Source organism: Aythya ferina (assembly GCF_964211825.1).
Source record: "Aythya ferina genome assembly, chromosome: 2".
In the NCBI taxonomy this organism is placed as follows: domain Eukaryota; kingdom Metazoa; phylum Chordata; class Aves; order Anseriformes; family Anatidae; genus Aythya; species Aythya ferina.
Genome location: NC_140297.1, coordinates 25,234,404 through 25,378,582, shown reverse-complemented (window position 1 = coordinate 25,378,582; position 144,179 = coordinate 25,234,404). Strand labels below are relative to the sequence as shown.

At 37.6% G+C, this 144,179-nt stretch overlaps 3 protein-coding genes across 8 annotated transcripts in view; 2 read left to right on the top strand and 1 right to left on the bottom strand.

The window, feature by feature from the left end:
• The window catches only part of CALCR (calcitonin receptor), a 173,827-nt gene extending 170,018 nt beyond the window's left edge, over window positions 1–3,809 (top strand). For all 6 annotated transcript variants that reach the window (XM_084507315.1, XM_084507313.1, XM_084507312.1 and 3 more), the window contains one exon: window positions 1–3,809. This exon is cut by the window's left edge and continues 2,309 nt beyond it. The gene's annotated coding sequence lies outside the window, so the exon portion shown is untranslated.
• Window positions 3,810–39,832: 36,023 nt separating this feature from the next.
• Window positions 39,833–115,469, bottom strand: VPS50 (VPS50 subunit of EARP/GARPII complex). Its single transcript, XM_084510804.1, has 28 exons — window positions 115,333–115,469; window positions 113,343–113,411; window positions 105,325–105,447; window positions 104,641–104,712; window positions 101,226–101,279; window positions 98,871–98,941; window positions 97,766–97,883; window positions 97,649–97,684; window positions 94,968–95,050; window positions 90,123–90,165; window positions 87,214–87,312; window positions 84,338–84,478; window positions 83,350–83,485; window positions 78,519–78,616; window positions 77,361–77,455; window positions 76,588–76,686; window positions 74,056–74,146; window positions 72,748–72,924; window positions 65,373–65,491; window positions 64,020–64,126; window positions 58,719–58,840; window positions 55,156–55,236; window positions 48,948–49,096; window positions 47,720–47,816; window positions 47,406–47,564; window positions 44,933–45,054; window positions 43,099–43,288; window positions 39,833–40,577 (listed from the first exon to the last, which is right to left on the bottom strand). Exons 1-28 carry the CDS (start codon window positions 115,363–115,365, stop codon window positions 40,458–40,460), a joined length of 2,904 nt encoding a protein of 967 aa, XP_084366930.1. The 5' UTR covers window positions 115,366–115,469; the 3' UTR covers window positions 39,833–40,457.
• A 3,161-nt stretch (window positions 115,470–118,630) lies between these two features.
• HEPACAM2 (HEPACAM family member 2) lies at window positions 118,631–143,977 on the top strand. Its single transcript, XM_084511205.1, has 10 exons — window positions 118,631–118,766; window positions 124,005–124,355; window positions 125,242–125,526; window positions 130,977–131,273; window positions 135,987–136,112; window positions 136,199–136,223; window positions 136,347–136,384; window positions 137,023–137,096; window positions 139,832–139,953; window positions 143,293–143,977. The coding sequence occupies exons 1-10, from the start codon at window positions 118,697–118,699 to the stop codon at window positions 143,300–143,302; spliced, it is 1,398 nt and encodes a 465-aa protein (XP_084367331.1). The 5' UTR covers window positions 118,631–118,696; the 3' UTR covers window positions 143,303–143,977.
• Window positions 143,978–144,179: the final 202 nt, after the last annotated feature.

Here is a 144,179-nt window from a genome sequence, read left to right as displayed (position 1 = left end):
ACAATCTAATTCAGATTCTATTGAGATTAACAGGAAAATCCCTGCTGATTTAGATGAGTGGTGAACAACTCTATTTATCATTTAGATATGACTTACATAATACAGTTTGGCATAGACATCAACAAACAGAGAAATTCATTTCTAGTGATTTGGAACCATTTTTAAATAGTATTCAGCTGGGCTGTTTTCCCTTCACTGACACAGCTAGACTATGACAATAAACTTTACTATTCATTGAAAATTTCAAGTGGAGATATGCTGAACATGTCTACCTACATGAGACACCATCTCGCTGGAACAGTCCCTACCAGGAATGAGTAAATGAGGGATATGTGCAATCTCAGTGCTATGAGACAGGACCAAATCCTCATCACACATGCATGAGGCAATGCCTTGCAGGAGCGGGGTGTGCTCCATTTGTGCCACAGGCACACACGCAGCCATTGCATACCACCAAGGCTTCCTCCCCAGTGAGCAGTGAGGAGCTGCTGATGTTGCCACCACAGAACAAGAGAGGAACAGGGGAACAAAAAGTAACTGCCCACCAACACTGCAATTCATTGCATTGTTTATCTCATGGAATATCTACAGGAAAATGCAAACCCGTGTATTCATTCATTTTTTCTTTAGAGTTCAAGGAATGCAAAGGCAGTTATATTTTATAACAGTATTCTGCGTATTGATATTTCTGCATTTACCAATGAACAATGGAAAGTGGGGGATTAAAAAGGCAAGGTGTCTCTACTATGAATGCTGTATTTCTAAATAATTTTGAGGCACATTGTGCTTCCCAGGAGAGCTCCAGAAAGTACTCTTTGTTTCTAAAGACACAGATGAGCTGATTGTAAAAGAAGTGTGCATAACAGAGAGTTTAATGATGATCATGCACACATAAGTACAAGTTGTTTTACAGCCTGTTATGTTCATGTGGATGTACAAAATTGAAATGCTTTACAATTATACTGATTGTTTTCTTCATTCACTAGGTTTTTTTTTTGTGTTTTTTTTTTTTTGTTTGTTTGTTTGTTTGTTTGTTTTTTTCTCATTCTGTTCAGTACAATGCTCTGAAATGCCAAATTTGGAATCTTGGTTTTGGGATATTGGTTTGGGGATCTTGTTTTTAGCTTCAGGTGTTGGAAATGCGACATAGTTGTGTCAGTCTTTTTGGCAGCTTTGGTTTCAGTGGTGTGGCAATGACTCGTAGCCACTGAAAATTTGGTGTAAAATGCATACCGAGTTTAGTGTTGCCATCGCCCCAGAGTCTGCAGGAAAGGCTTTGTTTTAAAGATACTTACTCAATCATTTCTAATTCAACATCTTTTTCCAATGGGAAATGCTACCTTTCTTCATCTAAGAATGGCTTGAAATGCTGTCATTGTGCATACAAGGTGAATTTCACTTCTGTGCTTTATAAATAGCACCATACACTAGTGACAATAATATTGGGAATGCTGGTTTCACCTTAATAATTACAATGTCGGGGCAGTAAGGAGTTCTGTCTTTAATACGTTTCACAGGAATGGCATAAATGCATAGTTAATGTATCAGTGTATCAAAAAGAAGGAAAAGGATCCAATGCTTGGATCAGTGGATTCAAGGTATATTTTCAGAGGAAACCAGCCTTATGTTAAGTAACACTGCAGTATCTATTTCCTCTCAAACACCAGATCCAGTGCATGAAAACTCAGTTTAGTGAACAGTTGCTCTGGCAGAAAGCTTCATGCAGTTGCTGTGTTTGAACAACAGAATCTATGAGGGATGCTGGATGGTATCCTTTATTAGGTACAGAAACAGCACAAAGGAAAGACTTAATTTGGCATGGGATGCTGAAAGAAAGCCTTTTTTTATTATTTGATTTACTTAATAAATAAGTTTTAGCTGAAATAATAGAGCAACAAAGGTAGAAAAGACAACTTTATCTATATTAAAATTCTTAGTAATAATGCTACCTTAATTAAAAGTCTGCCAGTATTTCCATTACAAAGTGCTCATGTGTTTATAACACAGCAACATAGCGTTGTTTTGGGATGAAACCAACCACACAAATGGGGTGAATTTCTATCCTGCTTTTATGAATCCAGCTCCATCCTTTGCCAACCTTAAACAAAATCTGAGATATTTTTCAAGATGCAAATTCTAAACACTAACTATGTGGAGGGATCTGCATTTCCAGGGCTTTGAATTTTAAAAGTCAGATGCATCTTTTTGAAGCTATCTATGCATAGCTATTTGATTACTGCTCAAAAATATAAGCATTTGTAACCTAAAACTCATTTGCATTGAAACAGCAGTGGATCCCATGCCAACGACTCTACGCAGGGTGTGAGAATACCCACTCTGCCCTCTGGCAGCAAGGAGACGTGCATGGAAGCCACATGCTCTTTGGACCCAGTCTAAGCCAAATGAAAAAAAATAAATAAAGGGGGGGGGGGGAGAGATTTTGCGACTCACAGTAATGGCAAACTGGGAATTTTATGTTCCTGGGGCAGCTGGGTTTCTGCCATTCTGTGTGTTCCAGGAGCACCCGTTTCAGAGGGACTGAGGAATGGCCTTCAGAAGGACTTGGCAAAAGGCAGGCACGAATCCTCCACTGCAAATGTCGTTGGGCAGCAGTGAGGGAATGTCAGACCTCCAGCTCACAGCACAGCCTTGGGAGGAAGCGCATGATTAATTCCTTAGTCAACGAGTGAAATCTAAGTGCCTGGCCCACTCTGTGACTTAGGAAGGTGCCAGAGTTATGCTGCTTTGACAACTCCCATTCTTTGGCATCTGTGGCAATTATGGCACTTATAAGGTTTAAATTATTGTTTTTGTGAGCTGTGTATCGTTCTGTGCAGTATTTTGCAGATACTTCCAGATGATTCACAAATCTATATTTAAGCACCCCTTTATTGAGCACTCAGAGAATCACTGAGGGAAAAAAAAAAAAAAAGTATTTCTCAGAGTCTCCAACATAGACCACTATGTTCCTCTTAGCTCCATTCCTCTCTGGACAGCTCTTTTATCCAGTAAAATTAAGTGGTGAGGAGGTTGTCATTACTGAGCATGTCACACCACTGCAGAAAAAGAAAGCATCACAGCAAGATGACTAACTGGGGTATTGGATATGACTGTCATGAAGCATACATAGGCACAGATAGTGTTAGGGATGATTTAGGCCTCGATCATCCTGCCTTGGCAGAGGGATGACCTGCCAATATCCTGTCAAGATGTATTTTCCATGATTTCATTACAGCAGAGGTGGGCACTGTGCTCTTGTTGGGGCAGGAAGGTGCTTAACTCTCCTTATATGCTGAGATTTTCTTCCCAATCCAGTTTTAAGATCTCACAAACCTATCTTTAAAAGGAAAAAAACAATATTGAGTCTAAAGGGTATCAGATCTCTACACTGACTTTAAGAATCCTATTTCTTTCCTGTCATTGCAAGTAAAAGCAACTTTGAGAAGTGACTGCTGGAGGTTATTTTGTGTGATGGGCAGCAGTGTGACTAGATGCAACCCCTCCTTTTCCAAGTGCTGATATTAGTTTGCATAAATGTGTTCCCTCATCTGCATTTCTCTCCATCAGTACAAGAAGTGTTAACTCTCCAATCTGTGCATTCTACAAATTTTCAGGAGGAACATTTTGCCTGTAATGTTTGCACTTTATGTTGACTTGCTGTTGATCCAGACTGACAGACTGGAAAGTGTGCATTGTAATCGAAACCAAGTCATAGCTTTCAGGTGCTTGTCCAATATTGTTTGCTTGTTTGTTTAATTAAAAAAAAAAAAAAAAAAAAAAAAAAAAAAAAAAAAGTGAAATTATAGAAATGGAAAGTGCAGATTTAAAACTAAATTAGGGCTAAAATTCTGAACACATAGATCAAGTATCTTTAGAACTACAATAAAATCAACTATCAACTTTCTCTTTTTAACAGAATGTAATCACGTAACCTGAAAAAGCAACATATAAAAGCTCTTGAGATGCTGAACATTAGAAAAAAGGCACAATAAAGGGGCAAACATCTGGAAATTATAGGCAGCATACATACATATATATTATATATATGGGTATATGTGATATATGAATATATGGGTGTATATAAGAACCTCTGTTCACGTAGAATATGACCCCCTAGTGGCCCCAGAATGCAAGAACCATACGTGATGAATGGGAGACACTGTGGGGCCCAGAAGGTACATTGCCACCTTTAAGTACCTTCATGCTTTCCAGGGACCATGTACTGAGCACAGGCAACTGGGGTCAGCCATCTGCCCGCTCCAGCACCAGGCTGGTTGATGATGGGGATGACTGGGCCAAGAGATGCTGGCCACGCTTGTTAAAACAACACTGAGCTCATGACAGGGGCTAGTCAGGAGACAAGCAGAAATGATCTCTTTCCCAGCCGTATGTCTGCTGTCCAACAGGCAACCTCATTAATGTCACCAGCATATGACCCTTCTGTTGTGGAGAAGACTAATCTAAGATCAGACACTTACCTGACACAGAAAACCTCTTATTTCACTGTACCCTGTGTAACACAGAAGAAATTCTCACTGACTTCAGCAGTGAATCTCAGGACAGGCTTTCATCGTTTTTGATTTTAGAGGTTAAATATCTAGCAGACATTGAAAACACAGAGAAATACACTATCACCTCCATATTTAACATGAAAGATCTTAATCATCACTATTGTGCTACATACAGACTTCTTAATGTAACAAGACACTAATTTTACATTTCTGTGGTTTTCGGTAGTGAAATACCTGATCTCTATGCCATGTTTATATCCTACACAAGAATTCACAAGTTACAAGACTATTAATATATATTTTTCAGTGTTGTATTTATAAAGAAAAAAACAGTTGTTTTACATTAAAGGTTTAGCAAACAACGGCTTCTGGACAATCAAAATAAAAAGAACAAAAAAGGCCTTCCAGTGTCCATGCTGACCCCATGGAAAACCCTGTGAGAGGCATTGGGCTGATCCCCAGGATGTAGCACTGATAGGAGCTCCTGACATGTGGCTGGTGTGGAGGGAGATGTACAGCTCTTCCCACAATCCCAGTGCAAGGGGATGAACTTCTCCCAGCATGTGTGTGATTTTAATATGTAAGCCCTTTATGAATACCACCATGATTAACGTCCCTTCTGAGAAGGACCCAAGCAAGTTCTGTGCAGTTTGCCCAATCTGTGAAATACGACCTGTGAAGAAAGTGGCCATATCTCTGGATTTAGAAGTTGCATTGCCAGCGTAGGCTTCCACAGGGAAGAATGTTATTTACAATAGCTATAGGCTATCTTCCTGTAATGAATTTTGCTTTATGGTCAGAACCCACATTCTGCTTCTTTTGGATTGTGTGGGCAGATCTATCGAGTTTACAATAAACAAAGAGAAAATAGCTGAAGAAAATATTTTGCTTTTTAAATTATATTGTACTACAAGATTTTTTATTATTATTTTATTTTACAAGCTCTTTCATTGTCTTTGGATGTATAGCAAGTATTTAACTCCCAAGGACTTTGCCACCATGCTCACAATTGGCTCTCCAGCAAGGAGGGAGGTGCCCCTCTGGCAGACTAGCTTTGAACGAGCAGCAATTCAGAGCATTCACAAGAATTATAGTACGAGTATGTCCAGTACATGCACACACACACACACACAAGTAGGAATGATCCAAAGTGTGGCCTTCACTTTCAAAGGGAAGGAGTGCAAGGATTTTTCATTTTATTCCTCTGCTGTACATTTTTTCCCTGTTGAAAGATCCCTGGGTAATCAGAGTTAGTAAAGATGTGGAAGGATAGCCGGTCCCTCCAGATGTGCCATCACGTACACAGCCACTACCACACACACGATGAACTGTTTGTCATGACTTGTCAGGTTTGGGGAAATGCCAGAAAAGAATCAGAGCATTTTCCCTTCCTAGCTACACGAGTTACGTGGTAACAATTGCTCTTTCTATAAGGATATTGTAAACCAAGGTCTCTGTTTCTCATCCATAAAGTCCATTGGTATTATAATACACAAGTACTAAAATTCTTCAGTGCAGGAAGGTGCATCAGTTACTAACAAAGCACTTCAGCAGAAGAAATTAAGGCACTCAGGACAAAGGAACATTATACATATATTTTATTCTTGGCACACACAATCTTTGTATATCAGTAATAGACCTTCAGGAGTCAAAACATATAAAATAAAATCTGGATATATTTTAAATGATTCCCTGTGTATATGAAAAGCTTTCCAGATTATACATTTTTAGTTTTTTTTACCTAGATAAAATATCACTGTGTGACAGGAAAGTTTTCTGCAATCAAGATTTATTGGATTATGCTTGAAATGCATGGTTCATGAAACTGAAGAGGCTTGAAAATGTAGCAAGACTTTCTGTGTTGGCAAATCTGAGGAATGGTCTACTTATGTCTGATATGAATGAAAACTCAGCTCTAATTGAATTATCCTTTTGTTTTTATACGCACCAAGAATTTTATGTCTACTTTAACATTTACTGCATAATGTGTTTTATGTCGTACAAATACACTGATGATTTTCTACACCACAACATGTGTATTTCTGATTATAAACCAAATGTTCTGCTGCGTCATGCGCTGTACATAAGCTGAACCTGGCTGTAAATATTTCTCCATATGTCGAAAACCTTCTTACAAAGAAATACTGACTGAAGATGTGAATGAAATCTCGAACTTCTTACTGAAATCAAGAGCAACAGCTTATTTTGTTCTGTGGAAACCAGAATTTCACTCTCTCCAGCTCATGTTTGATAAAAATGATAAATGATTGATAAATGATAATGGCTACAGACAGATCAGAGAGGAGTTTGATGCTGCCTCCCACTTCACATGCATGGGGGCTGCTGGCATTTTTTTCCTGCTCAGAGAGCAGCATTGCAGGAAACATCACAGAAGTTCAGCCTTGCTGTAACAACATCTCCCATCACAGCAGATACATGAGAACAGAGCCCTGGAGGGGTTTTGGGTGCCCTGCAATGCCTGTTCTTCTCTAGTCCCAGGATCAGTGGGTTCTGTCCTGAGCACCAGTCCACTGCCATCTATCTCTTCATTTATTTCAAGTGTTGCATGAGAGTGTTTTACTTGCAATTTCTTTGATGTAGAACTGAGCATTCGCAATATTTTGGCTTTGTGAGAGGCTTATATTTTTTCAATAAAAGAAAAGTCAGACTCATTTTAAAACCCATGGAATCTCTTCTCTTAAGGCTCCAGCAAGGGCAAGGTAATCAGATATAAATAAACAAATAAATAAGCTAGTAGCACAATAGCACTAACAGTCACAGAAATATCTATTAAAAATCAAGCAAAAATCTGTGGTTAAGACACCGGACTCCATGGGCTCAGCAGACCTACAGTTGGCCCATGTCCCTGCCACAGTCTTACTGTGTGGCCCTGAGAAAATTATTGTAAACAAATGCTAGACTCACTGATACCACTGAAACTACCACTGAAAGATTTAGGTTCCTACACTCAAAATTTAGACTTTTCCCCTAAGCATGTTTTCATTGGTAAAAACTCTAACCTGTCAAATCATTTTATTGTAGACACATCTAAAGCTGCCTCTAAGTTACACTGGAAAAAAATATATTGTTCAAATCTTCCTGGGTAAACAAATGTGCCAAGTATGTAATGGGTGGCTTAGGCCAAAGTTCCCACAAAAGCCAGCAGGTAAAAGCTGTCCCTTTGACCCAGTACCTCATATGTTTGCAGTACCTCATATGATACCTACTCATTATCCAGAGTGGCTGACTGGACCTTCTGCTATCCAATGGGAATTTTATACCAAGATCTACTTCCTTGCAATTGTCCTTATCAGCCATGAACTAATGCAATTCAAGGCTAACTGCCTCTTTTGGGGCACCAAGGAAACACTGAAAATCACTGTGGGTACTATCAGTGACAGAGTCACCAAGAATGTTAAAATCTCCTTAGTGTCCCAATAACTCAATGAACACACCTCTATTGGCAGAACAAAATAGACATAGGCAACATATCCCTACATAATGTGTGAATGTCAGCAGTCCTCAGAAAGGCAAAACTCAAAAGCCCTTTCCCAGATTGGTTTTCCAACATTTAAAGATACCAATTCTGCAGAATTAATTTTGGCAAAGTTGTTTGTCAGTCCTCCAAAAGAGATCTGTTTCTGAAGTAATCCAGCTGAGCTGCAGAAGTCAGCTAGCGTAGGAAGACATTGGAAGAGAAAAATATGTCCTGGCCCAGAACAATTTCTGTTATTAAGAAATGTTTCAGATTAGATGAACTATCACCAGTGAGTAATATACACAAATAACATTAGGCAACTACACACACATGTGACATAGTGGTGGTCAAATGTATCCTAAGATTATTTTCAGCTAGTCAGGTGGCACCTCCTGAATACAGCTGCATTTGATATTCTGCTCAGGGAATTATGAAGCTGCTTGGGGGAGGCTGGAGCATTGCTACCCATCAGGTTCCCTGGGCTGGCAAATGTGCCTCAAAGATAAATGCTTTTTTTGGCATCAAATACATATTTCACTTATTTAATGAAGTCTTCTGCATCTAAAGAATATATGCAAAGAAAGAAGAGAAAATCCTTTTTTTCATATCCTCTGGAACAATGAAAAGATTAACAGGCTTCAGTTAAGAGTTACACTTTATCAGTCTTGGAACTGGAAAGTCTTTTGTCATCTGGGGAACAGAGGGGCCCTAGAGGTTGCTGCATATCTTGGAGAGTTATGTTATGGGCAGGTTAGGCAAGCAAAATCTGAACAGATAGAGATGGACCTAACTGTTGTCTTTAGTAGTACTGTGATAATAAATAATTACTAGCTACTAATATCCCATTTTCAATGAGGGAACTCCCTTCCAAGCCTCAAACATCTATTCAACGTTTGGAGTGTTCTTTTGTGTTTCTCCCAGTAGCAAAGCGTTCATATTTTTCATAATACTACTGGTACCTCTGATTATAAATACAGAATAATTGCTTGTGTGGACACAATTTGGAAACAACAGGCAAAGATGATTGCTCCATTTTCAAACTTAAATGCACTCTGCTCCACACAGAATTATGATTTTTTTTATTGTTTTCAGGTATCTTTCTGAGATTCTTCTATCCCGTGAGACATTAGCGACTTTCAAAAATGGCACTTGAGCATAAACCACCAAAAATTATTACACATTTGGATTTGAAGGTAATATGTGAGGAATGGTTTGTGTTCAGTCTGTTTGGCAGAGACATGTAAAATTTGCATGAAATCTTTTGCATCATGCAACAACAGAGAAAGCCTAGCTCTTCCAAGGTGTTTTGGTACTATGAATTTCCAAATTTCAATTGAGGACTGAGTGTAGCTTAGAAAATAGTCCCACTATTAGGTCAAATGTCAGTACTCTTATCGCTCCTGAACACTACCTTATTTTCCTAATGACATGCGACACACCAAGAAAGAGGCTGTCAACATTACTGTAAAGCAATTATCTCCAAAGCAAGACCATGATCCTCAATGATGCAGAAACAAAACACTAAATATTTTTTCAGGATGATTTTAAAGTAACCCACCAAATAATCCACTATAGCAAGATGGATTCATAACAAATCCACAGACTCTTTTGTGACTATATCTTTTTCCTCGTGTCCCCAAATATCTGCTTCAATTCTTTTCAAAGCCCAAACTCTTTCCTGTCATGAAAGTCTTCAAAAATTCCCACTGCTTCAAACTGGAGAGCCTCCATCCTTTTGCCTTTCTCAGGCTGATTTAACCTGGGACATTCTACTTGACATTAAAAGTGCTGTTTTTCCTTCACTGGCAAGATATATGGCAGTAAAAGTCCTTGCTAATCTCTATCATCTTTCTTTGGGTTTGGAGGCCATCTACAGCATTGGTGCGTTAGCTGGTAGTTATCCAGAATAGGCAAGGACCTGCACATTTTTCCTGTACATTTCTATTTTCTCAAAACCAAGCTGTGTTGGATGTAGCACCTTGGAAAACATAACTGAAATCAACGGAGGTTTGCTATTTTTATTGTACTTCAAAAAGCACAACTCACTTGATTCCTTGGAAATGTATTTGTCTTAGTAAATAGTAAAGCCAAGTTTCAGTGTGGTCAAATTAAAAGCAGCTGAAATATTAAACCCTGATTTCCAGGATGGAAACTACAATAAGAGAAATACTTTGTTATGATTGGTACTAAGAAACAAGTGGGATTACAAAGAAGCCTAACCAAAAGTCAAAGCGTGTTATTGAGGGCATTGTCCAAATGTCTCTTGCACACTGACAGGCCTGGTGCATCAACCACCTTGCTAGGAAACCTCTGACTGAGGCAATCATAGTCTCTATTATGATTATTTTTTATTTAGATATTTCCATTGTCAAGAGATCCTACACAATAACTAGGAGTACTGTTACCCAGGTACAAAAAGGCAAAAACAACAGGAGATCCTGCTCCCTGGAGACCTCACATCCTGCACACAGAGATTCAATTTTCAGGCAAAGTGAACTGGAGACAACTTAGGCCTCTATGCCGCCAAGTCCACTCTGAATGAACAGAAGGTTTGAGTCGACTAAAATTATAGTTTGATGTAATGAAGCTTTTTTCCTTTAAAAATAACGGTCTAGCCACTGCTAGTTGGGGTGGTTTTTCCTTTTGTTTGTTAGTTTAGTTTCATTTGGTCTGTTCTTAATTGGCTCCCACCTTAGCTTCAAGAGGCTCTCAGCCTCTGCAGCTTTGCTTGCAGCTGCTCTCCACCCCACCCTGCAGCTTGGTGTTTTTCTGCCTGATGTGCCTTGTTTTATGAAAGTGCCAGCAGAGGTTAACACTTCATTAACAAATTTCACTTCTTCTTTAAAGAAACATTTTTTATTTTCTAAGATCTGTCACTTCCTAATTAATTCCTCTGACTTTTTTTTTCAGTGCCTCAGCCAGGGAGGTATAATGTTTAATAAATTAAAACACATCATATTTTCATCTTAGAGCTACAGGTATATAGACTATTTCTTTCTGATGTATGTTAATCTATGCCACCCCCCTCTTAGGCCAGACTGCTTATCTAGGAAGGACAGCAATTGCCACCAACCTGACTAATGATAATTTATACACATACCTTAAGTGTTTCCTCTCCTTGTTCTCACAGTTCAATAGCCATTTCCATGTGATCTGGCTGAATTGTAGCATCTTGATTCTTCTCTATAAATAAAAAATAGCTACAAATAGGCTCAAAAGTGTGTTTGTTTTTTGTTTTTTCTTTCCTTCCTCTGTCTCAGCTACCTGACAGACTATGTTGGGCACAACCCTGTGAACAATTATATCAGTGCAGTCAGGAAATGGTGAACTGCAGAGTGTGAAGGGAGAGAAAAGGGAAAGGAACTGGCTTTTGCTTTTCTTACCGAAAAAAATGAAATATGGATCCACTTCTTCAGTTGACTTTTCTTCATCCTGAAGGACAAACTCATGAATATCCCTCCTCAGTTAATGTGTTGGAAGAGAAATATGCACTTCATACTTCTTTTGCTTGGCAGCAAGAGAAGGACTAGTTATCACCCATGGAAGTGAGATGGAAGTTGAGAGTCAGGAAAAGTGCAGGGTGAACTGACACCTCTCCTTCTGTTGAGGTCCTCTCTTGGTGCTTAGTAGTCTAATCCTCAACCTCAGCTTTTGAAGATATTTTACAATCTAAGCATATGTGTTGCTCTGTAAAGGGAGGGTTTCACAGGCTCTCAGCGTTAAAATGCCATATAGCAAAAAGAATACGTGATATATGACCACCTGGAAGCTATGGATAGAAATGTAGCATCAGGGACTTGGAAACATGTTTTTTCTCCACAAAAATAAAATGTGAATTTCCTTTCTTTTCTCAAAGCCTCTTTTCTATTTATTGATTTATTTATTTTTATTTTTTTTCCCCCAGTTGAAGACCCCAACAAACCACTCATTCTTCATTTTCCATTAACATGAATTCTGGGAACTGTCTAGGTTCATTCATAACTTGTCTTCCACCATTCACTGCAAAAGGTGATCTCCAGAATTTCATTATGATATGGAAACTTCATCAGTTGTACTAATGGCAGATGTTTTGTTTAGGTCTTTAGACCTATGTTTCAAAGCAATTACAGCTGCCAATCTGAAAAATAGGACTCATAAATGAATAAACATAACTATATAGCTTCTATAACACTGAGGCACAGGAGGGACTTCCACATCACTTGCAGCTGGTGATTGAAATAATCAGGATTTATCAGGACTGAGAGGTTGAGGCTCTATCTGATAGATTGACCCTCTTAGTTATCTATTCCATTAATTGGTTATGTAACGTTTGCTACTGTTTCCATTTTCAGGCACTTCAATATTAAATTCTAGGTGGGTTTCAAACCCTCTCTGACGTTAAGTGAAACATGTTGCGCTGTAACAGGTGTCTTATAAATTCACTGAAGAGTCAAACAGACAGGTAAGGCCAAAATTAGGTCAGCCCCCAAGCACTGAAATCAAGGATATTGCTGGAAGACCTCTAATTATTATTATTAGTTCCATGCTACATACCCCTCCTTCTGCCAGATGTTACTGCCCCCACAGCCAGTACAGCAATATATGTATATATATATTTTGATTGATTGATTGATCAATTGATTTTGTCAGAATTAAATCAAACCAATATCAATTTCAGGTCACAGGCTAAGCTGCAAGCAATTCTACTGTTTCTGATGGGTGACAACATCCTTCAGCCCCCCAAACAATTATCAGTGTTTTAAATGATACTGAGAATAAATTAGTATTTGATGAATATTCTGTCAAATGAGGTAAAAAGAAACTGAAGCTATGTATACTAGTATGTTTCATTGAGTCATTTTGCCATATGTACAAATGACATAGAATAAAATAAGTAAATTTAGAAGCAAAAATCACCCTACTTTGCTATATGATTACATTTTAAAATGGTAACAGAAAATGATGTTATGTTGACATATTGTCAATCAATTTACCAAACTCAAAAACTCTTAATTCAACACAAAAAAAAAGCTAATAAAAATATTCTGGGTATATGTTCCAAAGCTCTCCAAAGTTATCGCAATGGGAAAAACTCTAATAATTCCATATATATATATATATATATGGAATTATTAGAGTTTTATATATATATTTATTTATATATAGTATTTATATATAGTATATGTATATATATATATACATATACTATCACCTACTTTTATTCAGAAATATTGCAATGGAAGCCAATAAATATTGTTTTATGTCTGGTTCTAAGTCATACCATATCCACCATGAAAATGTGCTTAATATGAAAATAAACAACAAATAAAAATGCTTGTTTGATTGCCTTGAGGGAATACAGAAGAATTATTTGTGTAGGTTGTATAAAGAACAGGATTTTATTTTATTTTTTTTCCCAGAAGTTATTAGTGACTTTGGATAACTTCAATTAGGATGGCCAGATCTCGATTTACCTTAAAAGAGTTATGATTTTCCTTGGTCAAATCCTGCAGAAAGTCTGGGTGGAGTATGTCTACTCTGATGGCTGTCTCAAGGAAGCCACCAGGACTGCCCGTCTCTTTTTAATAATTTTGGCCGAGTATCTTGCAAATGGAGTGGAAACAGTCCTCACCAGATTCCAGGAAGAATTTGGAGAAGGATATACAAAGAGGGAGCTAGGGTAAGTTAAATGAGAGAATGGCAGTGCTCACCGTTTGCACTACCCTGGGAGAGAAACCATGTCTGGGACTGTTCAACCACCAAAATCTGCATTAGAAACCCAGGAACTCCTAAACCAGGCAAAACAGGGCTGAGCCTCATTCCTACAAGCCTTGCTTCCCATGCAGCCCACAAAAAACAGATGACAATAGTGGTAGCAGCTTGAAACCTTGCTTTGATACATCTGGGGCATGTGTTCCTGCCTTGTTCCTGAGCAGGCTGGAAGAGGCAAGAGTGCTGTGGTCTGGTTGCTGAACCCTGGAGGGCTTTGCCACCTTATGCAACACTTTTGGCTGCCCTCAGGGAAAAGCACCAGTAATACAACTGAGCTCGTGGGAGAAAAATCCATATTGCAGCTTTTGCAAGGAAATAAAAACACACATAAAAATTAACGTCTTTTATTTCATGGGCACAGCCTCAAAGCGGCAAGTCAGCAGAGCAGGAAGCAGACGTGTTCTAAAACAATCTGGGATAAGTTGCTCATAGCTAAGAAATCCACTTCAAACACATGAACAGGAGCTTGCTTCCAAGCCTTCTTCCCTTTGCTCATACCTACCTGGGCTTTTGGAGATGAATTTCCTAATGAACCAAGCAAGGACGTGGTAAGGGAATATTCTGCATGCTGGGGATGGTTAGATTAGGGTCCAAGCTCTACATCTGCACTGCAGTCTGCTGAGTACAGTTAGGAAAAAAAAAAATAATAAGAGAGAGAAAGGAAAAAAAAATGGCTCGGACAGCAGCACTGCTCTTGAGGTGAAAGTCATGTCTCACGGGAGCTCAAAGCTTCAGTAAAACAGAGCAAGCAGATTCCCTGCTTCAAAGGGAAGATTTCCTTCTTTAGGGGGAATCTCAGACTTCATTCGAACGTGTTAGAGCAGGGAGAAGCACTAGCTGGATGATGGCCAGACTGGTTTGCACAGCCTCACACAGTGTAAGGCAGACAGCTAGCAGGAAGTTGTCCTGAGGGGGTAAAAGTGGGAATCTCTAAAATTCAGTGGGACAGATGAGAAGGGAAGGGAAAAGCAAGGCAGGAGGTCTTTGCTCAGATCCAGAGCTGTGCCTCCTGCAGCTGAGCCACACCACAATACACAGGCCCATGAAGTTACCTGCAGTAGCCTTCAGCTCACTGCAGCCCTTGGCCATTTGGCAGCTGCTGGTGGGTCAGTTGAGCCCTGTGGGGACAACAGCGAGCCTGGCAGCATCTGCCTGGCCCTGATACACCCTGCATGGGCGACCAGGCCTCCTGCTCCAGGGCTGCACTGGGAGAAACAGAGGAAAGAGCTTATCCCCCTTCCCCATGGGGTGTGAAGCCATCCAAAGCTTCCTGCTGGGAAGCTGGGGGAGGTTAGAAGGTGGGAAAGCATGCTTAAAGCTAAAGCTTGAAGAATTAGGTCATAAAGGCAATGAGTTTTCTGGATTAACTAAGCAGTGCTTAATACATAAAATCTCATTCTGCTCTTGAAGCTTTTTTATTAAAATAAGTATGTAACATCTGTCATCTGACAGCAGATACGAGAAATCTGTGAGGTACAAGATCCCACAGAATCCTAGAGGTGTTTGCTGAAATCTCCAGGGATCTCTTGGGTCCACCTGGGACAAATACCTCCTCAGAAGCTTTGCAGCATTCTTGGAGCCAGTGACACAGAGTACATTTGATATAAAAGTGTGAGTAGAAAGCCAGATGAATAAGGTGATCAAACTGTCAGCGCAGCTTTTTCTGTTTCAGTCATGACAAGAACACCCACATTTGGATGCTGCTGTAGAGGATAAACTACCCTGTCTTCAGCAGAACAGGTTTACATCTGCTTTAATAACCACCTGATTTTCTTTTTGTCAAAGAGAGGCAGCACCACTGCACCAGTATGTTTGTTTGTTGTTGTTGTTGTTGTTGTTTTTCCTGAGGTTATTTTAACATTACTTCAAGAGATCAATTATTTTTAAGAAACCCTTGCCTATTTTATCCCTGTCTCTAAGAAAGATGAACAAGGCATCCTTTGTGATGGATGTGATGAACATAGATGACTAGGCAAAGAGAAACATACACTGTTGAAGGTTTCATTTGGCCAGGCACTGAGAGGGCTTAAGAATGATGCTTTGCCATTCCTGCCCCTCTTTCCCGATACCAGTGACTGTAACTGCAACATCCATCACCACAGGGCTCACCACCAGTGAGACCCCATTTCAACTGCTGTGTCTCCTGCTCATGCCAGTACTTTCACACCCTTGTTTTTTTTCCAAGGAATCTTTATGCAGCTTTGCAGGTTCATGAAGAGCATGGGGCAATTCTGCAGAGATCGTAACATTAGTAGGAGAATTAGAACATAAAGCAGATGGCATTGCAACAGAGTTGACTGCAGGCAGTTTCTCACAGTCTCACTCAGTCTGGGTTTGGGGACACAGAATTTTTGTTTTGCTAATTAATTTACATTTGTATTTATTCAGAGGACTCCCATAAAGTTCCTTTTTTTTCTTCAGCTTCCTATTCAGTGGCCCATTTCTTTCCTATTCTTTTATAGCTTACAGGATAGGATAACGTATCTTGCAGTGCTTATGCAAGGAGCATATCATACCAGGATAAAAACCTTAATAACCATTCTGTAACCAACAGGATAAACAAAAACTGAAGGGCGTTTTAAGGATGGTTAAAGTTTTCTTAAGGCATTTCAAATTTGATACACTTCAGAAAAGTTACTGAGGCTAGGGAAAGTTTACTGTCTTTGGATCATTTATAGATAAACTTGACAAGGTGGTGGAAAACAGTTTCAGCTTTCTGACTCTGCAATCAGCCACGTGGACAGAACCTTAGGACTGAAATAACTCTGCAGATGCTTTTGGATCTAATATGTCCTGAGGCAATCAGCTCTCCATTTTTCCACTGCCTTCAAAGAATGTATTGACAGGCAATTTTAATTAATGGGGTGAGGGAAAAAGCTGTCGATTTTGCCTCTGACAAATTCTCCCAAATGGCTATGATGTTACTCGGTCAGTGAAGTATATTATTGCAAACAAAGTACAAAGACCTGGCATATTTGCCAGCTGTGACCAGGATGAATGGCTTTAGAAACCAACAGCACCCCTGGGCACTTTCCAGCTTCCCCTGTAATGGCAGATCCCTTGGTGCAGTGAGATTCACTGTAAGGCAAAAGGTCACAAATATGATATTTAAATAACATGTAAGGAATTATAGCAGAAGACAGTGAACAACTCATATAAATTGGGTACATTGTGTAACACTCAGATTGCACCCTACAGGTCCTACAGGTTGTTACCTGCAATCAACACCTAGTTGCATACAAGCCCACAAATAATGTTAATGGACATTCTCATTATACTTTGCAATGGGGAGGTGTAGGATTTCACCTTCACAGACACTCCAGGAACTTGTGTTTCTGTCCTCCAAATCAGCTTAAGTCCCTCTGCTTTGGGTCTTTGTAAATCAGTGGAGGGTTGGCATCTCTGGAGGGCTGCTCAGAAACCATGCAAGGCTCTAAAGAGGAAGCCAATATACAATCCAATGTTCAGAGACATAGAGGTAAGCTAGGATGCCCCAGTGCAGTGATATCCTTCTGTGTACCATATGCAGTGAATTCAGAAGCGGGACCTTGCTGCTAAAGGAGATCTGAGTCTGAAATGTGAAACAGCATAAGGGAAGGAACAAATCTGTTTGCTGGCTGTTTTTATTTTATATGCCTAAAGAAAAAGTAACTAATGAAAAAGACTCCAACAACATGAATTTTTCCTTTCAATACCCACCCCACTCAGTTCTTCATTCAGTATGCCTGAAGTTTCAGGTTTGAAATCTGATCTGGTTATAAAAAAGAAGGTATTCATTTAAAAGGTATTAAAATAAAATTGATTTGTTCAGATAAACATTCACTAGATTTGAAATGGGCAGACAAAGAACCTCTGGGATTGTCCAAAGATTCCTCTAGGAAGTCTTGAGAGACTCGTCTAAAAATACATCTTATTTAGAGCTTTTGATAGTGATCATAATGTTGTGAAGTACATTTTTTCATCATCCTGTTGTCACAATCTACTCCGTGAAATGAGAGACAACTTTACTTTACCTACCTGACGTTTGCAGAGCAGAAATTCTGTATAGCAATAAGGAAAAATAACACATGCAATAATCTTCCAGAACTGCTTACTCTAGCATTTATTTTTTTCTTATAAAAATAGGTTGAAAGGTTGAAAATTGATGTAGAAGGCAATATTTACTAATTTCATTTTATCACCGTATTTTCAAATGCTTAGAAGGAATAAATCATTAAAAATATAGGGGAAAAGAAATTTCATGTGGCTCTACTTTGTTGGAAGAAATTTTTCACTGTCCCCTCCATCTCTGAGCCAATTAATGCATTTTCTATTTTTCATTAGTTCTGCCTTCCTCTCTTCAGTTCTATCAGTTAAACTGGGAACATCACAAAGATGATAATTATTTGCTTATAACTTCTTCCTCCTGAATGCAGCAGTTTGACAGGACACCCTCTAGGCTGGACTTCTCTAACACAGCAAGCTCATTCATGTGTTTGCACGTAAGAAGCTGTCTACATTATTCCCTACCTGTCAATGCTGATACAAGATGCCCTACCCACACAACAGCCTTGGCTATAAAATTAAATTTTGGGCCCTTTTTCACAATGAGACCCATGCTCCTCTCAGCAGCAGCAACACGATTGGCTATTTTATCAGTATTTTAATGCACAGTCAAATAAAAATGTTGGCTTGTAAATCCCCCAAAGCCAGACCCTGCTTTCACTAATATGCAATTCAGGCAAGTCTTTAATGGCAGCAAAAGTGCCAGTCATGGCTCATAAATCATCATCATCCAACTCACTCTGTACCCCACAACTCCTAGGCGAGCACAACACTCACTTTTTTTGTAGCTCTTACCACAGCTGTCAAAACACTGCAAACAGCAAATAGACAGCAACAAGTCATTGCCTAATTTTATCCTTGTCATTTTACAGTATATACAGTCTGATGGCCACCAACTCTTTAAAATTCATTTTCCTAAACATGTTTTCACAAATGGTGAAGACAGCCTGCTGATTTACTGTCATTGCTCATTTTTCACTCATTCTTTCCTCTCAGAAACCAGACAAAGTGTGGCAATGCAGAGCAGTCAGTGTCTAGTCTGATGGATTTCTTTATATATATTTACATCTCAAATGCAGCATTGAAAGTTGGAAAAAAAAAAAATAAAATCCATTCAAAGAGATCATCCTTTATGCAGAACAAGAATCCATCAGCCCTTGCTGCAGTGAATAAAACCTCTCCACTCGGAGGATCTTATCGATTTACATCATCCTTCAAGATATGTGAAAGACAGAGGTGAGATTTATCTTCACCTCACTTCAACTCCCTGTTCACTTTGTTTTGTATCTAGTCTAAGATAATCACCTAAATTTCATTCACAGTTAGTGATGAGAGAAAGTGAAAAGATGTTTCTAGAGGTTTCTTATGACCTCTGACTTCACATGGCTAAAGCTAGAGGATATCAACTTTGCTTTTAAAACATACTCTTATGTTAACAACTGGAGAAAAGGGGTGGGAAGGAGAAGAAAGGCAGAACTCATTAAGGTGGCTTAAACCACTTAATGATGGCTATCCCTGAGTTACACCATGTTGATCACTGTTGCTGAAGTATAAACTCTGTTTCCTTGGTTCACCACAGTGAATTGGAAAAGGAAGCCTATTCGTTGGCCTTACCAATCACAGGTTTTGAATCTGAAATACACATGGACATACTGTCAGCACTGCAAATCATTCCTATCAACCCACAATTGAGACTTGTTGACTTAGTTCACTCTTTGTGCACGGTCCCTTTGCTACAGACTTAATTTCTGTCTGTAGATCTCACACTTGAGCACGTCATGCAAGCATTTTTGTAAGTAGACACTCCTAAAATTTGAATCCCACAGTTCATTATATTTTGCTTTCAGAGGCAAGTCTTCTTATCAGCTGAATCTTAAGCTGTTGGCTCAGTATATTAAATTAAATGCAGTTTGCTACCTTCCATAAGGGTGAGGTTAGGTAGAGGGGTGATCTGGCAAGGCTGTTCTTTTATCATCATGCATGCAATATATAACATATATGTTATATATGTCCCCTCTGCCATTGGGGCTGGCGGAGGGGACACAGGATCTACAGAAAATCCATGCCTTTCTGGAGGGGCAACAGGTGTCAAGGGTGTACCAGGGCATCAAACTTAGCATTAGATATGTCTTCTGCAATGAGCAATAGATCTGCTCTCTTTTTCTAGACATCAGTTTGGGGCTTTAGGCAAACAGGAAGTTTTACAGGAAATACAGTGCTTTCTGTGAAATTGCTTTGGCAATGAGGTTTCTTAATCCATCAGTATCTGTAAATTAGTGTCATCTTTGACAATTGCAGTTTTCGTATGCCAACATTAAAATGCAGTTTTAGGGTGTTGTGATTTTAACTGAATTAAATGCATATGATACCAAACATAGCAGTCTATAGATGTACCATATGCTCAGTTAAAATGCAACATATGCTCACTATCACTTTTCAAATTCCTCTCTTTCTTCCATTTTGTTTAGATTTTTTATATATATTTTATTTTTTAGTTTTAAACAATATATTACTATATTGTTGTAGCATAATCTTTTAAATCACTTAACTAAAGTTGCTGGATGGGGCAAATTATTTCCAGGGCATACAATGGAACCATTACATGCTTCTTGTCTAGCAACAGCTGTAAAAAGGGAAGCCAACACCTGAAACTTCGCTTCATTAAGGTTTAAATAGGGGCTCAGGAAGATGATTGAACAGATTGCTTTAGGGACCTGTGTATTGGGTTTATACAGCAAGGTTTTGGTAGTGGGAGGCTGAAGGGGTGTCTTCTGTGAGAACAGTCCAGAAGCTGTCCCATGTTAGATAAAAGCTGGTTTCAGCTGGCTCCAAAGGGACCGACTGCTGGACAGAGCTGAGCCAGGGAGCGATGTTTTTTGTGCCTCTGGGGGAGCAGATTTAAGAAAGGGGAAAAAAAAAAAAAAAAAGTAGAAGAGGGTAGATGGGGGGGAATATGTTACAAATTCTTCTAAATAAATAAATAAATTCTAACAAGAAATATGTTAAAAGGAAATGAGAATAGCTAGAAATTATTTTGCTGAGCAAACAATAGCAAGTATGAACGCTGAAGGAGTGATGCATCTCTGCTGGATACATAATGATGGAGGAATCTGTGGGGACATTTCATGGAATATTGCTGAGAAGATAAATTATTTTCTAACATAGAGATATTCCTACTTGGTCTACTCCTCTTCTGTACATTCCTCAGAGAGATCAGTACAGCACCAAGAATTCTTAAGGAGCCAAAGTATTAAAGAGATGGAATTAAAATGCCCACATTAGCCACTAAAGTTAGGAATCACCAGAGTTAAAAGGAGGCACAAAGTGCTTGCAGTCATTCAGAGTGCCAATAACACCAGCAGAGAGAGGGAGGAGTCTCTAAAAGAGCATACAGGAAAATAAATTTGGGCATCAGGCAGCAGTGGGCACAGTCCTGACTGAGAAATCACAGGCACTTTAGCCCTTCATAGGACTAGAGGGAATGGCCTCAAGGTGAACCAGGGGAGGTTTAGGTTGGAAATGAGGAGACATTTCTGCTCAGAAAGAGCAGTCAGGCACTGGGAGGGGTTGCCCAGGGAGGTGGTGGAGTCACCGTCCCTGGGGGTGTCCAAGGAGAGGTTGGATGTGGTGCTTAGGGACATGGTTTAGTGGGTGACATTGGTGCTAGGGGGATGGCTGGACCAGATGATCTGGGAAATCTTTTCCAACCTCAATGATTCTGTGATTCTATGTGGTGCTCCCCATTTGGGATCTAGTCTGAACGTAGACCTGACATAAACAGGCTGGCTGTCCTGAAGCTGGGCCTAGCTTTGCCTTTCGCAAGAAGAACCCTAAAGACCCGAGCTTTCTCACTGGAACTGAGAGAACTAGAATTAAGTCCCCCTTCTCAGAAAGACAGTCTGGAAATGCTTGTGTTGGAAAGGGGATCACTAGGAAGATACCTGATAAAAATATTTAAAATGTTGAGCAGCAGAAAAAGTTAATCAGGCCTTCCATTCTTGTCTGAAGATTAAGAGCCAAGAAATCAAAAGGCAGCATGTTTAAACTTGTATAAGAGCATACTTCTCACACTTATTTAATGAAAATGTTGGGACTTCTTGCTATAATGAGAAAAAAAAAATAAAAAGCAAAGAAAGAGTTGTGGATTTATACAGATAATAGTTTATCAGGGTTTTGGTAGCTGTTGTTAAGTCACTTTCAAAGAAATATTAAATCCGTTAACATTATCTCACATTCTCACATTCACATAGGGAAACCTGTCTTCCTGCAGAGCTAGTGGTACTCATTCTTCTCAGAAATAGAGTCTGTGTCAATTGTACTGTAGAAGTATGTATGAATACCTTCATTCTGCATCAAGAAAACAATGCCTATATTTGATTTTTACTTCAGGAGGAGTGCCTTTTTTTTTTTTTTTTTTTTTTTTTTTCTTTGATTTTTTTCTTTTAACAGCTCCTGGGCACGGAAAACAACTACAGAGTTACTGTGGAAGTGTTCCAGAAAAAAACAGACACATCTTAGGCCAGCTCACCAAGAAATTTCATTTGTTTTCTCGGTTCTTCTCAGCTCCACATTGAGAAAGATCAATGCCCACCAGTGCTCTCAAGGAGGTTTTGACACTGGTGTGACTCAAAATTTGACTGCATTGTCAAGATGCTTCATCTTCCATTCCTCACTGGTTAATATTGCATAATCATGGCACTAGACAGGCTTCAAAGATACAGAAATCTTTACGCAGTGTTCACCCCAAGGAAAGCCTCAGCCCCAGTAGAACAAGCTCTGTTTCTAATTTTGTTAACATCTTCAGGACAGGGCCAAAATCATTTATGCCAACAAAGAATGGCCCCACAATGGCTATCTTAGTGCTTGGAGCAGGATTTTTTTTCTGTGCTTCAGTATTGCTAACATTTGCAAAAAAAAAAAAAAAAAAAAAAAAAACATGTTGAAACAGAGCAGACAAAATCTGTGGATTTGTAAAAGTTCGAGTTTATAATGAATACACAAATTAAGTTAGATGTTAGTTGTGACTATTATCACTCATGCAGTTTCTTCACTCCAGTTTTTCATTAACATTTATAGAAACTATGAATGTTATGACTCATAAAAATTGTCTATTATTTTTATTACAGTATTTAAAATGTAATAGTTGATACACTGACAGAAGCATTTCTACTTACAACAGTATCTGCTAAACTGTGAGCAATGAAGTGTTGTAGTTAAATACATCTTGTTTTTTCTTTAAATGACAATACATTAGAATTTCTTCAGGCATAATAAAATATGAAATAAGTAAGAAATATAACAACATTATTAGTATGAGTAGTAAAAACAAACATTGATTATAAAACATGCAAATATTCTTTGATCTCCACTTTAAGTATCTAAGTTCAAAGTACAGAACATGTAAACCTGAAGATACATCATGACTAGGTGCTGTATTTTTGGCAGTAAATGACTTTAAGAGCTTAAATTTCCTCCAGTATTTATGTGCACAGTAACCCAGTAGCTAGAACACCAAACTTTCTGCATGCCTTGGAGCTATGAATCATACAGGGCAAAAAGACCTCTAAAAGTTAAAGGCTGTGGTCATGATCTTACATCCCTGTTGTCCATCTAGCTCTGGATATGTTATTCCAATTGAAATGACACAGTTTTTGTGTCTAACTTTGAAATAGGACCTCTGCCACTAGCTGTTGTGTCACTGACATCAACCATTTCAGATGCTGATTTTAGCAGGTACAGAAGAAAACCAAGAACACCAGATTTGAAGCCCATCAAAGCCAAAGGAAAAACTCCTGTTGATTTATTCATGCTTTGGACCTCATCCTTATTCATGCACCTTCAGCTATTCCAGAACATGGATTATGGGCTAACTCTGTCTGACTGTTTTAAGCAAGTTGGCTTTACTTTTGTGCTGAGTCTGTAATTCATACTGCAGAAGTAGATGGATTTTGCTATATTTAGATAGTTCAGAATGATGTCATTTAGCTTTGGCTTTATGTTAAATGTATTTAATGTCTCTTTGTTTGGTCTGTAATCTGACTGCTGTTATTTGAGCAAAACTGAGTGAAAAACATTCAACCTGATACTAGAGACACCTATAAATCAGCATTCCAAAATCTCTTTGGAAATAAGGACTTGCAATGCACCACAAAACAAAGCAAACTCCAGCTAGATAGACAACAGTAGGTCCACTATCGAAATTACATCTCCTGATTATCCTTCTCTTTTATGCATTTTTTCCACCCAGCTGCAGACCTATCTTTAAAACGGCCATCAGACACCTTTTTGCTTTCCTGTCCTGCTCTGTCAGCAGTGGGACACATCTCCATTACACACAAGTTGCATTTGCATTCACATTCCCCATTGTGATGGCGTTGCCTTGCACTTCTCAAATCAACAACAGCCATAGCTCTACAAAACCAAGTTTATTCCTGTGTAACCTCCTGAAAAAACAACGAAGGAGGATAAGGTAAAGAGCAAAGAAAGAACCACAGTAAAATGACTGCTAGTGCAAAGAAAGTGAGGAAACTTCTAGCAAATACAGGGTTTCAGAGTAAAGCAATAAATTGGCTGCTAATATAATAACTGATGCAAAATAATAATAAAAAAAAAGTCATAGAAATTCTGATCCAAGTTGCCATACACCAGAAGTGCTTGTTTACAGACTGGGACAGGCAGGTGTTTCATTTGCTGGGCTAATCTCACACATAATTGCACCCTGAGACACCAGGGTCTCATTTTACTTGTTGCCTGAAAAAAAAAAAAAAAAAAAAAAATTAAAAAAAAAAAAAAAAAAGAGGAAAGTTTTAAGACTACATCAGCTTCAGATGTGAAATGAAAAGCTTTTAACTGTGTCTGTGACTGGCAAGCTGTAAATGACAATGACCAGCATAAAGCAAAGGGGAAAGATGCATTTGTTATGCAGTATGAGATGAGAAATTGCCCTGTTTTGCAGAAATTAGCTCTCTGACTTCTAGCTAAATCGAAGAAGGTTACATTTCTACATCTGGGAAGTGACCTTAGAAAAATTGTTATCAAAATGCAGTGTGTGGGTCCATTTCCCATCATAAGCAATTTAATGAAAGCTACTATTAGAGGACAGTGGAAAGACTGTCAGAGTCAGAGGGCCTGACTCTGATGCTACTTGCTTTCATTTTGGCTTTATAAGGATCTCCACCTGATTTTTATTTGCAATGACTTCGATCAGGTCTTGCCACCTGTCTACATCTTCCTACTGTATTAGGAACTCTCTTGCCATTTTTATCCACATCATAAAACAGTAACAGCCTACCTCCTTTAGTATTAGACTTGCACATTTGTCTGTAAAATTGCTCTTCCCTAGCACAGCCCATTTTCATTGAAACATAGATCTTTGCACAGGTCCAGACTCCCAGAAGGATGCATAAAATAAGGCTGCCATTTGTCACCACCAAAGTTCTTCAGACCACCTCTTATGTGTTTCCTAACCCCATAGACCCTTGTTAGTGCCTTACATAGATCATGGGCATTATCTCGCAGTTGATAAGCTTCAGCTTGTGGGGTTGTGTGTGTGTGTCTCACAGTACCTAACCCTTATTTCCACATCACTTGGCCTTTCTTCTCTATTTTTTTTAGGATGTCTAATGGCCTGAGAGCAAGGCATCAGTAGCATAACATGCACATTTGAATCCTTGGTTTGAAGAAGGTTGAATGGGGACATGTTCTCACCTGCCCAAGGAGCTTCTGTCTGTTCTGCAGGGGTGGTCTCTGATAAATAACTGTATGCTTCTCTATACAATGCATATTTATTTCCAAATACTCTAATACATGCAACATTGCACTTGTTCATCATGAATGGGAAAACTGGGATTCAGTATGTCACTCCAGGAGAGGTCCACAACAATAAGAAGCAGAAGGCAGAACAAGTGGCCCCAGGGTTTAACATCTTTGATGGGACATTTCACTCCTGACTGTTCTAGACCTGTGGGGCTTTGAGTGTTCCTGTAAGCACTATGGGACATTGCATGGATAAAACCTATAATACGCAACCACAGAAGCTGTTCTGCCCAGCAGTGCCTGAGATCTGGACCACTGTCTCTGTTTTTGCTCAGTTTTACCTCCTGGCTCATGCTACTTCACTGATTTACCTGTGCTAAATGCAGTAGTGTCTTATACTGCCGACACATTTTGCAGTGAAGGGTTTTGAAGATCAATCATTAGATAGCATTTTCTCACTTCAGCTACACCCTGATTCAGCAAAGTACCTAAATAAACATCTGAAGTTAATTGCTTGAACAGTTCAATTTCTTTCTGCACAGTCAAAAGATTTGAAGCATACACTTCAGCTCTTTGTGGTTAAGTGCAAATGAGTTTCACAAGTGCTCCTTCTCTGCTGGTGGACATTGGAGCTACTTCTTTTCACACTGAAGATTTTTTATATAAGTTAAATGGAAATGGAGGGAAAATATAAACCTGTAGTGATATCTTATAATGAGAGGATTAGCATAATATTAAATATTCTTTTTTTTTTTTTTTTTTTTCAAATGTATATCTTGGGAGCACTTTCACACACAGTGTCAAAAAAGTTTGGAAATACTTTATACTTTTGGATGATCTGCTCCCAACTTCTTTACTCTTGGTGAACATACATGAAACACCCAAACAACATGTCAGGGTAAGGGAAAGATAAGCATCCCTTTTTGTGTAGAAAATGAATCAAACTGCTTTATAGCACCAATTTGGATGGTAGAGAGGGAAATAAGAACCACTTGCAAGACTGCAGTATTCACAAGAGCTTGATCTGGGGCTGTTGCTGTTTTACTAATCCATATTACTCCCATTAGTGAAGCAGTGGGTAGAACCTGACTCCTAGAGTCAAAGATAAAGACTGTGAGATTTAAGCATTTAAGATTTGTTGTGGATCTCTCTGTTGACTCAGCCCATTTTGGACCAAGCATTCAACAAATTATTGTTTGCAACTCAAGAGACAGAAATTGCATTTATATTGCATACTTAAGTGATTAAACCTGTTGTTCCAACCGAGGGCTGGAACTAGATAATCTTTTAGGTCCCTTCCAACCCAAACCATTCCATTATTCTGTGAAATAGTTAATATTCATCTTACACATATAAAAGCTCATTTGTGAAAGATTTGTCCGTAAAAAAGATGGCCCATACCATCCCCTTGCTGTGAAATCAGCAAAAGATGCAAAAACTGATATACTTGATACTCCTTCACCCAGTCCTAATCAGTTCTACATTCAAGGCCAGTTCTTTGTTAAAACTTGATGTTGATGTGAAAAGAATAGCCTAAATACTAAAGAATTGCTATTTCACTCAGAAGACAGTACGGATAGTGAACATGAGTAGAGGATATCATTCATCTATCTACTTGCTGATAAAGGTTAGCAAAAACACAACACCATTTTTATGATAATTTAGAAGGTAAAAGGAAAATCACAAGTTTCTTCAATTCATTTGCCTGGAACTGATTGCATTTCTTCGCTACAAGGGACTGCTTACCATGGCAGACAAATGAGTGCAGAGATGTTTGCACAGAGACTCCGGTGCATGCAGTGCTCATCTAGCTGGCTGCTAATCATACTTCATTGTGACATGTACGATTAAAAAAGCTGTAAAAACTAGTCAGCCAATTTACTGTGGCCTGCCTCAAGGCCAGTGAACCTGAGGTCACAGTGAACACTTCAGGGAGCTGCATAAACCCCTCCATGGAATTATGACTACATAGTATTGTAACAAGACTAATAATTTATATTAATAATCCCCTCTAAAAACTTTTTGCTAATCCAAAACTGATGCTTGTTTTCACATATAAGTTGTGTTCTCCTTTTCACCCACAAAAAGATTTTGGGTGCAAAAGTAATGTCCTCCTGAGTGCTCCCCTCCTGGCCACCCAGCTGCCTGCCCGGCTGATCTTCCTTCCAGATCAGTTCTATCATATCCTTTATGAATAGTTGCTCTGTCATTAGCTTGAATCAGTTTTGTCTTGTCTCAGGCTCTCAAATGCCAATGCATTGCAGAGAATGATTCATTGCCTTGCGTAGCAAATGCCTCATGAAAAGCCAAAGGTGTTTGTTGCCAGTCACAGGGCAAGTGGAGCTTTTGACACACTGGAATAAAAGGCAGAGTTAAGAATTAGTCATTACATACATAGGACTGGAGTGCAATAGAACTGCTTGGAAATTTCAGGGGTTTTTTTCCTGAAGAAAGCTATGGAGAGCAAGGAAGAAAGGGGAGAGGAGCAGGAGCATGCAAGCAGATTCCAGAAAAGGGCATAAAATAAAGCAAAATAGAAAAGTAAGCTCTAGAACAGCTTGAAGAATAGCTTTGGATAACACATTTTGAGTAGACAGCAGTAAAACTGACTCATGCTTGTGTTATATATTCTCCTACACTCTTTACGGATATGACAAGCATAAGCCTGTCAATAGTTACCAAGCAACTGAAAACTAAATAATATGAATTAATATTAATAAAAATGCAAAAGGTCTACCATAAAAGTTAGGTTTTTGAATTATAAACAGAAAGTACAGAAAAATGCATAGAAGTTTGGCTTTTTTTGTTGTTGTTTTTTAAAAAAGTACAGAAGTTATTAAAAAAAAAAAAAATCAAAAGTTGACAGACTAATTTTACTCAGAACTGTTTGAACAGATTTTTAACAGAGATAACATGCTATGGCTCCTGCTGTAAGTATGGAATTACACACGCTGCAATTCCATGAAATATCACAAGTAGAAATCCTTCCACTCCCGGACAGTAAGACATTACAGGATCTAAGAAAGATGTGTTTCTGAGAAACAGCATTTCAAGCTCCTAAATCAAATGTCAGATCCATTTTGGACATTGTTTAGCATTAATATAAATCCATTTGGGAACAACTCTGCACTCTTGGCTATCCGGAAGTTTCACTGGTTGTTTCAGAAAATGCATGTGCATAGATGACAGGTCTGAGCCAGACATCTTCCATGTTCATGGAAGAGTAACTGAAGCTTAATTTGTCACTTTGATTTATGCAGAATTGCAGGTGATCCTGTGCAGACACATGCATGGTTTAGAAAGCTTGTGCATGCTAAGTCCAACACCTTCAAGAAGCCCCTCTGACTCATGCTTGCAATAGTCCCTTTATAAGCAGAAACAAGACTGGCAGCTTGCTAGCACAGTAACTAACCTCTGCTTACACCCTACCTCCCACTGTGCGTTGGCACTATAGGAAACCTCAGCGCATTGCAGAGGCACGCTCCAGCCAGGTGCCTGCTTGCATCTTGTGGTCTGCACTGGGATCCCAAAGCAGGGGGCTTAGAAGCCAGGAACCATGGTGAGACAGGTATTGCAATTCACTGAGTGGCAATATTCCTGGCAGTAAAACAGAAAACACCAGGGCCTGGATAGATTGGGGTGTCACAGAGACTAAACCTGTGTGTGATGGGGTGTGCCTAAGGGTACCTAAGGGTACAGAGGTACATCTGGGGCAAGGACCTGCTGCAGCACAGTCAGCCCAGCCCTGCTCTAATCTGATGGTGTACAGGGGTCTTTGCTATCTCAAATACAACTTCTCTAAAGCAGAACTAGTCCCCCCTCCAGGGCAGATCACTGTGGTATGTAGGAGCTATGATCATCACCATCATCATCACTACAGAGCGTAAAGCGCATATTATCACTTCAGCTGTTGGAAAGGCCTGAATCACCAAGCAGAAATATTTTCTTTGGCTATGATCAACCATTTACATTGCATTTAGACTACATTTAGAAATGTCTTCAGCAGCTCAAAGCACAGTGGTAGTCTGAGCCCTGATATTGGTGCATTAAGGAAAGATTTTTTGAAGGCCAAGGATCCAAGCACCTTTTTAATCATCCCCACAGTCCATCACACAAACTGAAGGAAAGAAAAAATCAAAGAAAAAGTAAAGAGACTTGAGAGTGTATTCAAAATTAATGACCTGAGGTTAATTGTCCAGTACTTTACTGACTCAATTTTTGGAATGGATTAGGAACTGAGAAACAATATCTTTCAGACAGAGTTCACATACAGCACTGACCCTGAGCACGGGCAGGTCTCTGTGGAGTGAATACTACATTTGACTTTCTATGGAGGAAAACTCTTTCCTTCTTTCTTTCCTTCTTTTTTTCTTTCCTTCTTTCCTTCTTTCTTTCTTTCTTTCTTTCTTTCTTTCCTTCTTTCTTTCTTGTAGTTTTCATCTTAAGGACTTGTTTCAGAGTCTCTTGTGTGTAATTGGAATTTATTTGCTAGATCTATTATTTCAAGGCTTATTTTGAGGGAAGGCTGGAAGCCAATATCTTGCTCAGTTTTTTTCCTCCAAATCCTTCCTTTCAAAGCCTTTTTTTTTTTTTTTTCCTCACTGACTGGTTGAAGCTGGGCTCTGTCACCTTCCCACTCAGCCTCTGGTCTGTCAGTGGTTTTGAAAAGCAGCTCTGGACCTTCACCTCTTTAGTCCTCTTTACCTCAGTCATGACTCTCTACTATGTACTTTGGGATTTATTTCTTCATACCTTCAAAGTTAACTTTGAGAAACTGTGAAAGTTTCAGTCGTGTTCCTTTCTGGCCCAAAACAACACAGTGATGACATTGAAGCTTTATCACAGCAGCAGTTATTACTTTTTAGTCCTTCATTGTATTACTCTATTCCCTGTTAATTGATGTTATCTTCAAATTTCCTTCTCATCTCATTTGCCATAGATATTTTTAAACTTTCCATGGATTGCCAAAAATACCAATGTTAAAAAACAAAACAAAACAAACAAAAAAAAACCCTCCCACATTGTATTTCAGAGAGTTATTGCTATCATTTAGTCTGGCATCCTGCATAATACTGGCCCCACCATTGCATCCATACAAGACTCTGCTGAGTTCTTTAAGAGTTGGTTAAAGCTGCAAGACTCTTTAAGGAAACTGAACCGATGACTTTGTTTGCAAGGTTTCAGGAAAGAGACTCTCACCACCACCTCTGGTCTCTTCTCCATGTGTTGACCATCCTGACACCTACAATGGGAGTTCTCTTCTAAGATGACTGACTGATTTCAGCTTCCAGCCAGTACTGTGCACTTCTGTATTAGATTAAACGCCCCAGTGTACAGAACATCCCAAGGACCTGTTAGACCTTACCCAGGTTCCTCCTAAATTAAAGTCTTGTGACTTTAACTTCAGTTAAAGTCACAAGATCAAACCATGAGGGAATATTTGCAATGGCCTGATTGCTCTTGTTTGCAATGGCAGTGACACCTGCCTGATCCTACCTCTTCTTCTGTACACTCAAAACCATTTGGGACCTTGATTTTTCATGAGGAAAATATAGGTGATGGTGCTGTAATGAACCTTGAGGCACAGAGCTGGTATGTATTTGCAGAGACCAGTGGTTGTATAGGTGTACAATCAGATTGCTGTGTCAGTTGCTGAGGGATGGTGGCTGAGTCAAAGGAGGGAATTATCTGACACAATGCATCAAAAAACGAACCCATCTTTTGTCTGTGAGTTATTGTAGGAAACAAAATAAAGGTGATTTGTCAAAGTAGTTCCTTTCTTTTTCAGGTTATCTTGCTCTTAGAGACTGCAATTGGACTAATGAAATCCAAAGTCTTCTTGCAGAGCAAATTCAGCCTTTTCCACTTTGTGGTATTGATATACTTCCTCTCCATTAGACCTAATTATTTGGACAACTATAGTTTCCTCAAAAATAGGCATTATACACAACAGAAAATACACATAGAAAGACCTATTCCGCAAATGATTTTCAACTGATCACCAGATGGGTGGGTATATATGTACAGTGGAGAATTATGGCTTATATAAACATAGTGTTTTCTCTACCTTCCAGAAGAAACTACTCAAAGTACTCTTCATTTCCATTTATATAGATCTGAACAAGAAATAATGATTTGAGATGAATACCCCAAATGAGGAATTAGGCTGATTTACCAGAGTGAAAGAGAGGAATCAGCATTATCATTCCCTCTCATTTTGCACATGAGCAAAAAGTCACTTTTCCCAACAGGCCTCCTGCTCTCCTTATATTGTGTCCTGGAGCCCATCAGTACCTTCCATCAGCCTTGCTCAAAGGCTGTCATGAATATTTTTGCAGCCACAGCCCAAGTTCCAGCGCATGCTAAAGAACAAGTCCCTGATGCCTCCTGGTAGCATTTCATTTGTGCCAAGTTTAGATGAACCACACTGGATTAATTTGCTCCTTTGATTATACTTGCATCCCCTCATCTGTCACTAACAAGGAGAGGCTGGCATTTCAGAGCCTCATTTAAACTCCACTAATGCAAAAATCAAGCAGCAGAGACCAGCTGGTGGTCTTGTTAGGAGAGATGTCCCCCAAGACACTGTGGCAAAGAGTATGTGACCAAGAGCAAGGGGCAGGATGGCTGACAGTGCCCTCAGGATGCTCCCTGGCTTCAACAGCGTGGGGAAGGAAGTAAAACAAACCAGGAAATCCCTTCCATTGGCAGGCAGTTCTCTTAAATCCTAAAATACTGCAAGGTATTTCCATTTAATTTTAGAGCAGTTGGCCCAATGCAGAGGGTCACAATGATACCATGGAGGCAAGGCTCATCAGCATGCCAGCCCCTGGTCTGGATCCTGCTCCCTGCTCCAGGGGCTGATGCTTTCATCCTTACCAGTGCTGGAGCTGACATTTTGGCAGAAGGACATCACACCATGCAATAGAAGCTCAGATGTTTGTCTCTTCAGACTCATGCAGTAAACAAAGAGTAAATGGGGCAGCTCCACATACCCAAGCCAGGCTCCTGAGTTGCCCTGGAAAGGGGGATGGGAGGGAGGAGTGAAGCCTTGCTTGCTCCCTGCTGTGAATATGTACAAGCCAAAGGAGATTAGCCAAGCACTGTCTGGCTTCTGCCTATGCTACTCTTAGATTCAAGCCCTACTGAGACAACTTAAACCACTTATTCCATATTTTTCACCAAGAGCCCTGCAAGGTGATGTTGTGGTCCATGGCAGGAGTACCCAAATGTTGGTGCAATATATACAAATTAGAAGCAATGCCAATGGATAGGATTCTACTCATAAACTGGCATTGATGGTTAAGTTGTTATTTCTGCTTACACAGCATGCTGTAGAATACAATACAGAAAAAAAAAAAAAAAAAAAAAAGACAAATAAAAATAAAATTAACCTGCCAGCTGTATGTAAAAGCCGCTAATGCATTAAAATCTATTCTGCTCCTTCTACTCCCCACTGTAAAAGTAAAGCAATTTGAACACACTAATAAAATATTTAGAGAAGCCCACTGTCTTCTGCAATTTTTAAAATTTGCTTTTCCTAAGAAATCAATGTTTGTAAGCATAACAAGTATGAATACGAGTCCACTTTTAGGAAACCACGTGAAGGTACAATGTAAAAAAAAACTCATCCTGAAAATTCTTTGCTGACCTCATGGAATAGTGAGAGCAGATCACGAATGAGATGAGATGAGCAGACTCATCACGAAGTTCCAGATAAGCCTAGGAAGATTGCACTTGTACTTTTCAAGTTGTGATCCAGGCTCATACTGACCTCCAGAAAAATTCTCTTCATCAAATTCAAGAATTTTTCTAATTCCTGCAAGGAGTAGGCTTTGTAACTTTCTGCATGCATGTCACTCAGTCTAATTCCCAGCCTCGCTGGCCATTCATTAGAGGCTGAAAAATGGGGTTTAATTATTCATACAATTCACTCCTTTAAAATGCAGAAATCAAAAATTTAATACAGAAATTAGGCTCAACCTAAAGACATGAAATAAGAGCACGCAAGTTCATGGCAACTAATTGCCCAGAATGCTAAACAGAGCCTGCCAGCCTGGAGTCTCATCACCCACCCAGGCAGCTAAAGCTAATCAAATAATTAAATGCCAAAAAAAAAAAAAATGACACTTAGCTAGCGATATTATCCAGTAATTTCCCAACGACATTTCCTGATTTTTTTCCAATACAGTTGGCACTGCTTCCAATAAGATTAGACTGGATTTATCACTGGGTTGAGCTATAGGACAGTTCCTGCACACTTACCTAGGAGATCAACAGCATTAGCTGTTGTAGGTTTAAAAAGGTAAAAGGTATGGGTAGGCATTGGGCAGAAATCTTCCCTGATCGCTGAGTATTTTATTAGGAACAGTCTCAGATTTGTGTTTCAAAATGCAATGAAACAAAACTATTTGCAAAAAAAATAAAATGCCAGAAAAAAAAGTTTTCCTGTAGGGAAAAAAAAAAAAAAAAAAAAAAAAAAAAAAAAAAAAAAAGCTTAATTCTCATCTGTATTGCCTCACTTAAATTTTATCCACAGTCTCTCAGTCTTGCTGATCTAATCTCCCCTGGCCACCTGGTTGTTACCTCTGGCAGGAGCAGATTACTGCAATGAACAAGTATGTCTTAGAAGAAGAGCCCTGTCCGTAGCTCCATCAATGTTTTCCAGTTCATAGCAGGGCCCCTCACTACCCAAAAGCCAAGTCAGAAGAAGGAATGTACAGGAGCTGTAAGGGAAGCAGTACCTAAAAATTCCGAGGCAGAGGAAGGCAGTTTCCTTGTGTGTTTTCTTCTCCATGGAGACGTCATGGTTCAGCTTCCCTGGGGTTAAGTCACTGATCCCTGTTGGAGCGAACAGCTCTCACATACATAACCATGGCCTTATAGCACTTCATAAAAAGTGGTAGATAACAGTATTTGGTTTGCAACTAGAGGAATAAAGTCCAGGAGGACAAAACAAACTTCTCTATGCCAGGCATCTAGACGGAGCAGAATGTAACTCACAGCCTGGGTGGCTCCGTGACCTGGCCATTGGGGCACGCAGCATCCCTAAAAGTTACCCACTGTGCAACGCAGTGGGAGCTCTTCCTGCTGGGCCAGGGCTGCCCTGAACAGCACAAGTTCCCTTAGTGCAAATGGGCAACAACACCCAGAGCCCTGCATCCTGCTGCAGAGATTTTGAGGGATAGAAAGCAGCAGTGAACATCTCACTAAACCCAAGCAGGTCTCTCATTTCCAGGACAAAGGCTCTGCAGCCTCTCTGAAGCAAGCACCCTGTCGAACAGCACAAACACACCAGCAAAACTCCAGATTGTGGAGCAAGGGGGGAAGAAAGGGCTAATGGCACCGTAGCTATGAGGCATTACTATTCACGGCACCAATTTTGTCTAGTTGAAATGTAGTGCATTATACAACAGCCCTGAATGCTCAGCTGGTCGGATCATTTGGCTGCTTAAATATTCTATCAGCTCCCGAGGAGACAGATGTTGGCAGTTCAGGGCCAGGAAGCTGCTCCTGGTCAAACTCATTTACATCAACGACATTTTCCTACACTGCAAGAAATAAACGCTCATGAAAAATCACAGGTGCTTAGCACTGTGCTAATCACTGCGCCAGGCAGTGGTGGTTCCTGCATTTCTCAAGGTTTCACATTTCAAGGGAACAGGGAGCTGTCCCGGGGCAAGCCCTGCGTTCATCACTCTGACATGAGGTAGCCCTTTGGCCTGGTATCACCCATCCTCTGACCCACAAGTTTCATGCATTTGGGGCAGGTATGGCCCTGGGCAGCTAGGACTTGAGCAAGTGCAGCTATCCAGCAGCTCTGCTTTAGGGCAGGCTCCATCATGCTCCACCAGCAGTGCCTGGCATGATGCTTATGGTATTTTCCGCAGGGTCGGAGCAAATCTTCAGCAGGCCCCCCCATCATGCTTCATACACAGCACGCAACAGGAGCAGACAAACGCAGCAGCAGTGGGGGCAGCACAGTAACCCCAGCTACACTTGGTGCTCCTAACTCAGCCCCCGTACACACACAGGGAGACACGTCTACAGAGGCTTCAGTGACAGATATTAATAGAAGTGATGGCAGAGAAACCAATGGTTAGTTAGTTCCGGATGAATTTGGCCATTTTTGCCCCCACATTCGGTGATGAATTACATTGCACTCCAAGCTGCCTGTGTGTAGGTATTTACACTATAATACACGCTTGGGTTTCAAAGGGAACGGCTTTGTGGTGCAGAGTCTACATGAAATCCCTGCAGCTGTCTCAAAGCAACTGCAGAACAATCCCGATGATTTAGTTCTTGTACAAATATTCATTTTATTTTAAGGCTGAGGTGATGTTTTTATTCTTCACTGAAATACAAGGAGTCTATTTACTTTTTAGTTCTGAATAGTCACACTTACAAATAAAGTCTATGGGAGATAAAATGCAGGAGGTACATATAACAGTGAACCTTTCATTCACTTATAAAAAGCCGCAGAAATAGCTGCAGTCATTCTGCGTATCTGCTCATCTATTAATTTTGTGCCTAGTTAAGAGGCATTTCACTGCACCTCTTCTAGAGCTTCAGCTTGCTCATACATTTTGCTTTCCAAAGATCAATGCACGTTTAAGCAGTTGTTTGCCAGCTTTAAGTCCAGCAATATTGAACTCCATGCAAATGAACCTAGCCATCTGTACATCCCTGCTCTGAAAGTAGTTTTTCCTTTCACATACGTACCCAGACTGAAAATTTCAGACCAATCAAGCAGAGCTGAGGGCTAATGGGGGTACTTCATTTAACAGCACAACCGAGCAGATTCAAACTTAGTTCACATCCACTGTTTTTCATTTAGCTTAAACATCTAATTTTTTTGGCAGGGCAGAATACTCCAGAAGAGCAATGGATGCACCACAGGGAAAAAGAGGTCACTTACCTCCTTCCTATGTTCTCAAATATGCACTTTATCATATAGCATATGATTTCTTTAACGCCTATTAAAAAACAAATGAAAAACCCCACACAGATCTGTCAGGCCTTTACTGCAGTTTAAAGGTGCTGCCCCACATCACGCCCTGGGATCTCATGGAAGAGCAGGAGGAGATCCTTAAGAACTGAGTCCCCACTGTGATGAAAAACAGCTCTGGCTCTGCAAAAACAAGGCGTCCAGAAATCTCCTTAAATAGCCAGCAAGCACAGAAACTTTGCAGTTTGCAAGCTATGTTATTTCCTTACTTGCACCATAACCGTGGTGTCTGGTGCAGTGTTTAGTTTTTACGCGATGCTGTTTCAAGCAGTGGTTATAAATAAAATAGATACTATCTCCCACACAATAAATCTGCATTTTTTCTCCATCTATGTTTGCACCATTTATAATATAGCAGGTGCCTGCTGACATTCAGTCTTTCAAGGATTTTGGTAGAAGACAGCACTATTTATCAACTTTTTTTTTTTTTTTTTTTTTTTTTTTTTTTAACTGGCTTTATTTAAATTTCATGTTACCAAAGCACAGCTTGTGATACAGAAATTTCACAAACATTAACCATGAGCAAGTTCTCAAGCAGAAAGACCCCAAAATAGCACTTTTGTAGGAAAGTCTTCGTAATTGTGTGTACTCAGTGGCAGCAAGACGAGCCATGTCCAGAGCTTTGCATTAAATAAATCGCATCTTCAGTACCATGAGAGTTGCCTGGGCCATTCACATCCGTGAAAGCTGAAAGGGGAGGCCAACCTTTCACGGACAGCTTTGAGACAGCCACAGATGGCTCTTCCTTTTCTCCCCTAAAGGAGAATGGAAGAAAGAAGGAAGAGCATTCACAAGCTATAATCTACACCTCATGTTTAGACTTTGCTAAGCAAGGCAAGAGACTACACATGGGAAGACCCTCACATGGGGAAAAGGGAGCCCAGAATAGTCAACATCTGGAAATGTAGCTACTTGTCTGAAAGGTGAAGGGTTCAAGCCCCTGTTCACATCAGACACCGTACCTTACACGTGGAAGCGGGGTTCTCTTCACCCTATCCCCTCAGCTGAAGCACTGCTGGTCCACGCAGGTCTTTCCCGTCAATGCCATTCTGCTTTGAGTAATTAAACCTAATCTGTAGCAAGGCATCCTGCACCAGGTCACACCAACCACCCAGTTCCCCCCTATTTTTGTCCCAATTGCTGTTTCTTCTGAGACTATCCTAACTGTTAGTTGCAACAGAGAAGCCAACTGTTGGCAAGCCAGCTGTAAGCGGATCAGAGCAGACATCGGCTTTGCCTAACCAAAGACTTGAAAATTAGTCATCTGTGCTGCAGCTGAACTTGGAGGGTATCAGAGCACTCATTGAGGGACAGGATTTAAATTCTTCATTAGGCTAAAGGACTGACAGATGAATCATCCACCCCTGCAGTGCTGGTCATCCTCCTGGGGGATGACTGAAAGAAATCATCTTCTATTATTAAAGCATTCCAAAACCCTTCTCCAAAACACAAAGAATGTTTTAGACCATATTCTCCGTTATAAAATGCAGTAAGAACAGAGGCTTTTCATTCCATAGGAGAATGAAGAATTAGAGAGATGCTCAAAAATGAATGGCTTGTGAGGAACTGTTGTACAAGAGCACAGAAGCTACCAAACAGTAAACTGATAATTCTACATTCAGCCAAAACTCGGATTTATTACTCACTCAGGACTAGGCAACCTGTACACCATTTAAGCTACATATAGCTTCTTCCTTAGCATCAATACTAAGCGGTAAGTGGAGGTTTCTGAGGCATATACAAAAGAAGATCAAAATTGCTTCACAGGTTTAATACTACACCTTGCACATTTTATTATTTGGGAGCTTCAAAATGAGCCAACCTACAGCTACCCTATACACACACACACACACACAAAAGCTTCTTACTATGATTCATGCAATTGCCCACCTCCTTCCTTGACCCTATGCTCCTTTCAGTGCTTGCACTCCTGCCTTTTGGTAAGCAATCAAATTACAGCAACCTAAAGAGTTTAGAACAAATTAACCATGTGCTCAGTTCAACACAGCAATGGTAAAGTTATTTAAATTCCTTTTTTTCAGCCACAAGAAGGAAATTGAAACAGATCTTACACTAATTGTCTCTGACACATTTCTGTTTCTTCCAAGAGCTCTTGTTCAGGATCTGACTTCAGGGCAGATACAGTGACGCAAAAGTCCCTGCTTTTAAAATGAACTACACTTTTTTTTTTTTTTTTTTTTTGAATGACCTTTTTAATGCAGGTAGAAGTGATTCAGCTTGAACACATACATTGACACTCTGCTAAACAAGTTTTTGATAGAACTCAGACTTACAGTGTGGTGTGTACAGAATGGAGCGAACTTTTGTTTTAGATCTTATTTCCTTTAAAATACAGGTGAAAAGGGGAGATGAATGCTACACAATCAGAATTTAAAATAGCAATTCTACTGTTCTGCTAAAGCTGTAAACGGGCCTTCCAGGAACTTGCACAACAATGCTGAGACCACTTCTGACGATGAAATTAAACTATAGAAAAGGATAATTATCACAGTTCCACGAAACAGTTTTCTGCCATTAGGTACTGCTGTCTTTAAGTAAGTGCCAATTCCTGTAGCTGAATTAAAAAGTAAAACGGCAAGTATGAAGCCCAAATTGAGGATTTACCATGTCGTATACATCAGTGGATTGTATCCTTCGTACATTATTTTACCTGTTAGCTCATTACGAGCATATTTCTTTTAAAAAGGCCTGAGAGGATTACAAACAAAATTATCATGTGATAAAATAAATCTAAAACACTGTATACTGAAAAACAAAAAGATGGAACAGAGCTTGAGTACATTAGAGAAGTCTTAATTTTAGTTAGTTCAAACTACTTTAGGAGTCTTTCTGGTTCTGCCACAACAGTATCTGAGCAGTCTCCAGGTATCTTGTGTACAAGCAATATTGCAAGAAAGTAAAAGTGTACACAAAATGCAAGTCCTTCTGCTGAAAGCAAAACTGAAAACCTCAGTAGCCAGTGATGCTTTAGCAAATTGATTTCTAGGACAAATAGTCAGCCAAACAATTTTGATGTGCTCAGGATCACTACAGGTCAGGTATACAGCAGAGCAGAAAACAGTAAGATAATCCATCCAAAACTTCAGCCAAAAAACAAACAAACAAACCAACATTATTATTCCTATTCTCTAGCATTATTGCTTTTGGAACAGGAAAGACTGGCAGGGGCACAAAAGGGAAGTGACACGAGAGGAACAATACTAATTTCTATTGTAAGTGACATTTTGTGTTGTTGAGTTAGGCAAATAAAGTCTCACAAATAACTCATATTAGTGTACAGTATTTATTACCTTCCATTAATCTGAAACCAATCATTTTGATATGGCTAAATTAATTCTGAAATAAACATTTTTAAATACATAAGATGATGAGAGACTTCAACATGAGAACGTTTAATTGATCTGTACTCTTATCCCACATGCAAAGTATGTCATTCAAAGATATCATACATTTCCTTTCATTTTACACTGGTCCATAATAAAGAACAAATTCTCAGGAGGGAAGCAGTGAGGAAAAAAAGCATATTTTCAAGTAGCCCTTTTATTAAAAAAGGAGCATCAACTATATATTAAGCCAATGTGTTTCTCTCTGATTTTGATTTTACTTACAGTATACAGTTTTGCAAAATATACAGCTTACCAATGATACACAAAGAGAAGCCCTTTCCTAGGGGCAAGTAACAAAAAAGAATACAACAGAAAAGGATTCTACAGGTTAAAAAAGTTGTATTTTAGAACATTATGCCAATTCAGAGTCTCCATTGCTGGTAAGAAAGGTCATGCACAATGCTTTTTTAAGAGAATGTTGTCATTAGTCCATGAGAGGTTTGTCTGCATGCTTCACATGAACAGAAAAAGGTACAAGTCACAAGGGAAGTAACTCTCTCCAGTTATCTTTTAGGCCTGTCTATGTCATCAATAGCAGCCAGCAGCTTCTGTCTTGCCTTCTTGTTGATGTGGGATCCCAGACAAACATTCACCAGATTTGTCAAGTGCTTAGTGGAATATTCCTGGCAAATAAAAGCAGATTATGTTATGGCAAACAATAAAAACAGTGGATAAAGATAGAAAACTAAAAACCAGACGTACACGCTGTGGACTTTTCAGCTGATAGCAGCGGTTGGTACACAAGGGAGACTTAAAATGGTAGTTAAGTCAGGCTTGGAGAGTTTTCATAGCTGAGACAGAGAAGCACAAAACTGTATTCTGCTACATGGCAGATTATAATGGAAAATGCCTGCGATTTTAGTAGTGTTGGACTAAGTTCACAGAAAATAATACTTATGTATTAAAATCATCTTTTTAATATATTTTCCATTCTTTGGGAGGTGTGGTCGGAAATACAAATATGCAGATTAGATGTTTTTAAACACCAAACCATTTTTCTAACAAGCTGTGACAAAACTTGATTTTTTGATTTCTCATCTCTGATAAGCTTCTAAATACTTCTGTACAAAGGGTATTCAAACACCATTAATTTCAGTACATGATAAAGGAGGAAAAAATTGCAAAAATGTTAAGAAAAAAATTCTTAACACTTGTCAAAACACCACATTTGCCAGTACTACCTTTACCCTTAAACACCATCCAAACTGTAGCTTTCACCAGTGAGTTTAAACAAGAGTTTTTCCATATGGATCACCAAATGACAGCTCACAGTCTCTCTCATAGCTCCAGGTTTAACAAGAAAAATGATATTACCAAAGTATTTATTTCATCCATTTGTAGTTGGATCTAAAGTAATTGCAAAATACTCTAAATTATCTCTAAATGCTCCATTTTAAAAGACTTTCCACTTTAACAGTGGACCAGCTCCAACAGCATGCAACCATTACCCTCTATTAGTCCTGGTATGGTTAGGTTATGCTACCATGAAAGAATGCTAAATGCTTTCAGAACACAAGTGAAGACTTATCTCAGACAGCAATGTTGATCTGGATTCAGTTTTATTAAACAAAGAAAGAAAATGCAATGATTTTATCCACTGTGCCTTAAAACTTAGTTGAAGCAATCCACTCCTAAAGGCCTAATTTTCCAATTGTACTCTTAATGATCCAATTGTGCACTTTGGCATATTCAAAACAGAATACAAAAATTTTCAACTTCAATGAAGGCTAGAGGTTCATCACAGGAAATTTGGCTTAACTACTACTTCAGATCATTTTTGTAGCCCCATTTTTAGCAGCATTTAGTGTACTTATGCTCATCCCATTCATACATGTTTTAATGCTTCCTGGTATATGAACTACAGCAAGAAACCAGAACGGCCCAGCTGGCAAGCTTCTTTACTGTAATACTGTAGGGTGGAGTTATGGAAAGATTTTTGATTATCTTATGAAAATTTGCTATTTCAAATCACATTGTACTAGCTTTAGCTATGAGGCACCGATGGCTTCCAACTAAAATACAGTACACTTTTGCAGAGCCCAAACCAAAAATGGATTATGCATATGCACTGATGATTTCGCTTTGTTGATTCACTTGAATAAAGGAACAACTTTTATAGGGATGGTGTCTGAAGAACACATTGATAAATGACTTCAGTTAACTCTTAAGATTGTAAATGGTCAACTACCTACAGCAGAATTATCTTTATAAGTGAAAATAACGTCTGAAAATAACAGATATGGGCATATTGAAGAAATCTTACAGTCTCACTTTAAAAAAAATAATAAAGATATGTAATTTGGGGTGTTGGACTAGATGATCTTTCAAGGTCCCTTCCAATCCCTAACATTCTGTGATTCTGTAGGATTCATCAAGCTACCAAGTCTCTCCATCATCCAGTGCAGCCTTGGTCTTTAGTGAACCACTGTTAATAGATTGCCCAGATGCTCCACAGAGCACTGACTGGCCATGATTTGCCAGATCTAAAATCCATTTTCAGCCTGTAAATTCCCTGACAATGAAGACTACCAAATAGCTTTCCTTAACAGCTGCATACACCAATGCAGGTGTTTCCTCTCTCTTGTTGCTGTTCTAACCTCACAGCTGATTTAGAAAAAAGTTTGGGTCATTGCTTGAACTATGAAACAGAGTTCACAGTGTATATAGGCTTCAGGTGCCTGGGATCCAGATGCTTCTTTTGCTGTAGCAGAGTTGCTACCTAAGGAGTGGAAAAAACTTTTCTTTGGGTTTCAACTCATCTCAGAACAGTGGGTAGATTTCTGCTCATATATATAGTTCATAGCACATCTTCCCAGGATGAACTCTATCAACTATAGAGAAAAGACATGGACTTAATAATGGTAAATGGTAGTAATAGCAAATAAATTTATATTTTCCTTTTGGTCAAAAGTATTATAATTATTATTAATGAACAGCCTGCAAAGTCTCTGTTCGTACTTCTTGCAAATACATATTAACTTCATATGATAATAAACGTATACATATACACACATGTCCATATTGCATCCCATACAATATTATTATAACAAATTAATATACACATGCATATGAGCATATTCATTTTTTAACACACAGAGGAATTGGTTATTTAGAGTCGTAAAAGATTACAAATTTAACTCCTACCCTGTGCTCCTTTATCCAGCGCTCCATGTCATTTTCTGTTAAGTAGTATGCTTTAATGTAGGTCTCCACAAATTCTTTATCTGGAATGGGCCTAATGTCTGTTAACTTTTCTAGTTTCATTAAAAACTGTTGAAAGTCCAGTTGCATCAAGGCACGTCCTTCATTGCTGCATTTCTTTACATTAGCATAACTGAAAAGAGGAACATGGTGGAAAGTAACAATTAGAAGGAAACAGAAATGAATCTTACTTCTCAGAGCTGTTTAACTTAGCCTTTCAAACCTTGAGGAGGAACATAATTAAGGTTTTAAGTTAAAAGCACACAAGAATGCTTCTTCAGATTTTTGATGCAGTTTTTATTTGCATTAGTATAATATGTTTTAGTCCCCCACATAGAACAGAAGCCCGCAATATGCAGTAATACTAAAACAAACAAAAACCACATGCTAAAGCCACTAAAAATCCTACATCGAGCAGCTTAAGAATAGAAGTGGGATAAAGGAAATGAAATCAGTATTGATCAGTGTACTAGACAGTGGCTCTAGTCAAGTGATCATGATCACTGAAATGTGAAAGGTACCATGGCAATTTTAAGAATGATCAACAGGAGTAACTGAACTAATTGTGGAAGCATCGGACAGGTACAAAGCCATCCAAAATCACAGACAACAACCAGAGAATAAAGGGTAGCAGCACTGGCTAATCTCTGTGAGAAGTTAATGGTTTGATGAGAACAAACTGACAGAAAACTAGTGATAGGTCTGAGCTCAAAGAAGAAGGAACAGTAGATGAGTTTAGGACAGGGAAATACTAGGAGGGATTCCAGTGGGGTGATAGGCAGCAAAGGAAACAGTCTTTTTGAATGGATGAGAAACAAACCCATTGGTTGGTAGGAAATAGTGATGTTAGCCAGTTGAAAGGCAAGGAGTTGGGGAGAAGACAGGTGTTTTGTCCCATTTACTTTGATTTGTGGCATGATGTTAAAGTGGAAACAATTATCAAAAAGGAAGGATAGTTTTTTAGGACATCTTATGACGAAACTGGGAAGCTACATGGAGGTCTGATGGAGCTGGATTTAGTCTCCCTGAAGATAAAATTGGTCTCTCAGAGACTGCAAGCAGAGGGAGGGAAATAGACATGAATATAAATGTGATGGCTTGACATAAGCAGTGGAAGCTGGTGATTCACAATAGACAACTAACACTTGGAGAACAAGGATGCTGTTGGGGTCCTAAATTAGAGGAAACAGCAGAAGAGTGGGATGGAAAAAAGTGAAACAGGCAGTAGGAAGTGTAAAGTAGGAAGGTAAAGATAACCAAGAAAGATATATGTAAACAAAAGCTGAAAGAGTGAGACAGCACATATTCAACAATGCAGATGACAGCACAGACAGGTAGCAAGTGGACAAAACCGCAAAAATAAATGCAGCAGATGAAAAGACTACAATACTCAGGCTACAATAAAGACCCTGAAAAGACTGGGACACTCATGGAAAGGTAGGAATGAGCATAGCATAGCTGTTCCTGTCTAAGGTGTTTGAGTCCACATTTACCAAGCCATCTAGGACACCTCTCCATTTCTGATGAAACTGTAAGGCTCCTGCTCCACAGCTATCCTAAGGTAACTGCTAGGGTTGACAACCTTCTTCCCTGCAACTGTCTTTCTTCCCAGCAAAGACAAACAGCATCACCACAGAGATGCTGCAATCATACTTCAGCCCCTTAAACTCAACAGCTTACCAGTGCATTGCAAAAATTAGGACCTTTAAAACCATAATATATGCATTCTCACTACAGACATATTTACCCAAGACCAAGACTTCCACAAACTACTTACCCTTCCACAAGAGTTCTATTAGCTAAGCGAATGCAGTGCTCCCAAAGGATATTTGAGACTGGCAGTGGAATACGGACTCTCTTAGATACTTCATTCAACCTTCTGTTAAATTCTTCAAATTCCTGATGAAACATGAAAGGTCATTACTCCATCAGCACGAAAGAGACCGTGCTATATACATGCTTAGAAAAAAAAAAAGAAAAAAGATATGCACATAAAACAAACACTAAAAAGTAAGAGCGAAGCAAAGAAGCTTAAGAGGCACAGACTATAGAGACAAGCCTGTGCAGAGTAGAAAGCATACCACATTCTAGTATATCATTCATAACATGACTTCAGTAATTTTATTTAAGAAATAAAAAACACTACTCTGGTTCTACAGAGGTGTAGGTAGTTCTCAGCAAAACTGAGACATCCAAAAATTAGCCAGGTGTCTAATCCTTCAAATGCTGTTTCATTGCCTCACTCTCTAAACTCATCTTTAACTTTCTGAAAGCCAATATACAGCCCCTGAATAAAATCCAGTGATAAGCTCTTTATCCCTCTAAATACCTGCCCCATCAGCATTCAGAGAGAAGCTCAGAAATATAGTAACCATTTTCATTCCTCAAACTGCATTATAAAGCTTTCAGGTGCTTTAGGAAGAACCGAGAGCACCCACTGAAAACAAACCAAATCCAGCAGTTTAGCCGGATACTGTGTTGCTAGATAACAGTTCAGAAACAGGCACCTGAAACATCAATGAACTTGAGCTGTTACTATAAGTGACAAACTAGTTATAACTGAAATTAATTACTGCTACAATGATTTTTGTGACTTACATAAAGTGAAATAGAAGCTGGCTGCCAGGAACTAATGCCTCTATCATTTAAAAAAAAATCAAATAACTTTAAAATAAAGCAGACCTTGACACTGAACTGCATGCATAACGAGCAAAACCAGTTTGTACTGCAGCCTATTAAGGCCATACTTGTTCAACAAAATGCTTCCATTCCACAGCTGGAATCTAGCTTTTATCCTTTTCCTATCAAGAATTCAGCAAGAGAACAAGAAAATAGACACTCAGTTGGGAATTTCAATAACCATTTTAAGCTAGTATCTGACCAAGTAACTGGTGTTTAATGTAAACTTTCTGAGAAATGTTGCAAGAGGAAGCACAATACCACAATACCATGCCTTAACAGGCATAGAGATGACTCTTGTGAAGATGCACATGCCTGTCACTCAGGACCAGTGAAATTCTTCAACAATCCTCTTTTCCCAATTTATCCACTTCCATACATACTATATGACTAAGTAAGGAATTCTGCATATGCACGCACACAGCTAAAAGCAGTTGGCTATTACATTAACCATTCTGTTTACATCTGACACTCCTGGAGTCACACAGCAAATCACTAATTGCTAAGTAGTAATCTAAAAGCCTCTGTAGAAATTATTATTAGTTATAAAACATAGAGGCCAGAAATTCAGAAAGGTTTTTAATTGCATTAGCTGATTGTCCTGAAGCAGATTCATCAGCAGTTGCACACTCATAGAAGGGAAAAGTTCTACTGCAGTGACCAAATGCTGTAAGTACAAACTGATTTCAAAAAGCCACAGCTGCATAAAGAGGGGTAGTCGCAAAGATTCAGAGAAATTCACTGCAGTCTCTTTTTTTTTTTTTTGAAGCAGAGAATAGCTGTAAAGTACTAAAGTGTAATCAAATCTGTTATTCAACACAGATGCTTAACTTTCTCTGTGATATATACCTCACAGATCTTTAGATTAATTTTTCTAGTTTCCCTGTGAGATTTACTGTAATTCCACAACTTCCTTCTAAAGACCTTTATAAATATAGTTTAGGCATAAATAAAAATCTAACAAAGGACTGTCACAAGAATTCATTCCATATGCCATAAGATACGGCAATTGTATAACCACTTCTACTGAATGCAATTGAGAAGTTGGCTGAATAGCTTCTCATTCAGCTTCCTTTTAAAAAGCTAACTTCTAAAGAAACCAACTTCAATTAGATAGCATACTATTATTAGTAGCACTGGTCTGTCTGATGGCACCTGTGATACTGCTCAAAGACAACTGATATAATTATGCAGAACTGCAAACAGCCTTTGTTAAAACAAATAAACACACACCACTTCCTCAGGCCACTGTATTTTCCTATTTTCCTCAATGTTACTTCCGTTTAATAGGCATTTACCTTCTATTCAGGACTTAGACATGAAACTCATTAACCTTTTGGGGTTACTTTCATCCACAACGTAGTCAAAAAATCAGCATTGAAAACAAACATTAATGTATTCTGCTAGTAACAAGAATAATGAAAATTCTGGACAGACCCCCTTATAACAACTTAGTATTTGTCAGGATGCTGGATAGCTCTAGTCATGCTGCTTTAATAGCTTTAGTGAAGTATTACAGCAGTTAAACGTTTAAATAAGGTCTAGCACACTGTTTCTCAGAAAGTATTCACCTTTAAAAGAGCATCTACGTATACATTGTGTTGTGACATGATTTCCTTCACATCCCATTTTACATTAGTCATGAGAAGCAGCATCTGTTCATAATCAATGGCTTTAGCAGCAACAATCCAATAAACCGGTTTGCGTAGTTCACTGGCAGTTGACACTGTCTGAAATTGAATAAAAAGGAAATTCAATTCAGTAAATTTCTGGCTAATAAGAGCAACTTATAACTATGGTGCACAAATATGGGTACCACACAGTACAAGTTCCAAACTTTCTGTTAAAAAAAAAATATATCACCTGTGAATTATACAGTTCTGACCTGAGAATAGAACTGCTGAAGAAAAGGCTTCTTGGCAGCTGGCATCACAGCATCAAGATGAGGTTGAAGAAACTCAAACTGCTCAGCCAGAAATACCCTTTGAAAACAAATGAAATTCACCATGAACTAAATGCAACATTTGGAATGCCTCTACACTTCTGTTCCACCACAGTTAAGATATTTGGAAATGATATGTAACCTTGGAAAATGTATTCCTGATAAGAACTGTACCATTTTTACGCTAACATGTCAATGTGTATACTCAGTTCTGGCAATTTTAAAATGTGATTGTGATCAAGAAAATGCTTCAATAAAAACACTAAGGCTTGAATAGCAACAATTCAGATTTCTGTTTTACTCAGGATGTACCGCTAAAGTCTGATCCAAAGCCTAGTAAAGTCAGTGGACAAGTGTCCCGTGATTTTCATATGGCAGGGCAGTCTACATTAAAAAATCCATTTCAGAATTTCAAAATAACATTCCAAGTTACATACTTACTAGTGAACTTTTAAAAGACAGAAAATGAGATCAAATTCTTCAGCATGGGTAGGATTATTATTTTTATATATATAGTAATGTAATGAAGAAGTACATTTTTAACTAAGCATAAATGAACATTTAAAAAAAAATACAAACAACCTCATTTGGAAAAACATTTTAAAAACAAATTACTAATCTTTAACAGTGTCCTCTTCTGTGAGAGGAAAAAAAATAAAATCTGATTCTTACTTCTATTCTGACCAAATAAAGAACATTTTGTAAGAGTTTTGCATTCCTCGCTCTTTATAATCTTCTTTTCACAGGTAAACTTCCACCTGTTGCCAAAAGTATCAGAAACAAAGTCAAGCCAATATGAACTAAACAGTTCTGAGTCTCATATTAAGTACTCAAATACTGATAGCTATGGTTTAAATGGCACATACATATTAAATACTCCCATTAGCCTCTTAAAAATTATATTTTTTCCTGTAAGATTTGGCTCTGTAATATCACAAATTACTGGACCAGCTGCAGTAAAATTTTATTGCTTGTGCGTGCAGGTGGTAAACCAAACGATCGGGTCCTGGTACCTTTAATTAAACAATTACCTCTATTGCTCGTTATTAAAATCACATTCAGAAGTAGGAATTTTTGACCTCTGAAGAAGGTTTTGGCATGTAATCACAATCTCTTAAACGATCCTTAGCTTCCAGTGACCACAAAACACGGTGTACAGTAAATAACCTACAAGGATTCCGTGGCTACCACTCTCTCTGCCAAACCATACAGCGAGTTGCCAGACGTCAGAACTACTAGATGACTGAGATGTGGGCTTGGCACCTTCTCCTTTCTCTCTTCAGCAGCTGTGAGAGTTCCTGCGGGATCAGCAGAGACCTCCTAAAACAAAGAATTAAACAACTGAAAAAAAAAAAACAACAATTGACTGGAAAACAGTAAGAATGGCGGTAACTGAGCAGTTTCAGATGGCTTCTTATCTGATAAAGGAATGTTTCTAATTTTATGATTTAACTTAAATCAAGCCTGAATCCAAGGTGACAACCATGTTTTCTATTTCAACAGTATGGTGTTCAAACAAGTGAAAAATCACTTCATGCAGATCAATATCTGTCTCAGGAAAAGTAAAAAAAAAAAAAAATAAAAATATTGAACAAACTAATGCCCATACAAGCTTTAGCCCAACTGCCTACAGAGGGATTAACTTCTCACCCCTGGATATAGTTTCTTCAATATGACAGCAAACAATGTGACAAATCAAAGGAATATTATTCATGTGTGGGCTTAACCACTCCTGTGATCTGTGGCTAACTTAGGTAAAATACATGTGATGTTTTTTTAAACAACACTAAGTTACCATTCCAGCACAACTTTTATCCTGCAGACAACTCAGTTGTAAAGAGCATGGAAATATTCACAGCAACAGAAAAAACACCTCTAGATTTGACAAGTATAAATATCAGTTACAGATAGAAGAGGAATCACAGAAGGAACAAATTTCCAGAGCTACTACAGTGGTCTAACCAAGTGTATAAGTGCTTATGCTTACCTATTTGCCAATATCAGATCAGGACATGAAAACAAGAAAGCAGTTATGGCTTTACATTTATTAGTCATACTATGTTTAGCGCTTACACACAGTCTACAAAATATGGGAAGTGCTACAAAAGAAAAATGATACAAAACACAAATCAGATGATGAAGATTGGCATGATACAGCACTGGGTTCTTAACTAAGAGCCTTCCATGTCCCCAGGATAAACATTCTATGGCCAACAGGTGGTATGACAAATCAGCCTGGTTCTATGATTCTAAGACATTACCTAACTCATTCCAAGTATTCCAAGGAAAAATACACGCTACAGATCTTGAAAAGCCAAGAGAGAAGGCACTGCATGCAACAGATGAACAGGTGAAAAGGAGGAAAGCAATGTGTAGGTTATTCTGGCAGAAAAACCTGACAGGGCTATTGTGGTTATAATGCAGCAATTAAAGGTGGAGCAGGAAAAAGAAATTATGTCAAGTTGAATAAGGAGTTTGTGAGAAATTAAGCGATTCAGAATGAGCAGAAAAATCAGAACTTAAAATTCCTATAGAAAAAGCAGCACTAAAATGTATCTACAGACTGGATGAAAACCAAGTCAAAAATTACATTAAGAACATAAGACAACTAGGACAATAATATTGTCCAACAAAACCAAAATGGTTTGAGGTGCAGAGAACCAATGTCATTGCTAGTTTGCAACGAAATACTTATGAGTATTCTGTTCATCTGCCCCAAGTATCTCACTTTTGGAAGCTACAGCACCAGTTAAGGCAGCTATCTTGCATACAGAGGATATTCACAAACAGGTAATGGCAGTACCATGACTGAAGAAATATTTTTGTGAAGATAAAGAAGTTGCTAAGAGACAGATAAAATATGGCATCAATTTCCCTTCCAAAACACATCATAGATCACGAACTGATCGATGCCACGTACTGACTTAGGTTGTACTGGTCTCAGTGTATTAATTAACATGGTCAGTAAGCATCATTACTATTGCAAAAACACATTTCTGGTAGAAACGACAAACGCAAAGACAGAATGGGTGCAGATCTTTCTACACATCCTGCTTGGGGAACTGACAGTGAGGAGACAAGCTACACAGAAACAGATACTTGTTTCAATATATTTGGCCTAATGAAAGCAGTAACTTGCCATTATATATTGCTCTTCTTTCCCTTTTAATACATCCTGCTGGTATGAATGAAACAACCTAGAGACTGCTGTTTCTGAAGAATCCAGATCATCTCTGCTGTTGCGTAGCAGGTATCTGTACTGAAGCTGTCTTACACCTGCTACAGAAAGGGCTGAATATGGAGTTGAGATATACATGCGAAGTTCAATACAATGTACCCAAACAAATTTTTTTCCTCTTACCTCTCCGAAGATGAAACTGCACCCTAATCCGCTTTAACGCAAACACTTAAAGAACTTGATTTTTTTTTTATTCTTTTGAGTTTGCCAGCAAGTATTTCCTTGAAGCTACTTGGTTTTGCTTTGACACACCGAATTTGTTACTCAGTCAATGAGATCCCAGTACTCTTAAACATTATTTACTATAACAAAACAAAGACAGTTCTGCTCAAAAGGCCCTTTTTATTTGTTTTTCACTAAACCTATTTCATTTATCTGGCATAAGAAGTTTCAGACCATAATTAAAGCACTGTCAATATTAGCAGTGCAGAAATCAACGTAAGCCAGAGCTGGCCAAAATCTCCTCAGTGGTGTATTTACAATGCTTTGAATCTGCTAGTATATTTAAAGCAGCAACACCCAAAGAACATGCTTGCTCAATCCTGTAAAGAGCTAAGCAACCAACTCTAAGATTGTTAGACTGGAGCATCATACACTGGTCCCTCCATCACTGTCATTGTGACCACCTTACACAAAACATTCCAGATTAAAAACACATTCATGTATCATAAATACAGGGGGCAGGGACAGATTCACTTCTAAATGAAATGCAGTGTTTTGAGTGGAGAAGGAGGGGTTTTGTTTGTTTGTTATTGCTGAAAAACATAGGATTACAGTAATGTTAGTTGTATCGGTGCAGGAGCAGCATACATGTATGGACATTGAACATTCTGGATCCCAGCTGAGGTGTCAGATCATTGCCCCATGGTAAAGGGAGCATAGCTGAACATGTGTTTGTATTCCATCTTTTTCCTGTTCACAGTCTAAAACAGGAATTTAAACTACAGGTGGACTTGCTGCAGTTTATAGAATACAGTATACACTGGTTTCACTGTGAGGTATTGCACTGTGAAACAGAGGAAGAGTGATTCAGCTATAGCTGAGTACTTACAGGGGACAGGACCCTCCAGCCGAAGCAGGGGTATGTGATGCATAAGAAGGGACACGGGGAAGAGGAGAAGAAACACTTTAAATAGCTGCAGTCTTTTTGCTCAGTCATGAGTCAGAAACCCGTCTCACTGTTTCTCGGTGGTCCAAATGAAAACTGGGATAGTACTTCCTTCACAAGTATGGTGACTATACTGTAACTACAGGATATATTAAAAGAATACGCATTTCTTGCGCTGTAATAATAGGGAAGTAAAAAACTTCGAACAGAGCAGCTCCATAAAAAGCTGTAGAGAATGCCTCCAATCAACCTCCATACTCCTCATATTGAAGTTCTGGTCCAAGGCAATCCCAAGCACAAATACAGGCTGGGTTGAAAATGGATTGAGAGCAGCCCTGAGGAGAAGGAGCTGGGGGTGGTGTTTGGTGAGCAGCTCAGCATGAGCTTGCAATGTATGCTGACAGCCCAGAAAGCCAACTGTATCAGGGCTGGAGAGGGAGGAGATTTTTGCTCTGCTCTTGTGAGACCCCACCTGGAGCGCAGTGTTCAGCTCTGGGGTTCCCAGCACAGGAAGGACATGGAGCTGTTAGAGGGAGTCCAGAGGAAGGCCATGAGGATTATCAGAGCTGGAGCACCTCTCCTATGAAGATAGGCTGAGGGAGCTGGGGTTGTTCAGCCTGGAGAAAAGAAGGCTCCAGGGAGGCCTTACGGTGGCCTTCCAGTACCTAAAGGGGCCTACAGGAAAGCTGGGGAGGGACTCTATGTCAGGGAGAAGAGTGACAGGACAAGGCATAATGGCATTAAATTGAAAGAGGGTATGTTTTACATTAGATAGAAGGAGAAAATTCTTCACTCAGAGGGTGGAGAGGCCCTGGCACAGTCTGCCCAGAGAAGCTGTGGATGCACCATCCCTGGAGGTGTTCAAGGCCAGGCTGGATGGGGCTTTGGGCAACCTGGTCTGGTGGGAGGTGGCCCTGCCCAGTGCAGGGGGGTTGGAAGTCAGTGATCTTTAAGGTCCCTTCCAATCTAAACCATTTTATGATTTTATGACGATTCTACAAAGACACAAAAGAGAAGGCAGCTTGGCTTTACCTTGCCAAAAGCGGAACCTCCCTTCCATTTTGCTTTTTCTTTCACAAAGCAGGACTAAAATCCAGCCGCACAATAATAGAAGTAGTATCCTATGAAGGTATCTGATATAAACTAGACGGCATTAATTCAATCCCAAAAAGGATACTGAAACCTATCATGACAATTTTATTTTATTTAAAAGAAATGGCCTCTAAACTCCCCAACTTTTCCTCTTTCTCTTGTCAACAAATATAAATAAACCTTCATTCACTTGCTATCTCTTTTAATAAATGAAGTCCAAGCTAGGAATGATCCAGTCAAAATTAATAAAGAGTCTTGACATAGACAATAGAGCTCAACCTTCACAAACACTAAGAGATGTGAGGAACTATTCTGATCTACATGAAGTTCTGACAAAGCATTAGTAACAGAATCAAAACAAACACTTGTTGGGACCATCCTTATAAAAATAAAATATTGAAAAACACTGCCACTGGGAACCAAAATGTAGGAGAAATGATAGTCCTTAATAAAGTTATTATGAATAGAAATCAATGCAAAAAAAAATCCTAACAGGCCATGAGACTGAATCCCACAACATAAACATGCAAAATATTTTCAGAAAGCAATTTACAACAAGCTAAGAAAAGAGACAGGAATTTTGAGAGGAGCACAGAACAATCCACACAGTCATGAGAAATAGCCATTTTATGACAGTAAAGTTTAGTCTTCACTTTCACAAATTCTTAATGATGATAACAATAAAAATACCCTGGAAACTTTTCCTTCCTCATGAATCAAAAAGTAAAAAATTCTTACTGACAGCATAAAACCAGCATGTGTTCATAAGATATTAATAATCTTCATTGAATGTCTTGAAGTTAGCAGTTGCTACTTAAGATTTCTTCCTCCTTTTAAATCTTACCTAGACCACAGCTATTTATTCCAAGTGACACTAGCGTTATCTGTAACAGCACTGTTAAATGACTGAGGAAGAAAAAGAAATCCAGTTATTTTTCCCAATTTACTCCTAGAAATAATTTTTTAAAAATTATATGGACTGGAAAAAAAGATCAAAACAATGCAAAGCACTGTCAGGAATACTGACTACAGATTAAATTAAAAAAAATAATTCCAGGACTTTATACTTTTCCAAAATCTTTAATGGATTAATCTGCAAGATCTTCCTAGATTTTTTCTTTTCTCTTCTGAATACATTGATTCTGAGATGAATATCAAGATGACTAGTTGTTTTTTTTTTCTGTATTATAGAGGCCTAGGGTTAATAGTTCTCATGCTCCCTCTACTGACTTTGTAAGAAATGGCCCCAAAACCCTTTAAAATGTTTATTGGAAAGAATGGTTTAGGATTCAACTGTTCTGAATGCTTCAAAGAATTGAAAAGGCACCTGAGTATGATTTTGTTGAATACCAAATCCCTGTGAAAGTTGTAGTAGATCATTTGTCTCCCACTTCTGCCTTGAAAAATAAATTCTTCCTCCAGCATACATGGGATTAATTACTGTACAAGATATCTATGATACTCTTTAGAAATGTCTTCATAATGTTTCAAGTGTTTTATATTTAAGTCAAAAAAAAAAGTATACAATTCCAATTTTGTGTACTTCTTAACAATATTTCTTCATAAACACTGCTCCCCGGTTGAATCTACCAAATCTACCTGCTTACCCTTTGTAATCACAGATGTGAAGGAACAGTAATCTACTACCAGTGTGACACAAGGATCATATTCACTCTGCAATTTCTGCAAATAAAATAAAGTGACTGACAGAGCCTAGTTTGTAAAATATGACAGAGAAAATTCCCTGATATTCAGAGATGACTTAACAAAGGGCTTAACTTACATCATGATATACTAAGAAGCTGTCTTTCTCATTACAGACATTGAATATGAGAAGAGAGAAAAAAGAAAATCAGTAAGCCATGATGAAATACAATTCCTGAATTTCTGACACAACCCTCTATTTCACTAAACATTAACAAAATCCAGGTAGGTACTTACCAGATCAATGAGGCTCTCTTGGATTCTGTTCAGTGTCGTGCGTAATCTGCTGCTACTGAGGCCCAATCCTGTTGATTCAAACTGGAAGAAATATTTAAGTTTGGAAAGGAACAGTCCTTAGTTTAAGCTTTACAGGGTTACAACAAAAGTTCACTGGATACAATTTACACAAAAGTTTTAGTACATAACTGCAGCTATAACTGTACAAAATGAAAAGATGATCAACAGAGTTCACTGCACTCAACACTACATTGATGTAAAGGATGACCTGAGTACATTTCATGAAGATGACAACTTACCATTCAAATCAATCAGTACACATCCTTTACTGCTGTAACACTTTAAGCGAACACGGGACTCTAGATTGCATCCTCTGGGACACCAGACTGAAATGGCACACAACTGTGCCCCAGCTGAGACTTGCATGCACACCACACACAAGCCAAATGGCCTTGACTTCTCTCTCAAACTGTAAATTTCTTCTAATCCCTTACTGAATGAATATCTAACTTGCACATGTAGAGCTATACCATTGATCTTTATAAAACAGTCATTATTACCTAGTGTTTTTAAAGATCTACCTGACAAATGTGCCATCTTCATGTTCACAGCTCAGCAGCATTATGGGGCAGGTGTTGAGCTGGGATAAATCAACACACTGATTCCCTGGTAAATGCAACGAATTATACCAGCTGAGGGGCTGATCTGATGTGTGATTAGTGTAGCTACTTACCTTCTACTTGCCATTACAAGGAAACAAGAACGAACTAACAAACCAAAGGTGGTGGAAATGGGACAACTACACAACACACATCTAAGTCAAGAATCTGGAAGTATTTGAATACAGTTCTGGTATGTGATTCACACCCCAAAAAAAACAATCTACTGAACAATATTTAGAGCAATGAAGTTTACTGTATTAGACTTCCTTTCAGTGCACTAAATCAGGGAAAGAAATGTTTGAGTCCTCTTCCCTCTTTTACATACAAAAAGGAATAATTTAGGTCCCCACCTACTACATTTAACCTTTCTGACTTAAGTCCATCTGTCCTAATTTTCCCATACATTCAGTGAAAATTATATATATATACACATATATATATACATATGTATATATATATATATATATATATAATATTTATTTTTTAAATTGTACCTGCAATTTTCAGCCATTAAATTTCATTTTAAGGGAGTTGTTTCTGCACCATCAGAATACAGACTACACAGTCTGCCGTTATTCCTTTCTCTCTACCTTTCCATTACTAACTTTCAACAGCTATCAGTAACTTTCAAGTACTTATTTTATAATAATATATTTATTGCTAAAAATGGCAATTTCATGTTACTGTGAAACATACAGGAATAATAATAAAGAACGCAAAAAAAAAAATCTTAAGTTTCCGTAAAACATTGCAGAGCTCCCGATTCAGCAGGCAACCTGTTACAGCTTGAAGCTGTACATCCGTATGTTTAAGAAAAGAAGGAAAAAATAATAAATAATAGGGAAAAAAGAGATTATTGTTCAGCATCTCCTCCTCCAGGCCAGAATTTCATGACTTTAAGCAGAATATGTCACTCATCAGTATAACTCTTCTCTTTTGCTATTTCTATATGCAAAGTGGTAGATATTCAAATGTCACAAATGACCTAGTACACTTAGCATTAGAGAATTTATAGAATAACTTCACTCATCACCAATTCAATGTGACACTTTATCTTTACAAAAAAAAGTTTAAGTGTTTTCTACAAGAATGGCCATTGGATTTACACACTATAATAATGTCTTGTCAAAAAAAAATTAGTACCTTAAATTTATTTTGCTAAGGAAATTTTGCTGTGGCATGTTCATCAGTATTGTACACTTTCATGAGTATATATTAAATATATGTAATTTATTTTAATTTCAAATTAGGTTGTTCCATAATTTGAGATAAGTAGGAAAGACAGCCTTAATGAGGACTCCAGGAATTTAAAAAGTTTTGAAATGGTAATTTTGGTTATAATGGTGTGCAACTTTTGGCAGTGAAGAAAGCCAAATACTGACTACACAGGCTAATCATTCTAAAGAGTCCTGGAAAGAGCAATGACCTAGCATCATGACCGGACATAGAAGTCAACATATGTATTTTAAATCCCTGATTTCCACTGAACTGGCAACAAACCATGTACAATTGATCATTCCTCCTGTACTAACTCACATATATAACATAAGCACAGTATTTCAACCACTTAATGAAGTTATAATATTAGCATACTTTCAAGAAACCCATTCGATGCATGTTTTATAAATAAAAATTAGAACAGGAACACTGACAGTGGTCCAAATCACATACCATCAACCATCTCTACTTTTTAAGGGTTTATAACATAATGAGAAGTGAGAACATTTAAGCAGCATTACAAGAGGGTTTATCTCATTCATAGACCCTTTGTAAGCATTATGTTTCCCACAGAAAATCATCTGTCAAAACAAAAACTAGGCACACTACGAAGACGTCACAATTTTACCACCCATCTGCTATAATGTTTACCTGCCTAGCACTGTGCTGTTCTCTGAGAGAAGTAGAAAGTAAGGAACTTGGTATGGGCTTTAAAAACACAAAACAAACAGAAGGTGCAAATATATATAAGCACTGAATACCACAGCAGCTGATTAAGCCAATGGAAATCAATTAGCTTAACAAAAACAAAACAAAAAAACACACACCCATCTTCTAAACACAAACAAATTGCAAATATATTTGTTCTGCCAAAGAGAACAGCTCAAAAACATTTAGAACCATATGCTGAGCGTCTGAAAATCCAATGCAATTTGCCAAAAGATGATGATGAATTTGGAACCCTATTACATTATTGCTTGTGAAGTAATTTAGGGGCCAAGAGAGGAGAAAATTGTTTTTACATGCAGCTTTTCATAAATGCTTTAAGACCATCCTGTTGAAAGTTGATCCATGTTACGTAAAGACATTGCCAACAAGCATTTATTTTAACTACAAGATCACTCAAAAAAAAAAAAAAAAACCCACTAAAATGTTTTTGTTAATGCAATTAGCTTGACAGAGTAATAATATACCTGAAAAACTGAATTTCAAACCTCTTAAACCTGAGCTGCTACTTAACCTTCACGGACACTTTCTCCTCTTTGAGCTATTATCTAAGCTGAAGAAATACATATAGGAAAATCAAATTGCTTTATCCTTTCTAGGCTCCAAGCCACCACGTGCTATTGCAGCCTACTCCTTTGCTGTCCACTTTCTTCCACTACTTCCAGGTACTTCGCATTGTCTTTACTGTCTATTCAAAATACTGCTGGAAAAAAAGACCACAGAATGTATTCAAAACACAATCGGCTTCATGTCGCAGCAATAATGATGCTCCCTATACTTACTCCCCTTGTTGCTGATTTAATCAGCCTTTTCTAACTCCTGCATTCAGATCCATTCTGGTAACACTAATTCTCTGGAAGACCATATATTTGGTACCATCTTAAGTAAAGAGATCTCCTCTGTATTCTCATTCTATGTATATAACGATACTGTGAAACAAATTATGTTTCTACCCACCGTGTCATTTCGGCCAAAAAACGTATAGACTGCATACAGATAGTAGTCGAAGAGCTGAGACATGAAGTGGATCACATCAAACGCAATTGGTTTGAGAATATTCATCATCTGCATATATTTACCTTGAAAATTAAATACAGAAGGTCAGTTTTCTCAGCATGAGTGCTACAAAGATAGTGGTGAGCTTGACAAACTCAAAGAAAATTTACAAAGTTTATTATTTAGCTTTGACTATTGATTAAGAGCAACTTAGCAATATTTTAGAGATTAGCAGGTTTAAAAATAAAGCTACATATTATGGCTAAGACACCATAAACAACTCAAGACTTCTCTAAGTGTGGATGTTAAACCGTATCAAAATGTCATGAACAATTCTTGGCCTTCTGGTACCAAATTAAAAAAATAAAATAAAATAAAATAAAAGACAACCTTCTGGTTCCTTCACAAGTTTCAGCTTCATTTAGCCAAAAATAATAATCACTTTAAGTAATCTGTAAGTGATATACAGAGCCACTGGAGACTTTACGCATTAGTGTGTGTTTACATATGCGCATATGGATAATTTTCAAACATTAACTTCTGAAAATAATAACTGGAAAAAAAAATAATCTCAGGACCTTCATCTATACGTTAGGTGAATCAAACAGATCACAGGATTTGGACTCAAGAAGGGATTTTTTGCTAAAGGTTTAATTCACAGGGCCTATAGGTATTTTGTTTTCTAGCACAGGCATGTCTCTTTTCAAAGGGTCATAAGTGTACTTAATGAAAACCCCTGATTTTGCAGAGACCCTGGACTTCCAGTTAGCTAGCTCAGAAATGACATACTACTTGCCTTATTAACATTTTAAAAGCATAGAGTATAGTCAGCTTTGGGTTATTATAGTAACACACAACAACTTTTGAACCAAAAAGTAAATGCAGTTCACCCAGCATGTAGGATATAGCACATCATTTAACAAAATTTCATATTCCAGACATGTTTTGACGTGACAGGTTGGAAAAAAACTGTATGAAGGTGCCAGAATCATTTCTTTTTCCTGTAGTCTGCAACACTGTTTAATCAAAGTTAACACTGTGCCCAGCAAAGTAACTTACTAATCAATATAGAAAATATGGTTTTATACAGAGAAACAAAATCAGCTGTTAGTATCAGAGGGAGTAACTTGAATCGTTTAAGCAATTACTTGTGCTCATTAAAGATGACATTCATTTGATAAATACATGACACAGCAGTATGGTAAGAATCAAGCAAAAACCCGATATTGCTACTTCCCATGTTTCTATCTAGCTTAAACTCCCTGCTTGAACATCTGCGTCCCAGTTTGCTAACACACACAAGAATATATTTTGTTATTTTTGGAGATCTGACAAGGGTTGCAATATTTAATATTTGGCAGGTTACCCCACTTGTTAATTCTGCGCTTAATTATCAATGCTTTGACCTACGGTATTATGAACAAGCTGAAAAGCAGACCTAAAAAGTTCCACTTAGCTACATTTGTTTTTCCGTGTTGGAAGACAATTCCAGCACAGTTCTGTGTGGAAATTTATGGATGTTTGGAAAGGATGACACCCTATCAAAGCAGCTGCCACCTTCATGTGTGTTATCGGAATATTCCATATTGCCACAGAGTGATTTTTTCCACTTTGTGCTAAACACATTTTTCAAACTTGCCTGCAACCTATACACAATATAAGGGTGATGCATCACATTCTGGACAGTTAAGACTTCCAAATATCTGTGTAACTGGCATAAATGTTCAAGGTAGTCTCTCGGGCAGTGTCGTGCGCTTTTCCAAAGGGCTATACACTGCTCAAGCACTGTCCCTATAAAACTCTTCTGTGGCCAAGAACATTTCTCTATTACTATGTCACTCAGCATCTTGACACAACAAGTGTGCCAAGAACATTTCCTCCCAGTTTCTCTCTCTCAGAGGATGCCAAATTTTAACATCTATACGTTGTTACCTAGTTGCACTAAAGTTCACAGTTTGGGTGAAAAGGGTGTACGAGAACATTTAAAAACAACACTAATATCCCAAACACGTGCCATGAATTTCCAGAAATACCACTTAAGAGTTTCAACAAGTCAAAGTAACTACACTTTCTAAAAACAATTCATAAAGGCCAAAACTGATGAACATTTGCCAGTTCTTTTTGTTGTTGTTTTGTTTTTAAGTATTTCCAGCACTTCTTCTGTCCTTAAAGGAAGCAACTAGACAGTACTTTCTATCAGACTAATCTATTTAAATATGATCACTACAACCCAAAAGGTAAATAAAATGTATTCATGAAATATTCCTGTTGATGCACAGACAACCTAGGTCAAAATATTCCATAAAAATTTAACACAGGTTCATTCTTCCTTTATGTTGTAAGTCAACATGCAAGAGTTTGATAGGTAAAAAATAACTCCATAAATTAATCTAATGGTTCCTTTATGCTGGAAACAAACAGAGAAATAACTACCTGGTTATGAAAAACAAAATAAATTGAACCGTTCACTTGAAATTCAAATTAAAGAGTTAGAAAAGTTCCCACATCAGTTATACACAGTAACTCATTTATTCTCTTTAATTATACTAAGACACACTTTGTTTTATTCATCTAGCCTCCAGAAAGAGCAGTCAAGAATAGTTCAAAAATGATTATGAGCATTGCCATACTCTTTCAGCAAGTACTACTACCTGCATATTCCTAAAAACTGAGGCAACAAGTTCTTCTACTTGTTTGGGCAATTTAAAATCCCATCTTTATCTCACCCCAGATTTCCTGCCATAAACCTGGTCTTCTTTATGATTTATCTTTAACTAACATGGGGAAGCTGATCTACATCTAGTAGAGGTGATACTGATGGAAGATGATACAGGAGTCAGGAGTGTCAGTGACAACACGTAGCATGGACAAAAGCTGCTTAAGTACTTGCATTATTGCCACCAAATAAAATCTCTCTGAAATTACAGCCTTGTTTTCAAGGACCAAAACAGTAAGAGAGTACAGGCTTTGTGATCATGGGTATTGCATATGCAATTTACTTTGTCAAACGATCTGAAAAATAAGACCCTTACCCCACATTGGTTGCTTACATCTCCTGCACAGAAGTCACAGAATATCCCAAGTTGGAAGGGACCCACATGGATCACTGAGTCCAACTCCTGGCTAAGTCAAGCAGTTCCAGAAGACACCTGCCTGCATGTCATATCCTAGTATAGTAATGATATCCAGGGCAAGTACCATCTTCTGGAGCTTCTGTACTCCATTGATAATGAATCCCAGACACTCATCTCAGTTACACTCCTTGGAACTGAACAGTGACTATGTACCATGGCATTTTCCTAGCCAAAATCCTGAGACAGTGTGAGACAAACCAAAGCCTTCCACAGCATTAACAGAAACCATTGTTAAAAGATGGACATGTTTCATGGCATCCCTGCATTCTGGGGAGAATGGACCAAACCTGGATCTCTTACAACCTCACATCATGATGCCTGGCTAAATCAGGTGAGCAACAACACGTTTACCTTTTTGTTTTACAGGGATGAACCAAGAGACGAGAGGGGAAATGCTAATAAAACTGATAGTCTGGCTAAATGGTGGTATCTTGTTTCTTGTTCCTGTAACCATTAACCATTAGTTAAAGAAACGTGTATAATGCCTCTGGGGATACAATCCGGAAGGACTGAATTAAGTATTTATATACTAAGACCAAAAATCATCACAAAGGATGGGCACGCTGTCAATGTCTGTGGCAGAGGTGCAATATGCAGTTTATGTCTAACAGAAAAGTGGTGCAAAACAACCTGTTTCATTTACGATGTCAAAGGGTAGGTACTTCTCAAAAAAAAAAAAAAAGATATAAATAAAGATAAAAGTTACGAGGCATCATAGTGTATTAGAAACATGAGAAAATGTAAAGAAACCAGAAGAAAAAATGACTAGGACAAGGCCAAGTGGAAAAAGGCAAAACTAATTCACTCAGAAAGTCATATTAAGAGCTAGAAGTATCAAAAGTCTTGCTGAAACTTAACATGGCAATATCAGGAGTTTTCTAATTACAGAAGATTAACAAAAGCAAAGCAAAATGAGGCAGGAAACACACACACAGACAATACAGACAAACAGGATAGTACCCTAAAGCAAGAATGAATAGTTTGCCCAGGGTTTCCCTTGGGACAATGATACTGACAGTGGGAAAAGGAAGGAGAAGGGGGATAGGATGACTAATGGAACTGAACTGGCCACTTTCATACACACAAAGTGGGCTGGACAAAACCTTAACACAGACAAGTTAAAGAAACAAAGGAATCAGGACCATGAAAATGACCACGAAATCAGTGGTCTGGTAATCAGGGTAATAACCTGTATGTACGACAAGCAGTCAAGGCACATGTACCAGTATGACTGAAAAACAGCAAATAAAAACATATTCAAGAAGAGGGAAATAGTCATTCAAACAATCTATTGCTTTAATTTGTAGGATGCAGGGCTTTAGATTAAGCTTTGAAGATAATACGGAAGTGACACAAGCAGGAGGCGGCAAATGGAGGCAAAATTAGGATAAAACAAGTCATGGGTCTACTACAAGTGAACTGTGCCAGACTAAGACATACATCCTTGTTAGGGAAGTTATTTGATTTTCTATACACAGTGTATTTCACCTATCTAGGATTTAGTCAAAGGGTTTAGTAAAAGAGAAGGCAGAATGAAGAGTGTTAAAAAGGGAAGTATCTGGAAAAACTACTAGTGGAGTTTCCAACAACTGGCCTCTTCTTTAATATTCTCATGCATGACTCTGGCACAAAAATATGAGTGTGATAATGGAAAAAAAAAAAAAAAAAAGAAGAGCTGGTACCAGAACAAAAAAGGATTGGCATAATGTACAGGAGGAACTGGAGGACCTTGATGACTGCTGCAATAAGAATCAGATGAAATTCAGTAATACAAAATGTAAAGCCACGCATTTAGGGATCGATTAATTAAAAACGTGCATCTTTCTGCATTAAATGCTCATCCTTCGGAAAAAAAAAATGGGAAAGTGAAGGACCTGCTGGTTGTACAAGCTCATTACAGAATTAGTGAACTGCCGGTGTAAGGAAGCTATGAGAAATTCCACTTGAGAGCAGGAAGCTGCAATACAACAGCTAAACAATCCAGTAAGATCTCATCCAAAGCACTGCACATTCAAAAAGACTAGACAGGGTCCAACTATTTTTTTTAATGTCTTAAAATTCATTTACCATACATGCTAGAGGTTTGAATTAAAATAAAAACATATACTCTGACAATTGTTCTACGTACCAACAAGCCTTACTACATTCAGTGTAGTGTTTGTTAGGATAGGTGCATTCACTTTACTGAGGTTATAATCCGATCTCTTTCTGCTCCTCAGAGTTTCTCGAGAAACACTTAAAAGAAAAAAAAAGAAACACAAAGTATACCAAACATGACTACCTAGTATATTCAAGGACATGCAAATAAAAATTAAGTAGAAAATAAAGCCCTTCTCCCCTACCTTCTCTCCCTCTTTTAACAGGAGGGTATGTCTTCCAGAGCAATATTTTATTTATGCCAAAGCAAGTTATGATTCAAACATTTAAAATAGTCTAGCCTAATTTACTGAAAACAGTACTAGAGAAAGGAGTTTCTAAGATATAGTCCAAGACTTGAGTTCTGCATGTCTACGTCTGACCTCAGCAATCATTTTAACAACTCTGCCTCCGATTCACTGTTTATGAAGCAAAGAAAATTAAAATAATGCAGGCTGTGACAAAACAGGAGCAGATTAGTGAGCTATAGCTAAAAAATGACTATCTAGAAATGGAAAAAATTCTGAAGCAGATGAAGCTAAAAAGCCATTAATGTTATCATATGATGAAATTCTCTGCTATACCTCAAAACAATATTCTTCCAAAAATTCAGAACATTACAATTTCACAGTGACAGTGTAGTTATGACAGAGACTGCATTTTTTTTTTTTTTTTTTTTTTACCATTATGTAATTTTTATCAATACCTCCACAAAGTCACCGAAATGAAGTAGCTTGTGATGTCTGATGAAACCATGCTAACGGTATTTTATCCTAGAGTGATTCTGTAAAAAACACTGCCCACCTTTGAACCAAGTGGTGCCTTTCTAGTCCTCCTGCAACTTGCTACATACAAATAAGGTTAGCTTGCTTCAAAAATGCTGAATGAATATCTGTTACAGTGGCCTAGACAGACAATTGCTTGTTTCTTTTTTCATTTGTTTGAAATCTGTAAAAGATGATTGTTCTGCAAAAGCAGAAGCCCAAGCCTCAAGTCATTTGTCTGCACACAATTCCCTTTAAGACAAAAGAAATTATACATATGCACTACTACAGCTGTAGAACCTTCTGTTAACATCTAATGCTTGATAATCAGTTTTCCACTATGTGCTTCAGAGAGCCTTTATCCTCCTTCAAAATCTTGCTTTCCAAAGTTTCTTTCTGCAGTAACAATGAAGAATTTATAGATTTCATGTACGGGAAGAACTATGTGCTGAGGCCTTTCTAACTGTGCAGGCAGCATAAGGATTATTTGATCATTATTCCATTGTTGTAAAGTAGAGATTAAACAGAAGATGAACTAGAGTACTGAGATGAAAAGCATGAAAATGAGACGGTCTACCGACCTTTTCATAGGGGCATCTCCTGTCTGCTCATCTACATAGTCTCTTTTCAACTCTTCAGGAACATCACTGTCACTATCATACTCTTGATACGCACTTTTTTCTTGTTCATCCGATTCATACTGTAAAAACAAGCAAAAAAAATTTACTGCCATTATTTATATTTGTATAAATACATGCATATAACAATAACTAACTTTACAAGTTGACAGGTGGCTGACAATATTCATTAAAAATTTATCAGACAAATTATACAAAACCAAGTGTATTTTAAACAAACTTCAAGTATTAGCTACAAGTAAATATTTATCATCCTACTTCTCCCAGCTACTGATTTTTTTTTTTTTTTTTTTTTTTTTTTGCTTTCTTGTTGCTTTATCAAATACTCATCAGGTACCTGAGCTTTTATTATTTGTTTCACAATCTGGGGAAAAAAAAAAGAGTCAACATTGATCCAAGCAGTGGCAACAAAAGCTGGCACCACACCATCCTCAATTATTAATGCAAGGACCAAATTACTGCTTTACAAAAATACTTGCTTATACTACTCATATTTTTCCAAATGTTGTAGTTGGTTGCAAAATTGATTTTAGTATGTTCCAAAAGACATTTCTACTAGATAGTCTTTCAATCACTGAGCCTGTTAGAGACCAATGTTATTTTGACTAAGTACAAACACTTCAAAAAAATAATTAGTCAAATGCTACAAAAATACAATTATTTCTTATGGCTCCTATATAGTAAACATGCATTTTTTTTAATCACAGTTCTTTTTCAGTACATACTTTCTTCAGCTTTATGCAGTTCTATTTGTATTGACAGCAAGAAGAGTAATTTTGTATGTATCCCTCTGTTTTCTATATACAAACTTTCCAATGTACATGAAACAAAAAAAGCTACCAAGGAAGCAAGAAACAAGCTTCTGCAACCTGACTTGATATACCTTACCTTACAGAATAAATTCAAAAAAAATACCACCGCACAATGGAGTGTAATATTTTAAGAAACACTCTAATGATGTAAGTCAACTGTATCTGTGGAACAACTCAGTGGAGGTTATATCAAAAGCTTTTTCTTGCTCGTTTTCTTATAGAACTTGACCAGCAGGTATTTTGAGCATGCTTCTGTTTGTGCGTGTGCTGGTTCTGTCTTGCTTTGAAACATACAGCTTTTTTTATCTAGTTAAAGGCACATGATCCTGATACTTGAAATATAGATCTAGTCATCAATTAAACAATTGTTTCCTCTTTGATGAAAGAAAGCCTTGTGAATCATTTGCATCATTTGTCACAGATCCCACAATACAGTCCAGAATAATCCTCTGAAAAATGTGAATGTGTAGCTAAATTAACAATATGTTCGTGCCTTGAGAGGTACTTCCTTCGACTGAGGGCCAGCATCTAATGTTAATTGCAACATTTGAAAAATAAGAAGCTTAAATAGTTACAGACATAACAATTGCTGCCTCCAAACACTCAGACACAATCTTAATCATCTGAAACTGTGTTCCTCTATTCAGTTGTTTCATTGTATTTCAAAGCTTGCAAGAAACTTCTGTTCAATTTAAGAATGAAAGGTTAAACCTAATGAATGATGCGTGAAAAAAAAAATGAGCAACACGGGCTACGGTATATATAACACAGTGTACGGTTCCAACAGTAGACATGTGTAGTGCTTGAATATGAGCTATGTGTAGAAATACTATTCAGAAATTAATAGACAATAAGTGCTTTTTTGTAAGAAACCTGACATTTGCCACTCTGATATTTAACATCAATCTCTTTTTAAAGTGTGCTCAAAACTTCAGACAAGTTTATAAATAAGGAGATAAGTTCTTCGCAAGGATAATGTCTTAACTCAGAAAACATTAAAGGAAAACAAATCCTTGATGCTCTCTGGATATCAGTCATTTTCCTGAAGTCCTACACAGCATTAAGACTGCCCGCCAGGCTCCAGAACGCATTTTCACCTGAAGACAGACTATAACGATTTTTCTTTCAACTTTCCCTTAATTTGTATGTTGGTCTGAAGCCATTTTGTCCACAGAGTCACAGATGACACACGTGACAAAGGCAGGCTGGTTCCACGACCCTTACAAAATGGTAGGGATAGGATTTTTCTCCAGAGGGAAAAAAACAGGAACATACACTAAGGTAATGCCAGTCTCTCAATCACCCAAAATACGCTAGGAAATACATTTTTCAGTCATCCATGGCAATTTCCCCCCAGTCCCAACGTATGCATGTTTTTAAAGCCACATACTGCACTATGAAAGCAGTATATTGAGAAGAAGTATTCTTATGTATTAGAATGTATTAGAAACAGGCTAAAAAAAAATGTTGTGATCAGTAGTACTCACAGACAAAATTTACGCCTCATGAACAGTTCAGACAAATGAAAATTATTATTAAAGCAGCTCTGTTGATTTCAAAATAGGACCTGGCTCCAGGCTTGACAAAGAGTCATAGTTTAACTAACTTGGCTGAAACATCTGCCTGGGAAATTACAACCATTTAATATGCATTAATAAGTAAAGTGTCCCAATTCAATTAAAATCCAGTGATAGTGAAATGATGTATTGACTACAAGCTGCTAACTACATACTGACATATGGATATGACAGTTGACATAGTAACTTTCTTAACATAATAGAGTTATAACATTTTGAAAAACTGTTTTTTATATGTAAAAATATTTGATTAAGCCTCTTCAACCTGATGCTATTAGTAAGCTGGTAAACTTATTTATGACATAAAAATGCTGCGTGATTTAAAATTCAGAAGTAATTCATAACTAGTAAACAGTGAACTTGTATTTCTAATATGCACAGTCTTCAATAAGAGATCAAAATGCTAACATGGTATCTCGTGGTTATTAGCAATAATCATTTCATAAGCGTTTTAGTAGTCAACCCAAAGAAGCACATAAGATAATGATACATGTTAAATTCATTGAAGATAAAGAGTGCTATGAAACTAAGTTAACTGTATCACAAGAAAAATACGTTAGGGAGCTACAGAAAATAGACATAAAATATCTCACTAAAGCTCAAGATAAAAAAAAAACAGACCAAAAAACCTGACGTGCAGCACCCTAAGGCCTTTTCAGTTGTCCAGAGCTGCAATAGCTAAGCAGATGATAAAAGATTTTAAAATTCTCAAAAGAGAGACTGATAATTCTTACCATCCTTCAAATCATTTGACAAGTAAATCCTTTGATTTGTTTATATCTAGAGAATTGGCATTGCAAGGGGATCTAGAAACATGTCTGCATTATCTGGAAACAATATTCTGCAACCTCCTGAAATAATTTTAAGGACTAAAATGCATTCCCCTTCTGTAACTGATCACTTAAAACATAAAGCCTTGTAGTTCTATCCTTCATTACCTAAGCAAGTTATTTTGTCTTCTGTTTAAAAGATAACCAAGGTCTTACAAAAAATAAGTATTTCTGTGTGCTGACACGTTAGAGCAGCTGGTAATAGAGAGAGGACATGAGAAACTGAGAAACGTGAAACAGCAACAAAGATGGTCACCAGAGGAGTACTCGCCAGGGTCACAAGAAGCTTTGGTTCTAGTACCAGCTGGGATACACATCCTGTACAACTACTGACAAATCATTTAGCCCATTCTGTGCCTCAGTTCTCTAAGTAAATGTGCATAGCACTTCCCTGGCTCACAAAGATTTCTGAAAGGATTTTATCCTTCAGTGACTGTGAGGTAACAGGCAAATACACTGATCGAAACCATCCAAGTGCCTTCTTAGTATTGTGAAACACCCTCGGCTGCATTCTCAGCATAATTCTTCCACTTTATTTAACATCTTATAATATTAAAAGCAGTTAGTTAACCACTTGCCACTGCATTAAACTCGAGTTACCGTATGGAGTAAGTCTGTTTATATGCAGAGTTCCTAAAAGCATGTCAAATGAAGGACATGTTCACCACAAAAGACTTCTACAAGACATGAGGAAAAATTAGAGGCATCCTTCTTCATAATCAATTATATTAAGCAAATGGAATCTTAACTTTATATGTTACTTCAAAAATAAATGTTAGTTCTATACACTATTTCAAAGTTCTCCCAGTAACATTACCTTTGAGGCTAATAAAACTGTAATATGATTGACTATGAATCTAACCTACACTTCACAAGAACAATCATAAATCATATAATTGTTGCTTCACTTTTTCCACACAGAACATCCTGTCCCTCTGCTGTCAACAGAAGGCCAAAATTCATAACAGTTCTTCACCAGACACAAATTCAGATTTTATCGATTTAAAACATATTAAGGTTTCACTAATACAGAACATTCAATTGGCACACAGCGTTGAAAAAAGAGGACACTGCAGCCAGCCTTGAAAGTCTGATAACATACAAGCCTACCAAATGGGACACTGTTCAAAATTAAATGCAGAGAAACTACATGGACTTTGCTGCACATGTAACACGCTAGCCCACTGCTAATTCTTGGGATGATGACTCCCTCTAGCCTGTTTCCCCAAAACCACAGCCTGCTACACTGCTGAACAGCTGAGGCAGCTGCTCACAGCTCTGCCAGAGAAGGAATGCGACTTTGTCTCTGCCACGGTATTTGCAGCAATAGCAGCACCCGTGTGCAAAGTGGGAGACAGCCTCCTGTTAGCAGGTAACGAGCTAGCAATTATTGTCTTAAATATCTTAAGCTCTGGCTAGAACTGAGCTTAAAAAAAATACCCTTAAAAAAATACAGCAGTGAACAAATCATGCAAAAATAGTAGCATTTAAATACTGAGATTTATTCAATGGGGAAAGTTCAGAATAAAAATGTGTTTTTACCCAGGATGATTAGACAGCAGAATTTATCTATTACCTGTGGTGATAAGGTAACAAAGATAATGGATAACTTACTGGATAATGATATTACTCATTTACAATTGTTCAGGCAGTGGGGGTGGCTTGTTTGTTTGTTTTTCTCCAAGAAAATTCTGTAACAAATATAGGAAAACCATTCCGCACATTTAGGTTTTAAACTCATGCAGGTTATAAAGTGTCCCAGTAAGACTTACAGGACAGATTACCTCCCATGAGCCTGCAGTGTCTGTGCTAACCACTACCAGAAGCGGGATGCTGAAAGAGAAGAACCACTGGTCTCACATAACATGACAATCCTTGTGCTGCTAACAATAACTGCATGCAGAGTTGCTATTTGAAACACTGTAATCACTCAGAAAGCTAAATATTTTTTTTGCTTTTAAGCCCTATTACTTCTCAAAATAGGTTCATCACTGGATAAAAGTGGCAGGGGGAATACACAACTGAAGACAGAAGATGGTATCACTGACTGGTCTGCTTGGCAGCAATACAACAATTGAGACTGGCAAAAGCCAACCAAAAAGAACATTCAACATCTTCATCGATCAGTGTTTGCTACCTAATGTTTTCATCAGGTGATTTCACAATTATAAAAGCAAAAGCCTTGAGCTAGAAGAAAGATTCTGAAACATAAAATGTTCCAACTGGAAAGAAAAAAACAGTTCTGTTTCAACTTGAGCGCAAAGCTTTCAGATTTCTCATGCAAGTCTGCAGATATCAAGAAAAGTTCCTTAACATACCCAAAGTGAATAAAGACAATTCTAGCCTTCTAGAACTGCAAGTACTCCGCTTACAAGCCCCAAAATACAAGGGCTGCCTGGATGTTGCATATACACTCATTTGCTAAAAGTGAATTGCATAGGTTGTTGAAATCATTGTCCAAAAATTATTTTTTGTTGTTCTTGAGAAGTTCTTGACCCGGCCCCAGAAGCTAAAATCAATATCACTTCTTCCTGCATATTCTACATGCAAGTAGTAGCCAAAAAAAAAAAAAAAAAGGGTTCTGGGGTTCTGAAATATTTGAATATTTTCTCATTGACATTCATAGTACAGGTCATGATGTGTTTCATTTGTTCAACCTTCAAAAGTAAGCTGGCTTGAACGTATCACCTTTTCCTTAAGATATATATATATATATATTTTTTTTTTTTTCCCTAGTCCTTTTTCTTCAGAAAAGTAAATGAATCTTGAAATGCATACCTCCTCACAAACATATGCAGAAATCTGAAATGAGGTCTTCAGCAGCAGGAATTTTAATTTTGAAAACCTCAAAAGTACTGTGGGTTTTACCATTAACAACTATTTCACTGTGGATCTTTTAGCAAATACCTATCAAATGGCTGTCCAGATTCTACAAAGGATTGGTGTTGGTTTCTATATGGTACTGTCGAAATTAGTGTTTTTTAGAATGACCTGGAGTGCATCTTTGCTTAACACACTCATTTGGAATCTACATTTAAGTCTAACAGTGATAGCTATGCAACTCCTCCCAGTTTACTGATAGAAAAAGGCAGAACATACATTCTTTTATACTCCTTGATAGGAGAACAACTACTACCAGCTTCCTTTAAGCACAAAGCAACAATATTTCATGCCAATCAACTGCATAGTCTCTGCAAGTGACATAGTAGGAAAGTGGCTACAGTATTATACTCAGGCATGTGAGAGACAGATCAAGCTGCTTTGCAGGTGAAGTCCCACAGGGAAACAAGAAAGGCAAAGCTGAAAACCACAAAGCATGACAAATAAACTGAATAACTGAATAAACTAAGCTCAACTCAACCTTATCACAAAAAAAAAAAAAAAAAAAAAAAAAAAAACAATTAAAAAAAGGTTACTTATCAAAGGGATAAACAAGAAGCAAAAGCTTTAACAAAAATATGTTAATACAGCATTTAAAGAATGGCATGAAGTTTGAAATTAAAATATATTCGACTACTGCTAGATTTGGTCAGAAATCTGATATACTGGAAGTTATTGTCCAGATTCACAATAGTAGATCCCATAGTAAAGTTAGTGTCCTAAGCATTTAAATTATAAATAAAAACCTGTTTAATAAACATCAAATAATCCTTGGGAAATCATGCACGTGTAAACAAATACAACAGAAGGAGCAACCCATAATGACTCTTTCCTAAGAAGCCAGAAAGACAGTCCTTCCAAAATGATAAAAATTACTTCCACAGCATCTAATCGTGTTGTAAAAGAACCCACAGAAAAATACCAATTGCAATACCAAGTGCAACACATTTTGCTAGCCTTCAGGAACACCTGAATTCAGCAGAAAAAACATTGACCCACTGCAAAACAGCCTGAACTTTAAACAGGATTGCCTGGCTTTCTGACACTGTTAAAAATAGCGCAACCTGCCAAATTAAAGGAGTAAAGTGGCTTTAGAATTTACATAGTACAAGGATTGGTAAAACACTAAGGTACTGCAGTTTACCAACATTGACACGTGAAATAAATAACCATTTAATGAGAGGTAGATTTGGTTTTTATTCCCCAAAACACTCCATACCCCATTGGAAGCTAACACATCTTCTGTCTCATCATCTTTGCTGTCAGCCTGGATTTCAAATGGGTTTCCTCCATTACAGTACTGCTCAAATAAAGTTACTGCTGTTGAAATTGCTGAAGCAGGCTGCTTACTAGGTGACACAGATGGGGAACGTGACTGCTCCATGAACTTAAATTCCTATTAATAGAAATAAAGTACAATTTTAATCATCAGGAAGACAGTTTCAGTATTATTATGACTACAGTTCTATAAAAACAGAGTGTAACAACAAACTTGTGGGCAATTTAACCTGACATGAAATCTTTTAGCCAAACCTTGCTTCTTATTTAAATATATTATTTATACTGGCTCAAGGTAACCTTGAAATTGGTAATCCTATACTGCTCATATTTTTGACTTTAGCAGTTATTGGATATGATATGTAATACACCTCCTGCATTCTGAAAGTATTCACTTGCTAAAAGTCATTGAAAACAGTTTTGTTTTTTTTTAATTATTATTTCACAGAAATCAGGAAATAAAAAGACCTATGATTTTATCCAAGAATATAGGTTTGTTTTCACACAAGTTACCTTGTAATTTACTAAAGTAGAAATATTTTATTTTGTCCTTAAAAAGTTATTTTCAAAAACTTTGTACTGTCCAAATCCACTGCATATGAAGTTTCTGATGATTATCTTTTGCTTGACATTGCTCAGCTATATCCCTTTCACACTTCAGTGATAGCTCCAATTATATGAACCCTTGTTGGCAAAACGGGTGAAATTCACCCAATATATGATAAACTACACACAACAAAAATCACTTTCAGACAGCAAATGAGGACATCTATTACTTGCTTTCAGTGGAACTTCACCACAGAAAAAAAATACTTTTTTTTCCCCCAGTCTCCAAATGAGCCTATGTGACCTACTTTTTCAGGTGTCAAAATTGGCACCAATTAGTGAGCACTACTGAATGTAACTATTTTTAGGCACGCTTTTTTCAGCATATTACTCTCAGAATAATAATTTAGAAATGGAAAACTGACATATTAATGACACATTGAAACATGACAAATAAAGGCAAATATTATGCTTACAACTCTAGCATCTTACGTAATCCACTAACAACCTAGAACAGGAATATTGCTGTTTTAAAAGCATATGAATCTAAAGTTTTCAATACCCTGAAATGAAATTTACATTTTTTCAAAACCTACTACAATCATTTTCATAGTAGTTCGCATATCATGCCACTTCTCAGAACACCTAGACTCCTAGCTATTAAAGTATCAATACATTTGTATGTGTTATTCAAAGAACGTACATGAAGCTGCAAAATACTAAAGCTGGATTTAACAGGGCAAAGTTCCCAGGTCTCGTTCTCCAAAAACATTCTTAATTCTTCAAGACGTGTTCTGAAATACAACAAATGAATATTCTTAATTGGCAGCAAGAACAAATCAGAAACCAGACAAACTATGCAGTGAAAAATGCTTTCAAAAACATACAAGAAGTTACACTTGAAAACTGATACTTAAATTAACTTACTCATTCTTTCAACTGACAAACCACCTAAAAGCTGTGACTAGTAACATGGCGTTTGTTGTATGGCACCTGTAAAGAAATTCTCAAAGAATGCCAGCCTCCAAAATTTGCAAACAATTGTGGTTTTCGTCACAACTATGAGAAAGGATTGTACAGTAATACTGTACTGTTTTTTTCTCTCTGTAGACTAAAGAAAGCAGCACAATACACAAAAACACTCCATCAGCACAACAGCTTCTGTTAGCCAAACGTAACACAGATGTTTCTTTCAATAAGAATACAAAAGCCAATGGATAAGAAAAGTGGAAAGAGCTAGATGTTCTACAGACATATAGCCATATAGACATATAAGACTTAAATGGCTACTAATCACCTCTACTATAGTTTGCTTCATATCTTAAGCTTAGTAGTAACATGAAAAAGTTATTAGGGAAATGTAATCAAGCCATTATGTCTCTGCATTGTTTTTATTATGCTTTTAATCATCAGAAAAGCCTCCATTCAGCCATAAGCAGAAATACCTTTAATAAAGAAAATCTTTCTGCCACATAACCAGGAATTCACATAGAAATAAACAGCGAGTGCTTACTGAGGTCACATTACTGCATCTTTTTGTCCTAATATACAGCATACTGTTTTGCTTAATGAATAGCAGTTGGTAAAGTATGCACTGGGTTTCTAATTAGGCAGTATTATATATAAAATATTCTGGAAATAACATTATTTGAATAAACTGTAATCACTGCTACAGTTACAATTTTCTTGCCTTGATATGTGCTGAATGATGACTGCAGTTTTCTGTGTCTATTTAAATTCACCAGTTAAATGCAAATAGACTTCATACTCCAATTTTAGAGGCACTAGCTTGCAGTTCTCACAGTGAAGACAAAAGAAACAACAGATAGATATATTCTGAAAAATCAGTTTCAGATTAAAATTCTTTCAGACGAAGACTAAGGAGAAAGATTCGCAGAAAAGCAAACGTTTGAAAGCTACATAGCACAAGATTTCATACCATTGCAAAACTGAAATTAAGCCACTGAAAAAGTATTTTAACAGATGCTGCTGATTTTCACCAGCACGCAAGTGAAAGGTCTCTCATGCTTTTTCTGAAAATCTTTGATGATTGGACACACCTTTTTTACAAACGTATCAGAAAGAAAAGTGAACTGCATTCTAAAATCCCCTTCCTGATGTTCTCTGCCAAAAGCCCATTCATTTTTTCCAAATAACCAACCTTTATCCAACAAAAGGTTTCATGCATGCTCCAGCATTACATGCTCTTCTATACTTTTTGAATGATGCAACCAGTTCCTTTTAATGATTTCTTTATGCCGCTGGTTCTCTAAAACACCACAACACATAGGAGGCCGCAAATGACACCATCAATTGATTACTCCTGGACTCAGAGCATTTCAGTTCTATCTAACTTTTATGTATTAATGAATTCCTAAAAGCACTAGCTTTTGTTCTCAATTAAGTACACAAGGGGAGTAAAAACCACATTAGCTTGATCTGAAAAGGTGAGACACAAAGGTTTTATATAAATCAATCTGGGGTATATAGCTGGAACTGTGGTGTGTTTTTTTCTGTTTTGTTTTCTGCTGTGTTTCTCCCCCAAGTTTGAGGATGAAAACATAAGCCAATTAATCTCCATAATACCCACACAGCACACAACAGGTAAAAGTATCAAAAAGTTAATGTGCATCTCATTAACAACTATTTCTTTTATTTTCACATGAATGACCAAAAAAAAACACTACCTTAATAAGAAACACTAGTGATTTCAAAAAAAATATATTTTTTACATATTCTATCAATGTCTTTAATATTTATTGTGTTAAAAGATAATTCAGTAAATTAGTCTGATTCCCTAATTTATTAGATAGGTCCATTAAACAATCAAAAATGTGATGGTCAAAACATTATTTATTTAACTAGTCACACAGGAACTGATCTATCAAAGTATCTAAAAAAAATAAATAAATTGCCAGCAAGTATGGATGTGAGAGGAATTCACCCTCAGAACCCCAGGAAAAAGTTTAAGAGATGACCTGTAAGACTACTGAAATGTTACATAAAGTGTTTTTCATCCTTATTGAGATAGCAGAAACAAAAGCTTCTCTACCTTCTTCCCTTTTCCAGGGTTCAGAGCCCTATTCTCATGACAAAATATATTCCACTATGAATGAAATCTGTCAACCTCCATGCAGGAACATTATTCAGTGGAATTCCTATTGAAAACTTCAACAACTAAATACAACAAAATAAATGTCATTATTCTCATCTATTGTACATATTGTACTCTCACCTGTGGTATGTTTTGAAATAGTTAACACTTTGTTTTCTGATAGATTCTTGCAAAACTTCAGACTTACTGCCACAAAATTCTTCTCCAACTTGCATCAGCCTGCAATAATAAAAGAAAGTTTAGAAATATTTTATTTATTCATACTGCTGTTCCAATCTGAATTATGAGACTCACTCATTACCACAAGAGTACACTCAATTCTATAAAAACAGATCACTTAAGTTGCTTCACTAATTCCACAAAACTCCATGTCTCATTTCCCTCCAAATCCTATCACGATTATCTCATATACACAGTGAGAAAGAGCCATAAGCAAAAGAAAATGTCTGCTTGTGATCCCATTACACAAGGTAAGCTGGACAGCTCACATCCTGAACCCATCCTTTTATGACGAGAACAGAAGGATCCAGTAATAGTGCAGTACTGCTAGACTGTATATTTTGCTGCTCTTGATTGAGAAGCCCTTTAAAAGCTTTAAGAAAAATCAGAATTGTCAGATCTACAATCCTGGAATCTTAAAGCTGGCCAACACTGAAGTCATATTGCACTTAAGCATTACTTGAGCAGTGAAGCAATTCATGCTTCATCCCAAATATATCCTTGGTGCAGGCAGAAAAAGAGAGAGACTAGCACTCAGGCTCCCACATGAAGAGGAAGTACTCTTCTCTCTATACGAATTAGGCTGGTGTATCAGCCTTAGTTTACCATGCTGTCTTATCAGAGTTCAAGTTGGTCTGGATGTAGTAACTAGCCCTATAACCACATCAGTATACCTGCTGATTACATCAAGTACAAATATGAAGTCATCATATTTGAAGTTTGACAGATCCGTTCCCAGAAGATACGTTTTCACTTTCAGTTGAACATCCTACAAAAACAAACATTTCAGAATTATTTAATGAACCCTAAGAAAATTTATATGCAAAATATGAGGTTTTGTATGCTAAATACACTAAAGACATTAAGATGAATGCTCAGGTGCCAGGTTCATTAGCACTTCTCAGTTTGTTTCCACTTATAGCTTCTTTCTGAGGTCCAGTGTATAACTCCATTATCTGTAACATTAATGACTTGATGTTGACTTTCTTAAATAATAACATAATCAGTTTATTTAATAGTTTATAACACAAAGTCAATCCAAGACATTTTATAGTCCTTGCAAAAAGAGAGTGTTGGATTACAATTCTAGTATGTAAGAAGTTTACAGCTTTTTCATCATATGTTTTGGGGTCTTGCTACATAAACTGATTCAGCAATCAATCTAGGAATATTATGAAACCAGGCAGATTTACAAGATTTCAGGATCTCTATAGCACCAGATCTCTACTTACACCAGAAAGGATACAGAAAAATCATTATTCAGCTCTGAATTTCAGTACTTCCAGTTTCAATTTTCTGTTTATCCCATTTTTTTTTCATTCTTCCATTTCCATACCTCCCACACGCTATTCCAAACTGTAAGTAGTTCAGAGACACTACAGAACATGTTGGAGAAGGGGTCCATAAGCTCCTTGTAACCTATGCCCACAGAACTGAGGGTGTATTCCACTCTGTCCACGTTTATTAAATGGTTTGCAGCACTCCTTGTCATCATCAGCTAGGCCCAATTTAAACTCATTTCAAGAGGCAGGGAAACGTAAAGCAGTATGACTGTTCCAATAGAATAAAAGCAGGAGATTGTGCTATGGAGCAGCAGACAGGCTGGGATAAGTAGGATCAGGCTGAGAGATGTGTTACTGTGCTTTGGTATCTTGGCTGAGTTTCTAAGCAAAGTGACCAAAGTAGTTACTGAGTCATGGAAATTTCATTTCCATGGTTTTGATACACGCAGCTCAAAGCAGGTCACTTACAGCAATCCTCAGAGAGGGAAAAAAAAAAATCAGCATAAATATAACTAATTTTTTAAATGTTTATACCACTGAAAAACGTACCTGCCATATTCGTGAAAGCCCATGTTCCAATTTCTTTTTTACATAGCTGCGGTCAAAACTGTTCTCCTCAGTTCCAATCACATTGCTGCCATCTGAAACTGAAGGTGCAAGGTGTTACAGATATTTCCAAAAGCCTCAAAACATATCCTAGTTTTTGACCCATGATGAAACTTCTGCCTTAGCCATTATTATATCACCCACCATGCAAACTCCAGGAGAGCTCCATTGCTCTAAACTTTCAAAAAGAAATAAATAGAGCACTTACAAATACTACGTGCTAGTACAGACTGAAGAGCTCCTGATTACCATTATGTAAGGAAGATACCCATTCAAAAAATCAAAATAAGATGAGAGAGTAACTGATACTTCAAATGCAAAAGATAAAGTTCTTAGATATTCTAGCTTTGTAGATGAGAACCATAAAATTATGTGTTTCAGGAGCATGACCTTTAACTTTTTCCCTCAGTAAATTCTGGCTGCAATTCTGAGGGAAACTAATTAAACTTTTTCCATGAACTATGCAAACAGTATAGTGTGCTCTCATACTAATCTGTGCTTATGTATGAATTAATCTGATAATCATCTAATGAGATTTCTTTCATTCTTTAATTCTAAAAACTTCATTTCTACAGCACTGGATCACCATCCAGAAAATCATTATAATACAGAAGTTATGTTTTTACTGATATTTTAAAAAGGAGAAAGAAATATTTGACATGTAATTTTTGACCATTCAGTTGTGGTTACGCTTGCATTCTGTGATGGCAGTGTCACATAATTTGCTTCACAGTCCGTGACTGACCACAGGAATGCTCTTGTCTTTGTGAGACTATACATACAAATTCTCCCCATTATTAACAAAAAAAAAAAAAAAAAAAAAAAAAAAAAAAACTGTGCTGCTCTCCTGAAGGCAATAATTCTGACAAATGTATTTTCCAAGACTGATTTATCATGGAAGATCAAATATATAAACAGAAAGAATAACCCAACTAGAGAAACACTAAGCAGATTTATCCTTTCCAATTCTTATGAGGAACCAGAAAGAGCTGTCTTAGTCACAGCATGCTATAGAAGTTTCTTCAACTTCTGCAGAGTGAAGCCAAGCCTAAAAAAACCCAAATCTTTGACCTGTTCTCAAGACAAAGACTGTAGTCCTTGTCTTCACTGAACTGCCATTTACAAGGGAATGGATGGAGAGAAAGTCATAGATACTACTGTTCAGCAACAATTCATGCAATATTACCTCTGGCAAACTCCTCTCCTGGTGCACCTGTGTTACGGCCAGTTATGCTAAGAGGTCCTGTTTCCAGTCTTTTAATGAACTGTGCTGCAGTTAATTTCACACGTGCTAATACTTGAATTTAGGCTAGCTTCCTTGAAAACCAAGGATATGACAAAGGTCTGCAAGCATTTCCACTTTTTGCTTTGAGGAATTTGGAACAGGTGGCAGAATAATTTAATATTCATAATTTCAAGTAAAAAGAAGAATCTGAGGCTTGCAGGAGTTATTCTTCTAGATGTCTGATTTGAATATAGTAATTTTTCAGGTTTCTCAGCATCTCTTTAAAATTAGTAAAGATAGGCTTCAGTTATAACAAAAGGTTCTTGTTTAATTTTTGCTAGGCAGAAGAAAAAAAGAAAAAAAAAAAAGACAATCAAATCACTGTCATCTAGATTTATTCTTTAAATACCAAGTGGGACTTGCACTGAATTTATGCAGTATTATAAATGGAATGCTTTGAAATTTAAAACTGTTGAAATTAAATATACATCCTACATCAGTTTCTTCTTGCATTTCTGTTGATCTTTTGTAGCTATTAAATTTGCTACCAATTTTCACCTCCAGGTTTATACCTGTGAAATCAGGAGTTTTAAATGCTATAGTAATCATTTTCTTGCTCTCTTACAACACTTCTGTCAAATTATTGCCTCAGGAATGCACATGAATTACACCTCCAGAACAATAAATTTCATGAAATGTGAAGACCCAGCCCAACAGTGTGGAAAAAAGCAATGCAACTTTGAAGTTTACTCCACTTTGAATGAAGACAAAATGATCTGCTGATGTCCTTTCAATCTATTTTTCTCTCTGATACTGTACTACGAACACAGCATGTACTTTAACCATGACCAACAGTGCAATGAAAATTTTTCCAGCAAGCAGGAGTGAAAACCAAGAAATTGTGTCAATGTGCTGTTTACTACATGAACAGGATAAAAAAAGAAAAACAAGCATAAGTAGCAATTTACTAAATATGACATAGAAGTAATTTCATGCTATAAAGTTTATACTTACAGTTATTAACTATCTTCAGTTATGATTAAACAAATCCTACATATCAACAATTAATTCTGCCTTACCTAACTCCTTTAATATAGTGTTGGAAAGTGTTGTTATTCAGGATTCATAGAACTATATATTTATATTGTGTGCGTTAGCATTTCCTGTATTACGAGATGTACTAAAATACATCTCATGCTTTAAATAATTTTGTTTATGATTTAATTTATATGTAGAGATAATCATCCATTTATTCCATTAAACTTCAAAAAAAAAAATCCCCTATGGAACAGGTCACACTGTAAGTTAAGGAAATGCAAATTCTAAACTCACTTTCAGGGTATTTTGGACACAAGGAAGAAATTATTTACTGTGAGGGTGATGAGGCAGTGGAAGAGGTTGCCCAGAGAAGCTGCGGATGCTCCATTCCTGGAGCAAGTTAAAGACCAGGTTAGATGAGGCCCTGAACAACCTGATCTAGTGGGTGGTCTGCCTGCCTATGGCAGGGGAGGTGGAACTGGGTGATCTTTAAGGTCCCTTCTGACCTGAGCCATTCTATGATTCTTCTGTGTCCATGGTTCCTTCTGACATGCCATCACCTTCTATAGGAACTTTACTCTTTGACTTGAGAGTGTATCATAATTATTAAATTAATAAATATCGAATGAGACCATGTACAGGTTTAATAATCACTAAACGATGAGCAACAGCTTTTAGAAAGAAAGCAGACACTGGTAGATATTTATATGTCCTCTGAAATTAAATTGTACTTGTCAAACTCCCTGTTGTGTGTTTAATCATTGCTGAGGTTTTTGAAAAAGTAATTCAGAAGCTTAAATAAATTCTAGTTGGACAGCACATTACAACTAAGCCACAAAGTCTCCAGCAACTTAAAAACTAAGTGACAGAAAATTTGGTGAATTTGTAGTAACCATACGAAAACACTCCACCACATGTTTTAGAAGCAATACATTTAAAATGACTCATACGATCAAATATACCACTTTATTATGCTTAATGTTTCCTTCAAATTGTTTGCCGGTGCAAACAATTTCCTTTCTTCAGGAGTATCAAAAGCAACTACACTATGGGGAACTATTTTTAAAATTACACACGGAGCTGCGCAAGTAGTCTACTGCAATAGTTTTTCCATGTAATAAACTCTTTATGATACCTGCCTTATTTTACACTTCAAAGACTACAACAAAATCAAAACAAGAAATGTATGCATTTAAAATAGCTTCAGAAAGATGCATTATTAAGAATGAGAAACAGACTAAATATTTCTGCATCTCTTCTGCATTGCAATTCTGAATCTTAACTCTGAAATACTTAGAAAACTTTCATCAGAAATAACAGTTTCAATAAATTCATATCAGATTCCATGTAAAACAAGGACTCTGAATAAAATACCTGCAATATTTTATCTCTAAATTTAAAGTAGGAAGACAATATCAATTAGTGTAAATTTCATTCTTTTTAAGACTTACAATCTGTATTTCTTTAAAGAAATGCTGAATTTCAAATGAATTCTTGGAAGCACAGCCTTCCAACACCTCTTCTTAACTTCTATTTCCATTTTTTTCCCTTTTTTCCTGACAGTCTAATGTAAAAGATACAAGTTTTAAGCAAATCAGGCAAGGAAGAATAATTGCAGCAGCAATTCTACACTCCTTGCTCTTTGACAGAAGTATTTTTCTATGTGCAGATCTGTAAGAAATGAATAATCCTGATTCAAATAAATTGGAGTTCTGCATAAATCTCAATATTGTAAATTTCACACTATGCCCTCTGCCAAATCCAATGCATCTTGGATTGGTGGAGAAATACATTAAAGTCTGTCCTTAGACATTTTATATTAATATAAAGTATGTCCAGCAAAATGTACCCAGAGGACAGAGAGGACAGATAGAAGTTCTATGTTTCTGCCCTAAGAACATAAACTGGAGCAACAGTAGCACAAAACAGAATAATACTACAAAACACTTGCCTTTTCCTGTAAGTGTGTCAAGAAAATTGTTACCATATCTCAACATGTAGATGCAACACTCAAAAAACTGGATTTCCTGAAAATCATGACAGTTACTTGTGACAGATTTATTCCCTACTGTTTATGTTGTGTTTCCTAATACACAGTCCAGTATCCCAAACCACTATGTTTAATAAGCAACAAAAATTTCAATATTGATGAAAAAATCAGAAATTTCACATTGCTCCCATGTTAAAGGGTACACTGCTCATCTCCTCAGATTTTTTACTCATCTGCCACAGCTGACTTCTTATTAAGCAACAAATACTGTTTAAAATAAAACTGTTTATGACTGTAATAATGGCAAATACATGTATTCATTAACACACCAAAAAAAAATAATAAAAAATTACTGAAAGCTACAAAAAAAAAATGGTATTAAAGTCCTTATTGCACACCATAAGTAATAATGCTGAAGGCAGCAAGCCAAGATTACAAAGGTACCTAAGTACGAATTAGTGACTTGAGCACAAGAAAAGCTATTTCCAAATAACAGAAGGTTTTTTTTGAAAATAATTTACCAGAAGATACAGTTGCTGTCTCATCTTGATCATGATTCTCATGCCACTGCATTGTTCGGTAATAGCTGAGCATGACTTCCCAGAGGGCTTTACAGAGATCAGCAAGGCATGGAATGTAGCTGTCTGATGTAATATGCTATAGAAAAACAAAATAATATTGTGAAACTGTTACCAATCATGTTCATCTTTTGCAGAGGCAAAATAAAACATAGAAAACCCTCCACATTCAAATAGCTCTGTTGCTGCATGCGTATCAAAGTACCCGAGAGCAGCCTGATGTTAGTCAGCTGATCAAGCACTGTCTAAAAATGCAAAGTTTATTTCTTACTGTCTTTTTTTTTTTTTTTTTTTTTTTGGAATTGACCAATCCAAAGGGATTTACCATACCTCTTTTATTTACAGAATGGCAAAGTAGATACAGAAGTGAAGCTGTACAATCAGCATATCTGACTAGGAAAGATGGGTGCAACCACCCCTGAGACATGCAGGCACCACTGTTCAATAATATATTCGGACTTCAGTAATATATAGAAGCCATCCTGGCTGATGATCAAATGATGATCAAAGTGGTAAGTATGCAGCAGAAACTTCTAAGACAAGATGTCAGGTAAAGTGATTAATTTGAGAAGAGTAAAGAGAAGAGTATAAAATTGCTCATCTGAGTGGGAATGATAAGTCACCTTTGCTTCACTTGATGCAAAGAAGACAAAGAAGTTTTGAAGTGTTGGACTCCTATTTGTATCCTATGATTTATTTCTTTAAATTTTAGATGATGTGTATGCTAACAATGAAGTGCTAAGATATAATTCCATCAAAATCAGTATTAAGTTGAAAATAACCAATTTCTCAATTAGCCTATGAGATGTATTAAGAAACTACTGTAGCTGCAGGGTTACTTTAATATCTGAGTACTTCCTTACTTAAAGGACACCTACAACAGAGGAAAAATTCAGATTAAAAAGTATACATTTATGCAAGAATCACATACCGTACAGAGGTCTTTGTACTGTAACTTCTGAAACTTGGTGTCTGTGTTTCCTGCACACAGCTCCACATATCCAAGAACTACTTGAAACACAGTGTTGTGAATGGCTTGAGTGAAGTGCATATGTAATTGGTCCATTGCTGTCTGAAAGAAAAGGAAAAGCAAAAAATCAAACAGTAAAATTCAATTTGTCATATGGCAGAGATTTCAAACTTCAGCCTTTTCCAGTACTGAACACTAGATATTGTAAGCATGAGCTCCAATATCTGTTTTAAAAACATCTAATATAGGACTTACCTCAAAATATACTATATATTATATACTACATTGTAATGTACAAGAGTTCATGTATTACCAGGAAGAAGTTTCCCCTTCCATCCTCCCTGTATAACAGAATCACAGAATCACAGAATTTTCTAGGTTGGAAGAGACCTCAAGGTCATCGAGTCCAACCTCCAACCTAACGCTAACAGCCCTCCACTAAACCATATCCCTAAGCTCTACATCTAAACGTCTTTTGAAGACTTCCAGGGATGGTGACTCTACCACTTCCCTGGGCAGCCTGTTCCAGTGCCTCACAACCCTTTCAGTAAAGAAGTTCTTCCTAACATCTAACCTAAAACTCCCCTGGCTCAACTTAAGCCCATTCCCCCTCGTCCTGTCACCAGGCACGTGGGAGAACAGGCCAACCCCCACTTCGCTACAGCCTCCCTTGATGTACCTAAAAAGTGCGATAAGGTCACCCCTGAGCCTCCTCTTCTCCAGGCTGAACAAGCCCAGCTCCCTCAGCCGCTCCTCACCAGTTTTCTGATGTTATCACTACTAAACACTAATTTTATATAATACATTTAATTCTATAATTTATTCATTCATTCACCTTCCCAGTCATTGACATATACGCCTAAAAGCAATGGGTTGAGATCAGTACTATTTTTCCCTACTGGAAACACTTCCAACTAACAAGAAAAATAATGCCTTTGCAATTAATAAAACTAAAATGACAGTTAGAGTCTTGAATACATCCTCTTGGTGCACTGAGTTCTTCCTTGCACAAAATAATGTAAGGAACAAGCAACAAGTGTTGCAGAAAGCCTGCACATCATACCAATAAATTTCTCCTTACTAATCCCTAATTTTTTTTTTTTTTTTTTGCAATAAAAGCAAAATGTGAAGTTTATTTAAGAAGAAAAAACAACAACAAATATTTTTTCCATAAAAAAAAGAATCATAGAATGGCTTGGGCTGGAAGGGACTTTAAAGTCTGTTCCATGAATTATCTCATTTATCATTTGTTAAGTAACTGTATAACATTAGTCCACCTCGGACACTGAATTTTATTACCTTGTCTTGAAACAGTAAGAATCAGTATATATGGTATGACCGATGAAAAATTATTTCATGTACCAGGAGGAAAATTATCAGATCCTGTGGATTTGAAAACACTGTTTTGCTACTTGCTGTCTGACATTCTTAGGTACTGACCAGAGCTGAGAACTTCATTAGCACTGTAAGAAATGAATAAGCAACACTCCCTCTATCCAGTCGCAAATAACCAATCTTTTGCAGCTAGTCCTAACTTGAATTAGTCAAAAAAAAATAAAAGGCAATTGAAAACATGAAAAGTACACTGAAAAAGACACTGAAGCTTCGTGACATTTTGTTTAATGAAGAGGGTCCAAAATGGGAGGGATTTCAATGATGCAACTCAATTGTTTTCATGATAATTTCAAAACACATACTTCAACAATAATAAAATAAAGTAGAAAACAAGTTACTCTACCATGAAAGCAAATAAAGCAAAATTGTGCAGCAAAATAATAATGTTCAGAAACTTCATTCCTTTCCAACAAAAATCTGCCTTTCTCAACCTATTGTGCACTAGATTTTGCAGCAGTAAACATATTATGCCTGCCTTTAAATTTTCTCATTCTATAAATAAAGAAATTGAATACAAAGAAACAACAAAGGAAAAGTCTAACAACTAATATTCTTCCCTAATGTTAAGTTGCAATCATTAGGTACTCCATCAATTCTACACAATGTCAATGCATCAGAAAAGAAATCAATTTCTGTTCTATTGCAAAGCTATACTGTTTTAACAGTCAAGCCAAGGAAAAAGAACTGAACTTTGCTATAAAGGTTCTAATTAGAAAGAAAGAAAGAAAGAAAAAACAAAAATTTAAGAACAAAACCAAAAAAAGGCATCCTAATGTCAGCCTTGCTCCTGAATACTGGGAATCAACATTCAAAAACAAAAAAATTATTATAGAATGGAGTTCTCATCCTGTATTCAGCAGGAGACAGGCACTCTGACATGACTGCTAGCAGCTAAAGCCTTCTGGAGGAATCTCTTTTCTAAACCAGAATATTATTGCTACACTGGCACTGTCATGTTCAGCATCCCTATGTTATGAAAACAGATCACTGATGAGAACTGCCTGCAGGACTATCTCCTCTCCTTTTGTCATGCCTTGTGTCACTTTTTGCTGCCAAAAAAAAATCTCCTCACATCTTCATTCCTGTCACATTCGAGTACTATAAAATGAGAATGGATATATATAAAGTGCTGGTTGTACACAGCTCACTAACATGGACATAGCTACCAAAAAAAAAAACAGCACTCACATTTCAAGGTATAATTTATAATGCATAAAACAGTACATAAGGGGGTGAAATATGGAATTGTTAGTTATATCATGTCCCAAAACCTACGTGTTATGGCATTACATGGCTTACATTTAGCAATTAGTGTCAAAATAACAGAGCCTTTGTAAGTAAGATTCATCAGCATTAGGATAATCAATTTCCTCCCCAGTACACAAAGCTTCACATTGTTACTCCACTGTTCTACACGACATACTCAGAACACAAATACTAACCTGTGTTTTTCCAAGCAGCCTGTAAGCTTGCTGAACCTTTGTGTAATGACTTATATCGAAGTTCTTGCATATCTTGGAGAGCGCTACATCCAATTGCTCCTGTATAAAGGCACAAAAATGTGTTAAACATTTAATATAAGCAATATACTTGGTTTGTTTTAACAATACCAGAAAAGAAAAATAAATGTATTTAAAGAATGCTGATAATTATGCTTGTAATGCAGACAACACTGGACTATTTCAGGTGGTATATCTTGCCACATGCAGCACTTCAGTCCAAAATTTCTGTCAGACAGCTGGCTTCACCATCTCCAAAAACAAGTACAGCAAGAAGTACTTTACACCACTAAAGTCGAATTCAAAGTGATGTTTACTTTGTGAAGGCCTAGCACCCCAATATCAGAGAGCTTGGATTTCTAATTTGGTCTACTCCCACTCATAAGAGAAACCCAGATCTGGTGAAAAAATGAAAGGGCTCCATAGGTGTTTCAGCTCAAGCAATTCAGACTTCTTAAGCCTATAACTGCCATCTATTAAATGAAATTCCCATTTTCTGACCTAAAAGTTCATTCAAAAGTAAGTCACTTATGAAGCACTGTACTGGCACAATGACCAGAATTAGAGAAGAAACAGCTTGACAATAAATGAAGCCCACTTTTTATGTGCACTGAATGAAAAGATTTAACAGGATCATATACTTAATAACTAACTAATAAGCTTTCCAAGATTTTGACTGTGAAACTTAACACAATTTTCACTTAGACTCTAGTGTATTCTGAAATACACAGTCTCTAATTATTTTCAATTAACAATGCAAAAAATCAGGACACAAATCAATAATTTATGCAGCTATCATAGTTTCTCTCCTTACTAGCCACTTCAATTCTTATTAATTAAGAGCAATGCAACCTTACTCTTGCAAATCAAAATAAAAGGGTTGTTTAGTCCCTGTATACTTTTACTCATTCCACTGGAAAGTTTTTGTGAAATATTTCATTAGCCACAAAATATTTATAGATTATTTATAGATAGATTTTTATAAATTTTGATCCCAAAGATTTGTGTTGCTTTTGTTTTAATGGTGTTTTTGTTGTTTGTTTGTTTGTTTGTTTAAAAAAAAAAAAAAAAAAAAAAAGAAGAAGAAGAAATCAGTATTTTCCTTAGGCACAAAAAAGGAGGATAGAGTAAAATCAAAAACTCTGCATTTTCTTCCTCAAGATGGTAAAAGTACAAGCAATCTAAACAGTCAGATATTCCTCAGTGGAAGTCCTCAATATGAAATTTCAACCACGTACTAATATTAGGAAAAAAAAAAAACTACTTTTCATATTTCATGCAAAACAGCTTTACAGACAGAGAAATGGGAATATCAAATTGACCATGAACAGAACACAAACACACAGTACATTAATTTTTCAGTTAGATTTTCCAGTATAGCCACCTTGTATTTTTTGTAACATTGTCTTTACTTTCATACTATTAAGGAAGAAAAAAGAAAAAAAAAAAAAGAATGGAGATGAACAGAGGCATTTGACTATCGAGAAAAGTCGTTATTGAAGTAGTAATTGGTGGAACATGATTTAAATAAAATAAATAAATAAATACATAGGAAACTCAAATACAATTCTTTATCTAGCTATGTATCGCTTACACCAACCAACATGTCACATCTTTCCAGACTTTGCTGGATTTGCTCTACAAAGCTATTACTGGGAGGAAGTAAAGATGCATGTCCCCTTTTAAGGCAATTTCAGTGTTTGCTCACAAGGAATAAATGGTATCCTCTGAACATAACAGGAATGAAAACTGAGTGATCTTAAATAAAGATTAGTTTAATGACTGGACTAAGTGAGAGTGAGATGAAAACAGTTATCTCGTTAGCTCTTCAGAACCAGACATACTCTACAGAGATGCATATAGCAGGGAAAGAGTAAAACATCAAAGAAAACCTTTGCAAAAAAAAGTAAATTTACAAAATGCACAAATGAAGAAAAGGTAACAAAGTTCTAATTGTACAGGGAATTAAATAACAAGGTACAATAATACATGTTCTTATCTGACTTTCCAAAGTGCAAATGGTCAGAGAGAGGTGTAGAGAACTGCTGCATTTGATATGCATTGATATGCATGATATGCATCTCCTGATATGCATTACATACATAGAGATTACAAGCACTACATATACATTATATATACCTACACTGTTAGATTTCTGACAAAAGCTTGCTCAAAATCACTTACTAATGGAATAAAAAGAATTCCTTTTGTTCCTATCATTCACAACCCCCCTTTTTTTTTGCCATCAATTTCCAGCAAGAAACCTACCATTTCATATTTATTTGCTTTTGTGATACTATCTACCAACTTAAAGTGATGTTAGTTGTATCTTTCCTGGCTATTCAAGTCTTACTTGCTATGTCTTAGCATTGGCCATACCCAGCAGTTTCCAGTTTGCTGACCTCTAAAATTTCCAGTGAAACTGTCATCTCTTGTGTATATTATCCAAACCTACTGGCATGCTGCTCTTGGTTATTTTTCACAACTCTTTAGGACAAGTTAAAGAATTCACAGCAACTGATGGACTGAAAACCACTGTGTATATTCATCACACAGGGAGCATACCTTTGCTCCAGTGCTTCTAATATGACTTATCTATTTTATTGATTGCTTTACCATTTGAGTTGGCACAATTAGCAAGCTGGTATGATAGACTTGATACCATATTTTAAAGCATTTAAGTAGATTTCAGCACAAGAGGCTACATGAATAGCACAGGCTACAGTATTCCAAAGACTATACTTGAAAGAAACATACACATTCAGTAATTGCTAATAGCAGTGCATTTTAGAAAGCTCTAGTATCTACAGGTTAACGACTAATATACACTAAACAAACATAATAATTCTTACCTCTATTTGTTCCAAAGTATCTTGCAGTTTTGAATTTAACTCACTATAAATGAAAGAAATAAAGTTTAAAAATCAAACTACTGATCATATTGACAGTCTTGTCTTCTTAACACTTCAAATTAAAATATCTGTTACAGAAGCATATTATTCCAGCTTTATAACGCAACAGTGTTAAGAGAGCCCAGACAAGACCTCATCCTGCTGGGATTTACCCACATATTCAGAGGTATTCCCAACCCCACACAAACTTGTGCTCTAAACATTTTGTTTCAGCACTCTGGCCTACAGCAATACAGAAACAAAAAGGTCAGGGCAGTCAAGTCTTTGCAAACTGTGGTATAGAACCTTTTAACCTTTGTTCAGGAAATCCGTATAGAAACACTGTGGGAAAAACATTTAAATTTTAAAGAAAAGTCAGAACTTAAGCTTACATAACTCAGAAAATCTTTTTAAGACCATCAGTTCACTTGTCTGCACTGTACTTGGTATAGAACGATTAACCAAAAAAAAGCTACTATATTTTGGACAAAGAAAGTCACAACTGCTGCTCTCTAACAATCAGCTTTCAGAATTTTGGACTACCAACCAAAAAAAAAATACAAAAGAAGTGGCTAATATGTTTTTGGTTTTGTTTGGGAGGGTCAAGAAAACAAAGACATAGGCAGGATATTCTCTTCAGCATAGAAAGCACTGAGTTCTGATGGGATAATCACCTTACCTAATTTAAGATTACTTACTTCTTTACTCTGAATCTTTTCTTAAGGAGCCTACATTACCTATCAAAACAGATTCTAGCTTCCTTATCTAGTTCTCTCCACTTAAATGATATGCTTATCACCCCTCCTTTTTTAGTTCTGTTAGATAAGCTGGATACAGCATCTTCTTAAGAAAGGTTTAAATAGAAAATAAAAATTAAGAGAAAGAGCTGGCATTGAACACTAAAATCAAGTAGCCAGTAATTCTTTGTTGTTTATCCATACGTAACAAGCCTCCAGACAGAAAAACCTTAACAATTTCATGTTATTTCATCTCCTGCTGGAGTTTAGGAACATTTCCTAGTACTCCTTTTATCTAGCAAGAACAAATTAGAACAAGAGAATCTTGCTCTATGCACAGAAACACTCCTGTCCATCTTTAGAGCTAGGTACAGCACAGACCCCCAGGATACAAAAATCTTTTTGGTTTGTATGTTGAAGTTAACTGGTCTAAAACACAGAAGCTGTTGACATCAGCAAAACTGATTTAATGCACAGGCAGCCTTTGCACAGACTGAATAAATTAAGCAATTGTACTGATATAAGCCCTATTAAAAACTCACAAATCCCCTGATAGTAACAGGTACTGCATAAACACGAGAGGGATTCTTCTCAAATAAATGTCATGAACACACTGCTGCTTGGTAGCATTTACCTTTTCTAACTTACTTTAAAATACACATGAATTTTTTACCTCATCCAGGCAACTGACACGCTCACACACATGAAGAGCTTGCCTCAGTTTGTAACCACCTGCTACCATAGGAGGCAGACCAGGGACTTGAGCCCTCTTGTCACAAATCCCAGCAAATCCCCCAAGATCTGAGCCATTCTAGAAGGTGTATGTTCTCTATCTCTTGGGAGAGGACTTCAAAAGATCTTGCTCTACATGCAACACAGCCAAGGCAAGACACCAACGTTTCCTACCTGTACTGTTTAGAGCAAATTCTGTGACATCGCTGTCTTCCCAATGAAGCAAGGGCTCAAGCAAGACTTTTAAATACACAGAGTCACAGTTTATTTGTTCAATGAGTAGGCATCAAAGACGTATGCAAGTGTTTGCAAGAATATATCCCACACTTACACCAACCAATCTTGGAGATGGAGATGCAATCACAAGAATTCCTATGAAATCTAACTTTGATCAAGTATTGAACTGAAAATGTAGAAATGCAGCATCCAGCTAAAATTGTCTGTTTTCTAGTACCCAATTACTAAGATAATGCTTAGACATAATGGCTACAAGATTATTACGAAAGCCCATCTACCATAATTGAGACTTCATGAATTAAATGAATGCCTTGAATTAAAAAACATATTAAAAGTATTTTTCACATCCTTATCCGCAGAAATCTAAATTAGCATATTTTTAGAAGGTACATCTCCTGTGATATAATAGAAAGAACATTTAGACCCAGATGCAATAGACAGAGTGGTCCTATTATCTGACACTACAGTTTTCTAAGGGTTTTTGAAGGGAGTCTACTCCCATCATAACTAATCAACAAGCAGAAGGCAGATGACTTTGATTTCTATTTATGAACAAAAATGAATCACATAATGCAAGCATGGAATGCAACACAAGCACTGATCTGCTTCCCTTGGAGGAAGATAATGGAGAACAAAGATAAAAAAAATAGTCCAGCCTACTGTGTTAAAGGAGGATGAGCTCTCTTAAAACCAAAGAGGTCAGGAAAGCTGCAGTGCTTGTCTCTTCAGACTACGTACACAGCAAATTAAAATATACACACACACACACACACACACACTTCATATAAAGGTTTAAATCCCCTGCTGATTAATAAGAGCTACACCTAACTCCTAGCAAGAAAAATCTGAAGGAATGCACTGATTCTTTTCACGTTGACAAATGAAAGTGATACTGTGAAAATGTCATGGTAAGGTACAGAGGTGATAACTCTCATAAAGATCTGTAGGTAAAGTACGTTTTAAATGTCAGCGCTTGTCTGACTTTTTGATTAACTGTTTCTATTGTGGTCCCAAACAAAAATGCAAAAGATCTAGCCTAATCCCTGCTAGCAAGATGTTATTCCACACGATACATATTCTTTGGGATTTCAAGAAGTAAATCAGTGCACAACGATGAAAATATATGCTCTGAGGCTGAGATTTACTGTAAAAAAATGTCCTACTCTCACAATCCAAACAAAAATAAACTCACAAAAAAAACAATCTCAGAATAAAGAAGCAGTCCTGATTTTCCATCATCATTCTTTCTTTCAAGAAACTGTCTTCCCGGATGCAAGTATATCCTTTTGAGTGCAACAACAAAGTAAATCCTCACAATTATTTGTCACGTATCTTGTCAGTATGGTAACAGATTTAAAATAACATGAATTTTGCAGTTAAATATTCCAAATGGCAAAAATATGAACTGTTAGTTTAAGTTCAAAATTTTGCTATAGTGAACATAATGCAGTGGAAATTAAAAGCTGCAATGAAAGATTGAAGTGATTCAGCATTAAACTTTTTATATAACGTACATAAAACAAAATTTAACTTAAAGAAACTAGGTAAATAACCTGAATCTCAAAAGTACATGTTTTTGCAGATGAGTACTCTGAAGAGCCTAAGAAATCAAGCTGCCTTTTCAAGTTGAATAAATTTTCTTCTCCAAAAAAAGAAAAATGCAGGAGATACACATAATAGATTAGACAAGCCATAGAGCTTCGAAAAGAACAACATACTAAGGAGAGCTTCCTGAACAACAAAAAGACACTACAGATGACACCCAGGTGTGAAACACACTGCAGAATCCATCTCTCTATAGAATGTAGAGTCATGAAGAGCAAAAGTTGTTCAGGAGTCATCCTGCATATTGACAACCTAATTGTGACTGAGGGAAACCATGAAGCCATTTCTCATTCAAATAAATAAAGAATATTTTTTATTCACCACTATATACAGAAGGGATTCAAGATTTCAAAAGATTGGTGTGCGTTTTTTTTTGTTTTTTGATTTTTTGGTTTTTTGTTTTTTTTGGGGGGGGGGGTGTAGGGAGGTAAAAAAGGGGAGTTGTATCAAGTAATGTAGGCTAATTTTGGCTGTATTTATATCCATGTACAAGTTTTATGGAACTAAAAAGAAAACAAAAACGAACTTTTCAATATGATACTTCAAAATAGGGAGAGGCTTATTTCCAGGCAGAATTGCTAACTTCATACACTTTTTAGTTGCATCTTCAGATCCTTAAACAACCATACCTCAAAAGGAGACCTAAACTGAAATCAAGCCTTATGGGTAATTACTCTGAAGTTCCAACAAACCATGCATTTATAGGACAGAGGGAGGCAAAGTCTGTATATTCAGAGATTTTGGTCCTGCTAAGTCAAGCAGCATTCTGGTAGGAGCTCAAATAACGTCAGAATTTTACCCATAAATTTAAAACTCTAAAAATAACACAGAAAGAAAACCCAGATAATCTAATAATCTTCTTCATGGATGAAATGTCAAAAATCACCTTATTTTTCTCCTTTATTGTCCTATCTGTTATGACTTTGAACTTGACATTCACCCAATTCTTTTATTGCATAAAAAGCAATTGAAAACATCAAGTCCTTTTAAGCTAGAAACTGCAGATATATGAATTAGTTCAGGTTGTGAAAGCAATTTCTCCATGACAGCACGAAGATCTGTGCTTGCTAATTTCATCAACCAGAATCAAGGTAAGTTACCCTTTCAAAACCATCTCATTGAAGGGAAACAATTCCAGAATACAAACTTCCTTATTTAAAATTAGCCCAAGTATCTCTAGGCTGCAGGTTGTAGCACAGTCCTAACTCAGTCTTATCTGAAACTTTGCCTGCCAACTTTCTACCATAGTTACAAAACAATGGCACAGACCAGGTAGAGATTATATAGTTTAAGATTGTGAAGACTCAGTAGTAGTGGGATGGGGTCACAACACTGCTGAGAGGATGTTTATGGTTTTATAAATGCCTCAACTTTACTTTTCTAAGCAGAAATTTAAATTTAAATCAAAACTGCTCTAGATAATTAGAATTAGCCATCACTGTTTTGTACCATTTACAAATACTATCCGGAAGCTGAGATCAGCACGTCACCTCACCTTATACAACTGTAGTGTTTGAAAGTGCTGGCAGCTTTCTGGCATTCCAAGCACAGCTGAATAGCTCCTGGATAGTCCTCTTCCTTGGGATAAAATAGAACAGAAAACTAATTTGACTTTTGAAGCAAACACCACAACACCCATTTTTGTTTACGTGCTTATGTATAAAGACAAAGAACAAAATACTTCACCTCTTACATCTGTACAGTATCAAGTTGGAGGAAACTATTGAGGGTCTATTGCAGAAATTAATTTGCAAGCAATTTAGAGTTATTAACTGGCAACATGTTAGCAAGATCCAAAAACACTGCATATGTTACATTATCTTATGCAAATGACTTGTTTGTTTACTCACAGATTCATACAAAACAGAGCAGAAGGCTCTTATTACAAAACAAATAACATTTTCCCACTTAATTTTCAAACCTTTGTTAATGCAATATGATCTATTTGTGATCAGGGGAAGAGGTAAGTTCAGGCACTAGTGAGCTGCAGCCATAATTTACAAAACCAACAAAGAGACAACAGAGACACACTGATATTAAGCACGAATAAACACATTCTATTTATTTTGACACATTTGATAACTAATTAGTACTGAATTTAAGACAAATGGTTCAGAGAAGGCCCCAGGACAAAAAAAAAAAAAATACTTTGGGGAGGGAAAAAAAAAAAAAAACACAAACATATATAATTTACAAGAAGAATTTCCAATAGACAGAAAAAAAATCAGTCAGAAAGTATATGAAGACACCAGGACAAAAGCAAACCAAAACCACACACAAGAGCATACAAGAGCCAAGATCTCATCAACAGTGTCTTGGCTATAATTATTATTTTTGTATCCTATTAGATATGAGGCCATTAGATGAGCTCCTTTTTCTTGAAGAAAGGAAAATCCCCTTCAGTAGCCAAGAGCTTTCCTTTTTTTCCTAATTACATTCATTATATTATGTGCTTCAGAGGGCTCAAATGCAAAGCTGCTAATGAATTTTCAAATTCATTGACTGAAGAGCAAAAACACATGGGCAATTTATATTTAGCCATTACCATAAAGAAGTTTCTCAAATAAAACTGTTTTTAACAGCGGCATTCTAATGTAGATCAAGTTTAGCTATTAAAAAAAAAATACTTTATGCACTAGATGATAATAAAACAATACACTGGCTTAAAATGATTGCTGCAATTACAGCTCTTTGCATCTTTCTCCATTGGAAACCTGACGCTTGCTCCATTAAGTCTACCAGGGCTGTAAAGCAGCAAGTTCCATGCTCTTCTCATCACAAATTGCAAAGCCTGCTTCAGTAACACGTATTACTGATGTATTCCAGATGTGGCTCACCCCTTTCTGTTTCTGTCACCTCTGTTTTAGTTGGGAACCCTACCTAAATGTTCATCTCCGTACGGCTATGATGTTTATTTTATATACTTGTGTATGTATGTGTGTATGCATATGCATGTATGTAACTCATATATTCCAACCTACTAACTTCCTCTCAGTAAAGATGATAAAATTGCTAATATCTGGGATACGGTATTTGGGAGAAGACACTTGACACAGTTCTAAAACTCCAGTTAGTCAGAAAGGGCAGTTTTAGCAGGTAACAGTTTAAAGATCCCTGACAAATCTGACATTAGGGTCTGTGTGCAGATGCAACACCCACACCTCTGTCTCAAGACAACTACCAGCAGTGAAGATCTGATTTCCTGTGCAATACAACACAGCACAGAAATACAAAGCTAATAAAAACCTAAGCTTAGTGAGCAGAAAATAACATTGGTGGAGCCTCAGGTGAATTAATAGGTTCTTGCTTGATAAAGAATAACAAAGTGTGAGACAAGGTGTATTAAAGTGTATGGAATTAAAGAATCTTAAGGGTTAAAATTACTAAAATTCAATCTCCACATTTAGTAACTAGGGATTACCATAATGACATTCTATCCAACCTCAGCTAAAAATAATTGGCAAGCTACCAAGTCAAAATAGTCACACAATATCATCAAAATATATCTGTTGATAAACTCTTCAATCCGACTTTCACACAATTTAAACATCTGAAGACAAGTTCTTATTTTTGCCCTGCACAGTATCTGCTACATTTTAGGCAGTACATATACACACCTTAACAGCAGAATTTTCAGCTTCATAGCCTGTGTGCTACAACATTTTCTACAATTGACTATTAAAAAGCCAAGCCACTAAATAAAGACAGAAGCTCCCCCACTTCAGAATAAAATTCTAAGTAGGAAGGCCATATAAATGTGTAATATAATATACCAGTAGAAGTACTTTATTCAAATTAGGTATATCAAGGATCAGCTAAACCTTGCTTTCTTTTTTAATTCCAAATGCGAAGCTAAAGCCAGAAAAGGAGTATAGGCAGAGGTATAGAGAGGAGAGTGAAGACAGAACTCTCACTCAACTAACTCAAGCCTAAGTTCTGAAACTAAGTTCTGAAGGATTGAGTCTTTGATAGAAAATACTGCCCTGTTCCCCTCCACGGGGGCTATTTAATTTGGTATGAAGTATTTCTCAAACATTTAAAATAAGAACAAAAATACTATTTCACAACAAAGACTCATCATAGCCTGTTCATAAAATGAAGGAAGGAAGGGACAAAATTAAGATGACTGACAGAAATAGAATAGCTTCAAGATACAACAGTCTGGGAGGGACTTACCTCTAGCATCTCACTTAAGCGTACATCAGTTCTTTGCTAAAAAGAGAAAGAAAACAGTGATAACTACAAAGGAATGAAAAAAGATTTTACTATTGACTGAAAAAAATCTTTACATACCAGTGTTTTTATTGTTCTCAGAGACTTCAGCAGTCCAATAAGCAACTGTCGTTTCCTTTGATTTGCAAGAAGTCCCAAACTAGTTTGTGTGAATCCCTCCTTTGCTATATTCAGGTGTCTGTAGAAGTTAACAATGAATAGGACATGCTTCCATAATATATAACATAAGGCTTACTTCAAATAAACACTAGTATGCACATCATCAGACATGCTAGAAAACAAAATTACAAGCATTGTTAGGGAAACCCTGAAACTGAGATGACACCGTGTTTTAGTTCATGCTGGCAGGCAGCTAAGCACCACACAGTCATCCGCTCTCCCCACCACCTCCCCTAGCAGCATGGGGGAGAGAATTAGGGGGAGGGAAGTAAAAGCTTGTGGGCTGAGATAAAAGTTTAATAAGACAGAACAGAAAGAGAAATAATAATAATAATATGCACAAAGCAAGTGATGCACCGTACAATTGCTCACCACCTGCTGACCAATGCTCATCCCATTCCCAGGCAGTGATCCCCCCACCCTGGCCAGCCACCTCCTATTAAGTGTTCAGCATGGCACCACGTGGTGTGGGGCATCCCTTTGGCCAGCCTGGGCCAGATGTCCTGGCTGTGTCCCCTTCCAGAGCTTCTGGTGCACCCTCAGCCTCTTTGCTGGCAGAACAGCATGAGAAGTTGAAAAGTCTTTGATTTATTTTAAGCACTGCTCTGCAATAACTAAAACATCGGCATGTTATCAGCGTTATTCTCATCCTAAATCCAAAACACAGCACCATACCAACTTCTAGGAGGAAAATTTACTCTATCTTAGCCAAACTCAGAACACACACCAACAGACTATTTAGAAGGTATGCTATCCCTTCTGCAGAACTTGTCTGTGGATCAATGGTATATCCCAAAAGGTGTCTGTTTAAATAGAACTTCCAATTGACAGTGGAAGTTGGAAGAAAAAAAAAGCAACTTGTACATTTTAGCCCATTTACTATTGCTAATTCCACTCAGCACATAAACAAGAAATATTATCAGCAAGTGACCTCCTGGGTTTACAAATGTCTTCTTAAATCCCTTTTTCCCCCCTTTCAATTTCTGCCATTATTTAAGCAAGGTACCTTCTTCCATTTGCGCAAATAACAGCCGCTAATTGAAGACCAGTCTGTAATGATGTAACACGCTCAAGTTCCTACAGAGAGACAAGAGGTTAAGTAAATATACAAGTTAAAGTTCTGCTACCTACCAGCGAAGACTAGCAATTAGAAGGTTTATCTTGAGATGTTATAATGACTTTTTAGAGTTCCTTTATATATTACTTGCTTCATCTTTTTATATATGCTAAACACTGGTATGTAACATAAAAGCAAGCTATCTTTTCAAATACAATTCTCCTTTGAAGAAAGATACTTGAAATACATTTTCATTGCCTTGAGAGCCTCCTCATTTATATACTCCACATGCAGCCTAAGAGTCCATATATGATTAATAGAATACCCCCCCACATAGTAATCAGGGACAGAAATACAGATTAATTTGCATTAATATGCCAAAGGGTAACAAAAACAAAACAAACAAAAAAATGTTTCACATATCATTCACACATTTCACATTTTCTTGTTTAGAAACATTTGCATTCTAAAAATTTAATAAATGTCATTTCATAATGAACGTTAATTGTATCCTGTTGAATTTCAGCTGAAAACTCTTCAGCACAAGCAACCTGAATTTAGCTTGATTTCGACTTTGTCAAGTGCCTAGCGTAATCTCAACTCCATCAAAAAAAAAAAAAAAAAAAAACTGTTTTTCATGTACATATTCATTTTGTTAGTACTGCAGAGCAGTGAGCATTCTCTCCAGTCTTGAATTTATTTTTTTAAAATACCCCTCATCATTTACAAACATATTGAGTGCTATCCATGGGAAGAAGGAAGACTTTCACTTTGAAAATTAAATTTATTTTGAAGATATGGCAAGTGAAAATAAGTTTAAAATTCAGTTCCGTTTAAGATCATCTCTTAGCTGGTCAGTCAAGAAAGATGTATCACAATCTCTCCAGCTGCTTAACCAAAATAGGATTACAATAATTGTAATTTGGAGGGACAATGTAGGACAATGCTTTCTTCAGGACTCATAAAGTATGACCCATCATAACCAGGATGATGCAGAACAACCTCAAACAGATATTCTGAAAGACTGGAAGACTTCTTAATCTTTTGTATTATCACAAGTGCGTGGCTCTTGGCCCTGAATTATTTGACTAACACCAGAATACTACAACCTATAAAGAAGACCTGGGGCAGTCACTCTGCTCAGCATGCGTGCAAACATGCCAGTCCCCCAGACATCAAGTTGAGACCAGAAGAAAATAGCTGAAGTGTCAGCAGCCAATGCACAAGACATTACATTGCGAGCACTGGGAATGGTTAATTCTCCAAAGCTGCTAAGCCAATTTTTTTGTTCTCTTCAGCAAGGCCCTAGTTGGGTCTTTCCAAGTTGAGGGCCTCTCGCATACCTTTGTGATGGCAGACTTCCTATATTTTGCATATATTTGAGACAGTAAATAGAATTGGCCCAGTGTTTTGCCTTTGAGCTCAAGAAACAAGTACTGATGGCCCATCACAGTAGCACACTAAAAAGGTTCTGCTGTGTGAGATGCTGTACACACACAGAATTATCCATCACAGGGTAATTCTCAGACTACTTTCAAAACAATCCTGAGTTTTCCTTCTGCAGTTTTCTCAGTGTCATTTCCCGATAAATCAGATTTAATTAAAAAAAAAAAGAAAAATCAGATAAAAGCAGGCTGAGCTGACCACATGTATAGGGTCATTATTAAAAACAAATCGGTAGGAAAAAAACAAACAAACAAACAAAAACATCTCTTCAGAGAATCATTATGATAGCTGTTCTTCCAATTATGTTCTGGGAGGGAAGAGAAGCAGAATATTGGCATGGTAGTTAGCTAAAGTAATCCCACTTCATTTTGCTCTCAGAGGTCCTTGACATGTTGAGACTCCATTTCCAGCTCAGCATTCTGATACTTTCCTCTCATGATTGAGTGAGATCAGCAGAAGATTTCTGGTTAAGTTCTCTTAAAAAAAGGTCATTGCTGTTTGCTCTTGCGTACAAAAATCTGAAACCATTCCTAAACACGGGTGCTCGAAAAGCTCCTCTTCGAGTCCATTACAGGCACTGGTCAAGCATGTGAATACATGTTTTCAGAAAACCATCTTAATATAGTCATATGTAGAAGCATTTAGCATCCTGAAGAGCCCCCAGGTTAAAACACCCTTCATTCACCCATTAAAGATACAGGTTTAGCTGGATCCAGGTTTAGCTAGAACAACTACTTCCAGCCAAGCACTAGCATCTCTTCTAACCAATTACTATATTTAATTCCAACTGAAACAAGAACAGTATTATAAGGGGAGAAATTTGAGTGGTTTACTGTTAAAAAATGACTGTAGTCTTACCTCAACGTATGCAGGCTGCTTTTCAAGAATCAAGTCTGCAACTTTCTTAGATACCTTAAAAACAAGAATACCAGAAGTGATACACAGCAATCTCTATAAATAAGCCAGTCTCTATACTGAAGTTCTACAGTGTCTTTGTGATTGTGTCACTCCTGTAGTTTTCAAACTTATTAATAAATATGCCAGACATAACAAGTTTAAAAACCGTAGAAATCACATGGATCATTAAAGTAAAATGCTTATTTACAATTCCACCTAGAAATTAATGACCGTTTTTAAATTAGTCTCTTACTTCTCTGCTTGTTAAAGAACATACTAGAATAAAAATAAGAATAAAATACGTAACTACAACTGCTTACATTCTGTTTATGCTACTGCTAGAGCAGAAACTTAAGGAAACCATCTACCATGGGGATCTAAGAAAGTCATGATGACGCTTACCTTTCAGACAGATACCATATTAAATAAAATCCATGCCAAAATGAATATTCACCCTGTGCACATTACACCATTTCTTTAGTTCTCAGAACATGCATATTTCAAAATTTTCTCCATTGTTCTGAATTAACAGTAAGTGGAACGCTCCTGAGGGCCCCTGCCTGCACTGAATTTAAGAATGAGCATTGTTGCTTTGATCAGTCTCTTGTGCGCAAACACACAAAATAAAATAAATAAATAAATAAATAAAAAGAAATCCAACATTAACAGTCATATGAATGCAAGCTTGAAAATAGTTTGTAGGTTTTGGTTGTTTGTTTATTACAAACTGTTTGTTCAGTTTCAAACATGACAAAAACATTATTGGCATTGCTCTATATTCTTCACAGGGACCAACACTTCCAGAAATGAAAATAAAGTAAAACTGGCTGTGACTGTCAGCCAGCCCCAGCGCATTTGTGGGAAAGAGCAATGAGGAGGATTTTTTGTTTTCGTTGTTTTTTGTTTTATACACAGCAGGTCTGGAAACTGCTTATTTAAACACAGTATGATATTGGGATCTTTACAATACAGCACTCCTGTAACACTCACAATGGCTCCACCAGTTCAGTTCCCATCCCTTGGAAGAGCACCTGCATGCAAATGGTCTTCAAAGGACTCTGATATTACAGCTTTGTTTTGCAGGACAGCAAAAGAACTGTTCCTTGTGAGGTAGGAGCACACAAAAGGATGTTACGAAGCCAAAAGCTACAAGTTTGCACAATTTTGGGGCTCTCAGGAAGTTTTGCTCTATACACTCTATATCCTATGAAAATTTTCACTTCTTTTCAATCTCTTCTTCCATTTAGCCTTGTATATGTGTAAACTTTACAAGAGGCATATCCTTGTTAGCCATTCACGCCTCCAGCACAAATCTAACAGCTTGATTCTTCACTGTTAAGGGGATTCATTAAGCAGTACACATGAATAAGAGACGATGCATTTCATTTTCACTTTTCACTATCTTTGTTGTTGTTTTGCAAGTTCTTGATTACTTAATACCAATAAAAACCTAAACACTGTCAACCATCTGCCACAGCCATTTTTGTTGTTTGCCTGAACTTACTGATAGTACTTATCTGAACTTACAAGCAATTCTTTTCTTTCTTTTGAATGAACCATCATATACTAGGTTATTATATACATTTCCACATTTTCTCCCTGCTTTTGGCAGCTTCTATACTGCTGTGCTGATTAACTTTTTAATTCTTAACCTTTGTAACCCAGAAATGCAACCACTACCAATGAATGTGGCTGCTGAAAGCAGCTTCAATTATCAATGCATGCAAACTGCATTGTTTTTTGAGGAGACCAGAAAACAATTTTCTTTTTCCTAGCCACATCAGGAAAAAAGTATTGTCTCCTGAAGGAAAAAAAAAAAATACAGTTGTGTATATCAGACTATTAATTAAAATGAAGCCAAACAGATGTACAGGAAAAAAAACCTCCTAATTCAAATTATTTGTACCCAGATGACTACTCAAATTAAAGCTGTCACGATACACATATTAAATAAGTATTGAGTGGCTCAATGGAATTGAAAATGGTAATGGAATGGAGAAACTACAGAAAACATGGAGTCTATAGTGAAACAAAGACATAACCAAAATCAGTAGTGCAAAAGTAGACAGTAACAGCCAGTGAGAAGCAGAAGATCAGAGCTCTACTACAAATAATTCATTGTCATTTGAGTATTTTGTGTTATGGGAATTTAAAATTTGGAATTCTCTCTAAATCACTATTGTAATTTCCTGTGTCAACTATACATTCAGCCAATGACACGAGAAATACAATATTTATCTTATTTCAAAAGCAGACTTCTTGAGTACTGTATCTAATTGTCTAGAAAGACACACATGGGCCATATTTCCTGGAAAATATGCTCAGTTCTCTCCTCTATTATTTGTCAGCTTCATGTACTTTCCAATTCACATCATGCCATGCACTGAAACTACTCCCGTGCTGTTTCCCACTGTGCACACAAAATGGCCAAAACATTGATAACATGTATTGGGATTATTCAGCATATGCCTATGAAGTTGTCTCTCAGCCTTGAGCGTATTTCCTTGCTAAAATAGGTCACCACCAGGCTCAACACCTCTTGGTGATGAAAGTGGAGTTTTCATTTGCCCAGCTTCTCACTAATAGTTCACAACACTTCATAGGTTTATTCTGGGAAAAGACATCTTAGGCCAAATGAACTTGTTCTTTGTGTATTGTTAGTGGTTTAATATTTTCTGATGTACATTTCATCTATTTAAAGATGTGAGTTAGAAATAATACTGTTATTTGCAGGTACTCTCCAAATGCCAGCTAATACATTCATTTCCTGTTCATCTTTCAGAGAAAAAAAAAAAATCAATATTTAATGTATTTTTAAAAAGCCTAAGAAGTAAAAAATACCCTTCAGAATCTGCTACTCCGATTCCCCCATAAATTACAGTTATTACTCATTATTTCATTTCATAGTAAGTATATACCAGTACTTACTAGAAATACTTGGGGACAAGTTAAAAAAAAAATCAGCAAATGAAAAATAAGGTAAAAATACAGACTCTAGAGAAAGAGGCTGATTTTTTAAAAAACATTTTGTGTTCTACATTGCCAAAAGTTTCTCAAAAAAGGGATTCTACAGCACTATTAAGTGCTGTGTTCAGCATTTTATTTCTTGCAATACATTGGAAAAACTGAACTAAAAATAAAGTTTCTTTTTTAACAGCCCATTTGATCCTTCTTACAATACTTATCACTTAAGATTATACGATTTACTGATATGATTTTCCATTACAAAAGCACACAACAATATTAAAGCAAAAAATGCTTTTTTTTTAAAAAAAGTACAAAAAAAAAAAATCACTTTAACCTACAATTATAGATAATTAAAAAAAAAAACTCTCAGTATAGTATAGAGTTTAGTATACTAAACACCTTTACTTACAGCAGCTTGCTGTTGTTTTAATTTGTCTCTGTACTCTTCCAGTTCTTGAAGACTAAGTACTGGAGGAAGCCTCTGAATGTGAACAACAAATAAAATTCAGTGAGAAATTAAAGTACATAAAATACATATGCAGTATTAACTAACCAGTCAGTTTAATTAAAGAAACATTCTTATTGCTTCTGCAATCTAATTTGTATTCAAATAATGGATACTGAAATTAATCAGTGTTAAAAAGCATAATGTCATAATTTCCTCAAAGTTACCCCATTTTAAGACATACATATACATACACAAGCCCCTAGCCATTGAAACTATTAACTTCTTAGTCTATTAATTCCATCTGTTTAAAAAAATACCCAAAATACAGAATAGACATTTTTTCCTCCAACTATTTGGACTTTCTCCTAGTAGTTTAAATTTCTAAGTATGTTAGCACATCAGGCCTGATATTATCACATCACATTAAAAGAGACTCCATACTAATACCATAGGTTGGAACCTCCATACAACTGCAAGAAGATTTCGGCATGGGGAGGGGTAACAAAAAACAAAACAAAATCCACACTGTTTTGCATTAATTCAGGATATAAGAAACAAATGGAAAATGGATCACTGAAAGAAGCTGACTTTTGGCCTTCAATGTTTAGATACATTACTGCCTTTTATTTTATAACGACAACTTACCTCTAATTCATACTTCACAATATCAAAGGAATCACTGGAAAAATAAACTTCTTCAATACTATTAATTATTTCTTGCTGAGCTTGAGGATCAGTTGGTTCTTCCCGTGATTCTCTGAGCTCCTCCTTCACAAAACAGAAAAGAAGGATTTCCATGACATAATATCACATTCTAGAAGGAACAATGCTTACCAAAACAACTATTTTCTGAAAGTCATTAAGAACTTTAGTACAAGAAGCAATAATTTCTTGAGAATAGAAAGATCTGTACACTGCAGCTTGCATTCCTCGTTACAAACAGCAAGACAGTCTAAACTTTTCAAAGAACAGTGCAAGTTTCATTGTCACAGATTACCTAAACATTTCTTCCTCAATATTTATTTGTGGCATAAATGGATGCTGAGTCTGCAGTTTTCCTCCTGAAGCTTAGCATATTGTAGAATTTTTCATTAAAAGTAAAAGCTAAAATCTGATTTATTTATTTCTTAACCTGAAGAACTACCTTTGTAAACCTAGGGTAGACAGTGTCACTACACGTGTAACTATTCCATTTAGCTCTCAGAATTCACTTTGGTAACTTTGATAAAAGACGTGCCATTAAACACTTGACTTTAGTCTCTTGACTCTAGTGGGGTGGTCTAAACAGACAGGCACCAACAGCTTTGTGACAGCTAATATTCAAGATGTGCATTCTCCTCGCTCCTGGCACAATCTCACGTGGAAGGTTTTCTCAAGAGCCCAGCTGTGCCCACTCGTCGCCACAAATTGAGTCTGAACCTCTCATCCTCCCATACTGGATTTTTCAACTAATATTTGAAGTTGAAGTGGGCTGTTCCCACGGAAAGAATGAAAACCTTTATTAGAGATTCAAAAGGGAAACATTCAGGGTAGAAGGAAGGGAGGGAAGAAAAGGCAAGTTAAAGGTCTGATCGTATTATTTGATATTATAATTTAACCCTGACAAAGTGGTCCAGCAGACTGAAGTGTCCCATCAAGACCCCAAGCCTCTGACACAAGTTGCTACAGTGGGACAAGGTGCCCTTATTTCCATCACCAAGAACTCAAGAGCTTATTTCACCAGCTAAAGGCAGCGGATTTGAGATTAATTTACCGAACAATCACAAACTTCCTCATTTTGCACGTCCCTCGGTAACATCAAAGCCCGTACGTTACAAGGCAAAGGGAGATTTCACCCACACAGCAAGGTGCTGTTTTTCCTACACAAATAAACGCAACCAAGGTGGGACACGCGAACAATTTCCTAAAGCATCAAAAAGAGCCGCTGCTCCTCTAAAACAGCCTATTAAAAAAAAAAAAAAAAAAGGAGGGGGGGGGAACGGGCTGGCACGGCGGAGGCCAGGGTAGAGGCCGCCCCGCGGTGCTCGGGCGCCGCCCGCCGGGGGGCGGAGGCAGCGGCCTCCATCTTCTGGGGAGGCCGCGCAGGGCGGGAAGGCCTGAGGGGAACGGGGCACCCGGACAGCTCCTGTTCACCTCACCCCCTTCAGCCTCACTGAGGGCACGTGAAGCAGAGCCCAGGCTGTCAGGGATGAGAAGGAACAGGTTCTTGAAAGAGGCTCCGGGGGGTATTTTTCATTTGTTTAATCTGTGATTTTGAAGCTTCCATCGCATGAGGGCGCGTGAATCAGCAGATGATGCCTGCGTTCAGATTCAGTGGCAGGCTGCTCTTGCAACAGTTTCACTAACAACACAACTCTCTGTCATCTAACCATATGTGTTCCTGTCCTTTACAACAAACAAAGTGTGTTTCCTGCTCGGCTTCCTAACAAATGGCAGCTTTATGCTGAACACAGAGCCCCTCTATAAATTAGCTTAACATTTTACAGTACACTAAGCTTTATCTATAAGAAACTAAAAATAAAAAACATACAAGACAGGGTCAGCTTAATTTGTCCACTGAACCACTGCAAATGGAATTACCTAATTTATCACCTGGATGTTTGGCTATAAGTTCCTGGCGTGGTCATTTGTTAAAAATAAATAAATAAATAAATAAATAAATAAATAAAATTAAAAAAAAAAAAAAAAAAGAAAGGAAAAGAAAAAAATCCAAGAAAGATTTCGAACAATCTGAATTTCTTGATGGTTTCTCGTCATGCTGGTAAAATATGTCAATGCCTTAAGTCAGTGGTGACTGATGTCCCCTAAACATACATTAAGGATACCATGGACACATGTTCTTTATGTGATGCTTTATGTCATTATTATTTATGTGATTCTTTCTGTCATATTATTTGATTTTTATGATTTAGAGGCACTTAATAAATTGGGAGGACTGTTTTTAATATGAACGTTTCAATGAAGCCTAATCAGTGACCTTTTTATCTTTGTAGAATAACATATTTTTCAGCACAAAAATAACGCTGAGGTTGGCATTGCTAGAAAAATTACTCAGAAACTATCTTCTCCTGTCTCAGAAAAAAACATTTATCTCAGTGTTTCTCACAAAAACACTACCTGGGGAAATATTTATTAAATGGGCAGGCTTTTTCTTTATCTTGTTCATTCTTTCTAGAAGAACAGTCAGTCCAGAGAGAGACTGGACTCTCCAGGATAAACTTAAGCTCCCATATAAATTACACCAGACTTTATGCCATGGTAAATTGCAGCTTCCAGTCCATTATGCTCCACTAGTTTCAAACAACTAACAGGCTCAAGACCAGTCTTTTCACTTACCACTGAAGGAAGCAATAATCCTTGCCTAGTTTGCTGTTACTCAGTTTTCCTCATCCCTTCAATCAGGAATACAAAAAAAAAAAAAGCTTACAATACGAAGCCAATTGTTTCAAGGGCCTCGGTAAAGTTCATATTTAGCACTGTGGAGGTAGTACTTGCACACTGTGTACAGGCAGAGAGAGAAGCTTTATTAAATCCCTCAGGTCAGTTTTATACCTCAAAAATTTTATACCTCAAGACTATTGCCACTGAAAAAAACTGCCTTTAAAAAATAGTTTAAAAATCAACATTAAAAAACTTTTAACAGTAAGTTAATATGTAAATTCAGAAGTTCAAGAAGTATTCTGAATAGAAAAAGCTATAGAAATTTGGGATGGGAAAATCATGTGATGGTGACCGTGCAGAGAACTTCACTAAACCAAATCAGATACAAAGGAGATCAGAAAGAGTGACATATCAGCAAGGTGAACCCCAAAGTACTCCAGTCCAACTGCCCAGATTAATACATACATTCAGCAGTAGGAACTCTCCAACCAATAACCAGCCAACGTAACATCTAAGATGCCACTTCGAATACTCATGTTTCCAAAGTTTTGCTCAGCAAGACACTTTACCTACTTAAAATTTGCATCATCTGTGGTGATGTGCAAATATGACTTCTTTTTTCCCCTTTCCATGGTGTTTTGGACCATGCTTTCATTGAAAGACAATTTAACCTGTCAACCATGCTTCTTTGCAGGCCATGCCGAGTGCTACCCTAAGGATCAGGTCTCTCTTACATAATGCCACCTAAACAGATCAGTGAAAGACAGTTTCTGGGCAGGGTGCGAGGGTGGAAACAAAGAACTGTCTGTCTAACAGCTTACAAATTTGAAGAAACCGTTGCTAAATAAAAGTATTTGCATCCACAAACTTCTCACATTGTTTTGCCTTCCTGGTGTATGGAAATAGAAGTTTATGGGTCCAGGAGCCTACAGTAATTACTTGAACCGTATTTCAGAAGAGTCACTTCATTGCAGACTCATCTGAAAGGCAGTTCAGGAAGTTTTAGATGACTTACCCAGCTATTTCCCTGTGTGTCATACTCCCACTCTCTCTTTTGTTCTACGCTGCCTGCAACGCGAAAAACAACATTGCTACTGAAGCATTACTAGTACAAAGTTGAAGCAAACACCTTCTGCATTCCACTAACAATCAACGAAAAGACTTGGGAAACAGACACCGAGAAGTGTTCATGATCAAGACAGTGTTAATAGAAACTGCTTAGAGACAGAAAAATCTAAAAAGCTTCTAACCTAATCAGAAGCTGAAGGTCAGCAATAGCTGATACACCTCTATATGTATATATATAAACCCACCTCAAGGTAAAACATTTATTAGCTAATCCACAGCTATGGAATGAAGTCCCACAGGGAAGTCTGTGGTGGTCCCTTGTCTTTCACGTGAAACGTCCAGAACATTCTTTTCATCCTTCATTCTTCAATATGCATACAGAGTACTTATTAAAAAACCTTCTCTCTACCAAAACAAACATGACACTGTGGAAACAATTCTCCTGATAGGCAGAGAATAACAAAGCCTGACCAGACATTAGTCACACCACTTAATGCACACAGCTATTGTTGGGGAAATGGAAACCCACAACAGACTAAGAAATCTATATCTTCTCTATCTATAGGAAAAGAATTAAAAATAAACTTCCAGTATTGTTTACCACCGTAAGCGACAAAGCCAACTAATTTCTATGTATGGCATATGAGCTGATTATCATCAAGATAAAAATAACCTAATTCAAAATCATCTCATTATTAACCCTACACACTTGAAGTGTACAAAATACCTCTCTTAACCTTTTGTGGAGGGTGTATTGGGTTTCCCCGTTACTGTAGGGTGCAGAGTAATGTCTGACCGTTTCAAGGTATGTCAGGAACGTGGAAGGCAGGGAATCTACCAAACAGAATTGTTATCAGCTTGGGGAAGAACAAAGCTGACAATCACAGAATGGTTCAAAAACCAGTACTGCAGTTCTATACCATCCTTAATACACACCATTTTCAACAACCAAAAGACACTGATATGCCAAGAATTACAGTTCCCCAGGACAATCACAATCCAGTTGAAGTAAGGTATCTCAACCCAAAGAAGACATGAAATCATTCTGCAGGCTACTCTTTCTTCTAGAAATTTTGCCTTTCAGTTCAGATTTACCTTATCTACAAACTCCATCTCTGACTTAATCCACTATACGTTTATTTCTCTGTGTTACCGAGTTGGTAGTATGGTTCTGTATTACAACAGAAAGTAAAGCAAGTTAGCTGGTGATTTATCTTCATATGATGCAAGCAGATTGGAATTTTTCAAGACAGTTGCAGAACCTATTGGGAGTAATGGGTAATGTGAGTGCATACACTCAGGGGTATTCAGTAAAATAAAGGTAGTAAATCATTTCATTGTTTGGGAAAAAAAAAAAAAAAAAAAAAAAAGGAACAAAAGAAAATACAAAATTGAGGAGCACAGTCTCCACTTTCACATGCTTACCAGCAAGCCACCAGTCAGCAAGTAACTTTCAGATATCAAAACCCATGAGAATTTTGCTGGCTTTCCTCTGAGGAGATGTTTTCCCCTGAGGAGATCCTTTCCCCATTCTCTGTATTTTCCATTTGACTTTCAATTTAGTTCAACAGTCACCATTTCAAAGACACGCTTTTGTCCCTAGAGTTATCATTATCTATCAACGGTTTGTGCTCTTTTGAATAATTCATGCTGACTCTGCAGTCCTTTATTCTGTACACCTTTCTACAACATTAGCTTAGCATTTGAAACTTTGAGCAACACTTGTCCTAAATCAGTCTGGGGATTGCACTTTGGCTGTGGAAGTGTGATGATGAAAGCGTAGCAACATAACCATTCTATAGTCAAAACAGTATTTGGCTTGTGAGCGTGAGACTTTTGTTATTCAAGATATGAACAAAAAACATTATTAAAATGTGGCAGCAGAGAACAACATATGCTTTCAAAAAGCAGCCTGCAATATTATGATTAATATTATGTTTTTTCACTCATTGCCTTTAAAAACCTTCTTATTGCCTTTACTTTTGCATTCAAAAATGAATTCTCTTCACCAAACTTGTCCATTACTATAAAATAATTATTGAGAGGGGTTAGCTTATATCCAGCAAAACTACTTGAACCAACCTGTAATTACGTTATTCTGATTTGTGACATCAGTACGTTGCTATGGCATTGAATGTCGTTTTAGTTCAAAACAAACACGTATATCCAAGGACTCGATGACTTTCAATTTCTGCTCAGTACTGAAACCTAATCTCCTTGATGGTTACTCATACCACAAAACACAGACAAAATCTTCCCCTCCCCGCTACCCAAAATTCCTGTTTTCAGGAAAGGGTATCAGGATTGATGCCCACAGTCCAGAAAACATATTATGGTGTCTCATCTGATGCTTTACCATTTGGAAAGTAAAATCATACAATGAAGGTTTTAGCAAAGTTAAGAAGGGATAGTAATATTAATCCTTCCTCTTAAAAGGAAAGCGATGGAAGTAAAATTACTGTGATATATGGCCTTGGACCATAGCCAGGAGATAAACTGATCAAAACACAGTAATTTTACTCAATATTCACCTGATTCAATGTTTTAACAGATAAGTAGGTACCTGTACAAGAGATTCACTGAATATAGCTTTTTGAGAAGGAAAAAGCTAACGTAATCATCTCAGAATATTCAGATTCAGAATCTGAATATTCAGAATATATATTCTTAATACAGCAGTTATTTTTAAAACCACTCACCTAAAACATTTTGAAAGGGAATAAATGTTAGAAGAATTAAAAACTATAAAAGCTTCATACTATGGCACAGAAGAGAATAATACTCTAATTTTATCAGCTTTGTAAAAAAATCAGGTGATGAGTCCTAATGTTGATGCAGTCTTGTCTTTTCAGCACAGAATTCCTCATTTTCAGGAGATTCTGTTCTGTCTGCAGAACAGTTGCTGATAACTTTCTCACGTTACAAAGGGTTGACAGCATACAACCACCAGAACTCTTCCAAAAATTAACAAAAAAAAATTGCAAATTGAGAGGTATTTGTTTTCCCATTGTTATTGATACAAAGTGTAGGTTTACCAGACACATAACATCAAACCTTTACAGAGCAGAGAGCCAACCAAGATACCCTGCATCTATTTTTACCTGGAGAGTCAACTTGGCAGAAAGGGCTATTTGAAATTGGATGCCCAGTGGGTGGCAGGAATTTGCAGTTTTGAAACCTGAGCCATGGAAATGTGACAGTTCTTTAAACGTCACTGCAACTGAATACTTTGAGTCTTTGAAATCAATATATTGGCCACTGTTTAACAGAATATTATGTACCAATTTAGAGATTGTTATATGATTTTTTTTAAACACGGAATAACACTGATTTTCTTGTCTGCCTTAGTACGAGCATCATATTACAATGTTATTACAATTACATCTCATATTACAATTACATCTCTTATGTAGAGAGAGAGAAATACAGGTTTTTTAAATGTAAAATAAGGCATCAAAATTCAGTTGAAGTCGGTAACTTAAATAACTCATTGGTTAAAGGCAAGGTCCAAATTAGAAGAAGAGAATAAGTATCATCCACAGTAAGTCTTGTGAATCATCTACCAGTCAAATATTGTAACAAATTCTCCCTCATATACAGATTACTCAGCATGATCTGTGAGACGAAAGAGAGATGACATCATCTGAACAGTGAGATAAATAAAAAGTAAAATGATTTTTATTATTCTAAAGCTATAACATTTAAAGTAGAATATGAAGTTAATTGTATATGCTGAAGATGAAAACCATGAAATTCTGAAATACATTTATGGCACCAAAAGCATGCAAAGACCGAATACCAGGACTAGAACTATGCAGGCTACCCTTATATCATGTACTTTCCTAAGTGACAAAAAGCACTTCCTTCCCTTCTTCCCCCTCTACCCTGATTTGAGCAGGAAACCTAAAAATATTGAGATCAACATCCAGTGACAACTCCAAAGTTCCAAGAAAGAAATTTTAATGCACCCTCATTTTGACTTGACGCACTGTTTTGCCTCAAAATTCTACTTCTTTCATTAAAAAAAAAAAAAAAAATCAAAAGGTATTCAGGAGGAAACAAAACCATCAAGAAGAACAGCAACAAATCTGGTGTTGTGACCAAAGGAAAAAAAAAAAAAAAAAAAAGAAAAAGAAAAAAAGCAGCTAAGTGTCATTTAAATATAAAATGAAAAATTAAAACTGAAGGGGGTGGGAGGAGGTCATGTATCATACCTTACTAGGAATCCGTAAGTTTTCAATAGGACTGAGGTCATGGACACTCTCCTGAGGACTTCTTAGACCCTTTAAAAGAATTTTAAGTCAGTTAAGGTTGATTACTTTACATATCTTGCAATCAAACTGCCCAAGTCTTACCTGTTACTGAAGAAAAAAAAAACACACAAGTCCTTTAATAAATTACACTGACATAAGTCTGGAAGGCTAAGCCTTTATTCTATAAAACCTTGAGGCCACTGGTATATAAATTATATTCCTCAAACATCTATGCACTTCCAGCTTTATGCAGTAAGTACCTTTTTAGGAGAGTTCACTAATATCCTCTTACCAAAGTCCACTTACATCTTCCTGCCAACTTACAAATGTTTAAAAATTCAAGTGTGTCCAAAAAACACAATGTTTTTTGTTCCACAAACTTAATGGATTAATGCAATCAATCAAATTCAAGGTAAGTGCTACCTACCCTGCTGCATAACTATAATATTTTTGTAAGTTGGAAGATTTCTCAATTTACCATATAAAACTATTAGGAATCATTTTCTGTAAGCATAACCAAGCTGAAAAAAAGATGCATAACCAACATTAGCTCTTTTATATCATTATTATTCTTTAAAACCCACAAAGCCACATAAATAGAATACGCTCTATTAGACAAGCTTCGTACAGGAAACATCAAGTAACCAGATGAGTACATGTCTGTTCAACATGATATGCATTTTATGAAGCAGTATCACAGAACATGTTTCTTAGCACATTCTCTGCTATCTTTCTAAGCAGAAGTGAACTTAAAAATTCAAGTTTCAGATGTGGTTCTGACTCTACCCTTCCCTTGACCCCCTGGCAGTTCACATGAGCCCTGAGTCATAGTCAGATTTCTCTCAAATTCTCCCCAGTTGACACCACTGACAGTGTTTCTAAGCCCCTTTCACGCCCTGGGTACCAATGCTTTCTCTGAACCGAAAGGAGCCATGCAATTACTGTATGAGCTCACATTGAAAGAAGTGTGCTTTTATCCTCTGACACCAATACAGTGTTTTACAAATTCATCATGTGAATTGTCTCTACGTCACTTCACAGTTGTTTCATCTTCCCCATACGCAAAACCTCTTCATTCTGGTTTTGGCTCTCAGGTTCTCTTGGGCACGGTTTGAAAACACCCTCCCTTCCCAGTTACTGCCCCCAAAGGCTGTGAATCTGAAATTCAAGGTAACAAACAACCCAAAGCAAGTGCCGCGGCTTCTCCTACTCCACATGAAATCTTCCACAACCACCTCAAAACTCTGCGTTGAAGGCAGCTTATTTCCATCAGCAGCAAAAAGTTGCACTTAGTGAATGCTGGGTGGACCTTTATCCCTCCCAAAGGTTGAGAATTGCCTAAATTGTATTAGTGTCAGACCACACCATTTGCACACCAGGCGGGCTTCCAACAGCTCCTGTTAGGTGTGGCCGAGAGCTGCTCGCTCACTGCTGGGCTGACTCCTGACAACAGGGGATGTACAACGTAAAAGAAGGCTCTAAACAGCGCCCCAGCCAAAATCCCATTACCCATCCATAGCAATGTAATGGTACAGGGCCCAAAACATTATCTGGGGAATTCGGCTTCCACGCTGGTCTCCATTTTAAACCCTGCCTCCTGCCTGTGCTCTGGAGACAGCGCTGGGAACCAAAGTTCAGCTCCTGGCTCTCCCACCGCCCCCTACAACCACCTGGGGCAGGCGATGAGCTGGCGGGCGATGCTTAAGGCACTTTTTAAGCTCTGAAATCCAGACACAGGGCAAACAGGCTCCGCTTAACGACGCTCCGTGCATCTGAGCGACTCGGACACTGCCCTGTGAACGCTCCCGAGCCGCACACCCCGACACAACCCTGGGGCCGGCTGCTCGCCGGGCACAGCCGCCTGGCCATATTACAGCGCCACGGCCCGGCGCCCCTACAGCCACACCTCCCCACGCAGCCGCCCCCCCCCCTCCCGGCCCCGCTGCCTCACCTGCCGGGCCATCAGCGACTTGATCTTCTGCATGGCGCCGCCCCGCAGCCCCGCACGGCCGCAGCCCCTCACGGCAGCAGGCTCACGGCGGAGCCATGTTGGGCGCCACCTGACCGCGCCCGCCCGCTGCTCCCTGGGACCTGCAGTCCTCGGGCGGCGGAGCCGGGCTCGGCGCTGGGCAGGGCGGCAGCAGGCGAACTACAAGTCCCGTCAGCGCCGCGGCACCGCCGGGCCGGCAGGGAGGGAGCGGAGCCAAGGGCGGAGCGCGGCGCTGAGGGAGCGGCCGCCGGGGGGGGGCGCCTCAGCCGTGCCCGAGGGGGCGGCTCTCGGTGGGCAGCCCCCGCGTGGAGCTGCACCGGTGTGGAGCTGCCCCTCGGTGCCAGGCAGCGCTGTGCTCGCAGGAGCCGCTCTGCCGAGCCCGGCTCGGGGTGTTTGAGGCGGGGGCTCCGCGAAGGGTCGCCAAAAAGCGATTTGTGCCTGGAGCCCTTCGCCCCCGTGCCCTGCTAGCGCGGTCCCTCGGAAGCCGTGTTGGTTACCTGCCGGCCGACGTGCCCCTCTGTACACTTAATGTCGGCCTATTTAGGCCTTGAAATCCATTCTCTGAGAAGACAAAATGAGGCACTGTCTAAAAGGACAGGCTGGCAAATCCACTTAGAGAAATGCAGCTTTCAGTTTGCCTCAGATCGCCTCAGACGTTATGTCTGAGTGCATCAGGCCTGCTCCGGTGATGATGCAGTTTTGCATGACCAAAACAGGCCTGTGTGTCTCTGTACTTAGTTGAGATACGTAGAACAAATTAAAAAATAATTACATCATAAATCTATTTTGTGTCATTATTCAAAAATTTATCATCCTTGCTTAACTGGAGATGACATAATAATTATGCTACCAGTGCAAGCACTGTGACATGCTAATAGCTGCAGAAAGCACCTATGTAGACATAGCAGCTATATAGACATAGCTACAGAAAAGACTGCTCATCTTTTTGGGGACGACTGGAGTCCGCACACAGACTAGCTCAGCATGCATTTCTTACGCCCTGTATTTACCCCCCCACCTGTCCAACTGCAGAGTATGTCAGGTAACAGCAGGCGTGCTGCTCTGCCAGAACTGACAGAGCCACGGAGTGAACTTTGCCACCCTTTCCAGCCTTGTCTGGCAAGAATTCTTTAGTTCTGGCTACCTTTCAGAATATCATCCATAATTATTTCTGTAGAAGGTCCTTGAGAAGCTTAGCCCACAAAAAAATTATTTCTTAGTAATAACTAAAATTAGCGGAAATACTCAAAGTGTTCAGGATGTTGCTGCTACAAATAAAGTTGCTTTCATGCAGTTTTAATAGTCTTTTATTAAAAAGAAATGAGTGAGGTTTGATTTACTGGAAGTTTCAATGACATTTAACAACCAGCACAAACCAGAGTTTTATGGGAAAAAGAATGTATGGTTTTGGCTTCCATTTTATTAGTGTGAATTATTTGGTGTAAAAAAGTTCAGCATATTAGTGACACTGGGAGTATAACCAAATGCTGGAATAAGGGGGCACACTTACTTGAAAAATATAGCTATGCTAATCGGGGGAGGGGGGGGGGGGAGGAGGTTGTTTGTTTGTTTTTAATTTTCTTTGCCCACATAGGTCATTTAAAACACTAATACGGATTTTATCCCAGTGAGAAAGCTCCCATTCACTTTGGTTAGAAATTAGCTGGAACACACAACCAATATTTTATTACATATTGAAACCAAGCAGATAATCATTTCTAACTCGAGTTTTATAAAAGGTTGCAATTTGATATATCTAGACTACAGTTAAGTGGATTAAACAGGTTTCAAACAACAGCATGCGGGAGGAGCAGGGCAGTGGGCACCGGAAGCCTTTGGGAATATGCACAAAATCCTCTTAATCTGCAGGCTTGTGTCAGGTGATGACATTATTTCTGGTGGGACCACTCACTCTACCTATGCTTCTGTTAACCTGAAATAACCCTCTCGTTTCTTACATTTTATTATATGGAGCTGCTAAAAATTCTGGAAGGCTCTGGGTATTTTCACCTTCCTTTAACTGAAATACACATTGAGTGTTCAGTCTTGCTGCTGGAGGCTTAGCAGCTTGCAGACCCCCTGCTCCTAACACCAGCACAGGCACCCACTGAGAAGCAGAAGCAATCCCCTGCATGAGGCAGGGTACAGTCAAGCCTAGTATTTATTAATCCATAACAGCCTAAGTACTGTATAGGGAAAACTTAAAGTGTGTTTTTCTATGGATAAACCACCTCTGTCGATGCAAATATTTGCTGTTGCAAACTATTACTGCTCATGCAACTGTGGGAGGGTTCCAGGTTTGCCGCTGATTAGATTTGTACAGTGAGTGACAGCCTTGGACAGAATCCAGGTCATACATTAGTATTAATATTAAACTGATGTAGGTTCATGCAGAATAAACAGTAATCAGCAGCTAACTCAACAACTCTAGTAAGTTGTCCACTCTAGCCGCAGGATTCTGTTAGTAGACTCCTGATGGGCACTTCACATTACATGTCGTTCAGAGAAAGGCAACAAAATCATCACTCTATTTCACTTATGTTAAAGGAAAAAAGAAAAAAAAAGAAAAAAAAAAAAAAACTATGGGCTAGAAAATGCTAGAAATGCTAAAAATGCTAGAAAATGCTAGACATGGCTTTGCAATAGCTCTTTTGCATTTTTTGTAACAGAAAAGAGGAGGCTATCATTGGAAAAAAATCTTATCAGAGAGAGAGAGAGAGAGAGAGAGGGAGAGAGAAAGGGAGAGAGGGGGAGAGAGAGAGAGAGAGAGAGAGAGAGAGAGAGAGAAAGAAAGAAAGAAAGAAAGAAAGAAAGAAAGAAAGAAAGAAAGAAAGAAAGAAAGAAAGAAAGAAAGAAAGAAAGAAAGAAAGAAAGAAAAAGAAAGAAAGACCGAAAGAAAGAAAGAAAGAAAGACAGACCTGAATACTAATTCTAATTTGAAATAAGAAGAGCTATCTAGCAGCATAATATTTTTATGAAACAGTATAGCTGAAGGATGTTAATACCTGTACATTCAGTGCGTTCACTTACTTTTATTAATTTGGCGTACTTTGTATTCTGCACCTCATTTATTACATTCTCTGTCATATTTACTGTGACTCCTGGGGAAGGGTTATGATAAAGTCAGAGGCAACGAAGATGGGTGCTCATCTAACAGGTGTTCCACTCCCTTTGTTCTTTGTATACACATATTCAAATCACACAGGGCTGGGGACAGGATAGGGCCTGTTAACTCATTGCTGATTTTCCTTACAAATAAACCAGCAGCTGCTGGTCCAAGCTCGGAGTTAGCACTGAGAAGAAGGTGGTGTTTGTATGGGGCAGGATGCTTTCATGGAGCCCTTTAGCCAACTTATTTTGTGACTTACAGTGCAAAATATATTTTCTGCTTGTAGGTAAGAGACCGTATGAATTATATTTGATTTTCATTGTGGAAATGTGGCTTGCTTTTATACTCGTAAATTTGAAGATATTTCTGTTATATTGTCAGATGTATTATTTTAAGAATGTAGCCTAAAAGCTTTTAATCAGATTGTGTTACTCTGTTTTATGAATTAACCTAAAACTTTTAGAAACTGACAAAAAATAGTGCTATCCATAATATGTAAATAAAACATGCACACTGATGAAAAATATATTGTCATGTTTTATTAAGTAAGATATACAAAGTGCATTCTTTTTAACAAGTAAGGCTTGACAGGTTCCGAACCAAATTTTACAGAGAAGATGTTACACATCTGTTTAAAACTGTATAATATTCAGACAGAGCTGATATGGTATTTTCCTGTTTATTATGATGACTTGTAGTTAATACCTAAAATTTATATATAATATTTAAACATACTTGGTACTAAAACTAAATTAAGCTTTCAGTCAACTGAAGAATGTCTTGCATTTATTCAAGACATTCATTGCATTACATTTATTCAATATTTGGATGCAGTTTTCATAATGGTACATTTGCTATCTGTGCACTTGATAAAAAACAGATGTTCTGTGCCCTTTTACAGGAAGATCCTGTGATCAAATGTTAGATAAAGTTGTATTTCTGCAAAATCTTGTAGTTTAAATCTCTGTATTTAATTGTTTTTGTAAATATCGCCAGAGGTAATATATAACATTACAAATGTAGTACGTCCTTTACTAATTTACTAATACGGGCAATTTTTTTCTTTTTTCTTTTTTTTTCTTTTTTTCACTATGTTCATATACAGTCACCTAGTTTCCTTGATTTTGAGCTAAACACTTTGTCAAGAGCTTTGGCTTCATAACAATTGCACTTTCTTATGAAGAGTATCAGGCTTCTTTAAAACTGAAAAACCCTTTCGATAAGAATATGGTGAATATTCACTTCTTTATCTACATTATTACTTTGTTGGACATTTCTGATTAAAATTCTACAAGAGATATTGGCATGCAAACAGAATGCTTTGGAGTACATTGTTGTTCACTAGCAAGTTTCTTCTGATAGTCTTACTCGGGTATAAACCTCTCCTCCTATGGGAAATGGGTGCCTTGTACTTTTAGTCATGACAAAAATCCGATGCACTGGGGGCATGACACAAAGACCACCGAAGACATTGACCTCAGAGGGCAGAATCAAGTCAAGTAATGAAGCTCAGTAGAACTTGTTCTTGGACAAAAATGCCAACCTTGGGAAGAGCATACCTGAGAAATAAGGGGTAGAGAAGTAGCAGATTTCCTGGTCCATTATATCTCTCTCACTCTTTTTTTTTTTTTTTCCACAAATGAACCTATTTGCAAAAAGTGTGAAAACTATTGCCACATAATGAATATCTTACACCAAACTGAAGGTTTTTGGAGAGCTTGGGAGCTAAATGAACACTTAAGTAAAACTTAGTTGAGAATCCAAACTCACTACACAAGGAGATGGGCATGTTAAATTCAGAGAATAATAAAACCTCGCTAAGCAGGTTTCAGTTTACGCAGTAAACTCAAAAGTTATGTCATAGTTTTTTATTTAAACTAAAGCTGCAGTCCTTGTTTTGTGTCAATAATGATACTGTTGTGCTTGCTAATACTGATGACAGCAGGGTGAGATGGAAGCAAAACACTGGGCTCCAAATGGAGGTCATTTTTGTACAATCCACTTGGCTTATGGGCATTATACAAAACCTGTTTTGGGGAATTCCATCCTCTCTGAAAGATGTGTATTGTAGTATATTTAGAAAACTATAGGAATAAGTTTGAGTTACATGGAATTTGTGCTTGGTGAGAAAGACGTAAAAGGACATCAACTTGTTTTCACTATTAAGATTAATTCAAGGTTTAGTCATAAGTCTTCAGCTTAAATTTAACTAAAAATGAAAACATAGAAAATTAGTCCAGTATTCCAGACTGCAAAAGATTTGATCTTCGTTAAACCAGGAGCCCCCAGCAGTGCTCCCGTAAGGCCCTTTGACAGAAGGCCATTGCCCAGTGACACCTCTGAGCCTCAGGCTCAGCTTGCCGGCCGTGGGGAGATCCCACCTGCCCATGGCTCCCTGTGAAGCCACCCCAGCAGAGCCAGAGGGGACAGCAAAGCCTGAAATCACCCAAAACCACTCCCTGATGAATGACAGGATAGCTGGCAAGGGGGAAACAGGGCTTCTTCCCTCACCTTCACCCATCTTTTCTAAAAGAATTTCCTAACTGAGCTCATAGTGTTAAATGGAGCTGCTTTTCCCCATGAATTACATGCATCCAGGCTGAACACTTTTTAAGGTTTCTATTCCCACATTTTTTAACCAAGAAATAAAAATTTCTAGCCACAGTTCTCTGTATTTTCTTCTGTGATGGTGATAGCTTTTGTACTGGTGTCCCCAGTTATCCTGCTCACTGGACCTGTTTGTTTCTTGCTCCTTTTCTGCACAGATCTGTGAGAAGTATCAATGGTAATATATATTTTATGATTACTACTGCAGCTGTTACTGGCTTCTTATCCTACAGCACGATCACTTACTGGCAGCTAAATCAACCCCAAAAGTGAGCAGTGTCATGCATTTAGTGAGAAAGGGTATGGCCAGATCTCTTAATTGACCATTTACAGATTTCCCGGTATCTGTGAGAGATCTTTCTTATTTCATTCAAAGAGATTAAAAAAAAAAAAGAAGTGTATTAGTTGGTTATATGAAATGTATTTTCAACATTAAATATTTCATGAAGGATATTATTATTGAGGAATTATTCTCTTAAATGGACAGCAGCAGTTTGATTTGCATTGTAAGGTTTGCAGGGAGGGAATTCACTTCCGTTAAATATTACAATAACCAGCAAAACTCATCTCCCATTAACTAGAATCTAGCTAGTCCTAAGAGCTGAGCAACATTAAAAAAAAAAAAAAAAAAAAATCAGGCCACAGATATATTTAAAAGAAGTAGTACATGAGGCTTCAATTCCTGTACTTCAGCTCCTTCAGGTTTATGATCTGGAAAAAGCTAAGCATGTGCTTAACATGCTCCTGTGCATCCTCCACTTAAGTTTCTCTGCATGTTTTCTACACTTTTCCTCCCTTTTTGTCCCATTCTCCTCCCGTCTCAGCTGACCCTCTAATGTACTTTCCACCTCAGTGTCTGTGCAACTCGAAATCCTCTGCCTACTTTCTCTTTAGCCCCTGAGAAAGTGGGTTTGCGAGTCTTCTTACTAAGGGATTTCAACATCTGCATGTAGCAATATGCTTTCTACCCCCTAGCTTTCTACCCCATAGCTTTCTACCCTGTAGCTGCACCAAGCTGTTTTCCTTTGGTTTCCCTGCCATACCGTCAGAAATGCTGTAAGCCATCTTCTGAAGCTGAGTGAAGTTGAGTTCAGCTTTCTGAAAAGGGGAGCCAGCTACACAATGAGTCTTTTGTTTTTTTTTTTTTTTTGTAGATTTTGTAGCCCTCTTTTTCATTGACTATAAAACTCAGTAGCTGCTGAACAGAGGGTATACAACCAGAGGTTTCTTAGCAAATGTGTGTTTTTCCTGCAATACAGTCAGTATCTCAGAGGTGTTTTTTTTGCAGCACCTTCGGCCACATGGACAACATTGCCAGCTACCCCCAGCCAGTCCTCTCCTACACATCCCCACTCCGCTGCTTGTCATGCCCTTCCAGAGGGTCTCTAGCATTAATTACTGGCATTACACACTCCCCAGCTGCAGCTATAGCCCCCAACCTCTTTTCATGTCCCTGCCCTGATACACAGCCTTGGTTTTCTCTATTAGCTTGTCATAAACAGCCATGCAGTGAAATCTGGAGATTCTCGTCCCAGAAGATATACAAATGTCATGTTGTTCACCTGAATTGATATTTTTATATTTTCCTGTTATCTAAATGAGGAAATTATATCAATGATACCGTCCTGGTGGAGGGTACTTGTACTGCAGCAGGAGAGTTACCTGGTTACAGATATTCAGAATAACTGGTGCACAGTGTGAGCACAACATATGTCCTTGGGAAGCACATTCTTTCTCTTTCCAGCACATTCCTACACAGTGGTGGACAGATAACTTAAACCAGATTTATCAACGTGTTATTACTAATACTCTCAAAGCTGCAACTGAAGTCAATAGGAGTTACATCTCAAACATATTAAAAGCTGTTTGTATGTGCTTTGAAAAACACAGTCATTAATATTTCAAATTGATGATCCGAAATTAGTGGACATTTTTGCTGCTATTTTTCTCGGTGCTTCAATTCCTCATCTGTGAAGTCTTATCAATTATAATGGTGTTGGGAAATCAATTCGTTAATGGCAATGCTTCACATCGTTGTTGTGCTTGAAAGTACCGTGGAAAAGTTCGCATGGAAATTGATCACACAGTCCTAAGGGCAAAGTTTTAATAATGTTCTGTAAATCTGCCTGAGAATGACACGATGAAAAATGGTTCTAAAATAAAGTCTGGGAAAGCTGGTGAGTAACTGAAGGGTGGGTGGCTGTTTTGCACCCTGAAGGAGGCAGTACTCTTGGAGGACATCAGGGGACTGGAAATTTTGCTTTTGTGCATATCAACGGAAAACCTTAATTCTTGCTTTTTCTTACAAGATTAGTAATCTTTCTTGAATTTAGTCTGAAGGGTACAGTACAGACAACAGTGATGACTAATTGCTGTCATTTTAATCACACTAATCTGTGAAAGCGGGCCTTCTTAGATTTTTCATTGATTTCTCAGTATAACTGGCAAACTGACAGTAACAAAGTTCTCCCTGAATAAACACACACACAAAAAAAATCCTCAAAATTGAGTTTGCAGTTGAAGACTATTAGACAATAGGAGCTCTGCAAATTGAAAGTATAAGGAAGTAAAAGGATTTTAAACATTAAGGTAAATTCACCTTTCTCCATTTTCGTCAAACTTGCAAAAACGGAAAAAAACAAATTAACCAGAAATCATAAATATCCTTCCAGCTTTGGCTTTTCCTGTATTTCAAAGCTGGAGCTCTACAACTAGATCCTACTCCACTGAAGTGAAGGAGAGTTTTTCCATTTCTTACTTGAAATCTGAATCATAACCATAAAGAAAAAGAAAAAATTTTAAAAAAAGTTTTCATCTCTAAGAATTTTTTCTCTGTGAGAATTTTTCATTTGTTTCTTCCAGTGTTCCCATTTGTGTTTTGGGTTTGTTTATTTGTTTGGTTTTCATTTTTATGCAGGTATTTGTTCTGCCTTGAAGCTGACAGTACCATCTCATACTATCCATGGTATTGAGGGGCAACCTCTCCAGCTTACTGTTGACTACAATTTCAACACTACAGCTTGTGAAATCCAAATAATTTGGCTGTTTGAGAGGCCTCAAAGTAATCCAAAATACTTGCTTGGCTCTGTAAACCAGACAGTAGTACCAGACCTGGAATATCAGCACAAGTTTACCCTCATACCACCTAATGCATCTTTGATGATCAATCCATTACGTATCAGTGATGAGGGCAACTATATTGTAAAAGTCAATGTCCGTGGAAATGGAACAATAGCTGCCAGTGAAAAGATTCAAGTAGCTGTTGATGGTAAGTTCATAAAACGTAACAACTTCATTTTGAAAGTAAAATTTCTGTAGTGTTCAAGTACTGGTTCTTGGAATCCAGTTATGATAGTGCATTATTCAATCCAACTGTGCATGAATAAAGGCCAATTATTGTTATTTTCCACTTCTGCTGGAGGGAATGCTGCAATAAGTTATCTTTAAATAAGCTAATGTACCGACTAATATTTCTTGATCATAAGTAAAACATTTAAGGAATCTAGAAACCAATAAATAATATGACAAATATATGAAATACTATTTCATAAGGCTCCATTATGCTATCAGTGATAAGAACATATCGATTTTCAATGAACTGCAGTTTATGGATTATACGGAGGGAGCACTGTAGCTGTTTGGCTTGAAACAATTAAATGAATGAGACGTTAACGTGATAAAGTTGCAGCTGCCATTTCACTCCCACACCCATGCCAGTTTGCAGTTATCCTCACGACTGGGCTGCCAGTGTGTTTCAGTGGGTCCTGGTGCCAGCCAAGCTGCAGGCAGCACTGTTGGGGAAGTCACTTACTGTGGGCAATGTCATCCTTTGTGCTCTTTTCTTTGCTGTGGCCACAGGGATTTGCTTATGGGACCAGAGCTGGAGACACCAGTATACCCAACTGCAGCCTTTGTCACATAACAATTAATATAAACAGTCCACTTTTGTTTAAGTACTGGAACAATTCTTACAGTCACCAGCTGAGAGTATGACATTCTTTTTTTCAACCTTTAACCATATTTAACAAATACAATTTGAAATATCAATACTTTCCGGCGAGGATGATGACTGGTGTTTGCGTTGTCTTAGCAGTGAGGACTATAAAGTACTGGCTAGTCACTTTTATAACTCTTCGTATCTCTTTATTTTATAGTTCCTGTCACGCAGCCGATTGTGCAGACTGAGCCATCTTCTGGGGTAGTGGAGTACGTGGGGAATATCACATTAAAATGTACCGTGGGAAAAGGCACGAGGGTAGTTTACCAGTGGATGAAAAATGGGAAGCCTCTCCATGCTGGCCCTAACTATATCTTTTCATCAAACAATGCTACACTTCTAATTGTTCCTGTTGTAAAAGAGGACATTGGGAATTACAGCTGTTTGGTATCCAACCCTGTCAGTGCAATGGAAAGTGAGCAAATTGCACCAACCATATATTGTGAGTATATGAAATATTCATAATTACCTTTGTATAAAAGATCTGGCTGGAAAGAGTGCCTCTAACTATGGAAAAGAGGCAGAAAACTATTGAGTCAACATTATATGTGAGCTTGCATTCAAAATAAGTTTGTAGGACCTATTAGAAGGAGTCCAGAGGAGGGCCACAAGGGTAACCAGGGGGCTGGAGCACCTCTTCTATGAAGACAGGCTGAGGGAGTTGGGAATGTTCAGCCTGGAGAAGAGAAAGCTTCAGAGAGACCTTATAGTGGCCTGCCAGTACCTAAAGGGGACCAACACGAAAGCTGGGGAGGGACTCTTTGTCAGAGGGTGTGGTGATAGAATAAGTTAGAATGGTTTAAAACTAAAAGAGGGGAGATTTAGTTTAGAAGTTAGGAAGAAATTCTCCACAATGAGGGTGGTGAGGCGCTGGCACAGGCTGCCCAGAGAATCTGTGGATGCCACAGGAGGTTTCCAAGGCCAGGCTGAATGAGGCAAAACTGGTCTGGTGGGAGATGTCCCTGCTCATGGCAGGGAGTTGGAACTGGGTGATCTTTCAGGTCCTTCCCAACCCAAACCATTCTATGATTCAATATTTCCTCAAGATAATTTTGAGCCCAGTCCTGTTTAACACCTTCATTAATGATGTCAGCATAAAGACTGGGAGTATATCAATGAAGTTTACTTGTGTAACCTTATATTTTGACTGGAAGATAGATGTTTTCTAGCTGTTGTAGTAAGGAGGTTCTGCAAGAGCTGTGCACATTGCTATTGCCATGGATTGACGAATGAATGGGATTCTGTACTGTGAGAGTTTACTGTAGTGGAAGGCTGACCTCAGTGGTACAAAACATACCTTTCAGTCCTACAGTCGCAAGGTTTCTTTTGTGTCATTTAAGATCCCATACTGATCCTTACAAAGTTCGGAGACACTTTAGGTTTCAGTTCAAATCCATTTATTATTTTGTTGCTGTTACTGTTGATTTGCATAGGTTCTCCAAGAAGCAGCAGCTGTGGAAACTGTAATGGTTTACTGTAAGTGAAATGAGGTTTTTAGGCAGTCTCTACAATTAGTCTACAATTAAGGAAAATCTGAAGCCCAGAAAGAGTGCCCATTTTCTGCATATTTTGAAACTGTCTGTTTTATACAATGAGATATTTCTGTACCGGAAACCCAGCTATATTTTTTTCAGCCATATTAGCTTGATAAAAGAAAATAAGTCTCTTTGCAAATATACCTTATTCTTCAGTGCACCTCATCTCTGTGCAAGGTAACTTTTCAACAAGTTAATTGTAGACCATAGTTGTGATGATAAGACCACTGCCCACTTGGACATTCCTGTTCTGAAGATCTGGTAACCCAATTTCATGATCCTGTCAATACTCAACTGCTTAGCTAGTCATGTGAGTAACCTCTTCAGCTAAAAGTTATCATTTAAGTGTCTGTGGCTATATACACAGACATCAGGATCTAAAATAGATGAATAACATCACAAAATAAAAGTTGTAATAGGCCATGAAGAGCAGGCTATGATAGCCTCACGTTTGGCCATCATTGCTTGCAGGACACTGCTATGAAATATTTTTAAGGGTTTGTAATGGTGTTCTTTTAAGATGTTTATTTAAATGACCTCTAAGCAAGCTGCAAATGCACCGTTGCCACTTTTCTGACTGCTGTGTTAATCTGTGGCACTGTCTGTTCATTCCATTCTTATCATATAAGTAGTAATATTTTCAGAATATACTTTTTGTTTCATCAGAATCAAGGGTTTTCTTTGTGTGTAACTTAAAATATGAAATATATATATATATATATATATATATATATATAAAGAGAAAATAATGCAATACTGAAAGGCTGCAATGCTTGCACTACTATCTACATCCAAATTTGTGATGGGAATTGGGGCCTTCCTTCCTGAGCTATACCAAGTTGCATAATCCCGTCCAACCTCTGCCTGCAGAGGTGGTTTGTCTTCCACCCAGCAGTTGTCAATAACACTCTGGGATAGGCCCCAGGATCCCCATGTGCCATATGTCATTGCTGCGGGGGAGTTACTGTAAGTGATAAAAAAAAAAAGGTCACTCACAGTAAATACCTGCCATCTGCTTAGAAACTACAACAGTCTCATGGATATAGGAGCAATTGGAAATATTCCCACAGAGCAGTAAATTGTTGCCCAGAACAGGTGATTTATTATTTTACAAGTCATTTAGTTAACTAGCTGCACTGAGATGAGAGGCTTGTTTCTGTTGAGAATGAAACAGGAAAGAAGTAGAGCTGGGTGATCCATGAAGGCAGGCATTATGGTTTGGTTTGGTTTGCTTTGTTTTGTTTTTACTGAGAATCAAAAGTTGTTTTCGTTCTTCATTGCTCATTAATATTTTCCCACTTCTCTGTTATGATAATGCACCACAGAACAATTGCTATTGCAGTAGCTTGATCTAGAAAAAAAAAGTTATTTCAAGAGAAGAAGAAGAAACTGTTGTCATGGAGGCTGCAACAGGAACAGCTGTATTGCTGTGATAGAGTTGAAGTTAATAGATCAAGTGGGATTTCATTCCTTTGGACCTCCAGAAGCCAGAATATATTTAGTCTCAGAAAGGAGAATGCTGATTATTTGCTTATCAGAATCATAGTTGAAGCTGCATATGCCCCTCAGCTACCTAGTCTATAGGAATCACAGTGATGTATGCAAAGTCCAGGAGAGGCAACCGTCTGATCCAAACTCTGAAGGATTATCTGATGGTAACTTCTTCAAGGATGGACTTCACTGAGGTGAAGCTGCTTTTCAGACCTTGACAATATTTGACTATTTCATTTTGTTTGTTTGTTTGTTTGTTTTGCAACAGCAGTTGTCAGAGTTTTTAATCATTGTTTCTTTTGATTTGCAGCTTTCATACCAAAGTGTGGTCCTGCGTTAGTGCCAGCTGTGTGCGCTGCACTGCTATGGCACTGGTACAAAAGCAGAACTCAGTCCTGATTCTTTTGCAGACTGCAGCAGTCTCCCACTATAAGGAGGGAGCAGAGAGGCCTGTCAGCTATTCTTACCATTAATCTCTGTTTACATATGCCAGAGGTTATATTATCAGTGAAAATAAAAGCTAATAGCAGAAAGAACGGTTGGATAGGAGAAATCACTGAATCACTCTGAAAAGTAAAAAAAAAAAAAAAAAGCATACTCTTTCCTATAAATAATGTGAGGGATTTTAGTTTTGTTTATAAAAAAGTTAAAGTTCTTTATGTCCCTCTACTTTCCCATACAAAAAAGCAAGGGGCAAGTCCCGGTGTGCGGTGCCCAGTGTGGTGACTGGGCACTGCACACACAGAAATCTTCAGTCGGGGTGCACTCAGTCACACTAAAGTAATGGTGATAGGTTTGCACTTCCCAGAAGTATTTATCATAGCGTGAAGTGACGCTTGGGTACAGTAAAGCAAATGACTCAGGAGTTATGGAGCCTGTGAAAAAGGAGCCCTTCATCTCAGATGCTAGATTTTTTAAAACGCCTTGGTTCTTCTCCGTGGCACCTGTGGTGTAGGTCAGAGCAGAGCTAATTCATTCTGATGTGGATCTGTATGATATGGCCCAACAAAATATCACACACGATGCTGGGTCTTCCTTAAAATGAGACTGCAAAAATCTTACCACTAAGACATAAGTAGAAAAAATAGAGATCTTGACAACTGTAAGTTGTAAAATATGAAGATATAGTTTAAAATTGAAAAAATTCAGTTTGTGGTGTCATAGTGTCCATTCTCTTTCCTAAGCCTCCACGAATAGGGAAAGAAAACCACAAAAGCACACCTGAAACAGCCTGTGTGCAGCTTGCTATGTGCTCTTGAAGAGGCCACTCTCATAAAACAAGACAGAGAATAAATAGAAGCATACAGGACAAGGGGGAACGGGCTAAAGTTGCGCCAGGGGAGGTTGAGGTTGGATATTAGGAAGAACTTCTTTACCGAAAGGGATGTTAGGCACTGAAGTGGGCTGCCCGGGGAAGTGGTTGAGTCACCATCCCTGGAGGTCTTTAAAAGACGTTTAGATGTAGAGCTTAGTGATATGGTTTAGTGAAGGACTTGTTCGTGTTAGGTCAGAGGTTGGACTCGGTGATCTTGGAGGTCTCTTCCAACCTAGACGATTCTGTGATTCTGTGATTCTGTGATACATGTTACCAGTAAATCTAACATTAGCCTGAATTTCCTGATAAGAAATAGAGTCTGAAAGAAGCCAGCGTTCATCTTCATATGACAACAAATTTCACATTCAAAACCAGCTGCATTATTTAATACTTCCAGACAACCATAGGAACATATTACTTGATTACATTAAAATGGACATAATATTGACTTACCTGTCTTCTTGCTATGCTGTCCTCGGTGAACTTTTCTATGATACTGCATAATGTCTTTTGGCTTCTTTTAGCATCTGTAAGTAGTAGGTCTGTATGTTTTGATTGCACATGGAAGCCCTTCAGGAATTACCAACATTAAAATAATTAGTTCTTTTGACTGGAAAAATTAATTTAATAAGTAATTTAACTAAATTTATTTTTTATTCTCTACATTATTGTCTACACCCAGATCCTTGTAAAAATAGGTTTTAACATGTAAAGATGGAAAAAAAAAAAAAAAAAGTTCCTAAATGATCTATTAAAAATAGCATGGGAATTACACTTACTATATTTAAATATATTGTTTACTTTCCCGTTTTCTTATGGAGATTACCCTAAAAATACTTAGCTACTCAATTATCTAATAAGCACATGTCAGCTGGACAATATATCTCTTCTAACTATATTCAGAAATCTATCTGTCTTGTAAGGTGCAAGGGTTTGCTCTCGAAAGAAACCTAAATGTCAAAGCAGTAGAAACATACTAAAATAGGGGAAGGTTAACATTTATTTTAGCAGTCATTTACTGAAAACATTTTATGAAGTTATCTAGGGCACACCCCACTCTAAAGTATACCTTTATGATAGTTGTGCAAATAATTATTATACTGCTGAGTATTACAGTGACTATTTATGTATTTCAAAGCTATTTTATTCACCTTTAGATATGCAGAGAGATTAAAAATACCAATAACTTTGGCATTTGAGTAGAAAAGGTCTAGCATGCACATGAAAAATTGCTCCTTTACTTCACAACTTTTCCAACTGTGATCAGTTCTCATTATTTTTGTGGTACTGAACAAGGCATAGACCTGTGCTGTTTCCCTGAACAGTGATTAGATCAGCATTAAGCGGGTGTAGTCTGAGATAAACCTGGTAAAGATCAAATTATTGAACTGAAAGCCTTTTAATTGAAATAATTTAATCTAATGACAGCCATCCTAAAGACTAGTCCAGTTTAAAGATTCCAAGTTTAAAGATATGCTTTTACCTAAAGTTTAAATGTGTACTTCTATTTTAATTTTTCCACAATGTTTTCTTTTTTCTTTTTCAATGCAGATGGACCTTACGGACTCAGAGTTAAGTCAGACAAAGGTCTGAATGTAGGGGCAGTGTTCACAGTTGACATAGGGGAAGCTATCCTGTTTGACTGCTCAGCAGATTCAAATCCACCAAATACTTACTCATGGATTCAAAGGGATGACAACACCACTCAAGTAATCAAATACGGACCTCACCTGGAAGTGGTATCTGATAAAGTGTCCCAGAAGACAATAGATTACATGTGCCGTGCTTTCAACAACGCGACTGGAAAACGAGATGAAACTCACTTCACGGTGATCATTACTTCTGCAGGTAAGAACATCGGTTCCTTGCTGTAACTATAGCATCTGAAGAGAGTGTCAACATGAGGAAAAAGTTCTTACAGAGAGAATATACATGTGAAGGGAGGTCTTTCTAACAATGTAGTTAAAGGGATTTGGGCCATTCAATGGGATCAAGGTTTTACTCACAGTGTGTCAGAGCATGGGACAAGACCCCCTGAGATACTGAAGTTTTGTGTCAGTTTGACACTCCAAATACATTTGGAGCTTTATCCCATGAGTAGAAAAACTTCCTTAGTAGGCAAACCTCATCATGACCAACTACCATGTCAGAATTATATGTTTCTTACTATGTTTCTTACTTTGTGCTTTTAAAAATGATAACAATAAATGGAGAAAACATTGCAAAAATCTGCTGGGTGCCAGGGTTGGCCTTTCCTGCCAAGGGCAGATTTTGTCCAAAGCTCACTGTCTCATTCTCTGCCTTTCAGGAGTTTTGAGCCCTGGGGACCCGTGGTGGTCAGTACATGGGAGAGTCTCAATCACCTCACAGGCTAAAGTGATCAGTCACAGACTAATAGCAGTGAGGGTCTTTAATATCTTCCCAGTGTGAGGAAATAGGTATTATAAGAACCTCAGTTTAGCATATGGTGATAATGCAAGCTGTGATGATGAATGAATTACAATCTGCTTGTAAAAAACATTTTGCTTTTGTATTTAACAATCTATGAACTGTCCACTATGTTCTGCTGAGCACATCCCCTTTGTTTCCTGTAATTTATAACTTCAGTTCCTGCATCAGATTGTTTTAAAGAGCAACAAAGCATATTTTAAGGAAAACTCCAGAAGCACACAGCTAAGAATAAGATACTGAGGAACTCTGATAACTCTTATTAATAAGGATCAATACAAGTGTTTTCAGATAAGGACCATGTGCTATTACTGTTCAAAAAAGATGTAATCAATTGCAGTTTAGAAAATTTAACAGAGCAATTTTGCTTGTGCAGAACAAAGAGCTCAGCCATTTGTTAGTAAGTTAAACAAGGTGAGCAGATGTCCATTATTCAAGCTGGTATGTAATCATCACAAATCCTTAGGGTTAAGTATGCTGAAAGGAAGACAGGTTGCAATTTTGCAATGAGAATGCTGCATTTTAAATGTTACAGTTAGTGGAGAAAGAAAATGTGAACAGACCTATGTGTCATTAGAAATAAGAAAGACATTTCCCCAGGAAGTTCATGTAAGCTGTATGGTATATTCATCAGTAAGAAATAAAAAATTCAGCTGAGATTTCCTTTTATAGCCCCAAAAGGAAGGAAAAATCCAGAACTTAATGTTTAGTTGCACTTAAAAACATACATTTCCTAACTGACAAATATTTTACCTAAACAAAGTTTTCAAAACTATTTTATCCTGTGTATTTGGGGGAAAAAATCCCCCCTCTACAGATATTTCTTCTTGAAAAATATTTATTCAGATAGCACTAAATCCAGATGTTGAGCCCACCTGTTGCAGTGCAGCACTGATTGAACATAAAAGGTATGAATTCACCCACCAGACTAAACCTCAGTGACCCTGCTCAGGCTAAATTCTGCTTAACAGAATTTACAGAACTAACAGAAATTTTATAGGATTAAACAAATACTATGAATTCTCTTCCATGTGCCTTTTCCCTCTTCCTATAATCCTAGGTACAGAGCCTGGACTGTGCCTTTCAAAACACTGGAAATGCCATTTAAGCAGCAATAGGAACATCAATGGCTTGGAAGAGCTTGCAGTCCAACCTTAGTTTCAGATTGAAACTCACCTCTACAGCACTAGTAACAGCTGCCTAATTAATGCAAAAAATCATTAACAATTTTATTAATAAATTGCAATTATATCAAAAAAGTGCACTAACCACAGTCTGGTTTTGGCCAAGACTAGTTAGGTTTTAAAATAATAGGATCTATCTCATTACGTACACAAGTCATTTCTCTCTCCTCAAACTGAGTCAGTTTGAGTGTTAAATGCATGCAAAGACCACTTCTTTGTTTTCTGCACAAATGTGCTTGTGGATATGAGATTTATTGAGTCTAAATTTAAAATAATTATTTTTAAAAAGGATTTTAAGGACTCATCTGTCTTTTCAAGTTCTTTTTTGTTTGTTTGTTTGTTTGTTTCTTGATGAAAGAGGTACATTGAAAGAATAATAATTTTAAAAAAATGGTGAATTTGCAGAGATTTATTTTCCTGAACGTTTGGGATGCATCTTGTTGGAAATTCACACATTTCATCCATGCAATAGCCAAAACGTCTCAGTGCACCCAAAGCCAGCACAATGGCAGTGAGTTATGTAATGTGAGTAGATGCTGGGTCTGTACAGGAGTTCATAGGTGGAAATACATACAGCTAAATAATGCACATTTGAATTGTGTTAATAAAGCTGGCACTGGCAAATACACAGCATTAATTCACATGTATGGACTGTGGCATGGCTTCTAATTTAACAAATTCTACACCATTCAGAGCAAGAGGTGGGAATTATGACTGCACAAGCAACTATGCTTGGCATTTCCAAACTTTCAAATTCCTGTCTTTGCAAGTTCTATGTAGGTGTTTTCAACATATTTTTGTGTATTTAATTGTATATATTCTGCTTGTGCTGTATCAGTAAATATTGCTGGAAAAGTTCTGCTAATGTGTATCTCCGAAAAAGGAAAGAAATCCCATTTATCTATATGGGCATGAATACAAGCAAACATAATTTATTAGATTCTGAGGGGATTTGATAAATAACCAGACTGTCAGTGATGTAAAAACCTTTAGAAAAAGCTCCAGTAGTTCAGTTAGTCCCTCCTACTATGCAGCTCCTACAGCTGGGATGATTTCCCTCCCATCCAGCACAAACTACTTGAAAGAAGTATCTATATTGAGGGGTTGCAGATGAAGAATAAACAGAGGAAAAGAGAGGTGTATGCAGCCCTACGATAGGAGGGCGGTTGTGTTGAGTTACAGATATTGTTGTCTTAACCTTTGGTCCCACAGCAAGCCCCCTGGACAATTTTGTCTTCTGCCTTCAATGAGCTAGCAATGCCATATTAGCAAAAATTATCCCGCAGTCTCCTGCATATTGAACAACCTCAAGTGTGGGATGGATGAAGGCATCAGTTGTCATAAAGCATTGAGTCTGTGCTACTCCAGCTATACATAATCTGCACTGGTTTCTTTTTTCCCCAGCTACTCTGTATTCACCTGATAGTTTTCAGTCTAGGAATTGCTTGCTTGATCACTGTAATTATAATTCTTTATTCTATTAGCAAAGCCAATCAAACTTTGGCACTATCAAACATGGTTTCTGCAGTGTTGTTGCTTGCACACCACTACCTTTGTGATATTTACACTTTATGAGACATTTCATTTTATTTATTTAAGTAAGGGCAGACAACCTGAGAGACAAATAGCAGTTGTGCTGGTGACCAGCATATTATCTTTTCATGCATGAAGTAGAAAATGTACACAACACAAGGACTGCTGGTTAGATACAAGGTGCTGGCTCCAGCCATTCACAAAGACCTAATAACCTACAGGGAGAGGAACAGCAGCTTCATCTGTAGGCACTTTGATATGAACAGGAACCTGTGCTGATCCACTGAAAGCCAAACACTGAAGCAGAGGGAAAGATACTCATTTATGGTCCCCATGAGAAGATGCAATGCATCTGACACACCACATGCCATTGAGGTGGCTCTGACACAGATGTCTGAATGCCAACTCAAATGCTGTGCAGCCCACAGCTACCTTACAAATTTCTGAGGTGTGCACAATTTTATCATAGAGCTCCCCTGCCCAAGAGCCATGCACAGTCAGATACCTCACCCCTTAGCTCTAGAAATATGTCAGCTTTTTGCCTTCTGTCTGCTGCAGTGCCAGGAGGGAGGATCTGCCCTACCATCCAGCCAAATGCGTGCTGCTCTATCAGAGAGTAAAATATACCAGGGAGGCATATAATTGTGTGTATGTGAAATTGTCGCAGCTCTGCTGACTCTAAACACACCCTGCAGGACTCCCGTGTGGGACAGGATGGCGTTCATTGCATTTTGGAAAGCCAGTTTTGGAAGCTACCACTTTCCAGTCTTGGCTTGCAAATAGAGTGCTTTGAAAGCATGATAGTCTCCTGCTGTTTCCTAACACAGTCTGACACAAACACAACCAGCTGACTGCATTTTTATTAGAAGAAGAAAAAACTATCTACCTCGTGATTTGTTTGACATGTCTGTTGGCCTGGCAGAGTGGAAATCCATACCCTATAACAACAACCTGCAGAGGAGAGGGTTTGCTGTTAATCCACAGTGATGGAATCACTGTGGAGACCTGGTCCTTGCTCCTGGTTCACCCGTGATTTCCTGAGTACCTACAGGTTCTGTCACCTGTTTTCTTTGCAGTTCAGAGTCTCTGTTGCTAAGACCAGAATACATTCATTTACTTTTTGTGATGCTCTAATTCCTGGATTATGTTGACTGACCTTCATTTAGCTCTAGGTACCATTCTTTTCTGGACTCTTTTCTGGTATGCATGTAATTCCTTTCCCAGTTTAGGTGATTTGTGGGGAATCATTACCAATTCACAGGAACCTAAAATTTATATCTATTTCATACCTATATACTAGCTTTTTATGAATTTATAAAGATGCATTTTTCATTGTTGGAATATCACTTTGGACAGAACAGGAGACTAAATGTGGTACCCATCTTCTTTGATACAGGATTGGAAAAGCTGGCCCAGAAAGGAAAATCTTTGTCATCTCTTGCAGTAATAACTGGAATTTCATTATTTTTGATCCTAGTTATGGTCTTTCTGTTCATATGGAAAAGGTATCAGCCACATAAAGGTATGTAAAAGTTAAGCATGTTCCGGCTATTCTTCTGAAATATTAGAACATAAAGAATGATTTTTTCTGTTTTCTCTTCTTTTCAGTGATACGACAGAAGCTGCAGAGCAGGTACAAAAAGAATATTTTTTTTGGTTTTGAAATCCACTCCATTACAAGAATTACACTTTTTCATATTAATTTTCTCTCCTTGGCTTGTGACATCAAATTAAAAAGCGTGTTTATGTTTTTTAGGCCAGAGGCTGATTACAGAAAGGCACAGACATTTTCAGGTAATGCTAATGAAAGAAGTGTGAGCATAAGGTCAAATCCATTCTTACTGAAAAATAGCATCTCTACATACAAAAAGAAAGAAGGAAAGGAAGGGATCTACATTTAGCTCAGGCTGTACACCTCTGTTTTAGCTTTCTTAGGATAAAAGCAAAAGGAGAACAGGTCAGCATGGGTTTAACTCATGTAGAGTTCACACCAGTATGCATCCTGCTGGCTTGAACTCAAGCTGTTCAGGTAAATTAAAGCTAAACTTCTGAATGCTGATGGCACCAAGCAATACCACAATCTTGAGATCATAATGAAATATAATTGGGCTTGTATCATAGAACTCCACTGCACAAGAGCCATGCTCAGGCAGATACCTGAGCTCAGCTGGAGGCTCTGCTCTTGGTCTGAGGCCCTGGGGATCACCAAGCAGTGTGCACACCGGTGGTGCAGCTGCCCTGCCTGGCTCCATGCCAGCTCAGTGGTTTAAAGTGGTTTAAAGTAGACCAAATATCCAATATTCAGCTGTTTGTTGTTTTGGTTTTGTTTTGAAATTAGGCCAAATGAGTTTTCCCATCCATATTTAAACTGTCTATTCCGGATTCATATTACATCTTGACATGTTTTTCATGTTTGTTCATTTTAACTTCAGGACATGAAAGTGCATTGGATGATTTTGGGATCTATGAATTTGTTGCTATTCCTGATCATGCCAGTGGTTCTAGGGTATGTGACTTTATGTTGCAAACTGATATTTTTTTTCTATTTCTTTAGGAGTACTAAATGTCAGCACTAGAATCCTTTTGCCAGTTCATTTCTGTTGGTTTTCATAGTTGTTTTTATGACACCCTGTTCATAACTATTGTTTACTCAGTGCTTTCTCTTTCTCTTTACTAAGTTTTCAGTTCAGTACATGTACCATCATGGTGCAGGAGGGAACTAACCAAACTCTACATAGAACAATGTCAGTTCAGTTACCCTATGGTAAAAGAATATCACTAGTGTTGGGTAGATGAGTAACAGTGAACCAGTGTTGCGTAGATGAGTAACAGTGAACCATTCTCCCTTGTCTCTGTACTGTTGCTCACACAACATACAACTTTGACAGTGCAGAAAAGCCTCAAGAGATATTTAAAGTATTGTTTGTAAATATATACAAAATAAATCTCAGTTACATGTTTTAAGAATTCTTTTGGTAGTTTCATGTATTGCAAGGGAGGACTTAAGCACAGGCATTTTGCTGGCAGAAAAAATCTCTACTACGTATGCTATTTCTTTGCACTGTGTCTGTGCATTGACCATTATTCTGCTGTGGTGTAAGATGGATAAGCTAGAAAAATAGGCCCAAGTGAACCTGCTGAAGTTCAACAAGACCAAGTACAAGGTGCTGTACCTGGGTTGGGGCAATCCCAAGTGAATGAGGAGACTGGGAGAAGAACTCATTGAGAGCAGCCCTACAGAGAAGGACTTGGGGGTTCTGGTGGACGAGAAGCTCAACATGAGCCAGCAGTGTGTGCTTGCAGCCCAGAAGGCCAACTGTGCGCTGGGCTGCATGAAGAGAGGAGTGGCCAGCAGAAGACAGAGGTGATTGTCCCCCTCTGCTCTGCCCTTGTGAGACCTCACATGGAGTGCTGCGTCCAGGTCTGGGACCCCCAGAACAAGAAGGGTGTGGGGCTGTTAAAGGGGAACCAGAGAAGGGTCATGAAGATGATCAGAGGGCTGGAGCATCTCTCCTATGAAGACAGCCTGAGAGAGCTGGGGCTGTTCAGCCTGAAGAAGAGAAAGTTCCAGGGTAAACTTATTGCAGCTTTTCTTTACTTAAAGCAGGCTTATAAAAAAGATGAACAAGCTTTTACTTGAGCAGATAATGATGGGACAAGAGGGAATGCTTTTAAACTAAAAGAGGGGAGATTTAGGTTAGATACTAGGAGGACATTCTTTACTCTGAGGGTGGTGAGGCACTGGCACAGGCAGCCCAGAGATGTTGTGGATGCCCCATCCCTGGAAGTGTTCAAGGCTGGATGGGGCTTTGAGCAACCTGGTCTGGTGGGAGGTGTCCCTGCCCATGGCAGGGGATTGGAACTGGGTGGTCTTTAAGGTTCCTTCCAACCCAAGGCATTCTATGATCCTGTGGTTCAGTGATTCTAGCAAAATGACAAAGAAAACGAAGAAATCAGCCTACAGAATTTAGGGACAACAGTCTGAAACTTGAAGGAAGTACAAGAACTTTCCCTTTGTTGGGGAAAATTTCTGGCAGTAGTCTTGTGCATTTGGAAAGCATCAGGATGGTCAGGTAAGGGACAGCTCTTAAACATGATCATGTAGGGGCTCATCGATAGTCAAGGCTATTTTGTTTTTATAATTATTTCTCTCCATACATGATGTATTACAAAAACAACCATAGGTAATAAACCCTTTTCTCTGTTGGGGTTAGACGATTGACATAGGCACTCAAGAGCTAGACTGCTATAGTAAAAGTCAGTGTAAGAACAGAATTTTACAGCACCAGCAATAGAAAGCTTTTAGAAAATGGAGAGGCCAAACTGGGTCTGTGAATGCTTGTGACAATAAGAGGCTTAGCAAACACAGAATTCAGAATTCAGAACCTAAATCATACCAGCCCTGAGAAGCCTCTGATATCCCTAGGGCTGATCGTATCACAAAGTCAGATCACTGCTTAAGTATCTTGCAGAATCAGAGCCTTAGTAAGTCAGGGAGGAGAGGTGACCACAGCAGAGTGGATTTACAAGTACTTATATCCATTCTATTATGCAGCACAATTTCAGGAAACAGGAGAAGCTCCGCTGGTTTAGCTACTCAGATTTGTGACATTGCAGATATAGTCAGCATTTGATCCACTGATTCATTTTAGTCAGCAAAAAATGGAAAAATAAGAAATTGGAAATAATGAAGAACTGGAGGTTGGATATGGAAAGAAATCCTTATGGATTATGAGTCTAGGTGTGTTGGCATAAGAAGTGATTTATACACATAACATGTTGGAAAATTTTGTTTTACTTTTATAATGAAAATTTCTCACAGTTAGAGAGAATTTCTCTCACTTTAACATGATGGTGGGAGTACTATACTGAGCCTTTTCCCTAAATATTTTCTAATTTTTTACTATCTATTCTCCTACTTCCATCTTCTGTTATTAAATTTTCCTTCCTTGACTTGTGGAATAATAATATAAAATAGTTGTTATATTAAATGCAAAAGCTGCATTCTAAATCTTCTTAGATCCTAACTGACTTTTGTTTGCATTACTATAAACATGATGAAAATTTACCCAGAATGAAATGTGAACTAATAAATTGTTAAATCCATGCCCAAAATTTTGATGGAGAAGGGATGATCTGTTAAAGTGTGAGAGAGAGAGAGAGAAGTTACATTACCGTTTCATTTCTGTTGAACCTTTTCTCATTTGTAATTACAGCAGAAACATTCTTTGCTACTTTTAGGTTTCAAGTCAATCTCTTCCTGGCCCTGCCACTGTCCCAGGCCAGGATATGCTTAGTACAGTTTATGAAGTTATTCAGCATATTCCCGAGCAGCAGCAGCAGCAGCAGCAGGACCATCAACAGTAAGTTAAAGCCTGTGTGCACTCGTGGTAGCTCAAAGACAAGGACTTCTGCATATGTTTGAGACAGAGCAATTCACATATTGGTGGCTGGTGTTTGATTCCAGTGAAAGGGGTAAGGAAACAAAAAGATGTGAGCTACATCAGTTCTTCCACCATTTCCTATACAATCCTATACAATTCCTATACAACTTCCACTTTACCTCCAGACTCCAACCTTCCGTTTCATCATGCCACATTTATCGAAGCATGAAGAACAAAAGCTAAGACCTTTAAACACAATTTCAAGGGGAAATTCCAAAATGCTTTAAGAGGGTAGCTACAGTTTGACAGCACTGAGATCTCAGCACTTCCCACTGAGCAGGTTACATCTTTAATTGAGGCAGTTTAATTGGCAGCCCAGCTTCCAGACATGCCAGTCATCTGCCAAGAAGAGTTAGGGTATTTTTGCACTGTTGAAACTGGCCAGGTGGTCAATGACCAAGGGTTGTTTGCAATCATCACTGAAGTACTGACAGGCAATGCTCCATTATCTGAGTAGCTGATGTCTTAACTAATTAACTGATTTTAACTAATGTTTTAGAGCAAAATAAGTATTGTTCTGCAGTACCATGGCCTGGAAGTCCAGGAAAATGCCTTTGCTGAGTTAATTACCAGCTAGGGGATGCGAGTCCTGTTTTTATTCAAACCTACTGCATCGTACCTCTTGGCATAAGAGTAGTGAATACACTGTAAAGTTTTTGTCATGGCAGTGTAGCTACCATAAATCTGCTCTGAATATTGGCAGTCTTACAAATTAAGAACAGCTCACAAGACTTTATTTGGTAACAAGCCTATTTTATCACATTTTCCGTGTTTTTTACTGTGTTCCATTTCTTTTATTCTTGAAATGGAAAATACTCATTCTTGCAAATATACTAATCAGTTGGCTGAGTAATCACAATGCTTGTGTGGCTGCATTACCATTCAGTACTTGCACTACTAAAAATTTTGTGCAGGTTACAATTTCAACTGTGTATCCAAATTATGTATGCAAACATGCAACCGTGCTTGTAAAAGCAAGCTGATTAGTGAGAATAATGAATTGCTAATGACGTTTATACTTTGTTTGGAGTTACTCGCTTTGAATCAAGATGATTTTTTAGACCAGATGTAAGAAATAGCAATTACAAAGTACATTTTCTTCTTACTCTTGTATGTCTCCCTTCTCGGCTTTCTCGCTGATGTATGACTCTACTAAAAGAATGCGTTCAAAGTAAAGGTAACTGAAACTTTGTGACAGTTCAGATTCCAACTCAAGCTTCACAAAACGAATTCTGTTGCTGTAAAGGACGCGTTTGCATAACCACATTTTGCTGCTCTCTTCATTTAACAATATTTTTAAAAAGAAACATAGGAGCAACATTTCCACTAAAAAGACCAGGATAGGTCCTGCTAAATATGATAAAGGGTAAATGACTCAGCTTAGAAAGACTGTATTAGAAAGACGAATTTTCCAATTCCTGACCTGCAGTGAAGGAGCACTCTTAGTAGTGAATAAATTGGAACAATTAATACTTGTATTTGCAGCAGGATGCTTCAGCACTGAGTATGATGAAAAGTAAAACATCACAAAACTGGAAATGGAGCTGGGGAAGTAATTTCAGACTCCTGTAGGGCAAAGTAGTGATTTGCCTATTGATGGGTTCTATGAACTCAGTATGCAGGCTTCTGTACAGTAACCAGCAATGCTCATGGGAAGCGTGATACAGGATTTGCCTGCACTTTGCCTGTGACAGGAATTTCTCTTTGTGAAAAACAAAAGAATAGAAGTTAAGGCAGCCAAATTGGTTTGCTGGGAAAGTGATCATTCTGCTCATATTCCCTGCGGTCCTGACTAGAAGTGCTGTAAAATTTATTAGAACTAAAAGCCAAGGAAAAATAAGTAGAAAACACATTATTTCATAGTTTAATGCCCAGATTTACTGTCTGAGAATCTTTCAAATCCTCTCTTTGAACCTAAAATCTGCAGTGTCAGTTGATTTTCTATCTCTTTTTATATAAATCCCAGTTACAGTACTGGCAAATTCTCAGACTAACCAACGCATAACACTCTGCGAACAGCTTTTCCCTAACACTTTTTGTCATGCTTTTATCAGCCTTTTCATTCAGTCACACACACATGCACCTATGCCTCTGAGCTCTAATGAGCTCTAAATAACTGCAAAAAGTTCAGCCATGCCCCAGCTCTTCAAAGGTAAGAATACTGCTGAAAAGTAATAAAACCTTAAACTCCCCTGGGGTTGAACTGAGGGACTGAAAATCTAATTGCGGTCAAAAGAATAGACCTGGGATGATAGCTGGGTTGGCATTTTTATGTTCTTATGGTGATACTAGCTGTTGAGTGCACCAATCTTTTGCAGATTTGCCTCCTTCCTCAAGGAATCCCAGTGGAAACATCAGATATGTATTTGAGGAAACTCCCATGCCCCATCTCTGTGATAGACTGTCATAGGATGTTACAAGGCTGTAGCACATTCAATCATTTCATTAAAAACACTCCTCTAAACTGATATTTTTTTTATCATCCTTGCACGTTTTTTAAACTAAATATAAATCCTTTGTCAAAGAGGACAATTGACTTTTTCCACATATTAAAAAAAATAAAAATAAATTAGAAAATGGCTACAAAAGCTAATGAGCAAGAAGTTTATCCAGTTCTTGTTCATAAGCGTTAACAGCTCAAAACTCTTCTGACAGAGGAAATTGTAACTTAGGTAGCATTTTCACTTCAAATGAAGATAAATCTGCATCATCTCCCTCTCCTCTCATATGCACTATTTCTCTCAGATCAAGCGTTGCCATGGCACAGATTCCTGCTCTGCCATCTGCTGAAGACCAATGAGGATGTAAACCTTCGCCAGACATTTTGGCATGGGGTTTGTGCTGTGTACACCGACAGCCTATCATTACTGTTACTCTTTAGCAGGTGCTCAGTGCAAAATTGTTGATAACATACAAACAGCTTGAAATATTTGTACTGAAAAGGCAGCATTCTGGTGTGCCATATTAGCCAGGAAGGCATCATTTATGTATGGCTCAGACCTGTCTTGCCACTAATTATATCTTTCAAAACTGGAGATCTTATGCATAGTAAAAATTCAGCCAAATATCAGTGTGTTACAGATATGCCCTTGGAGCTATCTTTCATGCTAAAGAAGTGTTTTTTATTTTGTGTCTAGCATTGCTGGTTTATGTATATCTTTGCAACAGTGTTCTTTTTTAACAAAAAAAAAAAAAAAAAAAAAAAAGGAAGCATTGTGTACAACCATTATTATATCTGTTATATCTGTTCTTTCCTAGATGTATATGAAGATGCAGGAACAGGAAACCAAAGCATCTGAAAATACAAAATGGACTTAATTTTCTTTGTTATATATTGAAAAGAAGTGCCCACAACTCTAAAAATACCAAAGGCTTACACCAGCTTTTCTTGAAATAGCAGCTTATCTTCAGACTTTGGGTGCTCTGAACTGTCTTTTTTTTTTTTTTTTTTACTTCTGTTTAAGTCATAGTTTCTTGAAAAGCATGTCTCTTTTTCATTCTTTTTTTTTTTTTTTCTTCCTTATTTATGGATACAAAAAGTCAAACAGCTTAAAAATCGTAGTATAAAGCCTATACATTTTATTATAATAGTGGGTGGGAGAGACATAGAGGACCCACAGAGAGACATAGAGGCCCACAATGCCTCCCATGCTTGTTTTATTTTAAAAAATTGAAAGAAAAAAAAAAAAAAGTGCAAGGAAGATTTTCACTGGGCTAGATTTTTACAAGAGAAGGTCTCCATGAAAAGTAATAGATGCAATATGTCAGATTGCAAAAGACATTCAAAGTTTAAAATAAAGTCATTCTTTTAACTCTTTCAATGTAACAGTATCTTTTAATTTACCAGCTTAGAAACTGATCTGTAAAGCAGTTACAGTATAAAAATGTACATATGTATATTATTCCAAATAATGTGTTCTTATTAAATTCTGTTTCATTTCCATTTGAAGTGGTTCTCTACTTGCTGCCAAAGAGCCTGGTTTTCATTGACTAGAGGAGCAAGAAGCATTCGGATCATTTCTGCAAGCTACAGAATGTTTAGACTATTTATACATCACAATTCTCCAGTGCAAATGAAACCAATTTTAAACAGACAATGTGCTACAAGCCCCTTTGCAAATACAATAAGCCTCCTTCAGAAGATC

Bases quoted from the DNA above. Each gene is read 5' to 3' on its own strand.
- VPS50 (XM_084510804.1), bottom strand. From the start codon at position 115,365: ATGCAGAAGATCAAGTCGCTGATGGCCCGGCAG. The intron at 101,280-104,640 runs GTAAGTAAAGGT...CTTGTTTTTAAG, and splicing joins TAAAACAACAGCAAGCTGCT to GTATCTAAGAAAGTTGCAGA. The intron at 45,055-47,405 runs GTGAATACTTTC...ATGTTTCATCAG, and splicing joins ACGTAGATGCTCTTTTAAAG to GAATTTGAAGAATTTAACAG.
- HEPACAM2 (XM_084511205.1), top strand. From the start codon at position 118,697: ATGCTTTCATGGAGCCCTTTAGCCAACTTATTTTGTGACTTACAGTGC. The intron at 136,113-136,198 runs GTATGTAAAAGT...TCTTCTTTTCAG, and splicing joins AAGGTATCAGCCACATAAAG to TGATACGACAGAAGCTGCAG. The intron at 136,385-137,022 runs GTAATGCTAATG...TTTTAACTTCAG, and splicing joins AAAGGCACAGACATTTTCAG to GACATGAAAGTGCATTGGAT.